The sequence below is a fragment of the Labrus bergylta genome, chromosome 4 (assembly GCF_963930695.1).
Source record: "Labrus bergylta chromosome 4, fLabBer1.1, whole genome shotgun sequence".
NCBI classification, from domain to species: Eukaryota; Metazoa; Chordata; class Actinopteri; order Labriformes; family Labridae; genus Labrus; species Labrus bergylta.
Genome location: NC_089198.1, coordinates 33,052,885 through 33,187,454, shown reverse-complemented (window position 1 = coordinate 33,187,454; position 134,570 = coordinate 33,052,885). Strand labels below are relative to the sequence as shown.

Here is a 134,570-nt window from a genome sequence, read left to right as displayed (position 1 = left end):
TGGTTCCTGATGAGCAACAGGCAACACAGATTTTTTCCAATACCGCCCAAACTAAGTCAAGGACACAAACACACGCACACAGAAACATGAATGACTAACACACATTAGAAAATGTCCTTTTATTTGACGAACAGAGATCTGTATTCATGTGAAATTAAACATTCACTGCTACTTTCAACACTAGTGTCAAGGTTGTCGGAAAACAAGGAGAGGTGGACCCAAGTGCAGAATAACAAAACACTATTTAATTTAAAAAAAGGCAACCAAAACTTACAATGAAAATTTCCAAACTGAAAAAATTCCAAAAAGTGTCAAAACAGGAAGCCACGAGAAATCAATAGGGAGCATGAGGAAAACTAACATCTGACACTAACATACACATGGGACATACGACATACAACAATGATCTGACACAGAGGGGAAGAAACTTTGGCCCTTTTTCAAACCAGCCACTACACCCTCTCCCTACCCACTACCCCTCCATTTGCGCGTCCTCACGGAGGGTCCACCATATTAAGTCCGTCCCAAACCAACTAGCGGGGAGTGGTAGTGGGTTATAAAACCCTCCACCAGCGAGTGTGCACCTTTGACGACTTTCGGATCACGTGCAACGCCTATTGTGTCCGGTCGTCATGGATGAAGCAACCTGTGAGTTCAAGTGTCAATAAACACTGCTCCAACTAAGATAGACATTTAATATCCTCATACAGACGTTAACAACTTCACATGTGTTTTGAGGATCAAATTAATGTTTATTTATTGTAAAGTGTTTTATATTTACAGGGACTGTTGCAAAAACAAAAGAATATTAACTCATGTTGCAGACAACTTTTCACTGTTAATATTTATTTCTTATTTTTCTACTTTTGATGTCTTTGTGAAATCTTAATTCAGCAACAAAAAAAATACACTTTTTGCTGCTCTGATGTTCAACAATAATATCCTTGTCTTTGCATTAATTTAGGACACCCTAATCTAAAGATTTAAATAAATTAACTGAAATTATAAATTACAATAAACAATGTAGGCTCAATCTAATTGTTTTGTTATAAGTCTACACTAATATAATTAAAGAAGAAGAATAATGGTCTAAGCTACATAAGTATTTTTACAGAATACATTAGCTACCAAAAAAAGCTGTTCCCGCAAGATACCGCTGATTAACCATGGTAACACACAGTTCCTGTTTCCACCTGAGAGAGGGAAGTTTTTCCCAAAGCCTGCCACTATATTTCTACCCTACACCTTGATGAAGGAGACTTCATTCAGCTGAGAGTGTCACTTCTAACGGAGTGCACTCCGTCACGGAGGGGGAGGGTGTAGGGGTTGGTTTGAAAAACCAAACCTTACACCCACCGTCAACCTGTCTTTTGGACCCAATCCCAACCAAGCTGTTTAAGGAAGTATTTCCCTTAGTTAGCAACTCTATATTAGTTATGATCAATTTGCCTTTACTGGCAGGCTATGTAACAAAGGCATTTAAAGTAGCGGTAATCAAACCTCTAACTATAGGCCTATATCCAACCTTCCTTTTATCTCGAAGATCCTGGAGAAGGTGGTAGCTAAACAGCTGTGTGACTTTCTCCATGACAACAGTTTATTTGAGGAGTTTCAGTCAGGATTTAGAGTCCACCATAGTACTGAGACTGCACTAGTTAGAGTTACAAACTATCTACTTCTAGCTTCAGACAGATCTAGCTTCTCTGTGCTCGTCTTGTTAGATCTTAGTGCTGCTTTTGACACCATTGACCATTGGATCCTGTTGTACAGACTGGAGCATTTGCTTGGAATTACAGGGACTGCTTTAAGTTGGTTTGAATCCTACTTATCAGACCGATCTCAGTTTTTACATGTTAATGATGAGTCCTCTATGCACACTAAAGTTTGCCATGGAGTCCCACAAGGTTCAGTGCTTGGACCAATTCTCTTTACATTATATATGCTTCCTCTGGGAAATATTATGAGGAAACACTCCATACAGTTTCATTGTTATGCAGATGATACTCAGCTCTATGTATCAATGAAGCCCGATGGCACCAAAGTTGTGTCAGCTAGAAACGTGCCTTAAAGACGTTAGGACCTGGATGACCAGAAAGTTTTTGCTACTTAACTCAGACAAGACTGAAGTTATTGTGCTAGGCCCTAAGAACCTCAGAGAGACTTTTTCTAGTGATTTGACTGTCCTTAGTGACATCAGCCTGGCATCTAGCACCACTGTTAGGAATCTAGGAGTTCTATTTGATCAAGATATGTCTTTTAGCTCTCACATCAGGCAAGTTTTAAGAACAGCCTATTTTCACCTTCGTAATATATACAAGATCTGGAATATCCTGTCGCAAAATGATGCAGAAAAACTAGTTCATGCATTTGTTACCTCCAGATTGGATTATTGTAACTCTCTTTTGTCAGGGTGCTCTGGCAAGTTTCTAAAGACTCTTCAACTGATCCAGAATGCTGCAGCTCGTGTACTGACCAGAACCAGGAAATGGGTCCACATTACTCCTGTCTTGGCTTCTCTGCACTGGTTCCCTATACAGTCTAGAATATAATTCAAGATCCTTCTTCTCACTTACAAAGCTCTAAATGGCCAGGCACCATCTTATCTTAAGGAGCTACTAGTGTCATACTATCCCTCGAGAGCGTTGCGGTCCCAGAGTGCAGGCCTACTGGTGGTACCTACAGTCTCTAAGTGTACTATGGGGGGTAAAGCCTTCAGTTATCGGGCTCCTCTCCTCTGGAACCGCCTTCCAGCCGGGGTCCAGGAGGCAGATACAGTCTGTATTTTTAAGAATAGACTTAAAACTTTCCTTTTTGATAAATCTTATAGTTCGTGCTGGTGTAGAACTGGCACCTTGAGCCTCTCTCTCTCTCTCTCTTTCTCTCTCTCTCTCTCTCTCTCTCTCTCTCTGTGCATATACAGTACATCATATTACTGCATGTATCTATCTGTAAATCTCAGTCACTAACCACCTACTTTCCTGAGAGCTCTTGAGCTCTCTTAGGCTCCTCAAGATCGTTGGTTGACAGCCTGCCAGAACTTATCCCATCTCTCCCCCTATCCCTTTCCAAGCCCAGTGCAGTCTAGGCCTGTGAAGGCTGTTTCGTCATGAGCCGGGGATCCGGTCGAAGATTTCTGCCTTTTATTAAGGCAGTTTTTTCTTACCACTGTAACTGTTGCTGCTTTGCTAAAGTGCTCATGATGGATAGGCCGGATCTTTGTAACATAACAATGAGTAAGGTCTTTTTACCTGCTCTTCTTTAATGTTAACAGACAAAGAGTAAGGTATTTTACCTGCTTTTTGTAAAGTGTCTTGAGATAACACTTGTTATGAGTTGACGCTATACAAAAATAAATTGAATTGAATTGAATTGAATTGAAAAAGGGCCACAGAGACTAAATAGACACAGGGGTAATCAGACACAGGAGAGACTAATAACACAGGTGAAGACAATGAGGGTAATCAACACGGAGGGAAACACACAGAGGCAGGACAAGAAACACTGAGGACAACTACAAACTAAATCATGAAATACTAAAGACACACAGAACTCAAGATTCTAACAAAACACACTGGAACACAGAGATACAGGAGGATAATAAACAGAAAACACTGAAGACAAAAATAAGAAATTATCAACACTAGGAAACATTAACACACAAGGGAAACAAGAAACACTGGGATAAAACTCAAATACAAAAAACAAAACCAAATCATGACAACAAGTCTATAGATGTTTGCACAGGTCTGATAGCTTGGCGGTCGCAGCCCGTGTACAGAGGCTATAGTCCTCTTCACAGCGGCATTGAGTTCAAATCTGGCCTCTGCTCTTTGCTACATGTCATCCCCCACTCTCTCCTCCCAACATTTCCTGTCTCTCTTCAGCTGTACCCCAGCAAGTGCGCCCGACCATTGGAGCCTATTTTACTCGTAGCCAAACCTTGTATAGCAGGGTCACATGATGTCATTTGGCCTGAAAATACCTTTTTCCATAAGCTTACATCAGGAAAGAGACGTCTGCAGTCACAAATATTTTTGTAGACATAACAAACACACATCAGAGCCTAGGGACTGCGACCTGCGGTGTTCAAATCGCTTTGAGCAGTCGAGACTAGAAAGAGCTGCACAAGCTCAAATCCATTCACTATTTGTATAATTTATAAAGTGGAAACAAAAAGTCACTCTCTAAAAGAGTCAAAGTAAAGCACTGAAGTCATCAGCAGAGGAAAGTTAAAGAAATGATTCTCGATAAAGTCCACCTTAAGTTTTACATGTTATGAAGATAAAGTGAAGAACAAAGAACACCATAATAGTTTCTTCAAATTATTGTTTCCTCACAGTCCATGCACTGCTGAGTTCCAACACAGAGTCACGCCTTTCCCCGCTGCGCCCATTTCTGGAGCGTGAGAGCAGCCATGAGCAGCTGTATGCAAATCAGAGGAGAACTACAAGATCAGAGGAGAACTACAAGATTAGAGGAGGTCTACAAGCTCTCGGAAGAACTACAAGATCACAAGAGAACTACAAGATCATGCGGGAATAAAGACAAAATGTGCAAACAAAATATTGCTTTCTGAAGATGATTTGTTGGTGTTTTGCTGAGCCTCATGTTGATAAAGTGATGGAACATATGATCAGGAGTCTGTGTATTATGTTTTAATTTGAAATTGACCGAAGCTCTGTACGTTTCCTTGTCTGACTTCCTGTCTGGAACAATCTGCTCTGCTCAGCTAGACGTGTGCTTGCAGTGAGCTCTGTTGAAAATAGATTTGGCGACATATTGAAACTGAGCAGAGCGTAGTGACGCTGCTGGCACGCTCCAGAGACAGACACTGGCGCTCGCTATGGAAACATGGAGCATTGTCTCGAGTTGCAGTGAATGGCGCCGTAGTGCGAGGTGCTGATGGACCACAGTGCACATGGAGTATCTGGAAATTGGCAGTTGATCTCAATACAGAGCTGTCAGGGGGTTTTATCATCCAAGGAGCTTCTTAATGTCTGACTGGAGATTTGGACTATCGGAAGTTTCCCATAATGTAAAAAGATCGGGTACATTTCAATGAATCCTTCTTTTGCTCCTCCTTAAACAATGACGTTCATCTGATGGCTTGACACAGATTTAGAAATGAAGCTGTTTTTTTCATCTCTATGGTTACCCACATAAACTGTGATAAATTAAATAACTGGTTGGTTTAGCAATAAACCAACACAAAAACTACTAGTTTCTTTTTTTTTAGGTTAATAAAAAAATGACAAAATAGTGGACAAGAAGTGCAATGAAGATGTTTAAAGTACAATTCTGAGCCTAACTCATTAATTCCTGTGCTGAATGAGTGACAGGTAAGTGGGCACATTCAGGCAACGTGATTGACAGGTGCTATGACAGTGCCAAACTAATCAGTGCGTGATTGACAGGAGCGGTGGGTGGATGGATTGAGGAGAGATGAATGGATGGATGGAGGGCAGACAATCCCACTGACAGGCTGACCTAGATAGTGAGGAGAGAGAATGAGAGGAGAGAAAGAGCAAGAGGAGTAGAGAGATCAGGGTTTCACCTCTGCTCTGTTGTCCCTCTCTGTGTGGATGAATCGTTTGCTGTTGTCATCTCTGCTGATGTTTTTTTCCGTCCTGTCGTGAGGCTGCAGCCGTCAGCAGCAGCGAGGAAAACCAGCAGCTCCTCCTGTATGACTGCAGCTGGCTGCCTGACACAATCATACAATCAATCACATCTGCTCAGCTGTAAACTCTAATAAGGACGAGTGGAGCTCCCTCAATCCTTCTCTGCAGCAATCACTCAGCAGCCTAACAAGCTCAAATCAGGAAACCAACTGATACATATTAATGGCTGGATGTGTTTGTTGATCACTTCCAGTGCTTAGAGCGAGCCCTCTCATAGAACGGAGAATCAAACCTGGCTCACGATTGACTCTATAAAAACCCAAACCGTCTCATCCTGACACATAACTTCCACATATTTCGTGATGCAATACTTTAGTTTTTTATCTTTTATTATTGTAAATGAGTGTGCTGTGTATTTTATGGGAACACACTGCAGCTGTGAAGTGTCATAAAGGTCCTGATCATGTTACATAAATTAAGAATAATTTGATTCAAGATTTCTGATCATGGCCAAAGATAAAGAAAACCTTTAGTTTTAGGTCAGTTTCAGCCCCCAAGACCTCAAACAGGACAAGCGGAATAGATGATGGAAGCAGATTACAAAATAAAGTCCTGGATGAAAGACTGAAGTGTCCTCTTCCTCTTAGTCTCAACTGTTGTATCAAACAGAGATCGGGCTGCTTTGTAGCTGAAGACTGCTGTGTGAACTAGTGTCATAAAGCTGTACACACTTCTGCCTAGAGACCTGCTGCTCGCTGCCCAAGTTATATAGTCCCAAAAGTAAGTGATTTGGGAACTCTGCATTCATTTAGTAAACTATTTTAATGTAAGGTTCTACATTTTTTATATTTAAGTCAAGTCATTTTTATTTATGTACCCTAAATTATAAAGCTAGTTCTTGTATAACAGTGTTTACAATCAAGTATAAATTAATCAAAAACTGACTAAACCCATGTTATATATATTTTTTTACATTACCTCAAATGTTTCCAACAGTTATCAAAGCCAGAGAAATCCGTTATTTTATAGTTCTAACCGTGTATTCGCGGCAGCCGCCATGATGAGCCGCCATGACAGACACGACATGTTTATTGTTGAAACGCCAGATGTTATGTCACAGACCTCTGCATAAGCTAACGTGAGCTGCTACTGAAAGCTGCCGTACTGTTGCTGTATGAGCTGCTGTGATAAAAATGTAAATCATACTAGGATACATGGATAGGCCGGGTCTTTGTAACATAACAATGAGTAAGGTATTTTACCTGCTTTTTGTAAAGTGTCTCGAGATAAAACTTGTTATGAGTTGACGCTATACAAATAAAAATTGATTGATTGATTGATTGATATCGTGGGTAAACATATTGTCTTTCCCAGGTCGGTTTCGTCCGTTCGTTTGGATTACCAACAACACAGAGTTTTCATCAGGGGGGAGAGGGAGGGAGTAGCAGAGAGAACTCCCATGATTCCCCGCTAGCCATGACATCATCTTTTGTTATTGTTTTGATTGAGAGCCCCCTAGTGGTGCATTTTACATACTGCTAGTTTAATAAAGAACAGGTCTAAACTCCACAGCTACTTAAGCTTTTCCTTTTTTTTAATCTGGCTTTTTCAAAGCCACCTTTTTTCTTATCGCAGCAAAATGCCAAATTGACCAATCAGCCTGTATGCAGCCTGTATAATCTACTGTCCCCATACATCGGCCCTCGTGGCCCTACAACCAGCCTAGCAGGAATTTTCCTGGTTCTCCAGATTAGCCTCCCGGTGCTGCAGCCGTGTGCAGGAAGTTCTTAAAAATTCCAATGGTAGGATGGCCTGCAGGTTTTTCTCAATTTATTAAAGTTTTCTCAAACTTTCTTTGAGTTCCTTCTTTCTTGCTAGTGAAAGTTAAAACCAATCAAACATTTCTGGCTTGGGTATATTTTGTTTAACTATGAGTGCGAGTTTAGTAGAAAGAAATAGAATCTGCTGAACAAGCTCTGAAGTTGCCATGAGAGGCTCGGGTTCATTAGCCATGCTCTCAGTCGAAGCAGGCTTCTCCTCAAAGCTGTGATCAGGAGCTAAGATAAACATGCAGCTCCAGCTCTGACAGCAAAGAGCCGCTCATTCATCATCTATGATGTCGAAATATAAAAGAAGACAGAAGACAAACAATGAAGAAACATGTCGTGGATGAACAACATGGAAGGTCGATGTCAATTTAGCAGAAGCAGAAAATATGTTTGTCAGTCGCCTCTGAGAGCTCAGGTGTTCCAGCATCCTTGAGTTACAACAGGGAAAAAAAAAAGGTTACAGAGAGGGTCGCTTTTGAAAAGCATTTAGGAAGTCATAGAAAGTGACATAGAAATAAGTTGTAAAGAGACGTCTAAGCATCTGATCTGAGCGAGCGATCATTTCCAGTATAGGAACAAAAAAAAAGAATCATTCTATCTGTTTTCACATCTTCACTCCTGAAAATATGGAGATCATTTCAGGAGGATTCTACTGACCTGACTGTTCACATATGCTCCTCACAGTGGGAGAGTATCCCTATCAGACGGGAGGGGAGAGGGGGGGGGGGGGTTACCTGGGCCTCTTGAAGACAAAAGTCCGCTTTAAGATGCTATAATGAGAGTTTTTGCTACTGTCACTCCCCCCTCCTATTGGCTCGATGTGAATTCTCTGGAGAATATCCTGCTGTCTCTGAGTGAACTGAAAGATAAACTAAAACTTTGGAATAACGAAAAGGAAGCATGGAGCGGGTTTCTTCAGTCCCCCCTGCATGACCATGTTTTGAACTCAAAACCCTGCAGGTGAGTTTTCAGGGTCCTGTTGAAAGGTCAGATGGAGTCACTGCAGGTTAGCAGGTTAGCAGGTAAAAGGTCACATGTCATGATGATGCAGTCCACAGCTTCTCACAGGTTCTTCAAAGTTTTTTGAACTGAAACACTTCAAACAGCTTCTTTCTTTTCAGGTTTATATCTCCTTCCTCTTACAAAAATCGGTGATAACAAAATAAAAGCAACATCACATGTTGTGAGTCCTTGTTGTATCATCCTCGTCATATTTATCCCTTTTAAATTCTAAAAGACGTTTGAGGGTGTAACAACACAACACTGCACAACAACAGAACATCTGAAAACAGCCGAAGAAGAAAACAGACGGAAGACGCCTTCAATGGATTGTAAACATCGCTTGTTGCTATTTTATATCATAACAGACAGAAATATGTTATCTATGTTTATATTCATAAACATATTCCTTACTGCTGTAACCGGTTGTTACCTGTTGTTTCCTGTTGTTACCTGTTGTTTTCTGTTGTTACATGTTTGTTTCATGTTGTTTCCTGTTGTTTCCTGTTGTTTCCTGTTTGTTTCCTGTTGTTTTCTGTTGTTACATGTTGTTACATGTTTGTTTCATGTTGTTTCCTGTTGTTGCCTGTTGTTTCCTGTTGTTACCTGTTGTTACCTATTTTTTGTGTTGTTACCTGTTGTTACATGTTTGTTTCATGTTGTTTCCTGTTGTTGCCTGTTGTTTCCTGTTGTTACCTGTTGTTACCTATTTTTTCTGTTGTTACATGTTTGTTTCCTGTTGTTACCTGTTCTTTTCTGTTTGTTACCTGTTGTTACATGTTTGTTACATGTTGTTTCCTGTTGTTTCCTGTTGTTACCTGTTGTTACCTGTTGTTACATGTTTGTTTCATGTTGTTTCCTGTTGTTACCTGTTGTTTCCTGTTGTTACATGTTTGTTTCCTGTTGTTACCTGTTCTTTTCTGTTTGTTACCTGTTGTTACATGTTTGTCACCTGTTGTTTCCTGTTGTTTCCTGTTGTTACCTGTTGTTACCTGTTGTTACATGTTTGTTTCATGTTGTTTCCTGTTGTTACCTGTTGTTTCCTGTTGTTACATGTTTGTTTCCTGTTGTTACCTGTTCTTTTCTGTTTGTTACCTGTTGTTACATGTTTGTCACCTGTTGTTTCCTGTTGTTACCTGTTGTTACCTGTTGTTACATGTTTGTTTCCTGTTGTTACCTGTTGTTTCCTGTTGTTACATGTTTGTTTCCTGTTGTTACCTGTTCTTTTCTGTTTGTTACCTGTTGTTACATGTTTGTTTCCTGTTGTTTCCTGTTGTTTCCTGTTGTTACCTGTTGTTACCTGTTGTTACATGTTTGTTTCATGTTGTTACCTGTTGTTACCTGTTTTTTTCTGTTGTTACCTGTTGTTACATGTTTGTTTCATGTTGTTTCCTGTTGTTACCTGTTGTTTCCTGTTGTTACATGTTTGTTTCCTGTTGTTACCTGTTCTTTTCTGTTTGTTACCTGTTGTTACATGTTTGTTACCTGTTGTTTCCTGTTGTTTCCTGTTGTTACCTGTTGTTACATGTTTGTTTCATGTTGTTTCCTGTTGTTACCTGTTGTTTCCTGTTGTTACATGTTTGTTTCCTGTTGTTACCTGTTCTTTTCTGTTTGTTACCTGTTGTTACATGTTTGTCACCTGTTGTTTCCTGTTGTTTCCTGTTGTTACCTGTTGTTACCTGTTGTTACATGTTTGTTTCATGTTGTTTCCTGTTGTTACCTGTTGTTTCCTGTTGTTACATGTTTGTTTCCTGTTGTTACCTGTTCTTTTCTGTTTGTTACCTGTTGTTACATGTTTGTTTCCTGTTGTTTCCTGTTGTTTCCTGTTGTTACCTGTTGTTACATGTTTGTTTCATGTTGTTACCTGTTGTTACCTGTTTTTTTCTGTTGTTACCTGTTGTTACATGTTTGTTTCATGTTGTTTCCTGTTGTTACCTGTTGTTTCCTGTTGTTACATGTTTGTTTCCTGTTGTTACCTGTTCTTTTCTGTTTGTTACCTGTTGTTACATGTTTGTTACCTGTTGTTTCCTGTTGTTTCCTGTTGTTACCTGTTGTTACATGTTTGTTTCATGTTGTTTCCTGTTGTTACCTGTTTTTTTCTGTTGTTACCTGTTGTTACATGTTTGTTTCCTGTTGTTACCTGTTGTTACATGTTTGTTTCATGTTGTTTCCTGTTTTTACCTGTTGTTTCCTGTTGTCACCTGCTGTAACCTGTTGTTTCCTGTTGTTAACTGCTGTAACCTGTTGTTTCCTGTTGTTACATGTTTGTTTCCTGTTGTTACCTGTTGTTACATGTTTGTTTCATGTTGTTTCCTGTTGTTACCTGTTTTTTTCTGTTGTTACCTGTTGTTACATGTTTGTTTCCTGTTGTTACCTGTTGTTACATGTTTGTTTCATGTTGTTTCCTGTTGTTACCTGTTCTTTTCTGTTGTTACATGTTTGTTTCCTGTTGTTACCTGTTCTTTTCTGTTTGTTACCTGTTGTTACATGTTTGTTACCTGTTGTTTCCTGTTGTTTCCTGTTGTTACCTGTTGTTACATGTTTGTTTCATGTTGTTTCCTGTTGTTACCTGTTGTTTCCTGTTGTTACATGTTTGTTTCCTGTTGTTACCTGTTCTTTTCTGTTTGTTACCTGTTGTTACATGTTTGTCACCTGTTGTTTCCTGTTGTTTCCTGTTGTTACCTGTTGTTACCTGTTGTTACATGTTTGTTTCATGTTGTTTCCTGCTGTTACCTGTTGTTTCCTGTTGTTACATGTTTGTTTCCTGTTGTTACCTGTTCTTTTCTGTTTGTTACCTGTTGTTACATGTTTGTTTCCTGTTGTTTCCTGTTGTTTCCTGTTGTTACCTGTTGTTACATGTTTGTTTCATGTTGTTACCTGTTGTTACCTGTTTTTTTCTGTTGTTACCTGTTGTTACATGTTTGTTTCATGTTGTTTCCTGTTGTTACCTGTTGTTTCCTGTTGTTACATGTTTGTTTCCTGTTGTTACCTGTTCTTTTCTGTTTGTTACCTGTTGTTACATGTTTGTTACCTGTTGTTTCCTGTTGTTTCCTGTTGTTACCTGTTGTTACATGTTTGTTTCATGTTGTTTCCTGTTGTTACCTGTTTTTTTCTGTTGTTACCTGTTGTTACATGTTTGTTTCCTGTTGTTACCTGTTGTTACATGTTTGTTTCATGTTGTTTCCTGTTTTTACCTGTTGTTTCCTGTTGTCACCTGCTGAAACCTGTTGTTTCCTGTTGTTAACTGCTGTAACCTGTTGTTTCCTGTTGTTACATGTTTGTTTCCTGTTGTTACCTGTTGTTACATGTTTGTTTCATGTTGTTTCCTGTTGTTACCTGTTTTTTTCTGTTGTTACCTGTTGTTACATGTTTGTTTCCTGTTGTTACCTGTTGTTACATGTTTGTTTCATGTTGTTTCCTGTTGTTACCTGTTCTTTTCTGTTGTTACATGTTTGTTTCCTGTTGTTACCTGTTCTTTTCTGTTTGTTACCTGTTGTTACATGTTTGTTACCTGTTGTTTCCTGTTGTTTCCTGTTGTTACCTGTTGTTACCTGTTGTTACATGTTTGTTTCATGTTGTTTCCTGTTGTTACCTGTTGTTTCCTGTTGTTACATGTTTGTTTCCTGTTGTTACCTGTTCTTTTCTGTTTGTTACCTGTTGTTACATGTTTGTCACCTGTTGTTTCCTGTTGTTTCCTGTTGTTACCTGTTGTTACCTGTTGTTACATGTTTGTTTCATGTTGTTTCCTGTTGTTACCTGTTGTTTCCTGTTGTTACATGTTTGTTACCTGTTGTTACATGTTTGTTTCCTGTTGTTTCCTGTTGTTTCCTGTTGTTACCTGTTGTTACCTGTTGTTACATGTTTGTTTCATGTTGTTTCCTGTTGTTACCTGTTTTTTTCTGTTGTTACCTGTTGTTACATGTTTGTTTCATGTTGTTTCCTGTTGTTACCTGTTGTTTCCTGTTGTTACATGTTTGTTTCCTGTTGTTACCTGTTCTTTTCTGTTTGTTACCTGTTGTTACATGTTTGTTACCTGTTGTTTCCTGTTGTTTCCTGTTGTTACATGTTTGTTTCATGTTGTTTCCTGTTGTTACCTGTTTTTTTCTGTTGTTACCTGTTGTTACATGTTTGTTTCCTGTTGTTACCTGTTGTTACATGTTTGTTTCATGTTGTTTCCTGTTTTTACCTGTTGTTTCCTGTTGTCACCTGCTGTAACCTGTTGTTTCCTGTTGTTAACTGCTGTAACCTGTTGTTTCCTGTTGTTACATGTTTGTTTCCTGTTGTTACCTGTTGTTACATGTTTGTTTCATGTTGTTTCCTGTTGTTACCTGTTTTTTTCTGTTGTTACCTGTTGTTACATGTTTGTTTCCTGTTGTTACCTGTTGTTACATGTTTGTTTCATGTTGTTTCCTGTTTTTACCTGTTGTTTCCTGTTGTCACCTGCTGTAACCTGTTGTTTCCTGTTGTTAACTGCTGTAACCTGTTGTTTCCTGTTGTTACATGTTTGTTTCCTGTTGTTACCTGTTGTTACATGTTTGTTTCATGTTGTTTCCTGTTGTTACCTGTTTTTTTCTGTTGTTACCTGTTGTTACATGTTTGTTTCCTGTTGTTACCTGTTGTTACATGTTTGTTTCATGTTGTTTCCTGTTTTTACCTGTTGTTTCCTGTTGTCACCTGCTGTAACCTGTTGTTTCCTGTTGTTAACTGCTGTAACCTGTTGTTTCCTGTTGTTACCTGTTGTTTCCTGCTGTAACCTGTTGTTTCCTGTTGTCACCTGTTATTTCCTGTTGTCACCTGCTGTAACCTGTTGTTTCCTGTTGTTACCTGTTGTTTCATGTTGTTTCCTGCTGTTACCTATTGTTTCGTGTTTTTACCTGCTGTAACCTGTTGTTTCCTGTTGTTACCTCTTGTCACCTGCTGTAACCTGTTGTTACCTGTTGTTACATGTTTGTTTCCTGTTGTTACCTGTTGTTGCATGTTTGTTTCATGTTGTTTCCTGTTGTCACCTGCTGTAACCTGTTGTTACCTGTTGTTTCCTGCTGTTACCTGTTGTTTCCTGTTTTTACCTGCTGTAACCTGTTGTTACCTGTTGTTTCCTGTTGTTAACTGCTGTAACCTGTTGTTTCCTGTTGTTACCTGTTGTTTCCTGCTGTTACCTGTTGTTTCCTGTTGTTACCTGTTGTTACATGTTTGTTTCATGTTGTTTCCTGTTGTTTCCTGTTGTTTCCTGTTGTTACATGTTTGTTTTCTGTTGTTACCTGTTCTTTCCTGTTTTTTACCTGTTGTTTCCTGTTGTTTCCTGTTGTTACCTGTTGTTACATGTTTGTTACCTGTTGTTACCTGTTGTTACATGTTTGTTTCATGTTGTTTCCTGTTGTTACCTGTTTTTTTCTGTTGTTACCTGTTGTTACATGTTTGTTTCATGTTGTTTCCTGTTGTCACCTGCTGTAACCTGTTGTCACCTGCTGTAACCTGTTGTTTCCTGTTGTTAACTGCTGTAACCTGTTGTTTCCTGTTGTTACCTGTTGTTTCCTGTTGTCACCTGTTATTTCCTGTTGTCACCTGCTGTAACCTGTTGTTTCCTGTTGTTACCTGTTCTTTCATGTTGTTTCCTGCTGTTACCTATTGTTTCGTGTTTTTACCTGCTGTAACCTGTTGTTTCCTGTTGTTACCTGTTGTCACCTGCTGTAACCTGTTGTTACCTGTTGTTACATGTTTGTTTCCTGTTGTTACCTGTTGTTACATGTTTGTTTCATGTTGTTTCCTGTTGTCACCTGCTGTAACCTGTTGTTACCTGTTGTTTCCTGCTGTTACCTGTTGTTTCCTGTTTTTACCTGCTGTAACCTGTTGTTACCTGTTGTTTCCTGTTGTTAACTGCTGTAACCTGTTGTTTCCTGTTGTTACCTGTTGTTTCCTGCTGTTACCTGTTATTTCCTGTTGTTACCTGTTGTTACATGTTTGTTTCATGTTGTTTCCTGTTGTTTCCTGTTGTTTCCTGTTGTTACATGTTTGTTTTCTGTTGTTACCTGTTCTTTCCTGTTTGTTACCTGTTGTTTCCTGTTGTTTCCTGTTGTTACCTGTTGTTACATGTTTGTTACCTGTTTTTTTCTGTTGTTACCTGTTGTTACATGTTTGTTTCATGTTGTTTCCTGTTGTTACCTGTTTTTTCCTGTTGTTACCTGTAACATGTTTGTTTCCTGTTGTTACCTGTTCTTCTCTGTTGTTACATGTTTGTTTCATGTTGTTTCCTGTTGTCACCTGCTGTTTCCTGTTGTTAACCGTTTTTTGTGTTGTTACCTGTTGTTTCCTGTTGTTACCTGTTGTTTCCTGTTGTTACCTGTTGTTACATGTTTGTTTCATGTTGTTTCCTGTTGTTACATGTTTGTTTTCTGTTGTTACCTGTTCTTTTCTGTTTGTTACCTGTTGTTACATGTTTGTTACCTGTTGTTTCCTGTTGTTTCCTGTTGTTACCTGTTTGTTTTATGTTGTTTCCTGTTGTTTCCTGTTGTTACATGTTTGTTACCTGTTTTTTTCTGTTGTTACCTGTTGTTACCTGTTGTTACATGTTTGTTTCATGTTGTTTCCTGTTTTTACCTGTTGTTTCCTGTTGTCACCTGCTGTAACCTGTTGTTTCCTGTTGTTAACTGCTGTAACCTGTTGTTTCCTGTTGTTACATGTTTGTTTCCTGTTGTTACCTGTTGTTACATGTTTGTTTCATGTTGTTTCCTGTTGTTACCTGTTTTTTTCTGTTGTTACCTGTTGTTACATGTTTGTTTCCTGTTGTTACCTGTTGTTACATGTTTGTTTCATGTTGTTTCCTGTTTTTACCTGTTGTTTCCTGTTGTCACCTGCTGTAACCTGTTGTTTCCTGTTGTTAACTGCTGTAACCTGTTGTTTCCTGTTGTTACCTGTTGTTTCCTGCTGTTACCTGTTGTTTCCTGTTGTCACCTGTTATTTCCTGTTGTCACCTGCTGTAACCTGTTGTTACCTGTTGTTTCCTGCTGTTACCTGTTGTTTCCTGTTTTTACCTGCTGTAACCTGTTGTTACCTGTTGTTTCCTGTTGTTAACTGCTGTAACCTGTTGTTTCCTGTTGTTACCTGTTGTTTCCTGCTGTTACCTGTTGTTTCCTGTTGTTACCTCTTGTCACCTGCTGTAACCTGTTGTTACCTGTTGTTACATGTTTGTTTCATGTTGTTTCCTGTTGTCACCTGCTGTAACCTGTTGTTACCTGTTGTTTCCTGCTGTTACCTGTTGTTTCCTGTTTTTACCTGCTGTAACCTGTTGTTACCTGTTGTTTCCTGTTGTTAACTGCTGTAACCTGTTGTTTCCTGTTGTTACCTGTTGTTTCCTGCTGTTACCTGTTGTTTCCTGTTGTTACCTGTTGTTACATGTTTGTTTCATGTTGTTTCCTGTTGTTTCCTGTTGTTTCCTGTTGTTACATGTTTGTTTTCTGTTGTTACCTGTTCTTTCCTGTTTGTTACCTGTCGTTTCCTGTTGTTTCCTGTTGTTACCTGTTGTTACATGTTTGTTACCTGTTGTTACCTGTTGTTACATGTTTGTTTCATGTTGTTTCCTGTTGTTACCTGTTTTTTTCTGTTGTTACATGTTTGTTTCATGTTGTTTCCTGTTGTCACCTGCTGTAACCTGTTGTCACCTGCTGTAACCTGTTGTTTCCTGTTGTTAACTGCTGTAACCTGTTGTTTCCTGTTGTTACCTGTTGTTTCCTGCTGTTACCTGTTGTTTCCTGTTGTCACCTGTTATTTCCTGTTGTCACCTGCTGTAACCTGTTGTTTCCTGTTGTTACCTGTTCTTTCATGTTGTTTCCTGCTGTTACCTATTGTTTCGTGTTTTTACCTGCTGTAACCTGTTGTTTCCTGTTGTTACCTGTTGTCACCTGCTGTAACCTGTTGTTACCTGTTGTTACATGTTTGTTTCCTGTTGTTACCTGTTGTTACATGTTTGTTTCATGTTGTTTCCTGTTGTCACCTGCTGTAACCTGTTGTTACCTGTTGTTTCCTGCTGTTACCTGTTGTTTCCTGTTTTTACCTGCTGTAACCTGTTGTTACCTGTTGTTTCCTGTTGTTAACTGCTGTAACCTGTTGTTTCCTGTTGTTACCTGTTGTTTCCTGCTGTTGCCTGTTGTTTCCTGTTGTTACCTGTTGTTACATGTTTGTTTCATGTTGTTTCCTGTTGTTTCCTGTTGTTTCCTGTTGTTACATGTTTGTTTTCTGTTGTTACCTGTTCTTTCCTGTTTTTTACCTGTTGTTTCCTGTTGTTTCCTGTTGTTACCTGTTGTTACATGTTTGTTACCTGTTTTTTTCTGTTGTTACCTGTTGTTACATGTTTGTTTCATGTTGTTTCCTGTTGTTACCTGTTTTTTTCTGTTGTTACCTGTTACATGTTTGTTTCCTGTTGTTACCTGTTCTTCTCTGTTGTTACATGTTTGTTTCATGTTGTTTCCTGTTGTCACCTGCTGTTTCCTGTTGTTACCCGTTTTTTGTGTTGTTACCTGTTGTTACCTGTTGTTTCCTGTTGTTACCTGTTGTTTCCTGTTGTTACCTGTTGTTTCCTGTTGTTACCTGTTGTTACATGTTTGTTTCATGTTGTTACCTGTTGTTTCCTGTTGTTACCTGTTGTTTCCTGTTGTTACCTGTTGTTACATGTTTGTTACCTGTTGTTTCCTGTTGTTACCTGTTGTTACCTGTTTTTTTCTGTTGTTACCTGTTACATGTTTGTTTCCTGTTGTTACCTGTTCTTCTCTGTTGTTACATGTTTGTTTCATGTTGTTACCTGTTTTTTGTGTTGTTACCTGTTGTTACATGTTTGTTTCCTGTTGTTTCCTGTTGTTACCTGTTGTTTCCTGTTTGTTACCTGTTGTTACATGTTTGTTACCTGTTGTTTCCTGTTGTTACCTGTTGTTTCCTGTTGTTACCTGTTGTTACCTGTTTGTTTCATGTTGTTTCCTGTTGTTACCTGTTGTTACATGTTTGTTTTCTGTTGTTACCTGTTCTTTTCTGTTTGTTACCTGTTGTTACATGTTTGTTACCTGTTGTTTCCTGTTGTTTCCTGTTGTTACCTGTTTGTTTTATGTTGTTTGCTGTTGTTTCCTGTTGTTACCTGTTGTTACATGTTTGTTTCATGTTGTTTCCTGTTGTTATCTGTTTTTTTTCTGTTGTTACCTGTTGTTACCTATTTTTTGTGTTGTTACCTGTTGTTACATGTTTGTTTCATGTTGTTTCCTGTTGTTGCCTGTTGTTTCCTGTTGTTACCTGTTGTTACATGTTTGTTTCATGTTGTTTCCTGTTGTCACCTGCTGTAACCTGTTGTTACCTGTTGTTTCCTGTTTTTACCTGTTGTAACCTGTTGTTTCCTGTTGTCACCTGCTGTAACCTGTTGTTTCCTGTTGTTTCCTGTTGTTAACTGCTGTAACCTGTTGTTTCCTGTTGTTACCTGTTGTTTCCTGCTGTTACCTGTTGTTTCCTGTTGTCACCTGTTATTTCCTGCTGTAACCTGTTGTTTCCTGTTGTTTCCTGTTGTTACATGTTTGTTTCATGTTGTTTCCTGTTGTCACCTGCTGTAACCTGTTGTTACTTGTTTTTTTATGTTGTTACCTGTTACATGTTTGTTTCCTGTTGTTTCCTGTTCTTCTCTGTTGTTACATGTTTGTTTCATGTTGTTTCCTGTTGTCACCTGCTGTAACCTGTTGTTACCTGTTTTTTGTGTTGTTACCTGTTGTTACATGTTTGTTTCATGTTGTTTCCTGTTGTTAACTGCTGTAACCTGTTGTTTCCTGTTGTTACCTGTTGTTTCCTGCTGTTACCTGTTGTTTCCTGTTGTCACCTGTTGTTTCCTGTTGTCACCTGCTGTAACCTGTTGTTACCTGTTGTTTCCTGTTTTTAACTGCTGTAACCTGTTGTTTCCTGTTGTTACCTGTTGTTTCCTGCTGTTACCTGTTGTTTCCTGTTGTCACCTGTTGTCACCTGTTTTTACCTGCTGTAACCTGTTGTTTCCTGTTGTTTCCTGTTGTTACCGGTTGTCACCTGCTGTTTCCTGTTGTTTCCAGCTGTTACCTGTTGTTACCTGTTGTTAACTGCTGTAACCTGTTGTTTCCTGTTGTTACCTGTTGTTTCCTGCTGTTTCCTGTTGTTTCCAGCTATTACCTGTTGTTACCTGTTGTTACCTGTTGTTAACTGCTGTAACCTGTTGTTTCCTGTTGTTACCTGTTGTTTCCTGCTGTAACCTGTTGTTTCCTGCTGTTATCTGTTGTTACCTGTTTTTTCCTGTTGTTACCTGCTGTTACTTTTTGTTACCTGCTGTAACCTGTTGTTACCTGCTGTAACCTGTTGTTTCCTGTTGTTACCTGCTGTTACCTGTTGTTACCTGTTATTACATGTTGTTTCCTGCTGTTATCTGTTGTTTCCTGTTGTTACCTGTTGTTTCCTGCTGTTACCTGCTGTTAAATGTTGTTTCCTGTTGTTACATGTTGTTTCCTGCTGTTACCTGCTGTTAAATGTTGTTTCCTGTTGTTACATGTTGTTTCCTGCTGTTATCTGTTGTTTCCTGTTGTTACCTGTTGTTTCCTGCTGTTACCTGCTGTTAAATGTTGTTTCCTGTTGTTACATGTTGTTACCTGTTGTTACCCGCTGTCACCTGTTGCTGATATATTTAAATCAATCGAATCAAATCAGAGGACATTTCTGTTTATTAAAGCTTGTCATAAGTCAGACTGAAGGATCAGCTCCTGACATGTTGACGTTTTGACTTCTTTCATTCAGCGTAGAGTTTGAAGAATGAGAAAAGAAACACTTTCAGGGAGAGTCGAGTTTTGTTTTTAAAGAGAAATTCTGAAAATAGTGACACAAAAATATGACAGCAAAGGAAAGTGAGGCAAGAAGGGAGTAAACTGAAATACAAAAATAATCATCATCAGTCAAAGGTTACAGAAAAAAAGAGTGTTAAATATTCCACCTCTTTCTGTCAATTTATTTTTAACCGAACAGAAAGACGAGAAGTCAGTAGAAAGAGAGATCGTTTCTGTTTCTCTGAAATATTTTTAAAACATATAAATATTTCATGTAACATTATTAAGACCTGTTGAATGATCTTTGTTTTCAAAAATGTTGTTTTGTCTCTTTAAAGGTGGAGTCTGTGGGAATGTTTGTTACAGCTTGTACAGTTAGTGCCTTATATTTATTTACATGTTAATTCATGTCCATGCACATTTGTTGTTGCTGTTGCTGTTTCTCTGAATGCACATCTTTCCACATTATCTTGTACTTTTGTATACCTGTTTTTTTATCCTGTATATTTTAATTTTTGCTTAACCTTTTTATACTTAGCTTGTACCATGGTTCGGATTGAAATATTTTTTTCTGAATGTACAGCACTTGTGGAAAAATTCACAATAAAGATGATTTTGACTTTGCCTGAACACAACATTCAAACTGGGCCCCTCTTCCTGGGCTCATCACCCCAGAAGCTCACACTCACTGCAGGATGTAGTGTCTACGTTTACTGATTGTACCTACACTGCAAGCTAACGCACGCTAGCACAAGCTAACCGCTGGTGTTTGTCACCTTCCTGCCCAACAGGAAGCAGACCAACGCCACTTCCTCGGGTAAAAGCCAACACAAGGTTCACCCTCGTTTTAGAACGAGCTTTATCCGCTTGGTGTTTCGCCTCACTGTGATTATATTTTCTCTTCTTAGTGGCTTCAATCGTTGAATTTTATTCACTCTTACACCCACCTGCTGCGCTGTCATTGGCTGGAGGAAACACACCAGCTCCCCGTCCAGAAATGTCCCGAGTCAACCAGAACAAAGCAGAACAGTAAAATCCATGAAAAATATCATGAAACATGAGATGAGAAATTCATTCTTTCTCTTTGGAGGAGTCTAAGTCCACCTAGCGCTAAGGAGCTTTTGTATGAAGTGTTTGTGCGCTCAGGTGAAAAGTGCTGCAGGTCCGTCCTGTCTATATGACAACAGTCTGTTGACAACGGCCGACACTGCTCCGTTACTTTTTACTGCATTTATTTTTATTTGAGATCATTTATTTCCCAATCTGACACGGAGCGAGGAGGATGTGAGTACAAGACACTATCTGTAGGAGACAAAACTACAGGGGAATATCATGTGTTTGGAAAAGAACACCAACGATGTCAACAGCGCTCAGAAAAAAGACGCTGGGTGCTGCACTTATTCTCCAAGCGGCCGCTTTCTGCTGCAAACACTAGATGGACACAGGGCCTAAGCGGGATAAACGCATGTTCACTTTCAAACGACACAATGACTTCAACAAGTTGGTAAACAATGAAAAAAAACACCTGAGACCCGCAAGTAAAAAGCCCTCACATTCATCTTCATCAGGTCATCACTGTGCAGTGTGTTGTGTGTCCAGGAAGGATGAGTGACAGGGTGGGGTAATAAAGACAAGCACACAGGATGGAGGCGTGCAGGAAGAGGAAATGGTTCAAAGTGACCGAGGGACGGAGGGACATCCATGTGGTCGGGACTGATAAAAGACTTTCACCATTGTGCAAACATGATGAAGGAGCTAAAGGCTGAGAACAGGTTTACATTTTAAAAAACAACCACAGATATGATCTTCTTCATCTTCAGATAAAAAACCTTTAAACACATTTTCCCCTCAGTGGTGTGACGACGGGGCAGCAGGAGGAGGCCGCACTCAGCTCAGAATGAAGGCAATACTCCTTTTCAACCACCAGTCATAATGTTTTACACTTCAGCATCTGTATCATTTGAACCTTTATTTAAGCAGGTTATTAACCCACTCAGATAGAGACCTTAATGAGCTGCAGATGTGCTTCAGACAGACTGCTCCCCTGTTGACAGTCTTTATGTTGAGCCAAGCGAACCAGCTGATAGAATAAGGGGGCGTAGCCTCTGAGTAACACGTGGGAGCTGCTAGGTGTCACCTCAGCTAATTCAGTCACTGACCTTTAACCTCTGGGCCGTTGGAACCTTTAATCTTTTTATAATAATCTGTCTAGCTGCTTGTATGCTCTTGTACGCTTGTAATGAATCTTGGGATATGCTTGGCCACAAAGTATGTATCGGATGGATCCTTCGTTTGACACGTTTGTCGGCGTCATGTGAAGGAGCCTTTGCTGTTCCGCTTGTGAGGTAATCAGCCTTCAAATGTGCACCTCGAAATCCTGCAGCCTTCAAATTCTGACCTGGTCAATTTCCCTTTTGGCTCTCAGAAAAACAAGCTGCTGGGAGGAGCACTGGTCCTGGATCTGACCCCGGAGGTACTGGACCTGACCCGGGACATGCAGAAGAAACAGGATAGATTAATGGATGGGAATAAATAACTGCAACAATAATAACAATAATAGCAGAGATAACAAAGTGCATTAAAGGTTGATACGGACCACATCTAGAAGAATGGAGTTAGAAATAAATAAATTACAAACCTGTAAATTAAATGAAGGACTCGTTCCTACACTGAGACACATTCTTAAAATCATAAGGGTGTTTTTTTGATTTCTTTGGCAATAAGCAGCGGGTAAATAAACTATATGATATACCACTGCAGCTTTACATTGTTGTCTGGCTCCTTTTATTGTTTCCATGTGTGCTGTTGTTGGTCTTAATCATGACTTGGATATTAAAAACCTTATAAATAGACGGAGTAATGGGACGTTTCCCTGCAGTATGTCTGCCTGGTGACTTACTGGTTAACACATATTCATTTGATCCTTTGTGTTGTTGTACGGCTGCTGTGCTGCGAGCTGCAGTATCACAGGCACTTCATGCACTTGTTTCTGTTGGGATTAAGTCAGAGAGGCTTTGTCCTGATTCCACAGTTTGGACTGTGAGGAAAAGCTTCACTCGTTTGTACGTAAATGTTTACTCTGGAAGAACATGGACGATCACTGACTGCAGACGTTCAGACTTAAGGAACGAGTGCAAATCAAATGAATCAAAAACAACAATTTGACAGCAAAGATGAAATAGTTGGAAGGAGACACAATCTCTAGTCAGACTGCTGTTTAAAGGGACAATATTTACATCCCTGTGATGTTTCACCTTCAATCTGAATGTCATGGAGGCCTAATAGAAAAAAAAAAATAAATAAAGATTTCAAACTATTTTCATCTGGGTTTCATTAATGTCTGCACCCTACATACAAAATCAAGATGGTGAACTTTAGAAACATTCTACCTTTGTGTCACACTGCTGTTGAATACTTGATTCTGATTGGTCAATTTGGCATTTTGCTATGATTTATTTCAGACCAGCAAAGCAATTTCTTTCCCCATTTTGCAAGAGGGGCAGATCCTGTAGATGGCCAATCTGATTGGCTACTGGAGTCACCATTCCAAAATCCATGGCAGTGATTGGCTCTGCTCCTTGTCAAAGGTAGGACCTATGCTAAATGAAATATTTGGGCTGTGTCGCAGGCTGCAGCTTTCTGGATTCACTTTATTGTGACATGTGACATGTGACCAAGATGGCGGCGCGAGCGCATCGCGAGGCCCAGCGTCTCTCTCAGATTTGCAATTTTGCAGTAATTTTATTGTTAATTTCGGGTCTGTTCGCACGGAACAGCCTCGCCTTAACATCCTACACCCGACAGGAACTTTTGGATATTGGAATACACCTCCCTGACGATCTAATCAACAATCTTCGACTCATACCCGAGATCGCCAAAAAAAACGAGGCTACGCACTCTACCCGGCCGGGCGGAAGTGCTCGCAGGCGGCGTCGAGACCATAAACAAAGGCGGGGGAAGCGCGGAGGTATAAGAGCTAAGCTAAAGCTAACACCGCACCATCTCCCGTTACCCAGCATTTTCCTCGCTAATGTGCGGTCTTTGGTGAACAAAATGGACGAGTTACGACTTCGCATCATCCACAGCAAGAGACTTATGGACTGTAATGTCATGATCTTCACGGAAACATGGCTAAACAACGGAGTACCGGACGATGCTAGCCGATCGCCACACACTCCGGGCAGACAGAACAGCAGAGGACTCCGGTAAGACCAGAGGAGGAGGGCTGTGCATTTATATTAACAAAGCTTGGTGTACAAACTCTGTCATTATTGGGAGACACTGCTCAGCTAACATTGAGTTTCTCATGGTTAAATGTAGACCTTTCTATCAGCCAAGGGAGCTCAGCTCCACTATTGTAACTGCAGCCTACATCCCCCCTGATGCCGATGCAAAAGCTGCTATGAAGGAACTTTACACCGCTATCAGTAAACAACAGACTGCTCACCCGGAGGCTGCATTTATAGTTGCAGGTGATTTTAATCACTCAAACTTAAAGACAGTGCTCCCTAAATTTCACCAGCATGTTTCCTGCAATACAAGAGGAAACAAAACTCTGGACCATGTTTACACAAACATCGCAAGAGCCTACACCACGACCCCCCTCCCCCACCTGGGACAGTCAGACCACCTTTCTTTGTTCCTCATCCCCAAGTACTCCCCACTCATCCAACGTGTGAAGCCATCAGTAACAACGATTAAAGTGTGGCCAGCGGGGACAGACTCTGTACTTCAGGACAAGTTCCATCACACAGACTGGAGTATGTTTGCTTCTCAGGCTACCTTGGGCTCTCACACAGACATTGACACCTACACTTCTTCTGTGCTGGATTATATCAATACCACCATCGACAGTGTTACAACATGGAAGCAGATCACCACCTACCCAAATCAGAAGCCATGGATGAACAAGGAGGTGCGTCTCCTGCTGAAGGCCCGTAACACCGCCTTCAGATCAGATGATGCAATGGCCTACAGCGTATCCAGGGCAAACCTGAGGAGGGGCATCATCAAGGCCAAGCACTGCTACAAGCTGAAGGTAGAGGAACACTTCTTCAACTCCGACCCCAGACGCATGTGGCAGGGCATCCAGGCCATCAGTGACTATAAACCCAGAAACTCCACCCCGATAACCACAGATGTCTCCTTCCTGAATGAGCTAAATCACTTTTATGCTCGTTTCGATAGAGACAACAGGGAGACGCAGACCACGACCAGACCTCCTGCAGACAACCAGCCCCTCTCACTCACCTCCACAGACGTCCACGCTGCACTGAGCCGGATCAACGCTCGAAAGGCTGCTGGTCCAGACGGCACCCCCGGGCGCGTGCATAGAGCATGTGCGGAGCAGCTCACTGGGGTTTTTACGGACATCTTCAACCTGTCCCTCGCCCAAGCAGCTGTGCCAGCATGCTTCAAAGCCACCTCCATTGTCCCAGTGCCGAAACACTCCAGCCCGACAGGCCTGAATGACTACCGCCCTGTAGCACTCACACCCATCATAATGAAGTGCTTTGAGCGACTGGTCCTAGCACACCTGAAAAACTGCCTCCCACCCACACTGGACCCATACCAGTTTGCCTACCGCAGCAATAGGAGTACAGAAGATGCAGTCTCCACTGCGCTGCACTCTGTGCTCACACATCTGGACAATAACAACACATACGCACGAATGCTGTTTGTTGATTTTAGCTCAGCATTCAACTCTGTCATCCCCTCCAAGTTAAACACTAAACTCGGAGACCTGGGCTTCAACACCTCCCTCCGTCACTGGATAATGGACTTTCTGACCAACAGACCCCAGTATGTTAGGTCAGGACACACCTGCTCCACCACCATCACACTCAACACAGGCATACCACAGGGCTGTGTGCTGAGCCCATTCCTCTACTCCCTCTTCACCCACAACTGCAGACCTGTACATGGATCCAACACCATCATCAAGTTTTCGGACGATACGGCGGTGATTGGCCTCATCAGCAACAACGATGACACAGCCTACAGGGAGGAGGTACAGCATCTGGCCGCCTGGTGTGCTGACAACAACCTGCTCCTCAACACCAGCAAGACGAAGGAGATCATCGTGGACTTCAGGAGAGAAAGAGGAAGCACGCACAACCCCATTCACATCAACGGGATGGCTGTTGAACGTGTCTCCAGCTTCAAGTTCCTGGGGACCCACATCACAGAGGACCTCTCCTGGTCCACTAACACCTCCAGTCTGGTTAAGAAGTCTCATCAACGTCTCTTTTTCCTGAGGACACTGAAGAGACACCACCTGTCTTCAGCTGTACTGATGAACTTCTACCGCTGTGTGATCGAGAGCATCCTGACCAGCAGTGTCTCAGTCTGGTACGGAAACTGCTCTGTCACAGACCGTAAGGCGCTACAGCGGGTGGTAAAAACCGCTCAGCGCATCACAAGGTGTCCACTTCCTGCCATTGAGGATGTCCAAAGAAAACGCTGTCTGCGGCGAGCTCACGGCATCCTTAAAGACTCCTCCCACCCTGCCCACAGACTGTTTACCCTCCTGCCCTCCGGCAGGCGCTTCCTCCGGACCAGAACCAGCAGACTGAGGAACAGCTTTTTCCCCAGAGCTGTTTCTCTACTGAACTCTACCCCCCGAACTCTGAACTCTGTCTCTCTCTCTCTCTCTCCCTCTCTCTCTCCGCCCCCTGCTGACCCCCCCCCCTTTCCCCTGCATATCACCTCACACCCATCATCCCCCCACCACCCCTCCTGGTCACACACACACATCTCTCATCCATCTGTATTATTGTATTATAGTATGTTCATATTATGTCCATATTCTTTATATTATCTGTAAACTAGTATAGCATGCTCACTGCATCTTAATCTGTATATTATTAGTATAGCATGCTCACTGCACCTTAATCTGTATATTATAATCCTAAGAATACACTTATATTTATAGCATTTATTTATATTTATAGCATCCCATTAATCCAGCCATCCAGATATACCTAATAATTCACTTTCTTTAGTCTACATCTGTAAATTTTGTAATTACTGTACATAGCACAGACTCTTGCACTTTCTGCTTATTTGCACTTCTGGTGAGATGCCAAACCTCATTTCGTTACTCTATACTTGTATATGTGTAATGACAATAAAGTTGAATCTCATCTCATCTCATCTCATTTAGATAGTAGTTAAACCTTTGACTTAGGACAGAAAACGTCTTTTTGAGGGCTAAAGAGTAGAAAGATGCACAACATCCTTTATAGACCCTTTATGTTGTTAGTTTAAAGGCAGGTATTGAGCCCTGTAATGCAAACATGTGAGTCTTCCTCCCCTGCCACGTATTATTGTGATTATGAAAAAGACCTGAGCATTCTACATGCTAACTAATTTCACAGTTTACTTTCTGCATCGCTGTTGGTAACATTAGTTGTAAATGCTGCAGACTATGAGACAAACGTACCTGACAGACTACTGACAGGATGTACCGTCATGTGTTGATCCTGTCACACAGAGCAGCAGAACCAGAAGTTTCCTGATTATTGTTTGATACCTAAAGAACGACCACTGAGAGGGAGGGAGAGCTCATACAGACGAGCAGGAGGCATCAGGCACAGAGGAGGAGGGACATGAAACAGAAACTTTTAACTGACCAACATGCATCTCAGTTTACCAGTGAAGTCACAAACATCACTGCAGACTGTCGTCTCTGTTAAAGGATGAATATGCAACTTTTTGATCCAGTAGATGTCGCAGTCTGAAGACTAGAAAAGTGCTATATAAGCTCAAGTCCATTTACCATTTATTTTTGAGCACCGGCATGAAACCAAAACAACCCGTGCTGCATTGTTGTGTTAGCATGCCAATGCTAGCGCTCTTTAGTTAGCTCGTAGCTTCACACTGCATGTAAATTTACACAAAATGACCTGAATAACATAAATGAACAGCATGTTACTCTTCTTTTCTCTAGTCCCTCAATTAAACAAATTTATACGCAATATTTCCATCAATCAGTTATTCTTTCTTTGTAAAGCGCCAATTTATAACAAATGTCATCTGGAGACACTAAAAAGAGAGAGCAGGTAAAAGAGCTTACTCATTGTTTTGTTACAAAGACCTGACGCTAATCCAGCATGAGCACTAAGCAACATTATGAAAAGTCACAGTGCAAGGTAGAGGAAGAAACCTCAAACAGAACCAGACTCATGATGAACAGGGGGATAGAGGGAGATGCAGGTAGAAGTATAGGCACCATTGGTTTATTATTATTTTTTGCAATTATTATTACTTTACAAAAAAAGGAACGAGGACAATGCCTCCAAAGCCAAAGGTCTCAGACTGATGGATTAAAGACATTAACGAGTGGCTGAACCAAGGGGCAACCTCCGGTCTCGAAAAATGAAGCCTATGCGGAAGTACAAAAAACTGCAGTTCCTCGAGGTTCCACTTGAGGCTGGCTGCAGAAGCGTCGGAAGTGCCATAAGCCCACAGCCAAAAAAGCCTGTTTTTACCACTGGAATCAACATGTTTACAGCCTGGTTCAAAAAACGAGATATATCTGATAAGTTGACGGCCCCTTCTCCTCACACTGTGGGGGGGGTGAATTTTTTTATAACTCATTGGATTTTATTCTATTAAGGAAAACGACTATGCCCATATAAGGGTTGTGGTAGATTTGATTGACAGCTCTGCGCGCTGCATCTGTCTGTCAGGTCAGCAGGTCAGGAGGCTAACAGCTTGATCCGTCTGATTTCTCCTCTTTTTTACTTCATTTGGAGAGTTTGTTTAACACATATCTGACAACATACATGGCTTGCTGTGCGGTTAACAGACCATCCAACAAGTTGATACTAAAGTTTTTTTTCGGTAAGTGATATAGTAGTGTTATATTTACTGTATACTCATGTGTCGGTATTTATATTTACGGACCTAGCTTGTTTAGCGTTAGCTTGTAAACCAGTCGGCTAACTGTGTAGCTCATTATTTACGGTCAATGGTTTAGAAATGTTTGTTGTTAAGATGTTGTTGTTGAAAATAAAGAGTTTGTGTGATGTTAGAAGCTAAAGGTTCAGCTCGGTGGTTATCTGACGTTATGATGAATGTTATACTCCACGTAAATGTGGACATTAAAAAACAAACTTTGTGTAGTAATTATCCGTCAGTAACATAAACTGAACTGAACCTAATGTGCTGTGTAGGTTATAGAGGATGACATTAAAGTTACATGGTTGATGTAGTGTCTTAAGATTTGTGCAAACTGTTAAGAAATTTAAAAAAAATGCACTTTGTAAGAGCATCTGTAACCATTAAGAACTATATTAATAACCATATTAATTTTCACTGAACTCATACACAGAATATAGCAGTAGAAATATAAAATCTAAATAACATATGGAATGAAAATAAGATATAAAGCACATAGATATAAAGTATAAGAAATAGTTTTAAGAATACAGCCATGTACTGAGCTCATGTTAATAATAAATGAGTTACTGTATGTTCTGTACTAAAGCACAGAGAGTTGGGACCTATTAATGATTTAAATAATTCAGGTTATATTTGTTTCATGTTAAGATGAAGTACTATCCACAATAAACTGCTTAATTTTTCCTCACACAAAATCTGAGACCATTTGATGTGGAATATCATTGTGTGAGTGAGAGAGAGAGCTGAAAACAGCACGATTACAATAAGGTTTATCTTCTTAACTTTGAATAGATGTTGATTACCTGAATACTGTACCTTTGTTGTCTGGGTAGTACACTGTTGAATTTATAAATGTAATCTTACACACAGATGAATACAGAAAAATAGATGAGAACAAAAAAAATGATTTAATGAATAACTGATATTTTCTCTCTTTCTTTTCCATCCTGAAGACCCCTCACTAAAAGTCCATGTTCTCCTGGATCCAAGTCACATGCTCAAGCTTCTTCAGAATGACTTTTCAACAGTTGAAGTTCTGCTGAGAGAAGATGGCCAGCAGATAGGACAGCAGTACATGAAGGAGCTCCACAGGCTTCAGGAGGAAGAGGAGGGTTTGCACCTTGGAAGACTTTATTCATGCTTCAGCTGTTCAAATAAAAATAGATCTCCTCCAAACAACTTGCAATCAAACTATTTTCTTCCCATTTTAAAACCCTTTGTCCAGTTTAGATGGGAGAAGTTGATATTACGTGATATAGATCTGGGAAGACTACATTTCTAAATCATTTTTAACTGTGTTTTTATTCACAAGTTATTGATCTTATTTACTCTCCATGTATCTTGATTTAAGAATGGGGCTGTGTTTAAGGGCATATTTTTGCAATGACTCTGTTCCTCCCATTTTAAGAAATGAACTACATTAGTATTTGGTAAAAAAAAATGTTGAAAGAATAAGAAGTTGTGTAAAAGTAGACTTCCTTCCCTTAACCATTGAGTTGAGCATTAATGCACATTTTAGTCTTGTCATTTCAAATCTGAAATGTATACTTATCAGTAGACATAAAGGAGTGCATTTATATAGAAATATTTATTTAATCTGAAAAACAACATTAAAAAAAGTCTGTTTTTACAGCAGAGATGAACATGTTTACAGCTTGGTACAAAACAAACAAATAGGTGTGATTAGCTCATGTCTCGATGGACACACACTGTACTGGGGGTGAATGTTTTGATGACTCATCAGTTTTGATTTGATGAAGGATAAGAGTTATTCACAATAAGGCGTGTAGCTGACCAGCTTGACAGGTGGGCGCGGTGTAACGGTTTGTCAAGAGGCTTAAAACCCGCTCCAGCTCCAGGTCTCATCCTGTGGGTGTCATCACTCAGGCCATCCGGGGGAGAGCTCCCTCACAGCGAGCTGTTGAAGAGAAGAAACCAAAGTCCACCCCAGAAGAACCAACAAATACAGATGTTGTTGAGGCTCAGGTTTCTTCCTCTGTCTCTGCAGCTCTCTGGGCACCTCGACGGACCAGTCACCAATAATCCACACTGTGTCTATAGGAGAAATACAAAGGTGTTCAATTAATGCCTCAGACAAGACAGAATGTACAGTTAACTACATGTGACAGCTCAGGGTGTTTTTTTGTTATTAGCCACATCTGCAGGAATAATATTGAACAAGGTAGCTGCAATAATAATAGATGCCAGTCTTAAATACTATTTTTTCTAATACTTAAAGTTTTTGGTGTGAAGCTGACACTGTCCACAGACTCCATGACTTCACAGGGTTCAATAGAAAACAAATATCTTATAATAAATACTAAATATTTATTTTTCAATTGTCATTTTCACCTCATCGCTGTTGACATCAGTAAATATAAGACACAAACATTCCTCTTTTTGTCAGAACAGTAACATGAACTGTATGCTTTGTAATATTGATTTCTTCTGGATGTCTCATATTTATTTAGTCTATGGATAAAACTTTGTTTATGTATTGCTCTGCTAACACTGACAAAGTCTAACTGCTCTGACAAATAACTAATAACCATAATTGTATATTTAAAAAAGTGTAGTTTTAAGACTTTAATTTAATATTTGGGTTGAATATAATTGGTTTTAACTGTGTTGTATAAAAGTTAAATGTTAACTTATTGTTTGTAGAGTTTTCTCAGGATGAGCAGGAATAGGGGATGATAGCAGCCTAGCTGTTAGCTATGCTGTGAAATGGACTGCTAACATCGAGCTGAATGGGCGGAGTTAAGTCCCGCCGGTCCCGCCTTACTGCTGTAGCTAGGTTGATCCAAAGTTAGGTTGAGACTGCAAATCCAATATGAATGCGGCCGTCGATTGGACTAATTTTCTGCCTATGTAACAGACGGGTCAGGGTTCGTCCAGTAATATTTACAGTCTATGGGCTGAACCTGCTGGAATCAAAGGAGTCCCCGAGATTACAAGAGTTCAGCAGGAGCAGAGCATTAACCTTTCTGACCTCGTCAGCACAGGGGGGGGAGGAGATGTGAACAGGAGCGAGCCGGGCGGGGGCCAGTGAGTGAGTTTCTGTGAATCAAAGTTCTTTCCCACATTTCTTCATCCACCTGTTGCTCCTGGTGTTCGTACATACTATTAAAAGATCTGTTTTCTAACTTATCACAGTTCACAGCCCGTCAGGGCAGCATTAGAAAAGTAACCCGTGTGTTAACGACCACGATGTGTAACGGCTCCGACCACTTCATTGTCTTCCTGTGCGGGGTTTCAATAAAAGAGACACGGTCAGCCTTCCTGTCTCTAACCTGCTGACTGTCTGCTGAGTGAAGCAGAGACCAAAGAAAGAAAGGAGGCAGGGCAGAGTCTGCAGGAGGGTGAGGCGACCGGGGAGCAGGACGACTACAGGGCATCACACGGGGGGGGGGGGGGGCTACAGGGGATGATGAGAGGAAGAAGGAAAAAAGTGCTGCAGGGACAGAGAAAGGAAGGTAGGGGGTTAATAAGGGGGTGTGAAAAGGGGGATTACCCCTCTGCAGACACACAAACACACGCAGATTAAGTCTGTACACCTGACACACGTTAGACTAACTCTTAATGACACAGCCACCGCAGACTTTTATTTTCCTCTTTCCTTTACTTCTTTACAGGAATTTCAGGGATCTTTTCACTTTATATTACACGTCATAAATCCCCCCCCTCCCCCCGTGTCACGCTTGTCTGAGTGAGAGGATTTCCCAAAGATGGACAGGCAGGACAAAGAGGCAGAACATTCCTCGTCACCTTGTGAATCATGTCAGTTGGCAGTCGTTGAAATGTGGCAGACGGCCCTGTGTTCCATGGCAAGCATGATACGATTATTATTATTTTTTTATTGTTTTATTTTGTCTTTGAGAAATGCCCCTAGGGGGGGCTTAAAGTGACAAAACATCATCCTCTCCTGTGAAAATGAGTGTGAGCTAATCTGTGCTTGGCAGAGCTGCGAGGGCTTAGTCCTAAACACCGGACGCTCACACTAATAACTGAAAGAAAACCACTGACAACAGATTATTAAATAAAATGTCAGTAACCAGTAACATTTCCTGATGATGCAAAAAACCCAGTGGACAACATTTCTTCTTTGTGTGTTCTATTAATGTTTACAGGTGTTGACATTTTGAAATATGAGTATTCAGAGGCTTGAAATCAAAATGGTTTAAAGAGTAAACTTTGGATATTTGCACTTTTTTTACATTGCACAGACTCATGGCATGATTCACAAAAGGTTTGTGCGGCTCTCTCTCCACACTCCACATATAGTAGTCTACGCACACCGCGGTCCGTCAGTGCCACCGTTTAGCTCCCTTGAATGGTGAGAGTCCTGCCCACCCGGTGCTGTTTCAGGAACGTGTACACGCGTCACAGGAGAACTACAAGATCACATAAGAATAACGAGAACAATTAGCAATAATAGGACCGTGAGGCTGTGTATTGTGTTTTATTTTGAAAATGACCCCGACGCTCTGTGTGTTTCCTTGTCTGACTTCCTGTCTGGATCTTTTCTTTTCTGTCTTTTCTTGACGTTCTCCATCAAAAAGAACTCACAGTGTATTTGAAACGGAGCAGAGTGTAGTGGCGCTGCTGGCACGCTTCAGAGATGGACCGATGCGCTTGCTGTGGAAACACAATCATCGACTAGACGTGAACAGCAGTAATGCGCGGGGCTGAAGGACCACGGCGAGCACAGAATATGTGGACATTGGGGGTAACATGAAGGAGGTACACGCACCCATGACTGTGCTGCAGAGCAAACAGCGTCTCTGCGCCTGTGACTTTTTTAATGAGCCATTATGAAGTCATTTGGTGAGAGCAGGTAGCTGCAGTGTTTAGAGGAGATGTCACACCTAAACCTTTCAGTGATCAGGAAAACTATTCTACCTCTGTGTAGCTTTAAAATCAAGGATCTGTTAATAAAGTCTGCAAAAACAACTTTGTCATTATTATAAATTTGATCAGGTCAGTCTAACTGTCAGCGGCTCCACTCAGCTGTTACACACCAGGATGTTTCTGCTCTGGCATCAAAATAAACCCTGAAACAGTTTTCCTTCCCTTCACCGCTCATCATCTTTAATGTGAACATTATTCAGCTCCGTCAGCATGAGAGCTCATCTCCGTGCAGACAGCTTCTCTCCACCTTCAGACACAGAACAAGAGCACACTGAACGGAGCAGGGCGACCGTCCTCAAGACGTTGCAGAGTTTGGAGGTATTAACAGTCCGTTAATTGTTATTCTAAGTGTCTGACAACGTTACAGAAAGGATCCATACAGAGAGAGACCTTTCTCTAAGGAGACGATCCTCCGTCACTCACAGCCACCAGACTCCATCCACAAAAACATTTATTTTGACCTCAGTTAAAACAAAGTACCTGTTTGTTTGTATAATCGTGTAAATTGGTTTTATTAAGTGAGCTGCTTTGTTTAAATCAGAAAAAAAAAAGATCGGCACTCCGAGGAGCTCCCGATTTAGGATTTAACAACAGGTAACATTTGGAGCCAACATGGCGACTCACAAGAACCCCTTCAAGTCTGAGGAAGAGCACGCTGCAAACGGGCACTCCTCTGTGTGCCGATATTTTTTTACTTCTTTGTTTTGGATCCAGCACTCACCGAGGGCATGTGTGTGTCTTTTTTGATTTTTTCATTTCAACTGCTGAGTTAGATCACAGTTAACCCTTCAAACACCAAATGAAAGACTTTTCCTGTTCGTGTTGAAGTAAACTCATTTAAAAGTTAGGCCGGAAAATTCTCAATCTTATTGTTTCAACTCCTACAGCAACAAATAAAACCTCAGAATGCCCCCCCCCCCCCCCCCCCCCCCCCATAACCCCTTACCTTCCTTTCTCTTCTCCTTCCTGCTCTCTTCACCCCCTGTAGTCCGCCTCCTCTGTGACGCCCTGTAGACGTCACGCTCCCCGGGTTGCCTCGCCCTCCTGCTGACCATGTCCCTCCTCCTATCTGGCCTCCTCACTCTTTTGGTTTCTTCTGAACTGATTTCATTCTGCTCGTAAAATGTTCATGTGAAAGTATTTATGTTGTTCTTGTAATATTATTGATCTGAAAAAACAGTTTAGCGTGTTAGCTTCACTGTCTTTTTAATGCTTTCACCAGTTTAACGCTCTGCTCTTTGCAGTTTGTGATTCTCCATATGTGCTGTAACAAAACTCCTCCTGCATCACATCTTTGTTCTTTCATATTAGTTGCTTAAAGATTGCATTTCCCTCTACCGAGCCGTGACAAAGTTTAACAGCACCTTTCTTTACTCACACATTGCTCCTGTAACGTCATAACATTGGCGGTCCAGTGTGTGAATCCACATAGCATTTTGGGGATGTGGAAGCGCGGGAAGCACTCCGTGTGAGCTCACAGGGAAAACTTCACATACACACATACTCAGTCCTGCACACACACAGAACACCAACATGACAAACCATCCAGGATGACTTTCATACAAACTACAACACTTGAGTGTATATGAAATATAAACTAGATGAAAGAGTCCTGGTATTATGATGGCTGCAGGGGCATGTCCAGGGGGGGGCCAGGGTCGGCACCAGCCCCCCATATTAGCTATATCTCTTATCAGAGGAGGGGCAGACATTATGCACGTTCTCTTGTTTGCACCTTAAATGTAGAAACATTTATAGGCAGCGTATCAGTACTGAAAACTGTGTGTAGGAATGTGTTTAAACTGTGACTTCTTTTGAGCCCTTAAGCAACTAAGCTAAGATGATTTATATGTTACCTTATCTCTGTTGAGTTAGTTTTAGATTTAAATAATGTGGAACAGGAACGTTCAATCTGTCTGATACTCTAGTGTTTGTAATTAAAGTAGAGACAGAAACCACTAAATTCATTGTGTTCATTCTTCACACAAACGAGAGGCCACCCCTGCATAAGTCAGCCCCCCCCCACCCCAGTTAGGCCCCCCAATAGTCTGGACACGGCCCTACAGCTTCATATTTTGTGCACATTGAGAAATATTACTCCTGTATTTAAGAAGTGAAATGACATTTTAACTAAGCCGTTAGAGACCGTCATATCCTTTTATCTTACAGTTCCACAAAGAGTGGTGTGTTATTTAAAGACGGGGGGATGGCAGCGTCCATCTGTAGAGTCAGAGGGGGGTCGCTAATCTCTCTCTCTGAACCCCCCACGCAACAGCAGACTGGACACAGGATACACTGTAAAACTGTGAGGGGGGGGGGGGGGGGTTACAGGATCAGAGCCTGTACTGATGGCTCGGAGACTTGATGAGGGCTTAGGGATCAGGGAGGGAATGTTTCTGGACGTCTGATTGGTGGAGAGAACAGAGTCCTACTATTGTATCAGTTTGTGATGTTCAACTTTCTTTTTACATCACATTATAGTTCTGTGATGTGTTAGCTGCATGATAAGAAAGCACTGAAGAACACTTCCTTTAGAAACGTCTGTGAAGTCGCACAAAGTAACACTCCGGTGTTCACAATAATGATATTTAAGATGGTTTTGATGCTGAACTCTCAGCTGTCGATGTTGTGCTCTATCTCTGGTCACTTCCTGTCAGCACCTCTGGTCACTTCCTGTCAGCACCTGTGTGTCTGAACTTAAAGCTGTTTGTTTTCACTTCCTGATGTTGTTTCCTCCTCTCTAGATCCTTGCGTGTGTTGTACTCGCTGATGATCGTCACTTTACATAAAAGCATCTGATCTTCAAATTAAGATCCAGTAAAGTCTGCTCAAATAATCTCTTTATCTGATATTGTTTTCTTACTGTTATCATTTACTTTGGAGCGTCCATGAACAGCTCAGAGGTTTGTAGAAGTCATCTCTGGTTAACGTCCAGTTATTCTAGCAGCACGTGTCAGAGCCTCATTAAAGCTGGTCAGGTGCCGGGTCGCAAAGCCAGCTCATCCAGACCAACCGTGAACATGGGTTTACACGGGTCACTGCACCGCAGACTGACAGGGTTTAAACTCATGTGTGACATTGACCCCCCCTCAAACCAGAGACCTCTTGAGTCCCCGAGCTGAGAGTCCCACTCAGACAGGTTCTGACTGTTCAAACAGTCTCTTACACATAAAACAAAAAGCTAGCCCTGACCTGAAGTGTGAAGGAAGGTCCAGAGATGGACAGAGTCAGAAAGGACTGGTTCTCCTGACAGGGTAAACATATGGCTGGGTCAGCTCACCTACACGCCGGCGGACACTGGACGGCGTTGTGGGGAGCGACGAGCCCATGGCTTTGTCTACGATATCAGTCTGTGTTGTATTTAAACTGTTTAATCAGAATCTTTAACAGCATCACCACCTCATGACTCATATCAATAATGTTAATAATAATAACTCCGTGTACATACCTGGTATTATTCTATATTTGTATTTTTTCTCCCTTTATTTAACTGACGTTTGATTTTTAACATCTTGTTATTTTTGATATTATATTTCTGTTAATTTCCCCCATGGGGGATCAGTAAAGTTTATCTTTATCTCTTTATCTTTATTTGGATCACAAAAGAAGATAATTGGCAGATTTCAGACACAGTGCATGTGTGTGGGGTCGGCTGTCGAGTCCATATAGGTCCTCTCTACCGCTTCAACTGAGTCTTACAGTAATATGCCATTTAAAGTGGACACAGCACCTGCTCTGTGTGCACCTCAGTCAAGGTGCGTTAAAGACTATCGGACATATTCTGTATTCCCCCATATGAAAACCAGTACACGTGATTTACCAAACAGAAGACCCCCTAACACTGACCTTCACACCTCCTCTCTTGTGTTTTTCCTATTGGGTCCCATCAGCAGTGGGCTCAAAACCATCTTCTCCTTGTGATTGAAAGCGCTTAAGGTGTAAACATCAACACTTCCTGGTTAAGTAGATGACATTAGATGTGTAGCTTCTTATATGGTCAGTGCAGTTTGGCTTTAACTCTGGGCAGAACGTTTAGTTATTGGTCAGAACATATGAGGCAGGCTCATTGTCTAAACATTAAAACCTGGAGTGGAGCTTTAGAGTAAAAGCTGTGGAGAAAAAGTTGTATTATACCTTTTAAACTGTTGTGTATTTCCTCTGAGAGAATTGGTTTAAAGGCTGAGACATTAAATGAATCCGCTCATTCAAACATGTGTGTAGAAATCTCAGTTTTCTCTCAGGAGGAACAGAGACGAGTGCTGGAAGCACACACAAAGGCTTTCAAATTTCTTCCTCTGTACATGGCCTCAGGCAGCCCAGCGCCCCTGGACTGTGCGTGTGTGTGTGTGTGTGTGTGTGTGTGTTTGTGTGTGTGTGTGTGTGTGTGTGTTGGGAATCTCACAGGACATCAGAGGGCTTCAAGATGCTCCTTGCAGTGATTAGCTCATTCCACAGAGAGCCACTCAGACACACACACACACCCACACACACACAAACACATGTGTCATCGGCTCAAGTCTGAATTATACTTCTGCATGGGATCTGCGTCGTAGCTACGGGTTAGCGGCCTACAGTACGCTACCTGTGTCTGTTTCCTGTTCTGCCACATTCTCTGCTTGTTTGAGTACAGGAAACCATGGCGACTGAATCCATAACATCGTAGCCTCATTGCATTAAAGAAAAGCGAGGAGAGGAGGAGGAGATGGAACAGACAGCCGCTGAATCAGTCAAGTCAGAGGACGGGGGAAGTTTTTGCACTTGTTCGGCCAATGAGAGACACGGATGAGGAGATGCACTTACTATATTTTTGGATGTTGCCAAGTAGCCAAGTCGCCGAGTCTGCAACCATTAATTTCACAACAGCGGACCAATCACAAGGCTTGTTGTTTACGTCATTGGTTACAGGTTTGAGGAGGTGAACGTCAGACTACACATCAGGTTTCTGTATAGTGAACCAAAGTAATATGAAGAAGTATAAGAAGTGTGTGTGTGTGTCTCTGTGTGTGTGTGTGAGAGAGCCTTGGCTTGGTTAATAATTTCATGTATGCATACTTGTGTGTGAGGACGTGAACAGCAGGGGTCTGTTGGCGTTGACTAATCTGCAACCTGAGCAGCATCTCAGCGTGTCGACTGATGCTGACAGACGGGATAAAATGTGTGTGTGTGTGTGTGTGTGTGTGTGTGTGTGTGTGTGTACATTTCTATCAGGTGAATCTTCGCCTCGCTGCAGCAGTCGATACACTCGCCGTCTTATTTCTCACTCTTGGTAACATCAAAGGAAGTCAAAGCTCTTGTGTTTGATGTGAAATCAGTCTTCATGTTGACAACGTCTTAGTCTTTTTTAACAAGGCCCTCACAAATCCCTGCAAGAGGATATTCAACACACTGAGACACTTTCAGCTGTTTCATGAATTAGGCCAAATCACTGACTACACACGGCTTAACAGAGCATCATCCAAAGGAAACTGGAGGTGTAGAAACACCTCCACCACCCTGTCAGCTGCTTCTTCTTATTCACTCTGAAACCAGCTGACTGCTACTGTCTTCACATGTCCAACTGGATCGTTGATTAACTGTCTGCTTGTTCCAGGTTCATGTTATGACTGTAAGATCTATGAGGGATGTACCTCTGTGGAACAGCGTCTGTAGAGGTATAAAAGTCTGTCTCTCAGGTGTACTTTACAGTCCATGTAAAGCAATAAAAAATACATATTTGAAGTCTATTATACAATAGAAGTCTGTTAACAGCCGGGTCACATTTTAGTAGTGAAAAATAGCACTAAGTGTATAAAATGTAGGTTAAAAAATCATGAAGAATTCAGCATTAACCTCTGCTGTGAGATGCTTCTGGCGTACAGAAACCACACCCACTCTCAGGAAGACGCGCCAAAGCTAGATAGAAAAACTGCAGACTGTAATGTTGAAACATGTGGAAACATGCGATCAAGCAGAAGAAACAAAAAGACGCTGAAGTGCACATTGTGTCTATATCGATGAAGCACTGGGTGGGGGGGTGTTATCCTGAGGAACTTCAGTCTGTCATTGAAGATCTAAAAGTTGCTTGCTTTGCAGACGGAGCTGACAAATCATGAATTCAGTCTCCTTATCTGCAGCATCATGTAGATGTTTCAACATTCTATCAACTTGTTTAATTTGCATGTCTGGGCCCATATTCCTACCTCATCTGGTCTTTTTTTCTGCATCGTGTACACCACAACATGGGCGACTCTTTGGTTTTTTCGTTGATCTCCTAGAAGCTGAACTCCTGGCACAAAATGTCCAAAAGTGAGCATGAGAGGAAGTTAAAGCAGTATCATCCAAACACAGAGAAGCTGAGTCTGAGCTAACAACACTTGGATTGCTAAGGAGTTAGTTCAGAAATATAACATATCATGTGGCCTCCATGAGTCCATATGAACAGAAAGACAGATGAGTGTGTGCACATGGAGACACGAGCAGTGAGCACCAAAACGATGGACTGACTTTAACTGCACAACAGTTTTAAGAATCATAGAACAAGAAGAAAAGTTAGAAAAAACTTGTTTGCAATTCATTATGTCCTTAAACTGAATGGAGCGGAAAATCTGCATAAAATTAGCATTTGACATTTTGTGAGTGAGACTAAAATAGTCCTTCATTGAGTCTTAAACACTGAGTAGACGTTCTTAATGTGCCTTGAACAGCACAATGGAAAGCCCCACAGAGAAGGTAACAGATGCCAGGAAGAATTAAGTGCTGTAAATGTCAGTGTTGAGACAGCAGCCTGATGTCAAACTGGCATTAACGTCAATATGTGGATATCTTACCTCCATCCAGACATCCATCTTCTTCCGCTTATCCGACATCAGTAAGCGACAGTAAGTCAACCCAGACTTCCCTCTTCCCCAGCAATGTTTTCCAGCTCCTCCCGAGGGATTTCCAAGGCGTTCCCAGGACAGACGGGTACATAATCCATCCAGCGAACTCTGGGTCTCCTCCCAGTTGGGCGTGCCAACTGGATGCATCCTAACCAGATGCCCGAACCACCATAACTGATTGGCTGTACATGTTAATTATGTCGCACGTGCATTTAGATTTCTGTCCGGTCATCAAGACCCTCAGGTGAATCAGTTTCATGTAGTGGGTCCAAACTGTGAACCTGTGAGTCTGAGCTCAGGTCAAACAAAACCTTCGCCACATCATTCGTCAATGTTCCACGGCACAAGTTTAGCAAAAAGTAACAGACAGCAAATGAAAAGGATCGCCTCATACTGAACTGATGGATGTGTTTTTACACACTTACACAATTATGTCAAATTTACTGTTAGCTCTAAATATTTGCAGATCTGTGTACACATTTGTAGATCTATGTCATATGTGTTGATCTGTGTACTCATTTTGTGGATCAAGACTTAAGATGTGTCTTCAGAGCAAAGTGAGGTCAAAGTGAACCTTGACCTTTGACTTTTCAAAATCTGATCAGTCCAAGGGAAGATATTCCTCAAGGTGTTTCTGAGATATTGTTTTTTGCAAGAACAGGATGGAACGGCCCTCCAAAAAATGTAACCTTCAGTAACGCCTGCCCGCTGGGAGGCATAAAACGTGTTTCATGGTTGAGATAAAAAGCCGCAGAAGCTGAAGACCTGGTATGAGAATACATTTGCTATACAAGCAAAATATATTTTTTTAGAGTCAGAACCCATTCAGAAACATTATCACAAATGATGATCGCAGTAACTTATTAAAGGTCCAGAAGACCTGTGTCGAGCCATTCATGACTTTGGCTCTGTCACTTGTCAGTATTCATGTTAGTTACTAACCATATATCTGCCCGGGAGCTCCTGAGCTCTCTTGTCTCATAGGTTCTTCTGGATCGTTGCTGCAGACTGCATGCGGCTGTTGACCCGCCCCACCTGACTCGCCCTGCTACAGCTATTAATGTCAGCCTGATGTTTATTATCATTGCTATAAATGTTGATTGTGTCAAACTAGACCCAGTCTTCCCCATGACGTTGATAATAGACTGATCAGTCTATTATCATGGCTTATACTATCATACTCTGTTTCTGCTTATATGTTTACCATCATGACTGACATTGTAGCTATAAATCTGTTTTTGTTGTTGTTGTTGTTGTTGTTGTTGTTGTTGCTGTTTGTTTGTCTCCCTCTATCTCACACAGGTCCCACCTACACATTCACACACTGATGGTAGAGGCCGCTGTGTAAAGAGTCCATCAGTATTAACTCATCCATTCATACACATTCACACACTGATGGTAGAGGCTGCTGTGTAAAGAGTCCATCAGTATTAACTCATCCATTCATATACATTCACAAACTGATGGTAGAGGCTGCTGAGTAAAGAGTCCATCAGAATTAACTCATCTATTCATACACATTCACACACTGATGGTAGAGGTTGCTGTGTAAAGAGTCCATCAGTATTAACTCATCCATTCATACACATTCACACACTGATGGTAGAGGCTGCTGAGTAAAGAGTCCATCAGTATTAACTCATCCATTCATAGACATTCACACACTGATGGTAGAGGCTGCTAAGTAAGGACTCCATCAGTATTTACTAATCCCATTCATACACCGCCGACATACATTGCCTTAGTTACTTTGCTAATTGTCCTGTGTTTTGCTCATGGTGGATGAATGTTGAGTCTTTGTAATTAAGATAATAAAATGTTCAATAGGCTGACATACAAGATTCTAAAAGCTTTATTGATTGATTGATTGATTGATTGATTGATTGATTGATTGATTGATTGATTGATTAACAGGGGCGGGCGGCTGTGGCTCAGTTGGTAGAGTCGTCGTTTCTCAACCGGAAGGTCAAGGGTTTAATCCCCAGCTGGGCAACATGTCCAACATGTCCGATGTGTCCTTGGGCAAGACACTTAACTCCTGAATTGCTCCCACTGCTTCAGTGGCAGTGTATGAATGGGATTAGTTACTTCTGATGGATGATACTACCATCATTGTGTGATAGAGGTGTGACCTGCAGTGTAAAAGCACTTTGAGCAGTTGGAAGACTAGAAAAGCACTATATAAGCTCAAGTCAAAGTCCATGGATTGATTGATTGATACATAACCCATGTTAACATCAGGTGGAAATAAGGTTTTAAGTGAAAGAGTAGATTACAGTTCATATCAGTGTTTCCTTTGTATTACACCTTATCAGTTTATCCCTTTTCTCAGAATTTAAACATCTATTTGAGGAAGTGCGGAACAACCTTTCTGTTACTATGAGGAGACTAGATAGAAAGATGGTTATTAATGGATACCGCCAGTGTCACAAATTCAAGACAAAATAAAAACCTGAAATGGTGCCATCATGCAGTAAAACGTCCACCCCCGTGTTTTTTATAGCCGCAGAAAGAGCCCAAATGAAAAGCTAATTTTCCCTCCACATCCCTTCACCCTCATTCAGTCAGAGCTCCAGTTTTTTCTTGTTTTTTTTTACTTTGTCTTGGCGAGGCACAGTAAACAGCAGCGCCAGAGCCAGCCAGCCAATATGGTGTAACTGATTTAAGGCGGATTAGAGGTTCCTGCGCTAAGCCTGAGAGAATCCTCTCAAATATTCACAGACGGACTGAATTAGTCAAAGAAACAATGGCCATTCTCAAAGCATCTTATGTAAAATGTTTGCGTCCTGTGATATTTGCAGCCATTGTAGGTGGCTGACTTTAAGTCTCAAGAACATATGACATGATTATATTTCAGAGCTGCTTTAATCCATACAATGCTTTATGATATTTCAACAAGGACGTGGTTTAAAAATACACATCACCGGTTTCTCACAAAAAATGAAATCCTTTCTGTTTACCTCAAGCAAGAAGTTTACACACTGTGACTTTGACTAATTCCTGGAAAAGCTTTTGGCTCAGAGGAAGAGAAATGACTCCGACTTTACAACTGTCAAATATGCTCAGCACTATCCTGTTTTCCTCATGCAAGTAATCACTGAAAGATTTAAACTCCACTACTGACTATGAAGAAGGATGAGAAAAGAAACATTATATATATATATATATATATTCATTGCATCATTTACACTTTACCTCCAGATACATCTCGCTAACATAAAACTGTGAATTCACGAGTGAGCACGAGTTGTTAAAACAGTCTCTGATTGTGATTATATGTAGTTTGTAATTAACCATTTTTTTTATATAACAAGAAAAAACTCCAAAAGTTATTTAAGAGAGAAACAACAGATTTTAAATCTGTACAAAATGTTGCGTTACATGTGTGCAGGTATACAGATCGAGCAGGGCTTATTTTGTGCCGGATCCTACCGGAAAGAGATCCGGCACCTCCTCTGCCACTGTTTAAATCTCTCATTACATTTGGTGCATGTTATCTGTTCTGACATTCATTTTCTGGATTTATAAAACTGAGAATCTCTTGTTTTTCTGCTTGTATGTATTTTTAAATCTAAAAAAGAAAAGTGGGACAGAGCAAGAGGTCAGATCGCAGTCAGGTCACAGAGGGACTGGAGTTTTGTGCACTTCACAAAGCTCCACGATTTGGCCAATGTCGAAGGATCAATGGTTGTTTTGTTTGTTTTGTCCATATAAGGTAAGAACAGGTTTATAACATTTTGTAACTTTATACACAGAGATGGAGAGACTTGAAACTTTACACACATGGAGAGACTTGAAACTTTACACACAAAGGTGGAGAGACTTGAAACTTTACACACATGGAGAGACTTGAAACTTTACACACATGGAGAGACTTGAAACTTTACACACATGGAGAGACTTGAAACTTTACACACATGGAGAGACTTGAAACTTTACACACAGAGGTGGAGAGACTTGAAACATAAACTTCAATCGATCATTAGTTGTAATGTAAATCAGTTTAGCAGAGAATAGTGTGACCTACACTCCAGACTGTAGTCTCTGTTAACAGACTGATGATGTCATCATTCTGCTCCCTTTTATGTATGAATCTTTCTCTGCCTTTTGCTCCTTCCTGCTGATGTTTCGTGTGCACCCTCCACGTCCCAACACCAGTCTTTATAGAAGCATCATCTCTCAATTCCTGACCCATCCAGTCTCAGGAAGTCATCAGCTTCCCCACCAGGGTCTTGACTCCTTGGGGGGATTTATTCTGTTGCTACCCAGACTAGCGCCAAAGTCCTCCTGTTATCCATCGTAATAAATAGTTCTTTATTAGCTTGTCTCTCCTGATTGAAGTATTTTTTTTACCAAAGTTGAGCATTCTTGCTGCCGTGAAGGCAAAGAAAAAGTCCAAAAAGTGCTGAAAGCTCTTCTTTGAACTCGGGATGTTTCGGTGTTCTCAGTATTTCTCAGAGGCAGAGCTGCTCATGAGGCAGAAGTAAAGTCAGTTGTGAAGCACTTATTCAGAGTGATTCAACTGGCAGGACCGGGCCAGACTGAAGAAATAGAGCTCTAATCAAAATATAGATAACATGGACGGAGCCGCAGTATGTTTCCGTGGTATCTTAGTTTCCTTATCAGGGTCGACCGTGTCACCAGGAAGTGTTTGAGAGTTTTACAGGTATTACCATCATTTCAAGCCAAAATGACTTTGAGGCTGGCACACCCTCAGTCTCACTTTAAAGAGGAGAGACGTAAAGAATAGGAGGAGCTACTGAAGGCAGGGGCCAGAGGGACAGATTGTAGGCACACAAAGACAAAGGAAGAAGCTCCTATCAATCTCTCTGAAATCATTATGATAGACTGTATCATTATATACAGTCCCTGGTTATTCCTTGTATCTAAGTCCATTTTCATCAGCCACAGATGCAGATATTGACGTCTCTGTACACTCTGTATGAGCTGGAGCCTTTACTATTGACTTTTCAGCCAGTTCAGCATGCAGAGCTTCACAGTTGTCTAATCTACTGGAGATGAATCTGTGGACTCGTTTTTCACAGTTATAACACTAACGTTACTGACATGCTCACATTACCTGAGGGGAAATGACAGAGATTGATCGACACTCCTTCCTTCTGTCTTTGTGTTTAATTATTGTGTATAATTAATTTAATACGACCGATATTGATCATACAAAAGCTTTTGAGAGCCATAGAATAGTTCATGGGTAGGCAGTTAGCTCTGGCTGTCATTATGTAGCAGAGAAGGCTAAAGTCAGGTGATGTAGTCAGGGAGATGAATAAAGTGATGAACCTGCACCCATAGGACCAGAGTTCCTGTCCTATGAACAAAGTACGTCAGCACTGACTTCTATGATAACAGCGTACTTATTGAAACCTGAACATTGATCTGTTTTTAACTTTAACTTTGGGTGCCTTAATTTAAACCATACATTTTCAGACGTTTGTCCTGTCTGTTGTATTAAAGTGTAAGAATAGATAACCTTCATGAGTTTGGAGTAAAAACACGTTGAGTAGTCAGAAGACTAGAAAATAAATATACAATCTGAAGTCCATTTACCTCTACAAATATTATTTTATTCCCTCTGGAATTCAATTATTTGACAGAATGTGTTCAAGGATCTTGTCCCTCCATGTCCCAACAGAATTGTAAGCACTCACTTTGTTTCTCTGGTCTCTTTGTCTCTGTCCTGTATTTTCAGTTTTCTGTGCTAAAGCGTGGATCTCAAGCCCTTTAGTATTTAGAAGGCTGAGCTGAGCAATCGCCTGATTCACTGAAGCTTGTTTCAGACATGTTAAAGAAATCTCAAATAAGGAAACTGTCCTTCTGGTGTCGGAGCATGTGCAGACCTGGAGATTTGATATTCATGGGAGAAAAACTATTTTAAACCAGGACTGTACCAAAATTAAAAAACATGTTCCAATTTAAATCCAATTTCCATAATCCTTTAGAAACATCAGCATCCTCTTAGCCGTGTGCAGACTCTCTGCAGCTCTCACCTGTGAGTGGCTGAACTCTCCAACAATACACCAAGAAAACGGGCTAACAACATCATCAAACCTGTCACCAGTGCACTTAAAGCAGCAGGCCTATCAAGAGCAAACTGAAAGAATCCTGCGAGTGCTGAATGTGCATTAAGGCCACAAAAGGACGGTCGGCTCTTAAAGAGATGAAATGAACGAGAGCAGTAGATCCATAACTGGAGAGGCTGTGCAGACTCAAGTGGCACTCCACTGTGAACTCCAAACATTAAGGTCATCGAGTATTTTAGACACAGGAGTGGAATATGGTGGCTCTTTTACTGCTTGAACTGAGCCAGAAAAGATGAGAGAGAGAGAGAGAGAGAGAGAGAGAGAGAGACAGCAGGAAGAGCTGGCTCTACCCACTGTCCTATCTCTAAATGAAGGCATAAAACGCCCCAAAAATAAAACTCAAAAAAACAAGTACTTGTTTTTTAACGCTGTCAGTTATTCTGTGTCTGACGTCATTACAGAATGAATTACGACAGAGATGGAGTGTTTGATTCGTGTTTTTACACACAAACAGCTCCAACATCTCTCTTCAAAGCTGCCAGTCTCTGTTCATAAAAACATTTAACCATGCACCATGGAGCATGGCTGGAGATCTTTAGTGCATTTGGGTGTTCTTTTTATAAAATCAGTGTTGTATATTGATTTTATTGATTATCTTTATGATCTTTAAACATTTGTATCATGCACAAAAGGTGAAATTGCATATATTTGTCATAAGAATGATCACTCTTGGAAACCGAAAACGATGTGGTGATGGTGTTAATGTGCTTTGACCAGTGAGCGAGCAGCACGATCTCTGTGATCGTCATGAAACTGTTTCATCAGTTCATCTCGCTCTTTTTACAGTTCTGCAAATGTGTCATATTACACGTACCATACCAAGGCAAAAAAGTCATTATGTCATTTACAAATGACATGTGTCTGTCTTTGTAAAGGTGGGACCTCATGTGTGCAGTCATACTGAAAAATCAACATGAAACACATAATTATACTTCACAATAAGTGATGGTAAGTAAAGAGCCTGACGGACTTTATGAGCTCCTCTTCTGATGTATGTTTCTTACTTTCACAGAGGTTTGAGGAGAAAAGGGTCCTGTTGGGCTCCACTGATTTCAACATGTAGTGTGGATCAGTATCTGTTAACTTGTCATGATTATTCAGTGAAGTGAAGCCACACTCACAGTAGCTGTTTTCACACATGCACTCCTGAACATTTCTAGAAAACTTCATGGGGCGGCTGTGGCTCAGTAGAGTCGTCGTCTCTCAACACGTCTCATCCCTGATGGTCTTTGAGAGCGCACTCAGCTGGATCCTGACTGAAATGTTTCTGGTTTTTGACATGTGCGTGTGTGCGCGCGCGTGTGTGTGTGTGTGTGCGTGTGTGTGTTTCCCTTTAATCACCGCCGGCATTGTAATGACCAATCAGAAGCCATTTCAACTCCTCAATTTGTTGATTTGGTGGGTGGGGGATGGCAGAGTGAAGCAGGGAGGGCGTGCACGCCCAGAGGTAGAGAGAGAGAGAGAGAGAGAGAGAGAGAGAGAGAGACAGAGAGAGCGCGCAGGGTGAGGACGGGGGAGAGCGCACAGACTCCAGGCGCAGCAGCAGTCCGTCTTCGGCTCCATCCTCAGCTCTCAGCGGTAAGTGGCACTGGCTCCGCGCGGCTTTTTTTTTCTGTTCTTTTAGGGGGGATTAATCAACAGAGACAACTGTCCAGCGTCTCATCTACATTTTAAAAAATGTATTTCTTCTATTTGGGTTTGCTGTTACATTGGTCGGAGTGTGGGAGCTGCGTAATTGAACACATTCTCCGCCTGTGTGGCACGGTGACGGGGGGGCAGCCTGGCATGGAGTTTGGCTCTTTGGTGGTAAAAGTGAGCCGACATTGTGTCTTCAAGCACTATAGAAACTTGACTTCACATCATGCTTTCTTCACTCACATTTCGGAAACTCTAACCTGTGTTAAAGCATCGTTTTTCCCCGGCTCCCTCTTCATTATTCCGATCTCACAGGAGGACGATCATGTGTGGAAGTTACGGAGCTCTCTGACTCTTGTTTTGACCTGCTGATCAGAAAACTTCAGTGAGTGTTATCTAAAATATTTGATCAAAATGACAGACGTGTGGTGATAAAGTTGTACATCTGAAGTGATGATCCAGGCTGCCTGTGTGGAAAAACTATCATCTCTCCGGAGGTTTAAAATAAGACCTGAAACTGCGGCTCAGATGCTGTACAAACAAGATTTGGAGGCTGGATGCGTGAAAACAGCTTTAAATTGTGTGTTAAGAATCTCATTTTCCGTTTCTCATTTCATAAGAGTTTCATTTCCCGTCATGTTCGGAGGATTTTCTGTCGTTTCAGCGGTTATACGACAAATTGTGACATAATGTGCACAACTTGGTGTCCTGGTGTCTGAGGGACTGCGTCTCAAATGAGTGAATTATTTCACATTTAAAACATTAATGTCATGATGGTGTGTGCGTGTGTGTGTGTGTGTGTGTGTGTGAGAGAGAGAGAGAGAGAGTAAAAAAGGAGAAAATGAGTCGTAGCGGATCAGCATCAGTCAGTCAGTGTGTGGGTCTCTCTCTCTCTCACAACACACACACACACACACACACACACACACACACACACACACACACACACACACACACACACACACCTCTCTCTCTCTCCTCACCCTTTTTCCTCTCATAAATTGCTCATCATGGACACGTCCTACGTGAATAGTCTCCAGTTTTTGGGTGAAACTGCTCTGATTTACCTTTTTGTTATTTCTTGAACTGTGTGCAGGTTTAATGAGCTGCTGTTTGTTATTTGCTGGTAATCACACTCTCTGTTGGACTGCTGGTGTGTTTCCACAGAGCAGAGTGGATGGTGCGTGTGTTTGATTTGACCTGCTTGCTGTGGCAGGAGGGAGGGGAGGGTTGTTCTATATCAATGCTGATTCTCATGTTAAAGCGCTTTTGAGAAAACATTCCCTCTCTCGCTCCATCTCTAAGAGAGTTTTTAGATATGTGTTCTTTTGGGAAAAGACGTAAAGATTTTCTTGTGGATTTTTCACCTCTTTTTTGATTTTCAATGACTGAACTTTGAATCTTACATCACGTTATATTTTGGTTTATTTTTATTTTTATTTTTATTTCAAACGTTCAAATAAAATGTGAATTATATAAATTCTCAATTACAAATTCTAAAAAGAGAATCCAAGAAGTCCAAAGTCGTTTTAACAATTTAACAATAAAATGACAATCAATCTTCCTGAGCTGGTTGTTTATAAATGCACCTCACAGGGGGAGACTGTCCCTGTCAGACGGGGGGGGGGGGGGGGGGGGGTCTCAGGAGAATGATGGACAGGCCGACACTATGTGAAGATTGTTTTACTTTATATCAATCCAACGTGGAGTTCAACAGATTCAAGGTATCAACAAAAGAGTGGAACAGACAATCTAAAGAAGCAGTGTCATTACTGCATCGCACAGGCCACACCGCTGTACCTGATCACGTGCTAGTCTCCAGGATATAAGCGGCACGGCCCCCCCTCCTTCTTTGCTCGCAGTGACTTTTCCTGAATATTTCAAACTGCTCTCACACATCAACTAACCCGACTTCACGTGAAGGTTTTCACGCGTGCAATTTTTAGGAGAATTTCAGGCAGACTGACTCTGAAATCTTTTCTGACTTGCTTGTTCACACGTGAACCTCGGGGGAGGAATGTAGGGGGGGGGGGCTCTCAGGACGCAAGACATGACGTAAAAAGAACAACGTGGAAGCAACCACAGGGTCCCCTATAGAGAAGTTTCATAAGATCTCCAAAAGAACAACCTGGTGAACAGAAAATCTGTTTCATTACATGGAGAACGCACGCTATACAGGCCATGGTCTGCACATCTGACCCAGGCCACAGAGTATTGATTCCCACCCTGACACGACATTGAATCTAATGTGTTCCTATGTTTTTCCGCTCTTCACTTATTGATGAAGTCACTTTAACGTGCTCATTCTATACTTCCTGGAAACAACAGGATTATATTGGCTGACTTTATTTACAAAAACACAGACACGGTCTCAGTAAACCCCCCGGGGCTTCAGCCCTGCTGGATCCTGTGGAGTGAGAAGGTAAATGCTCGGAAACCCCTCACCGTCCTCTGGAATTTAAAGCCCCGCTGCTCGTCCAGACCCCTCACAGATATCCACTGATTTATACTTTGTAGGTTTCTGGGGGTTTTCCCAGCATGCACAGCAGTGTCTCTGAAATGTCCTGCTTCCAATCAGGGTTATTACGAGTCAGCGGTCATATACATTCCTCAGTGACTCAGCTGTGACCTCAGAGCCGCCTGACGGGTCCTGAACCTTCATCTATGATGATTGATCTTAATGATCAGTTATTTCTTGAGTTAGGAGTTTTCCTCTCCCTCCACCAGGCAGCACGAGCAGTGTCATCAAATGTACATTTATAAAGACACATTTCATCTGTTCTGCTCTGGCCTTACAGCAGGAGGAATAATGAGCTCCAGTGGTGTTCCTGTAAACACTCTGACACTGAGCCACACTGTGCCTGAGAGTACCAGGATGTATTGTTTGTCCCTTTCTCTATCTCCTTACAATAGGAGACTCTGTTTGTTAAGCTGAAAGGCCCTGAGGACACAGAGACCCCCCCACCGGGTGGTCCTGACCCTCACCTTCACTGTCTCTAATCCTGAACTAATCAGAACAGGTCCGGGGGGGGGGGGGGGGGTTCTGTGACGGACCTTTATTGGAAAGGACAGCTGACGAGAAGAAACAGGAAGTGTTGGATTGTGGGAGAACATGTAGCAAAGGGCAAAGATCAGATTTGAACCCTCGGCCACTGGACTTTAGCCTCTCTACATGATCGCTAGGCTACCTTTAAATGATTTGGTGAAGCTGAGGACTTGTTGAGACTGGATGGGTGAAGATTTGATGGATGATGATTCTGTGAAGACGGGCGGTGATGGGGAGGTAGAGGGGTGCACAAAACATCAGCATGAAGGAACTTAAAGCAGAGAAAGAATCACATTTAAAAGAGAAACAGGCTGACAGTGAGGGAGGAAGGCCATGTGATTGGTTAGATGAATACAGCTGAAGAGACTTAACCAAAAACAGCCTCATAGAATGACAGCTGGAGAATGAGAGTGGAAATGTGAGAGAGCAGCGAGAGAGGGATGAATGAAAGATAGATGACAGGACGGTGAAGATTTAAAGTCTTCCTGACTCAGCTTCAACTAGAGTTTCATTTAAACCCTCATGAAGGCGTCACCTTAACCTCCACAGCTCCACATTAACCACATATTGAGGTTTTTAATGTGCACGTCCAGAACGCCTCTCAAAGAAATGCTTCTCTGGGAAAGTTACTTTGAAAGTATGGAAACCATGACGACCATAGCATTGATTGAATATTGTGTTTTAATTACTGTCTGCTTAAACTGATGATCAACGTTTCTGGGACATGACTAAACAGGTTTCAAACACATGCTTGAAACACGATTGTGACCAGATGCAGAGGATTCTGCTTTTTGAATGAATTCAGAACATTGTTAGAGCTTCTCAAAGAAGAAGAAAAAGACCCTTACATGAAGGAGACATGAGTGATTAGAGCTCCCTTCAGAGGTAGAGGTGACGCCCTTTAAGAAAACTAAGTCCGGTAGAGATGTTTGTAAGCAGATAAAGACGTTGTTTATTAGTGACGCTCAGCCTTCAGTCTGGACTGAGTCACATCCAGCTCATTCATGACGTTTATTCAACAGTGAAAAGTTCACAGAGATAACCTGCACAACTCGGAGATCAGTGAAGCCATCAGTGATGGAGGCCTCTCTCTCTCTCTCTCTCTCTCTCTCTCTCCTTCTCTCTCCCTCTCTCTCTCTCTGTTGAAAACAAACAGGCCCCCGCTGCAGCAGTCAAAGGGAGAAGAGATAAATCTTATAATCCTCTGTATCTCCCAAACTCATGATGATCTAAGTATAGAAAGACTCCAGAGATGACCAGAAAAGCCTGAATGAACTCGTATGTTAGTGTCACCCTGAATAACCGGCCTAACGTTGTGGTTTTTTTTGTGACATCACATAGTCTTTGTATTGACCAGGGATGAAAGTGTTGATGATGTGTTTCTATGACCCACCAGCTCCACCATCACCAGAGATGAACACGTTAATGCATGAACATTTATAATCCACAGATAGTTATTCTGACATTCTTTTCTTTGGTACTCATACTACAGGGCTCGACATCATAACTCTGATTGCACGCTCCACCAGCATACTCAGGCCGCTTTAAAATAAAAAACAGTACCACAGAATTCATAATGTAGCATTGTGTTCCCTGGTGTTTTCACAGTGATCACTGTGAGATTATCTCGTTAATTACAACATGTTGAAAGGCAGCTCCGGCTGACGGCTTCACGTCCTCTTGTGGATCACGAGCCAATATCATCGGCCGATATCTTTCTCATATCTATCTCTGATCTGTAGAGATAGATTTAGATAAAAACATCTATCATGTTGATCCCTCAGTTACCAAACACATAACGAAGACAAGATGGTCACTCAGCTGGAGAGTAACTGAGCATGAACCTGCGTCAGAGCTCGACACTCTGCAGAGTGATGATGCTCGATGTAATCCATACAGCGCCCTCTGCTGGTGAAAGAGAACCGCTAGTGTAACACAATGAAACTCAAATGAAATGTTATCTGACTGGTGAATAAATCGAGTAATATCGGTGCATATCACAGATAAAATAGTCACTTGGCCGATCAATGAGTCGGGCTCTAGAAGACGTTGCAGCTTAAAATGTCGTCTTTAGCTGAATCTGTTGATCAATGTAGACATAAACAGACCAGGAAGCTGAGTATAAAAAAGAGGTAACGTTCCTGGGTCAGAGATGACAGAAGGTGGGCACAGTGATCTTGAAAAGCAATTCGCCCCGAGAGGAAACCTAACTTCATATCAACACCTGTAATGTTTATTTTTCTTACACAGCGTCTTAAACCGAGCTCGAGCTTGAAGCTAATACTTGAAGTAAAATGTTTCCCCTCTAAGGGCGCGGTCACACTAGCCATCCGTACCGTGACCAAGCACGCTTCAACGCTAAAGTCCAGTTCGTTTTGGCAAGTGTGACCGCTCCGTATCGGTACACTTCCTTGGCTTTGGCACACTTCAGAGAGGTGTGCTTCGGCACGGTACACTTAATACACGAGCACAAGCACGCGGGTACACAACGCTGACAGTCTTCATTATAGAGAAATCCAGAGTTTCATGGCTGTATCTGACTAACATGACTCAAAATACGACACAAAGTAGCTGTCATGTTCTCTGTGTTGTTCTCCGATGTGCGGGCGTCTGCGCGTCTATTTTATTTTTTAATTTATTTATGGCTGTGTCTGATTAAAATGGCTTAAAATAAGCTGCAAAGTCAGAGTCTTTTTCTCTCTCTCGCTTCATAACATAAAGCGTGCATGTGTTATATTACGACGTTATGTACAAGAGGTAATCGTGCTTAGGCACGGTAAGTCCTGTGTAGTGTGACCGCGGGCCGTGCCGGCCAGCGTCAGAATGGCGCAGCGGGGGGGCAATCTTGCTTGAGTACAGCACGGTACAGATGACCAGTGTGACCGTGCCCTAAAACAACTTGAAGGTCACTGACTTCCGCTGAGGTAATGCATGGACATATTCAAGCAGTTCTTCAAACTGAAGACTTTAAAAACGATCAGAGTGACAGAAAGAAGCCGAGTGATGAAGTGAAAATTTGACAGAGATATGACCTGGTGTTTATGATAAGAGGCTGAATGATGGCCGGGCTAAAAGAGGACACATTCTGTCACCATGCTGTTGAAAAGTAGTGAAACTGTTTTGGAGTTGGTAGGTGTGATGGACCTGAAGACGTGATCCTCAGTAAACGTTAAGCAGCTGATGATTGAATCAGAAGACAAGACACATCAGGAGGTTGTTTTGGCTCATGCTCAACACTTCAGAGTCTTCAGTCTTTCAAATGTGAGATCACATGATGTCGTTCATTAGCGGGTGATTAGCAGCTCAGAAACGCTTTTCTCTTCATGTTGGAATCTTTCATCATCCGAGGAGGACGGGCTGACGGAGTCGTTTTTCTACACGAGCAACGCGGTTTAAAAGGAGGATAAACATGAGGCTGTTTGGTTAATATTTAATCACTTTAGTCTTTTTTTTTGTTTCAAGTTAAAAAAAAAAAGACCAAAAGAATCTTCTCTGTAAAATCACAATATTGTTAACTGAACATTTAATTTAATTAATTTAATTTAGTTAAAAAACATATTTTTATTTATTGATTTGTGTGGAGAAGATAGAGACTAAATGTTTGCAGAATCTCCAAACTCTTAATAATAAAATAATAACATGAAGTAAACTTCATAGAAAGAGTTTTGAAATACAAGAAATCCTAAAGAGAGAAAGAGTCCGATTTTTACAAGAAAAACTATTCAGCGTATAAAGATTGTTTAATCTCTCTGCTAAATGTTGATTTCACTGATCTGATCTCTGATTGGATGAAACGTGAAGCTGTGATCATGTGATCGTTATGAGGAGTTTAAATCTGTTTGTAAAGCGTCACAAGGAGAAGTGACTGATTCATTCAGGAATAAATTCATGATGTTATCAGTAAAGGCTCATTAAAGAGGTGAGTCATAAAACTACCAAGTGATGTCACCCCACACACACACACACACACACACACACACACACACACACACACACACACACACACACTTTCCTTTAAGGAGCTCTGGATGCTAATGAAGCCCTGAAAGCCCTCTGTGTGCTAATTTACACCTGGAAATGGGCTTTGTGCTCTGTATGCACTCGTGTGAGGTGTGTGTGTGTGTGTGTGTGTGTGTGTGTGTGTGTGTGTGTGTGTGTGTGTGAGAGAGATAGAGATAGAGAGACAGAGAGAGAGAGAGAGAGAGAGAGAGAGAGAGAGAGTATTTTCCATAGAAAACAGATTAGCGGGAATATGTTCCCGGTGCTCGGCTCTGTTTTGGTGACCTGCAGCCCTCCGCCCTCACAGACGACCGTGCAGAGCTCAGACTGGAGGAATGTTTTCACACACTCACCGTGTGTGTGTGTGTGTGTGTGTGTGTGTGTGTGTGTGTGTGTGTGTGTGTGTGTGTGTGTGTGTGTGTGTGTGTGTGTGTGTGTGTGTATGTGTGTGCTCATGATAAGACACACAGCAGTTTGCTATCTACTGCATGTTCAGCAGCAGCAGATTGGTATGTGTGTGTGTGACTCTGAGCAGCTTTTAACACTCGGCACAAACGTTCACATCAGATGAGCGGTTCTCACTCTGACAGGTGTTCAGCTGCGTCTCTCTGGAAGGATCCTCGTATCGCTGTTTGAAGCAGCGTCAGCCTCCCTCTTCTGTGACAGCTCCTCCAATTACGGCTCTGCAGCCCACTGTGTTCTGTGTTTGCAAAAACAGAAAGTGGTGTTCATCAAAACCGGGTCAGAGAGAAGGAAGAGACGTTGGCAGCTTCAACGTTTTGACTGATATCAGATTAGAGGGGTTTTTTGATCCTCCAGCAACCAGCAAGATTTCTAATTAGTGTCTGATAGAGGAGCTGAGGTACCAAAGAGGGCTTTGACACCTGCACAAAAACTCCTGAAAAACTCCTGATATGTGCAGGAGCTGCAGCATGTGTGAACGCAAACACACGCTCCCCCCCCCCCCCCCCCCCCCCCCCCCCCCCCACCCGTTGTGATCTGATGTGAGAACACAGCAGGATATAACCTTTATTCCCTGTGATCGCTGCACGACCATAGACTGTGTGCACGCCACCTCTATCATCTCTGTGCTCTAATCAACCTGCTGCTGCATGTTTCCTGTTCTCCAGTATGTTCTTCTCCACTCTTTAGTTCAGATTGTGACTCTGTTTGACTACACAATATCCTCCTGAAATGATCGAGATATTTTAGTAGTGCATGTGTGAGAACAGCTAAATAAAAGGACTCTGGAGCAGGAGAAATTCCACTTTTCTGGTTTTATGTTGGTGCACAGTAGTTGATGTTAATTATTACCAGACACCAGGTCGGCGTCTGTCCACAACATCTGCGCTATAAAGACATTTTATCTGCCCCCCATAGAGGGCAGCACTGGTTCTCAAACTTCATCTGAAAGAATAGTGAAGGCCTAAATTCAATACAATTGTTTTTGTTAATAATTCAATACAGAATTTTTCTTGTATCTCAGCCCAGACAGGCTACTTGTTATTTACACAAGTCCTGCCTTCTTTGAGGAAAATCACCAGTCCTAGTTTTTGATTTGTGAGTTAGACACCGAAACTTTTTCACAACTGCTCTTCTAACATCAGTTTTCAGGCATGGCTACAAATAATCTTCTGATAATATTTCATAGTAACCATGGTAACCATACACAAAACATTAATTTGTACAGTCTCCAAGTAAAGCAGTCTCCACTGCGAGCTGTTTGCTTTAAAGAAAAGCTTCTTAACAAATGTAATGTTTAGAAAAGTTTAATGCACGATTATTGACTTCTTTTATTTTCCTTTCATCAGCGTGCTCAGTTTGTCTTAAAGTCTTTGAGCTGAAATGAAGTGATCAAGTCTTCGTCTGGTCGTCTCTGTTGGTCTCCAGAGGATTCTTTTTGAACACTTTTACTCCAAACTGAGTGAAGCTGAAACTTGTGTCTCCACATTTTGGAGCCTCCAGGTGGTGAGAAGTTGTTCCTTTAAGAAGCGGAGTCATGTTTATGTGAACAGTCGACTAACAGTGTCACATTTTCAATTTGCACTGCAGCTGTTACAGAAATAACACACGCGTGAGAGACACTCCACTGCTGCTCACAGATGCAGAAAATAATGAGATAAGAGTTTCAAATATAAGAAAATGTTTGCAGATATAAGAGTGTGGGATAATGCTGATAATGAAAGAGAGTAAACAGATTCTTTTTGGTGTTTTTAAGTCGGTGAAAGTGGAGGTGTGACGAGCTGTCAGCTCATCTGTGATAACTTTGAGAGAGCATGCAGCTTTAAAGACATGAAGAGGAGGATCTTTGAGCCTTTTAACCCACGTGTTTACCTCAGCGCGTCTCTCAGGCTGTCAGAAGCTCAAAGACAAACGCTGCCAGGGTCTCATTTGTCTGATGTGAAGAGCTCGTCATCAGCGCACTTTGTCTGCTTTAAGAGGACGAGCAGGGAGTGGACATGTAACACAATAGGCCATGGACTCCTTCACACACTCATTACAAAAAATTGATTCAATAAAGTCTCAGGATTTTTTGGTTTGTGTGTTTGAAATCTTGACGTCATTTATGTTAGGAATAAAAATAACCAGAGCAGCCGACAAAGAAAAATAGAGGACGTGTATGTCCTGTTTCCTCAGAGACTCCGAGTCTTTAAGATCATAGATGAAGTTCTCATAGTCCACTGCACAGCTCCTACATTGCACCTTTTGTACATTTTGTGTGTTTCATTTCAGACACCCATTTTTTATTTTTATTTTTTACAGTTTACATTTTACATTTGACATTTTTAAATTCTATTTTATATCTTGTAATATCTTCTTATACTGTATTATTTAAGTTGTTGCTAGTTCTGCTTTATTTCCTTGTTAATTGTTTAGCACCAATACACCAAGTCAAATTCCTTATATGTGTAAATGTACTTGGCAATAAACCCCGATTCTGATTCTGATTCTGAAGTTCTATCTCCATATCATCCCCAATCAGTCTTAACCAGCTGATAACTGGAGAAAGATCCTTCTGTTTTTCCATCCGAACTGAAAGACGATAACGAGAAGAGAGTTGTGCTCATGTTGTCTCACCTCTGTGAGCGAGGAGTAGAGCTAGCTCATTAGCTAACCTAAGGAGATAGTCAGAAACTGATCTGATGGATCCGGGTGTTTGGATCCAGTGAACCGGCAAGGTTTTGATTTAGGTTAGTGATGTGCCAGTAGCAGAGCTGGTGAGGATGATCATTATTATCAATGCTAGCTGCTCGCCGCAGTTAGCTCACATGCTACGTCTGTCTTTACTTTGCAGATCTGTTCCTAATGAAGAGAGTGTTGTAGTCTTCACACTGAAATATCTGAGCCTGTGTTATTCAGTAAGATGATGAATGTCGCTACCAACCAATCATGTACTTGATGAGGCGGGACTGGTCATCCAGGTAACAAAGGAAACAGGTGATTGTCACAGAGAAAGTAATAATAATAATGTATACTTTATTGATCCCATGAGGGGAAATTTGTTTTTACACTCTGTCTAGTTAACATGCTACACAAACAAAGGCTGAAATACACACACATGCACAAACAGGATCCTATGGACATGCACTAATGGAGAGGTCTCAGAGTGAGGGGGCTGCCCGCAGTGGGCGCTGCCGAGCTGGTGGGGGGGGGTTAGGTGCTTTGCTCAAGGGCACCTCGGCAGTGCTCAGGAAGTGGACTGGCACCTCTCCAGCTACCAGACCAATTTCTGGACTTGGTCTGTGCTGGTACTTGAACCAGTGACCCTCTGATTCCCAACCCAAGTCCCTACAGACTGAGCTACTGCAGCCCCCAGTGAGTGTTTGATGAATAGATCATAAAAAGGAGTCTCTCTCTCTGTTTTATTGGATGATTGGGCTCCATCAAAAAGGATTCTGTAGAGTGATCGAATCGAACCAGGACATAAGTATGATGTCACAGCCCAGCTGATCACACCTGTTGTTTGTCAGTCTGCAGGAGAGCAGCCGGGCGGTCAAACAGAGGAAAGTAGAACTTCTTTAATTGTGTTCCTTTTGTTCCATTTGTTTCAATCACAGAAGATCAGACAAACGGCTGAGAACATTAAACAGGCTGCATTTCAAAGACGTCTCTTTGTTACTGAGTCGTGGTCGGTCTGCTTCCAAAAAGTTTCTCCGGCGCCGTTTTTTTGATCTTCACTGTTTTCCTTTATTTGATTTATTAGCACAAGAAAAGACGAATGCAAAAAGATCGTTGTTTGATCTCTAATAAAACCATGAAACCCCACGGCCTTTGTGGGATGAGCTGCAGAAAACAAAAGAGTCCCATCCTTCATTTGACTGGTCTGACGCTCGTTAAAGCCGTCATTAAGTCACACTGACAAAAGAATAGAGCATGTAGCAGCAGGAGATAACAGTTTGCATGGTCCTGTTTAAATTGGTCTGGAAATTAAAAAACTCAAACAGCTAAAGCAGAGTTATAAAGCCGCATGGTGGAACAGATGTGAGGGACAGGAAGCATTTGAAGAATGATCCGCAGCTCTGGAGGACTGACTGAAAATACTGAAAATGATGATATCCTTTTTAAAGCCTGTAATTATATCTTTGTGTTTAATGAAGACACATCTTTGTGATGTGTGCAGACGTCACTTTTCTCCGTGCTTTAAGTAACTTTTTGATATGAGGACTGGGGGTCTGGTTGAGTTCATAACAAGTCTTTAATCCCTGAAGGCAGACGCATGAAGCTGAGCGCTCTCAGCTCGCTGCACAGAACATACACAGTATATACGCCTCTCTTCTTAGATAACACTCAGTGTAGTGGTCTCCTCTTTTAGACACCACCCACTGCCCTGCCTGTGCGCCGCTCTCTCTCTCTCTGATCTTCAGTCCTCCTTTTTTTTAATCCCCACTGGTTTTGCTCAGGGTCACAAGAGGCTACAGGCTATCCCAGCATGCACCGGGGTGAGAGGTGGGGTACACTTTGGACAAGCAGCTTCTTACACTGAGATCAAAAATGTGCCATAGGCTGATGCTGATCCGTCCTGCAGAGTGAGAATGATCAGAGGGTTTTTTCTTATCAGCAGACACAGCACATGTCTTATTCAGACGTGCAGCCAGCGAGTCGATTTTAATTATCAGTTCAATACAAACATGACGGAAACATGACGAGATTTGTCATGAAGGATTTCACCCTGACAATTCAAAACCATACACAACAAATACACAGATACTCAGGAGGAGAGACATTTTATAAAAAGCATGCTGTGGAAATCAAAGATGGCGGACGCAGTGACAGAGTCAGACAGAGAGTCTAAGAGGTCGGTGCTGTTGTTGAAGTTGTTGATGCAGGTCAGTTTGTGAGCTGGGACTTTCTCCTTCCTCTGTGTTCGTCTCGGTCTGGTCTGAGGCTGAACGCTCACCAGAGAGCTTCATATCGGTCACTTCTGGATGTGACACAGAAACGAGTGGCCTGAAAGCCCGAGCCGCCTGGACATGAATATTTGATGGAGGTTTCTGGAACAAGCAGAGTTTTCTCACCAGACTCCCAAAGTGTCTCTGACAGGACTCTTCCTTTGAAGAGGAGATTAAGAAAAGAGGGAACATTGATCCTCACAGTGAGACGGCGCGAGCTGGAACGTATAGAAACAATCTGAGATCAGGATCATCAAGTGAATCACCCTGTCTGTGAGTTCTCACCTCCACATTTCCTGTTTCATACATCTTCACCTGTTTTTACATCTGCACTCCTGAAAATATCTAGATCATTGCTACATCAGAGCTACGTGTAGTTCAACAGAATCTGAACTAAAGAGTGGAGAGGAACATACTGGAGAACAGGAAACGTAATGCAGCCGTTAAATGATGTGCTTAGAAATTGTAGCGTTCATGTGCAGACAGTCTATGGTCATGCATTGAACACAGGATATAAACCCCCCCCCCCCGACCCCCACCCTCTCCATCGAGGTGAATTCTCCGAATTGCTGCGTTCTCACATCAGCTCAACAAGGGGGACTGGCAGAGAAAGTCAGAGTGAAAAATTCAGCTTTTTGCGTTCACACATGCAGCTGCTTCTGAAAATAGTTTTTCAGGAATTTTCTGCAAGTGTGAACGCCCCCCTATTAAATAAAACAGTGCAGTCACCATTGCATCCTCTTTGCATCATGTGACACCTTCTGCACCTCACCTAAACCTGAACAATACTGCCTCTGACACCAACACTCTCCCCGCAGTGTGCAGTGAGTAAACGGGTAGAGAACACGTCCATATGAGCGCTCCACACACACACAGACACACAGGTCAGTTTTTACAGAGCAGACGTTTGCTCATTTGCATAGTAATGGTCTGCTACATTCCACGGGAGAGTGACAAAAAGCATTGTGTGTGTGTGTGTGTGTGTGTGTGTGTGTGTGTGTGTGTGTGTGTGTGTGTGTGTGTGTGTGTGTGTGTGTTCTGCTGTTTCCCGGCTCTACGGGGGCCATAAAACACAGTTCTCATGATAAAATGTCCTTGTGAATGAAAGCAGTGCAAACAGAGCAGCGCTACAGCGCTCCATAAACATACACACGCAAACACAGTGAAAACACACAATGAAAACACACACAGTGACAGTGCAGACTTCAGCACTGAGATTTACTGCAGCACTGTTACTTCATTTCTTTGTGTTCTTCCTAACAACAACGTTTGTTTGGTCTTTTGTTCTTTTGTCTGTGTAAAGCCTGACGAGTTTTTACTGTGTCCAGTCATGTCCCCAAATCTTTAAATCAGACGTTCAGAATGTCAGCAGTGAGCTAAAAGAAATGATTTTTAAAATTATTTTATGTGACACTCACACCACCCGACACAGAAAGCCAGAGTTCACAAAGTCAGTTCATAACCAGCTTTGTGATACGAGAGATTTTGAACTGAAGCTTCAGGCTCTGTTGAAGCTGATTACTCAAAGAAAGCCGGGGTAAACTGAGCTCGCTTATTGGTACCCCCCCCCATTCTGAACTCATTGTAACAGTGGTCTCTTACTGGGTTGTAAGAGTTCTGTTTCAGCACGACACATGCACACAGCTGCAGCAACTTGGTGTTCAGTCCCTTTAATGCTGCACACACACTCACACGTGCACACACACACCATGCTCCTCCGTGTGTGTGTGTGTGTGTGTGGAGGTCCAGCATGCTAGGAGGAGCGCAATCAGCCAACAGATATCACCTGTGCCGATTAACTCTGGCATTGCTCCCCCAAAGCCACACATCTCTCCCCTGTAGATAAGCCTTACCACCCCCTTCTCTCTCCCACACACACGCACACACACATACACACACACACACACATACACACACACACACGCACACACACACACACATACACACACACGCACACATACACACACACACACACACACACGCACACACGCACACACATACATACACACACATACACACACACACACACACACACACACACACACACACACATACATACACACACACACACACACACACACACACACACACACACACACACACACACACACACACACAGATGTATGTTTTCATCTTCACAGACATCTTCCGATAGAAGCATGACATGTCAGAGGATTTTAAAAAATCTCATGAATGTCTTTGTACACTAAAAACCCAAACGAGAGTTTATGACCTGAAGCTGGGTCAAAGGCTTCTTTTCAGAGGCTACGGGACACTGGAGAATGGCGGCCGTTATAGACATAAGTTGTGTTATCTGGATGTAGACTGACGATGAGAAGACTCTGAGGAAGAGGATGTTTCTCTGCAAGTCTCAGACGTTTGAAGAAGCTAAGGAGAAGATTGAATTCAACAGGCCATCAAAGTGAAACATGGCTGATTCTGATGCATTTCAGACTTCATATCTCCATTTTGACTTTCTGGCAGTGAAAAATATGATCAGTCTCAGCTTTAGTGGGAAAGCAGACAAGCTCCTTCCTGTCCCCCACTCTGTGACGTCAGCTCGCAGGATTTCAGGTCACTGGTTTCCAAAGGGCCTCCTGCTGTGTTTAAGGTCTGCTGGTGTGTGATAAAAAGGCTGCTTGTGATGTGTCAGGTCTCTCATCTCCCTCGGTCCTGCTGACACCCCCCCCCCCTTCTCCTCACCCAGACCTCGCCTACCCACTCCCCAAGCCCTCTCTGTGCTTACATAACATCACAAATCCCAAAGTACCATCTGGTACCAACAACAATATCCATCACTAATTGTTGTGGATATGCAGAGCAGCTATCATGAGTGCTCACACACACACACACACACACACACAGAAATGTATACTTATGAGGAGTCTGAAAGTTCAAACAGAAGCAAAACGAGCGCGTTTTCAACTCCAACTCTAAAACTCCAACAGAAACAAACACACATTTCAACGACTATTATCCCCCCTTTGTGCAGAATAAAGCAGCTGAAGTTGCAGTCCTTGTGTGTGTGTGTGTGTGTGTGTGTGTGTGTGTGTGTGTGTGTGTGTGTGTGTGTGTGTGTGTGTGTGTGTGTGTGCGTTTGTGCGTGTGCGTATGTGTGGGGGGTGGGATTAGACTAGTTGGGACACTCGCTGGGAGCGGGTCACCGGATGAGCGTGTGTGTGTGTGTGTGTGTGTGTGTGTGTGTGTGTGTGTGTGTGTGTGTGTGTGTGTGTGTTGAGGTCAAGCATAGGGGACAGGGATTACATGACCCCCCGATGTACACGTCCTGTTGTGCTCCCTGTGAACTGCCATGTCCCACTAAAAGCCTGCTGGGTAAAGTCGTCACTGTGCCGCACCAGAGCTTTAGATTAAACCTGCATGACTCTTTGCACTTATTAATATGAATGTTTTTTACTGTGTATTGTCTGAACTAAATACCATACATGTAGGTCACTCTTCATGGACTCACACACACACTGTGGAGAGCTACTGCATGCGTTGTCGCTGTGAGGTGCAGCTGCCTGTGTGAATATCTGAGGGAGTGCATGAGTGGAAACAGCTGTGCTCTGTGTGTGTATGATGTTTAACAGTCAACTTAGAAGAAAGGACCGAACATCATCTAAACCTCCATCTATGTATGAGTTTTGGTTTGTACATTGAAATGCAAGAGATCAGTCCAGCGCCTCTTACATCTGGGACTTTACGTATCGATCTTTTTTGGGGAACGTCTGAGTAAAGAAAAAAAAACTCCCTCACACTTCACAATCGCCTACATCAGAAATCAAATCAAGAAGGTTCACTTGTGTTTCTCGCCTGCAGGTTCTTTCTCGGGCAGTCTGCAGCAGGTTGGATGCACCACAGAGACGACTACTGTTGCTTCATTTGTCTTGCAGAGACGGTGTCTCATATGCAGGAAAAAGTTCATTTAGATGACACAGCAGGTATCGGATGAAAAGTTATCGAGGGAAAAGAAACATCTATTGACTGTTACTGAAAGTCAAGAGAGAACTGTCCCGTTTCTTTTTAGTATTCAAACATCAACAAGGCAATCGTCATATCTTTAAAGCATCTGAGCGCACGGAGAGCCAAAGGCCAGCTCGATAAATAATCTACAGGTCATTTGTATTCATTGAGTCTTTGTGTTATTCTCGTCGATTATACAGAACATTTCTTCTTTGACTGGATAAACGATTCCATCCTCTGCATGGAGGATTTCTCCGTCTTGTATTTATCTGTGCTCAAGTAAACAAATGTGACTCTCTGGCATTTTAAAGGACAGACACAATGAGAAGAGGAACACACAGAGTCACCCTGAGTACGGTCGGTGAGGCTGTATTAATCTTTGCATGTTCTTAGTTGAAGGTTTTGTCTGCAGACGGCACTGTTTTCTCAAACTGTCTCTGTTGTCTGGCTGAAGGATCTGGGAGATATAGCTCCCACTAAGACATGAATATGTTCTTTTTCAGTCATTGTGTGTTGCAGAAATATTGTGTTGGATCCAACGGACCATACAAAAAAAAATAAAGTCATCAATGAAGAAACAAGTAACTGATTGACGCCCATGTTTGCTAAGTCGGTGGCTCTGAAGAGGCTGTTTCTGGTTCTTTTCTGGACTGGATTTAGTCTTCGTCTAGTCACATTTCAGTCAGTTGTCGGGATGGTTTCTGTAATCAGCTCAGACCTAAGTCTTTCAGTGACAGAAATAACATTTGTGAGAGGATTCACTCTGATTGGGCTGGAAGAACGATTTAGCAGCCATTACAGCCTGTTTCACTGCTGCAGGCTGACGACATCTACTGGAGCCAATCAAAGCTTTTTGCACCTGCGGGTCATCTAGACCTCCATGTAGTGGCGGCTGTGGTTCAGTTGGTAGAGCTAGTCGTCTCTCAACTGGAAGGTCGAGGGTTCGATGCCCAGCTCCTTCAGCAACATGTCAGTGTGTCCTTGGGCAAGACGCTTAACCCCAAGTTGCTCTTGCTGCTTTGTTTGCGGTGTATGAATGGATGAGTTACACAGCAGCCTCTCCCATCAGTGTGTGAATGTGTAGGTGTGACCTGCGGTGTTAAAGAGCTTTGAGTAGTCACAAGAATTGAAAAGCGCTATATAAGCTCAAGTTAATTTACCTTGTAAAAAAAAAACTAAAAACAGTACAAGTACAGATGACCGTTTGGCATTCGGAGCACAACGATGCCATGACACAAATGATGTAAAGAAGAATTTAAAAAAGGCTCAGGTTTAAAAGTACACCAGCTACCCTGCAAGGTTTGGTCCAAGTCAAGCGTATGTGTCAGTAAAACCTTTGTGATGTTCCTCTCTGTTAGAGTAAGTGTGAAGGAGACCCTCTGTGGGCGGTAAAATGTGTTTCTGTCAGTTTCATGGACCCGTTGGTTTATTAAACCTCTTTGTTCTCTCACAAAGAAAGTAACGTTACTCCAACCCCAGAGAGGTGCAGCTCTGAGCTGCAGGACATTTGTGCTGCCCTCCATGGCTTATTAAAACTGATATTCATTTAAAGAAAAGAACTGATGTGTTTCTCTGTTGTGAAACATCAGAGAGGCGGGTGGAGATAATGAGAGTTTTGATCACAGCAGGAGTGTTGATGCGGGATCGGCCATAGGACCACACACTGTCGACACACGCTGCCTTTGTTTTCTCCTGAGTGTCTCTTTTACTCTACAACATGTGTGTAATGGTGCATTGGTGTTTTTCATCTCTGCTTTGTAAGTGAGATGTGTGAAGCCTGTCTGCGTGGATGATGAACATGGTAGAAATGAGAAAATGAACTGAAGCTGTTCACCTGTGCCAACATTGTAATCATGGATTCTGTTACTGTGTGTATTTATGTGGAGACAAGAAACGTTATCATCAATATTGTCTATAAATAGATGAGTAAACAGCATGAAGCCTCTCCCTGCTGGTCCTTTTGCTTTGACTTTATGTCCAGCCGAGTCTCACTCTAATGGAGCTTAAACGTGATGTAATTTGCCCTTTGGCTGTCTCACTGGAGGTCACTGGTTCACATGTGACGATAAATGTCATCAGCTGAAAGCATTTTAACATTTGACTTTGCTGTCTCAACCAAAACAACCAAGGTTAATCATAATATTTCATGCTGAAGACCGCCCATTCAAACAGTGTTTGGGATGCAAACATAGACTGTACATAAACATGGACGTCATCTCAGGGACGTCACACTTTGGTTTGTGAGTTTCCCTGAGGGAACCTTCCCAAAGGAGTAATAAAAATCCTCCTACCTATCGTTCTAGTTCCTAGAGGATTTGTTTTTCCAAATCTCTTTATTGGTTTGCACAGAGGATAAGAACACATACAGTTGGCATAAGAGTTGACATTGTACTGTGGTCATCTTTTGTAAACCCACTTCCTGCCTTCTCCCACCCATCCCAGTTAACCCCATACCCACCCACCCCTTCAGGAATCCTATTCCCACTCCGGAGGTAGTCTGTTTTCATAGTAGTCTACCCAGGAGTCTCATTCACACTCATGCATGCTAGGACAAGGAACAAGAAGAGAGAGGAAATAATACATTAATAAAGTAAAAAGAAAAACCATTAAAAAACTAGAACAAAACAAAACGAAGCAATACTTGAAGATAGTTTCCTAGAGGAATTTTGAAGCACATCGGTGGCGGTCGCCATATTGGAAATACTGTCTTAAAGTTACTTTCAGATGACCTAGTAACAGACGAAGAGCTGAGGCGGGACTTAAGCCTCCTGACAAACAGCTACAAAGCATCCGCCAGTGTGTGTCGATTGAGACATGAGCTAATCAGACCTATTTGATTTTTTTGAACCAGGCTGTAAACATTTTAATCTCTGCTGTAAAAACAGGCATTTTAGAATGGATGTGTATGTGACTTCCTGCGCTTCTGCAGCCAGCCTCTAGTGGACACTTGAGGAATTGCAGGATTTTGCACATCAGCCTTGGCATTGGAGGTTGCTGCTCGGATGTTAACTGTTAACTTTGGTTTCTCTAATTGGCACCATGTGACTTTGAATACTTAATTGACATACCCAACAGTTAGTCGACCAATTTTAGTTAAAAAAAGCGTGTTGAGCTGCGTTGATGGTGAATCTTTTCAATGTGGATCAACATCTAAGGTAGCTTTCTGCTGAGTTGATGATTTTGACACTCAACATCAGTCCCACATTGTTTCCTTAAGTGGGAGCTTAAAATCTCTGAGAGAGAAGCTCCACATTCAGGAAGTTTTGACCCAAAGCAAAACCAGGCGGATCTCATGTTTCCTGAAGAGTATCAACTGAAAGTGTCAATGACACAGTACAGGAGCTCCCTGTAAACGCTTCTGTAAATGCCACAGAAGAACCCTTACTTTAGTAATGTGATGTACGGTCAGAGGATGATTGGAAAGTGCTGCCTCAGTGCTAAGAAAGCAGCTGCCGGGGTTCCGTTTGAAGTTGGAGCAGAGCAAGGAGCACCGACTCGCATGACTCTTTCTCCACAGCCCTCAGATCACAAGCACATTGAATATATTTGGGAGAATTCACAAAGTTAGAGTAATGAATAAAGCATGAATGAATAAGAGCACACGCTGTGGAAGTTGAGCAGACAGTCTGACTCAGAATAATAACAGTCAGGGGGCAGTGCTGTGCTGTTGTTTGCTAATAAGTCAGGATGTCTTTCAGGCCGTCAGGTTGGTCCACAGTCATCGCCTCCTGCACCCGTTCAGAGTCATGATTTTAAATGCAACTTCATAATGTACCGAGGAAGGCAAATGTTATCCACATGCTCAGACTGCATGTCAACAGTTAGGTTGTCAATCAATAGGTATTAATATAATGCCAAATCATAACAGAAGTTATATCAGATGAATGAAATGTTTTTTTAGAGAGACCCAATAGATGATATGTTCTCAGCCGACTAGACTGAATAGTCTTAAGGTAAGAAAACGCCCAGAAAACAGTCAACATTGACAGCGGGTAAACAAAGTACTTTGGTTTGCTAAGTGTGGCTAACGTTAGCAGTGTTAGCATTGCAAGCCTTCGGTCCTCCTTGCACTTTAACATTGACATGTCTGTGGTAAATGTGCTTACACATCTTTCCAGTTTAACCCGACACAGTTTACATACAACGTTATCTCCTTCATAAGGTCATTACAAGATTTAAACTGAGATGCTCCTACGAGATGCTATCTGTTCACTGTGCTTGTTTACATCTGGGTAATAGAGCGAGACAGAAGGCCCATTAACCGGAGCTATTTATTAACCGGAGCTATGGCTACAGCCCCACCTGGTCAGGTCGCTGCGGCAGTATAACATTAAGCATGGCTACGTGTGCAGGACAGGAAACACATGCTCTTGCAAACAATCTGGGGAACACTCTGCAACCTTTTTAACGAGCTAAAAGTTGACACAAAGGAAAATGAAATAAGAAATCTTTTGGTAAACCGCGTTTAGTTGAGTGACTGTACAGCAGAAAAAAGAGAAATGAAGAGTGTTGTCCCATTTCTGAGGCCCCGCCCTCTCCCCCTGTTAGAGGTCCTGAATGAGCACAGGAGACGGTGGCTGGGAGGGTGCAGTAGTAGACGTAAGATTTACATGACATAAAAAAAAGAGATGTTTTCATTCCAGTGAGATTTATTTGAAATGAGAGCTTGAGGTTTCTCATAATCATAACCCAGATCTGATGTTTACATGCAACAAGACAAAAAGAAAACTAGGTTACTGACTGACTCTGAATCTCTCACTGACTGACTGTGTGGGTCAGGAAGACGTGTACGTATTGATTCTGATGGCTGAACAACATCAGTGCGTGCTCCGTTATAAAACAGAATGATTCATGGTCGCGTCACACGAATCACAAAAAAAGTTTCCCTAAAAGTTCCTGGAAAAAAACTTATCGTCAAGTGTCCAAAGTCAAGGTGCAGCTCTGCAGCTCGTTTATGGTTTATTCATAATGAGACTTCACACTCCCAAGGACCAGGCACCGGACTATCTGACGGCTCTTTGTGAGTTTGTGTGTGTGTGTGTGTGTGTGTGTGTGTGTGTGTGTGTGTGTGTGTGTGTGTGTGTGTGTGTGTGTGTGTGTGTGTGTGTGTGTGTGTGTGTGTGTGAGAGAGAGAGCGAGGAGTGTGTGTGTGAGTTTAAAAGTGGACAGGCGGTGTGGATGCTGTTGGCTGCCTTCAGATGGCTGGTCTATTCTGATGGAAAGGGTGGCTGGGTTTGTACTTGTCTGTCATACGCACGCGCACACACACACACACACACACACACACACACACACACATACACACAAGCTGCTCTGTGGCTGACATTCTCCTTTTTTCACATCTAATTGGTCCTCTGGGAGTTGTCAGAGGCCTCGGCGGATGTCTGCAAGGTGGCAACACATACATACACACACATGGACACACAGACACACACAGAGTCATGCATCAGGAGTATGTGGAGATGGAGGCGACAGAGGAGGAGGAGGAGGAGGAGCTGTGATTGTCACCTGAAGGTCATGGACATTTATCAGTGTTTGTAAAGAGGAAACATGTGGCTGGCCTGAGCTGCAGATTGAACCCTGCTTCTGCTTCTATAACAGCCTCACTATTGTTGAGGGCCACAGAATATTCTGCTTCTTCTCCTCTTCTGCTCCTCACTAGATCATCAATGGAGGACTGAATATTTCTGTTAGCTCAGGGTTTTTTCTTTTCGCCTCATTGCTTTAAGAAAGGCTCATTAGGCGTTAGTTTTTGGACAGGTGTCATTTAAAGTGAGCTGGAGAATTGTGATTGACAGGTCTGTCTTCTTACTCAGACGTCTCCATGAAGACTTTCTGCACCAGATTGGACAAATGTATCGCTTGCATGGTCGCCTTAGGTGGAGAAAAAAAAACTGACAGTGTTTGTTGAATTCTGAGATTTCTCACAAAACTCTTCATGCATATTCTCCTGTGGTGCATTGAGAGGCACGGCGAGAAGGCTTTGATTCATGCAGCAACTTTCAAACACATCTAATAGCTATAGATCAGTGAGATCTGTTGTGAGTTTTTCTTTTTATATTCGTTATTAATCCTTAATACTCTGTTGAGAGACACACACAGGCCCGCTGCAGGAGCTGTGGACATGCACTAGTGGAGACATGTCATAGCATGGCTGCTATGCAGGGAGCGCACCAGAGCAGTTGGGGGTTTGGCGACTTGCACAAGGGCACCTCGGCAGTACTCAGTACTCCATATTATGGTTCACATTGGGACTTCAACCGGCGACGCCCCAGTTTCCAACCCAGGTCCGTACTGACTGAGCTAATGCCGCTCCTTAAGTGATAAAGTCACCTTACTATATGATCAGGCATTAAGGACAACAATGCAGCAGCCGTTAAGTGTCAGATTGATAGAATAGAATAGAATAGAATTACTTCATTGATCCCAAACTGGGAAATTGTGATGTTACAGCAGCATGTTATCAGAGCAAATAAAACAATATAAGAATAGATACATAGTAAATAAGCACTTAAAATGTAAAAAATAAGAATAGGAAGAGATTTATACATCAAGGATTTAACTGAACATTGAATGATCTCTGATGAAGAGTGAGCACAGCTCAGTGGAACGGTTTGAACTCAGAGCTCTTCAGAACGTCTTGTAACGATAACGTAAAAGGTCAATGGTCATGCAGCATGAATTCAGATGAACATGACTCATATTTCCTTATTCAAAGGCCCCGGACAGACACTCAGATGGCGTCTAAACATTCCCTGCTGTTGTCTCTGCGTGACGATTATCTGCAGCATCAGCTTTGTTTACTCTCAGTCTCTGTGATGACTGCATTTGTACAGTTAAGCTCTCAGAGCAGATGGAGCTCAAGATCAACCGCCAACAGAATTAAACAACTCTTAGGAGGCCCATTGATATTTGTACAGAGACACTCTGTTGACATGTTTCAGAGCTGCTGGGGATCACGGACCAATCACAGCGCGGTATTCAAAAGTGTCTTTATCAAACCCTGTGAGCCCGACGGGGAGCGGGACGTGTTTCTGGATATCATCTTAAATGTTGATGTAGCTGCTCACAAATCCAGCCGACACGTTTCACTTTAGTAAATGATCATTCCCCATGATATACTTCAGTTTAAAGCTTCAGGTAGATCAGACATTTCAGACAAAAAGCAGTTAGTGGATCAGCAGGGGACTGTCACCATCACTGACCTGTGGAGCTCTTAAAACACAACAGCATGCAGAGGAAACAAGCTCAAACACGTCTGAGTCTGAAAATTTTACAATCCAATGCTGCCTTCACATTCTCCTGGGAAACATCATACTTCCCAGTTGTGCAGTCGCAGTGACAACATACACCCAATTTAAGGCTCCTGACTGAAAATAAAGTGACAAATATGGACTCTGAAAGTCAGGTAGTTTTTAAGTGGCTGATGTTTAATCACCAAAAGAAGGTAGCAGCGAGCTCCTTTCAGCTTCAGCTACATGATGAAGAACATACGAGTCACATCAGGTGAATTATGTTCACCTACAGGCCTGGCATGTTTAATAGTTCAAAATGTGCTTGCTTGCTTTTTCTAATAGATGCAGACACTAAAATGTGGAACTCCTAAAAGTAAATGATAGCTCCTATGAACAAAAGTAGATCTACTTTTTGCTGTCACTTGCGTTCCTCCATTTTTGCTGCCTTGAAACGTTACACAAACGTCACAACTTGACAACTCGGCTATCATTAAAATTTCCCACTGTATAGATATAAGAGACATATAGCCTTTAAAACAATACTTGCATGGCATCAGAATAAGCATTAGTACAGATGTGTGAGCTCTGAGGGTTAACACCTGGAACTGTTCTGAGACGACAAGTTTCACACAAGTTCTCAAGGCTTTGCTTTGACACACTACAGACGCACACATCTGGTACTTTGGCTGTTGGAAAGGTGGCTAATTTTCCTCTTCATGAGATTTCATGATCATTTAAAATAAGTGAATTTGAAAATGTTACTCATAAGAAGTGAGAGTGAATCTGCTGTGACTTTGGAGCTGCTTTCTTCAGGGCTTGGACTGAGGCCAGTTCAACTGTGTATTTGGTGACTTTATACTCACACACACACACACACACACACACACACACACACACACACACACACACACACACACACACACACACACACACACACACACACACACACACACACACAAAGCAGAGTAACGAGGCGATGGGGGAAATCCTCTTTGAACCGGAAAACTTGGAAGGCTCCAGCCTCTCTCTCCACAAGATAATGGAGCGGTGCGGCTCGTTAAAAACCTGAGTGAAGGCGTCAAGCCAGAATCAATCAGTCTCCTGTGAGCTCTCCACCTGATTCTGTTAAAGCCTTTTCATAAAGAATAGACTTATTAATGCAGCATAGGCTGAGAGAGAGAGAGGGGTGGGGACAGAGAGAGACAGAGAGAGAGAGAAAGAGAGAGAGAGAGAAAGGAGGGGGGACAGAGAGAGAGAGAGAGAGAGAGAGAGCGAGAGAGAAGGAGGGGGGACAGAGATAGAGAGAGAGGGAGTGAGAGAGGAGAGACAGAGAGAGACAGAGAGAGAGGAGGAGGAGCACATCAATAACTAAGTGAATATTAAGGAATAAGGTGGTCTGATGGAGCCTCAGTGGTGCTGCTGAAGCTGTCAGCACAGTCACTCTGTGATGGTTTGAAGTCACTGTTGCATATCAGGGCTGCACCCTAGTGCTGAAAAGGTGAACTGATGTGTGGATAATCTTTTAAATGAAGCTGTGCAGGGCCAGTGCACGACGAGCGAGGTGTGTTTATTAATCTGTCTAATCGGTCCCTTCATGATGACGCCGCCTGTTTCCTCCTCACTCTTTACTGTCCAGAGGTGTTGAGAACGTGACAGAGATCTGGTGTGCACAAAGTGTTTGCATGCTGATTGGACCGAATAAACTGGGTTACATTTGTATGGAAAGTAGCTGAGATAAAGGAGAACATTATTTGTGCTTGTAGCAGTGAGACACTGACAGAGCGCTGCGTGGGAAGATAAAAGCACATTTCCTTTCAGAGTAGTAATTGCTGTGTAAGCGTTCCTTCCTGATCCTTCCATGTGGATTCGAATAGATTTATTGATCCGGTGCAGTTTTTTAAGAGCACAAAGGCAGAGTTTTTATTTCGGGTTCGGTGTTCTTCAGAGGCTACACCCACCAAGTCAGTGGTCAATCTGATTTTTTAAGGCAAACATTTGTTTGAAGCCAAGGTAATTATTGTGCCTGCAGTGTTGCACGCTGCAGCTTCATGTGCTCGCCATGCAGAGAAGGATCTTTGTTGTTGAATCTTTCAAAGAAATGTTAGTTAGAGGACATAATTACAGTGCTGTAAGCTTCAGTCAGCAGTCGTCAAACAGGCTGTGATGTGTAATCTTTTCTAGGAAACACTACCCACCAAAGTACATCGCTCAGTACGTTAACATGCACAGTGAGGTCGAGCTTCTATTCTTTAATCAGTTTACAGGCACCGGGTATCCCATTTATTGATGGATTGCCCCCTTTAACCTCCTTCTGGGTGACCTCATAAACAGCAAGCTGGTTGTACGTCCAACTGTGAAAACATGGACGACGTCGCTGAGCTCTATACATTTCCTTCATGCTCTACGCTTTACTCTTGGTGAAAATGCAACAAGCTGATGGTGATATCCAAAGGCAGTCCATGCAGTTGGACCTCCAGGTCACATCTTGGCACGGTGGATGATGGAGCACCTGCTGAACGCCTGGTCCAATGTGGGTCCAATTTGAGTCGTAAATACACAAGAAAAAATCCCTGTCTCATTCGCTTTATCTGTGTGTTAGTCCGACTTTGAGAAATTCAACTTAGTAGGATTTCAGTGGGACTCACATATTTAAAGGAGGAACAGGATAAGCTTTAATTTTGAGATTTAAATGCTTTGTGATGAAGAGGGAAGATGAAAGAGAAAAATGTGCTGTAATGAAGGCTTAAACCTTTCTGCCTGGTTGAACCAAAAAAAAAGGATTAGGTCAGAAAAGATCAAGATTGAACATTTCAAACCGGATTTTTGAACATTTGAACCTGGACTGAATCCACAGAGAGAGAGAGAGAGAGAGAGATGTATCAATGGATTTAATGATGGACAAACAATTTAGAAACCCATGTTTAAATCATCGAGCAGGAATATGTTGTGATGCAACAACGGACGTTTGGGCAAATGAAACCACTTCCTGTTGTGTTTTCAGGAACATTCTTCCTTATCATGTAAAATCTATTTTCACAAGAGGCACGATAGTTTTGTTCTGGGCCTGAGCATTATACCCCCCCCCCCCCCCCAACTTCTGGCTACATGGAAATGTTCGTAAGTTCACAAACGATTTCATTGATGGGGAAATGTACATCTGTTCATTTTAAAGTGGAGCTGCAGGTGAAGAGACGAGGCGTTCAGTGTATCATCATCATCACAAGCATATTGATGAAGGGATATTTTACTCCTCTCAGTATAAACCACTCACCTTAATAAAAGCCTCCTTCCAGCCTCTTATCTGGAATGTTTCTGGAGCCTGACAGTATCTTCATTCTGCTCTCACTCTGTATATCCGCCGTCCCTGCAGCCCTCTCATGGATCTGTCTTTGTTGTGTTAATGTGATATGATAGGCCGACTCTTTTTGCTTTTGTTCAACATCTCTCTGCTTGTGCTGCTAATGACTGAGCGCTGGTGGAGGGGCTGAGTGCAGTCGTCCTCTTCCTGCTCAACAGAAATAAATCTTTGTTTATGAGAGACGACCACAGCTTGTAAATTAAAGACACAGGATCCAGCTCGCTTATATCAATGTGTAAAAAACAACGTGTTGCCTTCTCTATTTTTTTTAGTTCTTCAGGGTCTTTAAACTTGATGGTGAACACTTAACTGAACATACAATCCTGAAGTACTGCCAACTAAAAACCTCTCTTTTTTGGGGGGTGGGGCATCAGCATGCTTTAAAATAGGAAGCATATAATAAGGTTGAATTTACTGCCCATAAACTGTACATATTCACCTACGAATATGTACTCACAAGGAGCATAAACAACCACAGTAGGTAACAGAGCTTAAATCCATTTGATCAGCACATGTGGGACAGGAAGTGTTTGCACTGACTTTGGCGATGTATTCGTCTCATGTGCAGCACACAGGAGTGGTTTACTGTCCTCCTCTAGGGGGCAGGACTGACATCTCCTGCTTTTGTCCCAGCTGGGACAGCTGCAGCCGCGGGTGTAGTGGGATCAGATTTAGCCCCCTGCAGAGGCTGCTGTGACGAGGAGGCGCTCCTTTCTTGATCCGATAGTTACCGATGCATCAAGAAATGTTTGTTGGTTTGTAAGTGTTTGAACTTGTTGCTGCAACCGTCGAGACAGTTTTAGTTTTGACTGTCTCTAAGGATGACGAAAAATGACTAACCTTTGAACAGAGGTGATGTAAAGCTTCCATCTAAATAAAAGGAAATGTTTGACTTGTTGTTGGGTTCATTTTAGGAAAACCCTCAAATTTCAAGTTTTAAAAAAAGATCACTCAGGTTGCTCTTGCTGCTGATAAAGATGTCGACAGGGATCTTTTACTGGCAGACAACACAAAGGGTTAACTTGCTGATTAAATTCAGAACTGATTCTGGTGTTGGTTTGAAGCAGACACTCCTGTTAGTGTTCGGCTTCCTCTCGCCGTTCCTCCTCTATTCTGTTAATCTGGCGTCCCGTCCATTAACATGGAGGAGGTGGCCATACTGCGGCCTGTCAGCAGGGGGCGCTCCAAATGTGTTTGGGCCCCCTTTTGGTGCGCCATCATGCCATCATGCCATCCATCTTTATATACACAATCCATGCTTAGACCCCACAACAGTCTGAAGCTCCTGCACTAGTTCTACATGTACAAACACATTGTTTATTTATTGATGGTTTATTTGATAGGGACAAATGTTTGTCTACAGTGTAGACAAAACAGAAATCCAAGTATCAAAGTATCATAGTGTTTACAGCCGGTGCTAATTTGCAACACTTGTCCCTTTAGCTTCTGTGCTAATGTGCTAACTAGCTGAGCAACAGCTAGGAAACTGAAGCTGTGTTTAGTTGCTGATTTTAATCTAGAATTGGTTTTCCATTGCACTAGAGACTAATATAACTCCAGTGCTTCTTTAAATTCTCCTCAGATGAAAAGAGAACTGAAGTGTTTTCATGCTTGTGCTCCAGTTTGATTATCTGCTCTCTTCGCAAGATGCATCACATGGTTCTAAAAAAACCTTCTATCACTTAAAATGAAAATAAAGAAGTTTGTTTCTGCAGGGTTCTTTCTGTTTATCACAACTCTTATCTGCAGACGTTCACAAATCAATCAATTACATCTCCTTTATCTCCTACATCAAACAGTTTAGATGCCGAGAGTTTCCCCCTCAGAGCTCCGTCTGATGAAATCTGGACCTGACATGTTTGAGTCCAGCCATGTTCTCATCCGTGTTTCTCTCTCCTCAGATTCTTTCACCCGTCAATCAAACCCTGAAGGACTATGACCCCAGACTTAAGGTGAATCTGGGCTGGGAGATAACACGTCTGTGAGCTCAGCGTCAGAAACATGAGGACTACTCTACAGGCTGTTGTGTGGCTCTGCCTGGGCCTGTGCGTTGAGGCTCTGTCCCTGAGTGGATGGAGGGTAGAGTCAGGACGAGGAGAGGGGAGCGAGGCAGAGAGAGGAGAGAAGCTGCTCCGCAGAGTCAGACGAGGCTGGATGTGGAACCAGTTTTTCCTGCAGGAGGAGTACACAGGCAGCGACTACCAGTACATCGGCAAGGTGAGAGATGTGGCACAGTCAACACAAAGTTCACAAACACTACACTGCAGTAGACACAGTTGATGATTATTAAGCTGGGTACACACTGAGAGAGTTTAGGTCCTCTTCTGAGAATCCTAAACAGAGTCCTGGTTTTTAAAATGCTTCTAAAGATTATCTCGTCAGATTTTCCTGGTGGTGTAAAATGTGTTAAGAGTGATCAGATCTCATTGGAAGGACTTCAAATCGCAAAGATGAGATGAGATGAGATGAGATAAGACAGGATACAATATCATGAGATAGGATACTATCAGATACGATGCGATGCTTGTGCCGGGTTGCTCCAGCATTTCAGTACAAAAAAAGAGTATAACAAAAGAGCATCAAATATTTGAGAAGTACAGGAAACATAATGCATTAAGTAATCAACATACTTTAAAAAATAAAATCTTAATGTAGGGTAGGCTATATTTTTTTTATATAAGAAAAACATATAATTATAAAAAATATATATATAATTATATGAAAAAAATTATATTTTCTGATTTTCTGATTCTGTTTTCTGTATATATATAAAATATGTTGTTTCACTCTAAATTAATGTATTTTTTGCAGTAGAGATCTTGAATCTGCTGTAATCTGTGTGGCGATGTTCACAGGCTACAGCAGGCTGTGAGATAATGTTGCTATCGCTAAGTTAGCTGCAGACACGGTGAGAGTGAACGGAGAAAAGTCGAACCGACCGTTTGACCGGATCACGTGTGTTCCCGCCTCGGTCTGTAAAGATCACGGATCAACTGTGTGCTGTTGCACTAAAAGTAAAAAGCTGGCGCTCCAGTGTGTGTGTGCGCTCTTGTGTGCATCAATGTAGGCTATATGTGTGTGTCAGCGTGCCCCGCGAGAGCGAAGCAGGGAAAGTAGCTGCAGCTACATCAAACGCCTGCACTTTCTCGTGCTCTCTCTCTCTCGCTCTCTCTCTCTCTCTCTCTCGCCCAAGTATCGTATATGTGTGGGAAATTATTTTCACACTTTATTCAAAAAGAAAAGAAAACTACCATAATACGTGAGGGGGTCTTAACCGGGGCTAGACAGATTTGTGATGGGAGCTACAGCGCCCCCTAGCCCCGGTGTAGCGCCGTACTTCAAGACAAAACAAGACAAAATGGTAACAATACACAAACAGACAACAACATGCAACTCACTAAGACAGAGCAGAGTAGTGGATGAAAAACACAGTTTTTAGAGTCAGGACTGTGGATGTTGGTGATTGGACTCTGTTAGTGAGTTTTCACCTTGACTGTGCTTCAAGTTGATTATTTTAATGTCCAGAAGTTGTCTAAAATACTTCTATCACCTACCTTGAGCCTGAATCATGAGCATGACACGCGGGGGAGGTGGCTGATGGGAAACTGAATCAATAATGTAAATGAAGATTCAGTAACAGAGCTGGTGAAGCTGTACGTTAGAGCAGGTGCAGGTGTGTAATGTTATCTTCACTGAGGTGATGTAGGGACTCTCCATGGTACCAGCTGCTGTGTGTAACATCAGGAGTTTCTTACTCGGCCTATTAGTGAAGTTCTCAGTCAGAGCGGCGTGTTGTTTGATCAGCAGCCAGACGCCGGGAGGTGTTGTGCTGCTCTGTTTGGAGCCTGCTGTCTGACAGCAGCACAACACAAAGTCAGCTCTGTAACAAACAGCTCTTCTTCATGACGGAGGTAAACACAGACAAACACTCTCCCTCCCTGCTGCGCGTCGCGCTCACTGCAGGGGGGCTGCTGGCTGCTTCTGATAGGCTGCAGGGACGCCGGGGTGGTTCATTGAAAGATTACTGGAGCGACAGTATGATTAGGAAAACATGAACACATGTTTTAGCCCTCATAGCATGGAGGTTTCATACTTTTAGAATTAAAGGATGAAGTGTGTTTATTCAGCGGTTCACCTGCTTCACTTCCTCTCACATGTAAGAACAGGAAACAAACACAGAAACAACTGCAGGCTGATTTCTTCATGTTTCAGTCCGGCTCCATGTCTGGGGGAAAAACATCTGGAAGAGAAAAACAATCCAAAAGAAAGGTTTGTTTCATAGCCTTACAATGTGACAGCGTTAATAAAACATTGTTATTGATGATGGTGAGAAAACGGTGTCATAAAAAAAAAAGATTTTAAAAGCCCAACATGTTTTTTTCATCAGATTTGAGACAAACGCACAAAAACATATCGATCCAAAACAATCTCTTCAGAGCAGCAACACAACAACACATTTGTAAACACAGAACACTTACTGTTGTTTTTGTTTATTGGGATTTTTATTTTAAACGCTTTATTTCTCTGCAGCCTCGAGTTACCTGAGCATGGCTTTGCACTCTGCTTTAGATATATTTAAAAAACTGAATTAAAGGATTAAAGTATCAATCAGTAAGATGTGTAGAGAGTGAAATGATAAAGTGATCTTACTATATGATCATAAAGGAAACATGCTATGTTGAAGTGCTGGCTTCTCTGACAACAATGCAGCAGCCAGTATGTCCTCCTTCTAACTTTAGATTCTGCTCCTGAATGCTCTGGATTTGTTTGGACCAGAGAAGGTAGACGCTTTTAAGACACCCCCCCACACGGCCGTTTTGGACGCCCCTCTGTTTGCCAGATATGAGAGCAGTTATCAGGTCAACAGGTGTTGCAGCGATAGAAGCGGTCAAGAGAAGTGGTTCAGATAGAAGTGATTGTACCCGACCACATGGCAACCTGCATGAGCATGAGAACCTTTTAACTCATTTTAGATGCTCTTGGGATGATGTCACATAGCTGCTTTCACACTTTCAGGATGAGCTGCATGTGTGAACACAAACGTCGTCATTTTTTGATGTCGATGTGAGAATGCAGCTAATATTCAGGAAAAGACTTCCTCGTCGTTCTTCTTGCATCGATTCAGGAAGTTTCTCCATGTGTGAACAAGCAGGTCAGCTGAATTTGTGACCCTGGTTACATTTATAAAAGACCATTTCTTTGGCAGAGTATACTTTCAATACAGCAAGTTATTTATCACTTTATTCTTGATTTCAGAAAATAAAAGTCCTGTGAACGTCACGCTCGATCTGAGACTCAACACCAACATGAGATGCTGAGGGGGGGGGGGGGGGGGGGGGTCTGTAAAAGTTAGAGAGATTCATGTGATTCTGGCTCCACTGCTGGCATGAATGTTCTGGTGAAGCACAGTGGGATGCAGCCGGTCTGGTAGAGGTCTGGCAGCAGAATCAGATATGTGGGACGCATACGGACTCCAGAAAATGTCTCTCTCTCATGCCGCGGTAAAAACGTCCGCAGGCTTCGTCAGCTCGTGTTAGGAGGAAAGCACGGAGGTGTAGCAGCCCTGCAGACTGACAGATCAAATCAGACTGAACACTGCTGGAGAGAAAAGGCAGAGAGGATCAAAAAGAGGGAGCGAGTGAGGGGAGGGAGGGAGGAGAGGAGGAGGAGGAGGAGGAAAGGTTTGCACTGTGAAGAATGTGAACAGATAAAGGTGTTGTAAAGGAAAAGTTGAGACGGAGGAAGAGGACAGGAAGAAGAAAAGAACAGCAAGAGGGAGACAAGAGAAGAAGAAGAAGTCAGCTGGATGGAGCCAGAGACATGCACAAAGCACACCGACGAGTGAGGAGGACAGAAAAGTAAAAAAGTGAAGACATGAGCTGAGTTTTCTTCTACAGACAAAACAAAACAAAAACAGCTGACACACATTCACTGTCGCCTGGAGCAGATGATATGACACAGAAAAGACAAAGTTATAGAGACATCAATTATTGTTTCAGTGTTTCGATAAGAGATGCCCGACTGAAGCATCACTTATTAACAGTTGAGTGTTTTTGTGGTTGATTTATGGTTCTCATTAGACTCTGCTGACCTTTTGAGGTCTCTTTAATTATCCTAGATGTTAAACATTCCCCACTCCAGGTGGACTGTCGGCTGAGTCTGAACCAGCAGGTCCACTCTCCTCGGGTGACGTGGAGATAGATCTGTTGACTTGAATGATTAGTGGAATTCTTCATCTGCATTAGTACCTTCAACCTGAAGTCAAACCTTTTTTTGATTTATAGAAAGATATGTGCTGCTGATCACAGATGTTCTTTGTGTTTGTTTTAACTCTGACATGCCTCATACATTAAAGAGGGGACTGTTTAAAGGAGCTTCTTCCCATTAGCATAATTCTAAAAGTCTTCGGGGGAGATACAGGACACAGTTTGAGAAAGGACACATTAAGGTTATTGTGCACTCTGGGATAAGGTTTTTGGACTATCCCAGTTCTGTCTTACCCACGTTAATATATTCCTGCATGGAGCGGTCTGGATGAGGACTCCAGTAAAAACTGGGGTATGGATCATCTGCTGGCCCCATTTTCTGTAAATTCCCCCATGAGCAGTAACAAGTCATGACAAAAATAGCCCCAAAATGGTTTTATAGTCACAAGTCTCGAACATTAAACTGTTGTTAGCCACAGTTTAGACTTTAGACTTAATTATTTTTCACAGCATCATACCATCATAACAGACAACTCCCACCAAAGAACATACACAAAACACAGAGTCGCAGGCGCTGCTTATGTTCTGGGTTCACCAAAGAGCAAGTGATTTATATCATGCTTCATTCATGAATCAATTAAGACAACTACAGCCCCTTTCCCACATATCATGCTCTATACCTGCTCAGAACAGGCTGTTTCTGTGTCTGTACCTTTAAATATGTAAATGAGCTGTGTCTGACCACACCCCCTCTCTGGAAGGACTTGGGTGTATTCGGTCTTTCTCGCTCCATGTCCTGTTGTTTACGGTGAGAAGGCAGACTCAGAAGACAGAACAAACACCTAGCTGTGGGAGTGTCACCCACCTGGGGGAGAGGCTACTGCCCTTTGTGATGTCATGAAGGGAACATCTCCAAACGGCCTGTTTGAGCACACATTTTCTGAAAAGTGGAGCAGGTAAAAGACGGAGAGAATTTCTTATAAGGGGAGGGTTTGTAGACAGACTAGAGACATATTTTTGTTGATATGTGACCTTTAATGTGTGCTGCAGTTAGCACAAGGGGCGTGGCAACAATTTTAGGGTTTGACCAGCTCTAGCTCACTTCTGAGCATGCCTTGGCTCAAAATAAACAGCACAATATCTTCTCGCCCGTCACAGGAATATTCTGGCTAAAATTCAGTACAAAGGAAGGAGACAGAACAGCGCTGTCCATTTTATTAAACAGTGAAGTAATGAGGTAGGACTGCTAGAATATTGTGATTTCTATAGATTTGTATCATTTTGTGTAGAGAGAACAGGAGTTGTAAATATGAGTGATGTTCTGATTTTGAGCAGTTTTTTTTTCTGTGACTGTTGTCCTGCTTTGTGCTGCATTACCAGCACATCTGTTCAACAAGCTGTTCATCATTAGATCATCTGGATTTTCAAAAAATAATCCCTCACAAAAAGTGGAGAGTAAAAGGGTTCAACAGGAAGAAAATCTAGGATATGATTTATTGCCTTGACAAAATGTTTTCATGTCACATCATCAGTGGTTTCTGAAAACACGGAGCGGGACCTTTATGTGACTCTGGGACACACACAGCATGTGTTGTTGTGTTGTTGTTGTATTGTTGTTGTTGTTGTTGTTGTTGTTGTAGTAGAGCGTTCTCAGTGACACAATCACACACAAACAAACATCTGTCTGTCTGACCAGACTTCACTCACCTCACAGAAAACAGAGTTATCACCCCCCCCCCCCCCCCCCTTTTCCTCAGACGTGCAGCTTGTGTGTGTTGTTGTGTGTTGTTTGTTCAGAGCCAATCATTCACAGTAAAACACTGAAGTCACAAAGTCAACTCCACTGGCTCCAAAATAAGTCTGCTTGTTTAAGAAGTCTATGAGAAAATGAACCTTCTTCTCTGTTGATGCTTTTTATTTTCCTCTTGAGCATCAGTCATTTGTAGTCTGATGTTTTTGTAAATTATAGTGCGATTATTTTCCTGCCAGCCTCCTAGAGTTAATTTTCTATACCAAGTCAATGTGAACCAATGTCGGAACGTGGCAGGAAGTATTTAGGCAAATTAACCCCCAGTGTGCTGGATGGATTAGTGATGTTTTTATCCCACCACAGACAGTTCTCCTTCTCTGCTAAGGTTTCTCTGCTTAATCTGTTATCATTATAATTTAGGACTTGGACTTTGACTACCATTTCGGTGTAATGGTAACGTCATGTCCTGCCTCCTCTGCCCCCACCTTCCTCTGCAACAGGGTCCGTCTCCTGCTGTGTGCAAGTTGATCTGTAAACAAGCAGCTCAGGGAGATTCTTCAGGGGCGGTTAACCTTCCAGTCCATGTGTGAAGACAGCTGTAGTCTACATCTTAAGTACAGTGTTTATGAGATGGGAGTGGTTCTTATGTGCTACTGCACGGTGGTGCACTGGTTAGCGCTGTAGCCTCACAGCGAGAAGGTTCCTGGTTTGAATCCCTGTCTCTCTGTGTGGAGTTTGTATCTTCTTCCTGTGCTCTGGAGTCCAAAGACATGCTCATTGTTTGCTCTAAATTGTCAGTAGGTGTGGCTGTTTGTCGGTCCCTGTGATTTACGACCGCTCCAGGGTGTAACCCCGCATCTTGCCCAACAGGTGGGATCGGCTCCAGCGACCCTGAAAAGGGATAGAGATAATGGATGGATGAGTTGGTCCTTACAGCTCTCTGTCTATATATATCAACATTTTGAGTATAGATAATGGGAGCAGAGAAACATTCTGACTGAACAACTATTATTTCTATATTCCCAAAGCGTCAGTGTGTTTTGTCAGATCAAACATTCAGTATGTAGAACTGGCAGTTCTCCTGAGCACACCTGAATTTAGCTACATTTCAAAGGGGCTTCTGCATTGTAATGACATCAATAGCTTCAGCAGACCTTGGATTTAGCTGTTTTTTTTTCTCTGTTCAGAGGAACAGGACTTCTGTGGGAACAGAGATATTAAGTTGAAAGGAAAATCCTCTCATTGACAACCCAGCAAAACTCCGACAGGCCAAGTTTGCAGATTTGGATGTTTTTTGAAGAGAGTGAGAGAAGAAGAAGAGGCTGAGAGTCAGCATTCTTGTTTCTCATTGGTATGAGCAGGAAAGTAGGTTTTAAAGAAGAGGGAGCTCAGGAGCATGGCCCGCTCTCGGAGAGTTATTGGTTATGATAAGAGGATGTGCAGTGGTGGCTGTGCTGCAGTGCTCACTTTAACAAGAAAGAGCCACACACTGAACTGCAGATTCTCCTCCTTATTTTAAGTCGCCGAATAAAGGGGAGAGAGTGTTTGTGCTTTTTCTACGTTATGAATGATCAATCAGTCAATTTTTATTTGTATAGCGTCAACTCATAACAAGTGTTATCTGGAGACACTTTACAAAAAGCAGGTAAAATACCTTACTCATTGTCTTTTAACATTACAAAAGCGCAGTTAGAAGACCATACTCATTGTTATGTTACAAAGACCCTGATGATTATTTGATCCCTGATGACTGATTGGTGTGTTCATGAAGAGTGTCTAAAGACATCTGTATGATTGACAGCTACAGTATCAAACTGTTCACTGCAGATTGATCACTCTTTAGGCAGACATCCCCAATATTTCATCATTCAGTTATTTCAGCATCCTTTGAACGTCTTTGGTGCCGTTATTGTATGCCTTGCTGGATACAGGGACTCTGCCACTCAGTGGAGACCGTAGACTGTATAAAGAATGACGTCTCAGTGACCTCACCTGTTGGTTACCAGAGGAGAATTTTAAAGCCAAACATTTGTGGTTGCCATGTCAACATGCTGTCTCAACCTAACTTTTCGATCAGCCTATCACAGGCAAGAAGGGGGAATCTGAGATTGGCCTTAAGCCTCCTGGAGAACAGCTACAACACGAAATATATATCAAAAAATATTCACCAGTGGCTTATTGGGCATCAAACATCAAACATGTTTATTTCTGGGCATTTGATCATGGGGTGTTAATGGGACTTCCAGGGCCTTTGCAGCCAGCCTCAAGTGGACACTCGAGGAACTGCAGTTTTGTACACTTCCGCTAATTTTTTAATTACGGCCCTACACAGATGAAACAGAAAACAAGTAGCTGGTGTCCATCAGAGAAATCCTCAAACTTATCCCAGCTGAGAGGTCATCAAACTGGACCCTGCTCAGCCTCAAGTAGCTGGAGGAAGCAGGAAAAGTGAATCAGATGAAGTTCATGTAGAAGGAGCTCTGGGGTCCTCCTGGTGATGTCATGAACCAGACATTACATTTGTGATGACAATGAGGGCGTGACGGAGTGGGTTGAAGAAGGTACCTAGAGTGAGAGATGAGACACACAAGATGTTTGTCTACTTTTTCCTCCTGATCATAATAAATTCCAACAAAAACGGTCCTGCTGCATCAGCGAGAGTCGTCAACAATCCAAATCCAGTAAAAGTTTCAATCCAAACACATAAAGATCCATGTATTGATTTAAAACCGCTGTTTACTCTACCTCAGTTCATGCACTCTGACCTTCCAGCTGACACTGTGACATGCCTGTGAGTACGAGTGCATATGGTGATGTTTGCGATGTAAAACAGAATGTGTCTTTAGTTAAAATGACTGCAATGTGCTTCTAATTCTGATAGATAGCCAACTGCATTTTCCATTACGCTACAGATAGCATCAAGCTATATTTCATGTGAATCCCCAGTGCCCATGCATGTAGATATTAGGATGTGTGATATCAGGTGTTAACTGGCTGTTTGGTGTGAGGCCTTGCTGTTTTTATTGCTGTTTTTATTACAGCAACTTACAACACATACAACACAACGATGAACTGACACAGCCGGGCAGAAACACAGAGACTAAATAGACACAGGGGTAATCAGGTGAGGACAATCAGTGCAATCACACTGGATGGAAACACAGAGGCAGGGAGAAAATACAAGAAACACTGAGGACAACTACAAACTAAATCATGAAACACTAAGACACACAGAGAACTCAAGAAAGTAACATAACCACTAGAACAAAGAAACACAAGGACAAGAAACTACAAAATAAAACAGGAAACACTAAAGACTAAACTATGAAACATTAAGACAAAAACACTCAAGGGAAACAATAACCACAAGGAAACCTAAACTTTGAAATAGACAAAATACAAACTAAAGACTGAATCATGACACAAAGTGCAACAAAATGAGTCCTCAACAGGAAGCTATACTCTCTGTTTTCTAGTTTAACAGATTCTCAGTGATCACACGTCCATCTCTCGACAATCTGTCACATCCAGAAGGCTGTTACAAATATAATCTTCGTCTGTGCCATGGTTTACACACCGCATCATTCTAATTACATACCTGCCTGGACTATAATCAAATAGTCTGCCTGTGGGAAACAAGAGCAGGTTTCATCACACAGCATATCCATCATGAAACAGGTAGAATCAGGCTGACAAAAGAAAAATATTAAAAACCTCACATAAATCCAGCCAGAGCCTCTGAGATCAGCTTCCACAGGTGGGAACACACACACACACACACACACACACACACACACACACACACACATACACATACACACACACACACACACACACACACACACACACACACACACACACACACACACACACACACACACACACACACACACACACACACACACAATCAAAGGCTTCACCCTAACACCTGGCCTGGAGCTGGAGGAGTGAAGCAAGAATGAAGGCATGAAAGGTGAACAATGATCCACAGGAGGTGGAGAGACACAGACAGGAGAGAGAGAGTGTGCAGGTCATCTGTGCAGGTACGAGAGAGGACGAGCAGCAGAACTCAGGGCACATCCGATAGATGTGGACTCCTTCAGGCACAACACAAACTCTACTTTCTGCTCCTTGTTCTTCCTTCAGAAGATTCTTGTTTTGTCTCTCAGCCTTGAGCTCTGTCTTTGTTTTGTCTTTCTGTCATTGCTCATCTTTTGCCGCCGTCTTATATAAACCTGTCACTGTGATCCACTCATCTGTCCGCCCTTTTACCCCTCCCTCCGTGTACCATCAGAGGCTCCTTACTAACAAAGATATGTGGAAACTACATCAGAGAGTTTAAATTTAAACAGGCTGAAGTGAACCTGAAAATCTCTTCAAACAATCAAAACTACATTTACATAACTCCATGCTCTGCTAGCTAAAAGCTCTGGATGCAAAGTGAAGTTCAGAGAGGTTCTCTTTTGTCTCTTTTTTTTATTTTTTAACATGAGCCTCTTTTAATCGACTTTTCCTCAGGGTACAGATTCAATCGATATGAATTTCTGATGATGCTCAAAGAGTGAGGGTGCTCTCACACTGTGAATTTCCCCTGAACATTACCTGCTGAGTTCACACATTGGCTCATCCCGAATTCTTGCGAACATATTTTGACGGGGCCGGCAGGAGAAAAATGCATCCCTTTTTCATTTCCACCTGCAGCTCACCTCAAAGATTTGTGGAATCTCGTTTCAAATGTGTGTCAGTGATTAGTGCATAATATGTGAAAATATCCTTACTGACTATCTCTCTCAAACATTTAGCACCTCCTCCACCCTACTGAATACTATTTATTAACAGTATAAATAGGCTGTGGCTCAGTTGGTAAAGTCAGCCGTCTTTCTACGGCGTCTGGGGTTCGATCCCCAGCTCCTGCAGCAACATGTCCGATGTGTCCTCGGGCAAGACACTTAACCCCAAGTTTCTCCCGCTGCTTTGTTGGCGGCGTATGAATGTGTATGAATGGATGAGTTAATGCTGATGGACTCTTTACTCAGCAGCCTCTACCATCAGTGTGTGAATGTGTATGAATGGATGAGTTAATGCTGATGGACTCTTTACTCAGCAGCCTCTACCTGAATGTGTAGGTGTGACCTGTGGGAGTAGTCAGAAGATTAAGTGAAGTTAATTTACAATTTACCATAATACATACTTGTGTTATTGAAAGACAGAAATGTGAAAATGTGTCTCATCTAATTCATTTTTGGTTATGTGAATTATTTCTAGCAGACACGCTGAGGAGTGACTGGTATCCATGATAAAATAACATGTCCTCACTTAATGTGCTGGAAACAGTGAGCTGTATCACTGCTAGATAGGTCAAGAAGATCAAGATTTAATTCTTTGTATGTCACAAGCTGTTGACTGATGTTATGATGAGAGGAAGTTAACCTTCATTTTGATGCGTTGACCTGCAGCTCCAGTCGGACCAGGACCACGGAAACGGTCAAGTGAAGTACGTTTTGTCCGGAGAGGGGGCGGGCACCATCTTTGTCCTTGACGAGAACAACGGTGACCTGCACGCCACGCGCCGTCTGGACCGAGAGGAGAAGTCGTTTTACATCCTCAAGGCCACGGTGACCAACAAACAGACGGGAATCAAGCTGGAGCCGGAGACCGAGTTCACTGTCAAACTCCACGACATCAACGACAACGAGCCCCAGTTCGACAAAGAGGTTTACACGGGCAGCGTGCCCGAGGGCTCGGATATCGGTGAGACTTGAACTGTGCCTCGTCTTTAATAAGCAATGAAAGCATCGAGGGGATAAACTGAATGTTTTTATGCGTCTCTCAGGTACGTCGGTCATCCAGGTGACAGCCACAGATGCTGATGACAGTATGTATGGAAACAGCGCTAAACTGGTGTACAGCATCAGCCAAGGTCACCCGTACTTCTCTGTGGACCCAAACACAGGTACGTTACCACATTCACTGTATCACTTACACTCCAACATGATTAACATTAATTACTAAACAATCTCATAAACTGAAGCTATTTTAAATCCTTTTATAAAATAAACCCTCGGGAATAATCCCTCAGCACATCATTTGTGTCTGATCGCCGTCTCTGAACAATTAAAATAAACTTCATTGTTCCTGCAACCGACCGGCACCTGAGAGTGTAGGCTGGCTGTGCACGGCGTGCCCGGTTGATCATGTGAAAATAAACTATTAGGACGGGGACGGGGACGGGTTGTTAGTTCAGCTCTGACCATCTTCAATGTGTAGGAAAATTTGAGGTGATTGAACCAAATGAAACTTGTATTTTTAACATTTTTATGATGTTTGGAGCATGAATTCGTGAGATAATGACGTTTAATGTCCCCGATAAACGCACTGTACTTTCATTTAGCCAACTGTTAGCAACCACCTTTAAGGACACTCTTTTGCTTGTGTAACCTTATTTCAGGCATCTAACCACCAACCTATTAAAAAAACCTGTTGAGTTTGAGACAAACGACCCCATGGCGCTAAAATGCTAATTTACTTCCTGGTTCCAGGATGTATTTCTGTGGCGCCCCATAATGAGCCAGGTCTCACCTGGATGGACTAACCTGGATGAATAAAGGTTAAATAAATAAATTAGATGTTATCTCAATCTGTGACAGGCGTCATCTGTCAATCAAAAAGATGGTTTTAGTCACGTCCTTTATATTTGTGGCCATGAGGAAAAATCATACTCAAGGCGGAGCAACAGGTTTTTAATAATACATCCACAATGTTTCCCTCTATGCAACCGGGGAGTAGTGGTCTTTTTCTAAGGGAGGAGGTTCTCTAAGAAACAGGCGTTAAGACAGTTTCAATTATAACATGAACTGATTAATAATTTAACATCTACGTTTGCATAATCCTAACTCATCTCAAATTTAAACCATAACAGCAAACTTACATCATGTTCATTAACCTTTTAGTCATTCAGAGTTTTGGGATCATTCTTAATCACAGGGAATGATATTTAACAGATAATTTAAAAAGGAATATGGGAGGGGGGTGGAAAGCAAACCCAAATCATCTCATTGTACACCACAAACAATATAGCCTTTGTTCATCTCCGTCACTCTTCTCTGAAAAGATGAAGTGGATGTTTCACTGCCAACAACATAAATTCAATTAGCATTTTAATGAAAAGGTAGCTTATATTATTCCAGGTTTACAAAAAAAGGTGCCCACTGCTGTCTGCACCCACATAATCAAATAAAGAATCAAACTTCAAAACCAGCTGTAACCTGCAGCTGTCTCTATAAGAAATCCATGTAATCTGAAATCAACTGCTTTTCTTTGAGCTTTAAAGGTCACATATTCTCCTCCTCTTCAACCAGTTTAAATAAGTCTCAGAGCTCCTCAAAACATGTGTGTGAAGTGTCTTGTTCTAAATCCACTCTGATCCTGTATTTGATCATGTCTATAAACCCCTCTATTTCAGTCCTGCTCAGAACAGGCTGTTTCTGTGTCTGTACCTTTAAATATGTAAATGAGCTGTGTCTGACCACGCCCCCTCTCTGGAAGGGCTTGGGTGTACTCGGGCTTTCTCGCTCCATGTCCTATTGTTTAAGGTGAGAAGGCAGACTCAGAGGGCAGAACATACACCTAGCTGTGGGAGTGTCACCCACCTGGGGGAGGGGCTACGGGAAAATCTCCAAACGGCCTGTTTGAGCACACATTTTCTGAAAAGTGGAGCAGGTAAAAGACGGAGAGGATGGTCTTTTCTCATCATTGGGGGGTTTGTAGACGGACTAGGGACACATATTAGAGTTAGAGGAACATGGTGAATAACATGTGACCTTTGAAAACGTAGCGTTTAGTCAGATGTTGGTCAAAGAGGAGCTGAAGACTGATCAGTGTGTGGAAAGAAAATCAAGAGAAGGATTTTGTGTTGTTTCTGTTCAGGAGTGATCCGGACCGCCCTGGGTCCTAGGGACATGGACCGCGAGCAGAGGGAGCACTACCAGGTGGTGATCGAGGCTAAAGACATGGCCGGGCAGAGAGGGGGGCTCACCGGGTCCACCATGGTCAACATCTCCCTCACCGACGTCAACGACAACCCGCCTCAATTCACCCAAAGTAAGACAGCTGCACTCACACAGGATTGTAGGGTTTGGGATCAAAAAGGGGGCCAGGATGCTGTTGTTTTCTGTCATATGTTAAATATGTATCGCTTATAGTCAGGATTAAATGCTTGTAGTCGTGGAGGGTAAAGTTTCTTTCTGATTTCAGTTAGCATCGGCTCTTAACTTCACATCGAACATCAGGATGTGGAAATGTCAGAGAGTTTCTATCCACTAATCAAACGTGCCCTCAGGAATAAATAAGGAGTTTCTTTTTTTTAATGAGAAAAGTTTTATTGATTTATTTCCAGGGTAATAAAACTCTGGTTTCTGAGTGTGAAGCTAACTGTTGGTTTTCAATTACACAGAGTGCAAAGAGAGCCAAACAACTTTTCAAAGTCAATCAGACTATTTCTCTTCGCTGATTTCACTGCATCACAACTTGTTCATGCTCTGACAGCTGCTGCGGGAAGTCTTTGAAGCTGTGCTAGTTCAAGTTGAATCAGCCTGTTTGCTGTCAGTCCAAAACTTCACACAACAAAAAACAGAAATCTCAGTTGATATGCTGAAGTTTAAGAGGCCGTGTTTCCAAAAAGCTTTTACTGCTTTCTGCAGTCATTCATAAGAGGGCTTCATGCAATACAAGCAAGAGAAGTACGTCAGCCTGAGCTCATCTGTGGGGTTGGGTTTATGGTGTGTTCAGGTCAAGAACAGCACAAAGACAGATTTCAGCCAACGTGTGACTAGCTTTTTACCATTACTGTTTGTTTGTTGATGAGGGAGGGGTCATAGGTCACAGACACTGGACTCCGGGCCTGAGTCACTAAGAATGAATTACGGCCGCTAATAGCTCCGAACATTGTGCACCATTTGCTCCCTCTATCTGCTCCGTCTCAAGATCTACTTCACAAAGCAAGAAGCTCGAATGATACTCAAGCACAAACACGCCCATATATGGTCGTCCTGCTCTGTTCACTTTGCTCTTGTTTTTTGTCTAAATGTGAAGAGAAGCTGTCGGCACCTTCCCTCTGCGCAGAGCTGAGCTGTAATGCTGACGGAGCTGTTTTGTTCACATAAAGATGATGAGCTGTGAGGTGCAGGGAAACTTTTTCAGGGTTTATTTTGATGCCTGACTTGAAAACTGTAGTTTGAGTTTCACCGTTTTGAACAAAACTTCTTCTCTGAATGGAGCCAGAAAGAACCCGACTGATTCAGCCTCATGGTTATATTAATAACAGCTGTGCCAAAGTGATATTTACAGATTTTACATCCAGATATCTTTTTTGAAAGGGGCTGTTAATGAATGATAATGGATCAGAGACTGCTTATGTTCTAGGTGCATTTTGGCTATGCTTTGTTAATTAGACGGTGTCTTTTTGATTCCTTTTCACCATTCACAGATAAAAATAGTTTCTCACAAACTCTCACAAAGTCATTGTGTCCATCACAGCGGGAGTGACGTTCACTCTCATCGTGTCGATCCATTCACAGTCCAGCTCTGACTGCTGCGTCCCGCGCGCAGCTGTTCTCGTTCTTTCAGGGGAATTAAACAGCCAAAAAGCCTTCTTAATTAATTCAACTTAATTAATCCTTAATCACAGGAGCAGTCTCACTGTAAACACGAGGGTTTGCACCCTGCTGTGTTTCATTAGTCAGGGGGAGAAACACTCTGATGCACTGTCTGTTAATTAAACATGTGATATGTATATTTGATCGCCCGGACATGCACTGATCTGTGCTGCAGCTTCTGATTATTTCAATGATTGATGACTCTGGAGAATACGGGTGTCATTAAGTCTGTGATGTGTCCGGGGAACACTCTGACCTACAGTCCATAATCTAAACACAGATATAAAACAGAGAAAAGTAGAATATCATTCAGTTTTAAAGTTTAAGCTCAGTCAATGTATGACATTTTAAAAACTGATGAGTCATTTTGGATCCACCACAAGATGTCTGTTAGATCAAGTCATTACAGTTGAGTGGCCTTTTTTTTCTTTTCACCTGTCAGAAGAGACTTTCCCAGGAAGACTGCAGAGAGCCTCATGCCACTGATTCCCATGGCAACAGAGCCCACTGTCGTCACCAGTAATGCATCAGTTAATACGTTTCATTTATCAGAGCTGATGTTCAAAGTCAATAAAGACTCACCCTTCCCTTCATGGCTTTCTCTATTAGTGTACATGTTTTGAAAGATTAAATTAAGATTTAAAAACGAAAAGATTTAACCATAAATGTTTGGGATCATTCTGGTAGATTGCTTCAGTCTGCAGTAATGAAGCTTTCATTCTAAGTGTTTGAAGAAGAAGAGGCCTTGAAGTCCTAGTCCTAGGGTTCAGGAGTGTAACGACAAGAGGATGGCAGGCATGGCTGTTCCCAGATGTTTCCCAGCCAAGTCAGCCTGGCGGTTCTGGAACTGCTCTTGGCCTACACAAAAGGAGCAAGACACAAGCAGCTCACGGGGATGATGGTGGTGGACGCAGATCAAGCCTCCTGCTGGATATGGAGGAAGGCATGAGGAGGAAAGCTGGAAGCCAAAGGAGCAGCTGGGAGCAGAGAGTGTTGTGGTTAAGAGTGGACACACTCAGCGATGGTTGGGTACCACCTGATGACATCTGCTCCCAGCCGACGGCTTACTGGTGCCTCGTAGCTATCCAAAGATTACAGAACAGAAAGGATGCCAACAAAGAGATGTGTTTGTCAAAGTATGAAAAAAAACAGAAAGAGCATTTTCATTACATTACATTTCTTCTTTTAAGCCACCAGACCCGAGCACTGTTTTAAAGGGTTACTTTGGATCATACATAAGGATGATATTTAAGTCCCTCCTGGATCTGTGTGAATTAACTATGCACATACTGTTGTCCATGTTCGGTTGCTCTGATTGGCCCAAACTTTGTAGAAAAGTGACATAACGTCTTCTAGATTATGCAGAGTAACAGGAGCTCTGTCTCTGGGTAAAAGATGTTGCGGGTGAACTTTTAAAATGTCACAGTGAGTGTAGACAGGATGCTGGCGAGGCAGGCACACACTACCCCGAGGCCTCTCAGCCTCTCGGGCTTCAAAGGTTTACTGTGTGGATATTAGCTTGTGGTAATTCAATGAAATATACATTTGTTTGGGAATATCCTCTAATGCACATCTTAACCTGAAATGACAAGCAACTCAAAGTTGCCTCTGCATTTTATTTCATTTTGAGTGTCTCAGTTGATATTAAGCTCATATGCTTCATATTTAATTATTCATTTATTAGAATACTGGAAACAGTTCTTAAGTCTGCATGGTGGAATCACAGGATTCTTTAACCGTGCTCCTCTTATTGTTTTGTTTGTTTGTCACCAGTATCTAATAAGAAGGGAGTAAGAACCATTGAGGCTGTACTATCACCTCCTTACAGTCACCCAGTGGCGGCTGGTGCGTTGCTCTTCAGGGCAGGAAACAGTATCTCACAGATGGACTGGACTGTGTTTGTTAGTATAATGCTAACACATGCTGGAAAATTCCAGTAACTGGTTAACAGAATTAGCATCACATGTAGGTTCTTTTAACAATCAGTTTTACTTAACATCAACAAAACACCACATATACTCATACTTAGAGTCATACATTTCTTAAACTCGGTGGAGACAAACTGTAAAAACTGCTGACTCATGCTAATCTGGTCTGCTGCTCTGATCCAGTGACACTGAATGACTTGCTCTTCATGTCTCACTTCATGGACCGGTCCCTCTGCTGCCTACTTTTGGCTGGTGGTGTGTAAGGTCATGCATTATGTCTGCGCCCTTCAGATCTCCTCTCTCTCTCGTATTGAAAAGAAGCACACTTACAACGAGAGTCAATAGAGGAAGCAGACATCCTTCAGCCTTTGGCCTTAAAGTCCCCATTAAACTGAACATCCAGAGTATCTCAGTGTCATTTTCTTCTGAAATGGGATTGAACCAATCACAAGTAAGAAGGCGGGACCTAGTGTTGGAATGAATTTGATTGGATTGTTCCCTTGGACAAAGCTTAAATCAGTAATTAAATCTGATTTGTAGTCTGCTTTTTGGATGTTTCATCAGGCTGAATTCCAGATGGAGCCTGGACACATGAAATGATCGTAGCCTCGCTGTCGGCACCATAGCTTTACTCAGAGAGTGTTTGGTTCAAAGCGTTTGGCATGTGCTACTCTTGCTTCCTTTTTGACTTTTAGAATAAAAGGAAACGTATTACTGCCGAGTTCCAGGAATCCAAATACATTTATTTTATTTTAATGATGCACACTTTCAGTGAAATTCTTTCTCTGCATGTCCACAGGCAGTGTCTTATCTTAACCACATCAGCTCCATGCTCACCGACAGTACAGCAAACCTTAAGTGCAGGCGGTCGACAATCCGTGCAAAGGCAGTTTATTTGAACAGAGAGCAGTACAAATCTGAACAGCAAATCAATAAGTCATGCTCTCAAATTGAAAGAACACACTCTTGGATAAAGTGAAATAAATAATTCCAGCAGCAGAATAAGTTCATTTCTGTCTCATGACTAGTTTCTAATTAAGCTGTTAGTTGGGTTGTAAACGCGATGCAAAGGAAGTGAGAAGGGGTCTGGACTTCATTTTGCCTTTAGGCTTCTTTAAAGCTAACTGTTATATTGTAATCATGTGGAGGCAGTGATCTCTGACACACGCTTCACAACATATAAGCAAACAAACAAACACACAAACTCTGTGTCTGGTTAAATATCTGCAGGTACTTTAAGGCCGATTGTCTCGTATCATTGCTATCTGGAGAGGGTTCAGGGTTAGACAATGAAACAGGCCGTGCTGCGCAGACACGATGGTTTTTTAGAGCGTCAGAAGACGTTTAGAATGACGTCATTAAGCGGTCCACTTCCTGGTTTGAGCACGATTCACCTTCACATCTCCCGCAGACCGTACCCGTGAGCACAGGAATCGTGCCCCAGACCGCCTCTTCAAGCCCACTTGGGCATGGTACCCCAGTTCACACTGATCAAAAGAACCCCACTCAGGGGTCAAGCGGGTCGCCTGTGTTATACCACCTTAAGTGTTAAAGTATGACAGGCAGCACAAGGGCCACACTGAATATTTAGTCGATTAAAAGCAGCTCCTTTATTTACCATATAATATTTAGATTTAGAGTCATCCTTCCCTTCCTTTTCAATTAAATTAAACATGTCTCGCTCTTTGCTCCGAGCAAAGTAAATATTTCAGAACGCCATTATCCCATTTTCTGCAGGATGTTTGGGTTTTCCTCCAAAATAACAAAAAGCTGCTCTTCTTCAGACCAGTCGTCTGTTCCCACACGGGATACACACCCCGATCATCCCCCTCAAATCTGTGTGTGTGCATGCGTGTGTGCATGCTTTATGTTGACTTAAGGCACACCGTGGCTCAGCCGGTAAAGTTGTCACCTCTCAACCAGAAGGTCGAGGGTTCAATCCCCAGCAGGGCAAAATGTCCGATGTGTCCTTGGACACTTAACCCTGAATTGCCATTAATTACTGCTTCAGTGGTGGTGTATGAATGGGATTGGTTACTTCTGATGGATGATAGTGTAATTCAACATACACAGTAGTGGGAGGGGCAGAGCAAGGTTTGCTCTAGTTAGTCATGTTATGTGCTTCCTTAACAGAGTTTCATGTAGCTGGGTGGAGGCCTTGTGTGTGTGGGGAACACTGGATGTTCATAACATCAGTAATATTCAGATACCACAGCCTCTTCAGGGCTCAGTGGGAAGTGAACAGGCATGTAGTGTTGGATTCATTCGTTTCACATCGACACTAACCTCCTGATCCACTCTTAACTCTGACTTTACCAGACGTTCTTCATGCCCGTGTTCATGTTTTCATCAGAAGCTGAAATAATAACACCAACATGACCTTCTAATGTTTTTTTACATCCATGATGGGGAAGACGCTTTCAAAGAACTACAAAAAAATGGTGGCGTTGTCATTGTTCTGAGTTGCCAAGACGACATGTCATTGCTGTTACTGTGACTCAACAGCTCTTACATCTGTCACAACCCGTTTGTTTCTGTGTCGATCTCAGAGGAGTCAATGCTTTCTGGCAGTCGAACAGTTTGAACATGGCAACAGCTGCTGCTGCATACATGGCGGCTTTTCATCAGGAGGCCGTGATGGCAAATCGAAGCGTGTGTGTGTGTGTGTGTGTGTGTGTGTGTGTGTGTGTGTGTGTGTGTGTGTGTGTGTGTGTGTGTGTGTGTGTTTCAGTGCCTGTAGCAGTGTACAAGTAGTAAGTAAATTGCTGCTCTGTTGGCCTTGATCTCATCACTCATTCTCCCGTCTAATCCTGGTGAACTGACATGAAGACAGGACTTCCTCCCTGCCGCTCTCAGCCTTCTAATTGTTTTTCCCTCCTCGCTCTCTCCATCTCTGCCTCGTTCGATCACAGCCACCGTATCAGCGGCTCCCTCCTCCTCGCCCGGCATTAGCACCCACTCACCCACTGTTTCCTTCTGTTGTTCAGAGTGCAGAACAAGATCAGCCTCAGGTCTCTGAACAGATTGCATGTGGCATTATCATTCTGTTAAAGTCACCACAATTAACACACTAACGCACACGCGCACACACACACACACACACACACACACACACACACACACACACACACACACACACACACACACACACTTGAGTTTCTGCCTCTGTGAGGACAGTTCATCTGTTATATACTTTATATTTCCAATTTGCAAACCCAAACTGAGTCTGATAAGGGTACACACACACAGACACACACACACACACACACCAGTCACACAAACCTTGGCCGGCACATGTCAATTCATTTCAGTTCACAGCAGGACTCCAATCAGTGCTCTTGGTGTCAGAGCCAAGAGGCAACACAATCTCCAACCAGCCAGAAAGAAAAGGGAGAGAAAATGAAATGTGCTGCTCCTCTCTGTGCGTACCTCTGGGCTCTCCCACATGTTTTTTGCATTATTTTTCTCGAGATAGGTGTGTGAATCGACTACCCAAAAAGTATTAGAATAGTAGAAAGAAACCGCTCAGAATGTGTGCACATGCAGTGTGTTTGCAGTGCTCCGGTCTTTAAAGGGAACCATCAGAGACAGCGACATGTGAAGGTGTCGGCTGAGTTCTGAACACCTTCAATCACTCTTTCTTTAAAGTGTAATTAAAATGTTTCTGCTGGCCTCTTGAACCGTCACCTCATGCTGACACCAATCAGGAAACCTTCCTGACTTTAATCATTCTAATTATGCTGGTTATTATTATTTACCAAATCTTTTTAGTTTTCATTATTTCAATGATTTTAATAAGATTCAAAGCATGAACTGTTAGGTCAGTGTAGCATGGACTCTGCTGCTACAGCTTAAAGAAAAGTCTCCTTCAGTAGGTTTGTTTGTCTGGTTTGGCCTCTTCCTCGTGGCCACCTAGCGTTTTTTCTGAGCGCCAGCATCCTTTTTCCAATTGTTGAATGTGTAGAGAGCGTTCTCAGCAGAAAGCAGCCGCCTGGAGGAGAAGGCGCATGGGGTCTTAAGCTCAGCTCGGTGTGAGTGGTCAGGCTCAGTCAGGTTTCCTGAAGTCAGCTTCAGGCTGGTTTTGAGGTTTAAAGAGACGTGTGAGACAAAATCATAAACAGAGAAAAATGTTTGTGGTCTGGTTTGTTTGTTTGATTTGATTTGAAATTATTTGATTTTAAATTTGTTAGTTTGAAATGTTGGTGTGGTTTTATTTGTTTGTTTGTTTGTTTGTTGAGCCGATAGTCAGAGTTTTTTTTTGTGTCACTAAGTTGGCTTTCATTTAACCCAGCTAGATCACCATGGTAACGTACTCTAAAAACTCAGTGTGGTGGGGACCTGGTTTAAATCGTCTGTGAAGTGTCAAATGATTGAATGAATTATTAGACGACCTGGGAATGTTCTCCTCTGGGACTACGTTCATTTTAGAATCGATCTTAACGTTATGTTTGTAATGCCTCAGAACAAGGCGTGGAGTTACATGAACACATACCTGTACTGAGAACTACACACACACACACACACACACACACACACACACACACACACACAGACACACACACCCTGATAGATTTACCAAAACAGTGGCAGGTTGAGCAGTGTGTAGCTTCCAGGGAGTACGACCCCTGCTGTGTCACAGTGGCAAATGATTACACACTTAAGTGGCTTATGTACACCTCTTGATTTGTGTGTGCATGTGTTTGTGTACACTTCATCCCACACATCCTGGAGAAGGGAAGTGGGTTGATGTGAAGCAGCCTCAGGTCCAGATAGCAGAATGATGTCTCATCTGAATTCATACCGTCGTCTTTCAGGGACTCAAACAAGCTGACTGAAGTCTTAGCACAGGCCTCATCGTTTCTGATGACAAACCTCAGAGCTAGCACTTATTCCAGAGAACAAAAGGAATCACACTTAAACAAAATACATTGAAATGTCTTTTTTAATGATAGTCAGCAGTGGGGAGGGGAGACATTGTCTTGGCGCCGCGCTTCCATCAGCATTTACACGACTTTGTTTCTGCTCCTTTTGTTCCTGCCGTCTGCCTGTCTTCTTCTTGGTTATGAAGTTTTTACAACAACACAGAGATGGTTCTTGGTTCAGCAGTTATGCTGTCATATGACTCTTTAAGAAAGATTTGATTTTCTCTGATTCACGCTTACAGAGAGTTCACCTGCTCCATCGCTGACTAACATGAAGGAGAGGGTTTATGATTCAGGACTAGTTGAGTCAGTCTGGTGATGTTTGGGCTTTATGTTTAGTCAGGTCTGCTTGTGCAGCTCTTAATCCCAGTGCTCTCTCAGGTAACTAACAAAGAAACACAAACACCGGACCACTGAGTGAATAACCCCCAAAAGAAATGTGGACAGGAGAATCAGTAGGAACCATGAGAAGTATTAGAGGAGATAAAGCCCCCTCTGAGGGTTAAAAGGCAGCGACGAGCAGATTACAAGGCAGAGGATCAGTGACACAGTCAGACATTAGCACATATTCAAAATAAAAGAGGCAAGAATATAAATCAGAGAGGATTAAACTCCATCACAGCAGCCTCCAGGATCACAAAGCTAGCCTTCCAGACACTTGCAGTCCTCTCAGGGAAGAAGGTTTTATCAGAAGGTAGACATTGTAAATTAGAAGTACAAAAACTTTTAGAATGGCTGCAGCAGATGTCTTCAGCCGGCGGTAGTTAAACAGGCCGTAAGCAGTCTTCAGAGGCAATTTGGCCCAATCAAAGTACGTCCTCTAAAAGATGTTTGTTTTTCCCTCTGACAGGCTCAGACTGTTATGTTGAGAGTCTGACAACCTTACAGAAGGACCCTTACAGAAATAGAAGCTTTATATGGTGTTGGGTGTTTATCTTTTTTCAAACCAGAAACGGCCTTTTACATCACTCTCTTCAAAGCCACCAGACTCAGCGGAGAAACATCACAGAACACAGAGGGCTTGGCCTAACAACTCTGCAGTCCTTTAGTTTGATTTCTTCTTCTCAAGATGCAGAAGAGTGCAGGCGTAGTTTGACATTCGACTGTTCGCCATGCTTTGAATAAATATGCACAAATAATCGAGACGGCATAAATGCCGCCTTGTCCCTAACGCTCATGCACATGGTCAGTCCTCAGTTCCATTGCCAGTTTTCGACACACATAAAGGCCAAGACGAGAAGTCAAGTTAAAGAAGCATGAATTATGCACGACCCCAAGGGCATTTCAAGCTTTTTCAAAGTCTTGGACCCATTTCAAAAATCATGAGAGTTTTGCTTGAGTAGGTGTGTGTTCCACTCGTTTGCTTTAAGGCGGTCTGTTTCTCCACTTGGTGTTAGGATTAAACCAAACATGTCTTGATGTGATCACAGGTCTTTAGTCTTGTCTGATGCAAATTGTGTTGTTTAGTGATTTGACCATTGTCAACGACCAATAGGAGCGGTGTCACTGGCAGCACCAAACATGGTGGGAGGTGAAGTTACGTGCGGCTCTCCTGACTTTGGAAAAGGAGAAGAAACTGGTGGAGATGACCCTCTGACATGTCCTCCTCTTTGTACCACACCGGAGTTGGGAGGGGAAAACGGTGGACAGAAATTGCTGCAGCCCTATGTTAACTATAGGTAATAGCTAGTAGCATACTCACAGGTGATGAAACCTTGTGACGACCTTTACTCCCTCGAGATGTAAAGAGGAGGCCACGTCACAGAAGTTTTCTGCTTTAAAGTTGTAGTTGTAAATATCCACCAGGTGCATGATGGGAATCTAGTTGTCATCCTGCAGTTTCTTACCCTGCAGGATCCCCAGTCTTTGCAAAATCTTAGGCTGTGATTCAAATGTCTGAGTTGCTGACACCTCGTCTTCAACTGTGAGAAGATGTCAGACGTTCGTCTCTTAAAAGTCTTTGAGTGTATGAAAGGCTTCGTTGATTCTGTAACACCAGCTTTGTTGAATGATGGTGCTTGTTGACGACTTTGCTCAGAATGATGCCATGGTAGAGGCTGCTGGGTAAAGTGTCCATCAGAAGTAATTAATCCATTCATACACATGCAGGTGTGACCTGCGGTGTAAAAGCGCTCTGAGTAGACAAGAAAAGAAATCCATTTACCATTTCTGTCTGTGTTTTCAGGAATTTACCAGTTCAGAGCCTTTGAGTCGTCCAAGTCTGGTACTCCAGTTGGGAGGATCAAAGCTACCGACAGAGACATCGGGAAGAACGCTGAGATGTACTTCACCATCGTCAGCGGAGACGGCATGGACATGTTCGACATCTCTACCGACAAAGACACTCAGGAAGGCGTCATCACCGTCAGCAAGGTGAGACGGAGAAGGACTTCACTGCGGGCTCAGAGTGTGAACCACATTTAAAAACTTAACAAACTAAATCTCTACATGGTGCATATCAACATGATAGAAAGCTATAAGCAGGTCAAATGAACAGCAGAGGTAACTTCCAGCGTTTGTAAAGTCTGACTACATGTGTGGTACGTAAGGGGAAATCTGAAGCACACCTTCAGATGAGCCTGTCTGTTAATTATCTTGATATTCCTCTCACCGCTTTGGTAAAAACCAAATTAATTCTAAAGCTGTGATTCAGCAGATCCCACACTTTCTACTCATAAGGACCCTGCCCACGTAGTCTGTTTTGCACATACTGTTAAATATGCAAAGCCTGGGCATGCTTGACAGATGAAAGAAACCAAATTAAACTTATTCATCTTTACCTTCACATCCCCCCGTCCCAGCCTCTGCAGCAGCCGCTAATACGCAGGACTGAAGCTTTTTATGCTGCTGGATTCTGAAAAATGAATCACAGTGTCCTCGCAGAGTGTCTGTTTACTGATGTGGAATCACAAGTGATATTTAGAAACTCCTTTGTTCATGTCTGGAAGCTTTGACAAAGAAGTAATGATATTTTGTCAGCTGGAGTCGAGCCGAAGAGAATCTGCGGGATTCTTTAAAAGAAGCGTAGACAGCACAGGTGGAGCTGCTGGAGGAAATCTGGAGCTTTTGTTGCATTATTGTGGAAGAAACAGACTTCATCAGCGCGTTCACTTTGGAAGAACTATCATCATTTATCATCAGATTGGATCCGTCAGCAGCTTAGTTTCATGTTAGAGTTTCCCTGTTATAGCATGTTCTGTTCTTTTCATTCAGACAGACAGCAGCTTCAAACGATACAGACATGTTCTTACTGTACACAGATCCTCCTCACATGAAATCATACGTGAAATCAATCCCTCTCTGCATTAAATGATAACCAGGAGTTTGCATCAAACCTGCTGCTGCATCTTCTTCATGTATGTGCTGTATCAAAGCTCACTGTTCAATGCATGGATTAAAAGTCCTGCATATCAAAATACAAAATAATAGTGAAGCAAACAAGTCAAACTGAGTAAGGATGCTAACTATACTTACATCTTTAAATGGTTTCTTTTCTTCATCTGTGGCAAATGTTTCCAATCCAATTTTTGTTTTCCAGTGACATGTTTTAGAGAAGTTAATTTCTACTTTAAAACTAAAATGTGTCGTTTTCATTTCAAGCGATGCTTTGATTTCAGTTTGAAATATTCAGTAAATAACCACAAAATAGTTCATCAGATATGCACTCTGTCCTTAGAAAACATATCCCAGCTTTAATAGATGAGCATATTTACAGTAGAGACCTCGTCAGTGAACTATGAGGGCTTAAAACAAAAAAATATATATTGTTCATTACTTGTAATCGAGGTCAAATGTTCAATTAATCGTGATATTGATTTGAGGTCATATCACCCAGTCCTACTGCCAATATTCAGCTGCTAGGTTTCTGGTCTTACGCTCTGTTCTGTCATTGCTACAGGATCTGAACGAGGGGGTTTAAGATGTTATCTCATCATTATGAGACCCCAAACATAAAACTAAGTTCTGCTGCTGCACTAAATGTCTTTAACCATTATTACAAACATGAGTCATCCGTCTGAGCTTTTGTTGTGAAAAAATAAAACTCTGTTTGTTCTAAATACTCAACATACTCTCCCGTTTAATGGTCGAAATACTTTTATGGAAAATAGAGGTTTGATAGGTTTTAAGAAAGAAACGACACGTCTGTTTCTAGTTAAGAAATCCATCAAACGATTAGAAAAACAACTCCCATGAAAAGAAGTATCAATCCATCAGTCTTTATTTGTGAAGTGCCAATTCATAACTCATTTTATCTCAAGACACTTTACAAACAGCAGGTAAAAGACCGTTTTCATTGCTATATTTTAAAAAACAGACGTTAATCCATCATGAGCACTTAGCAACATTTAGCAAAGTTACAGTGGAAAGAAAAAACTTCCTTTAAGAGGCAGAAATTGTGGGCAGGACCAGACTCATGATGACTCAGCCATCTGCTGAACCTGAGCTGGGGTTTGAACCATGGGATAGAGGGAGATGCAGGAATGTGTTAAAGAACCTTAATGTAAGGTCTTCTTGATGCAGGTCTGGTTTTGGTTTCACCTTCATACACAGCTCTGGTCTTCAGTCTCTCCTGCTTGTCTCTGTGATTCTGCAGCCTTTGGACTTTGAGAAGAAGCCGTCTTACACAGTGGAGATTCAGGTCCAGAACACACAGCTGGACCCGCGCTTTTCCTCAGCCGGCTCCAAAGACATGGCCACGGTTCGGATTGCCGTGGAGGACGTGGACGAGCCGCCGCTGTTCGACAAAGCCAGCTACTTGATGGAGGTGAAGGAAGACGCTGCAGTGGCCGTGGGCTCAGTCAGTGCCATGGATCCCGACGGAGCTCGAAGCATGGTCAAGTAAGGCAAAGGCTCAATGTCATTATAAATGATCCAACACACCATTTTTAAAGAAATAAGTCAAGAAGGAAGCTCATTTAGATTTATCAACAGACTTTTGATTTCAACGTGTGAGAGTTATTGTTTAAATGTATGCTCTCCAATAAAATCGCAAGGTTAAAGGTCCAACCAGTAAGATGTGTAGAGAGTGAAATGATAAAGTGATCTTACTATACTTACTACTGATCATAAAGGAAACATGCTCTGTTGAAGTGCTGGCTTCTCTGACAACAATGCAGCAGTCAGTATGTCCTCCTTCTAACTTTAGATTCTGCTCCTGAATGCTCTGGATTTGTTTGGACCAGAGAAGGTAGACGCTTTTAAAACACCCCCCACACATGGCCGTTTTGGACGCCCCTCTGTTTGTCAGATATGAGAGCAGTTATCAGGTCAAACCAACAGGTGTTGCAGTGATGGAAGTGGGCAAGAGAAGTGGTTCAGATAGAAGTGATTGTACCCGACCTAAAAAGCCTCTGCATGTTTCTAATAAGCTCCACGAGCAGAAACGTGCTCAAACTAGGATCAATATTGGAGATACTTTTGAAAAATGGAGAGAGGTTAGAACACAGAAAGGTTTACAGACCCATGCAGACCTGGATAAACACTGAAGCTTCAGTGTTCACCACATGGCAACCTGAGTGAGCATGGACTCTAGAGAGGGGGGGGGGGAGACAGCTCTCTACAATGTTTAGAATTTAGACTGCAGTACCCATTTTAAACACTAGGGGGTCAGAATTACATGTGATTCCTTTAAAGCGTTAAAAGAATAATTATTTCATCATCTGGATTCATTCAAAGAGAAAGCTGGTTTCTATAGAAACCCTGAACAGACATGCTTTTGTCTGCGATAACAAGAACATTTCTGTTGTTTTTTTTTATCTCTAATTATTTATCTCGTTATCTCGGGATAACAACGCTGGTTTCCCTTTGACAACGAGTTAGTTTTTCCTGATCTTAAAAAGACGGGGGAGTAAAGTCATTATTAAAGGAATACCCGCATTGTTATCCTGAGATAAATAAGTCAAAATCTTTCGAAAACAATCAAAAATGACTCTTTATCACAGGGAAGGGGATCTGCACTAAATGTAGTGATGCATGTCCATTAAGGGCTTCCGTAGTTTCTGCAGTGAAGGGCTGCTATTCTTCAAAATGTTCCTATCTTCACTTCCTGTACTTTTAGTTTTAAAGTCTCAGCTGAAGTCTGAGCGTAATTGAACCTTAAGTTCTCTCTAGGCTTGCGATGAGATCCTATAGGAGTGTGAAAGGAGAGGAGAAATATGAGTCCAGGTAAAGGTTGAAAGAGAAGAGTAATCAGTGTTTAAAATGATAAACCAAGCCATCAGTGTGAAAACTGCTGAGTGCATCTACAACAAGAGAGCTGCACCTCCTGGCTCTATTTAAACGGCCTCTCTGCAGTACTCTTCATTATTGTGACTCTGTGCATTTGGGTAGTTTGAGCTCCGCTGAGCTCCTCTTGGTAATTGTCCATTACTCAAACGTGTCGGGAACATCCTGGGAATTTCGCCGATGTTTACGGAATAACAGTCCTAAAGCCCTCTGTAATTTGCTCTGTGGCGGTGGGTATTGATCAGGATGTTCAAACTTTTTCTCAACTTTCCTGAAGGCCAATTTGAGTTTTAAAACAACAAGGAAAAAGGAGAGAGTAAGGGACTTTGATATGAATGATATAAAAGTGTTGCCACGTTCTGCCAGAGGAGCGTGCAGTGAACCAGAGAGAGACGGCTGAACGGACGTGTGACAGCAGACTTCAGCTCAGCTCGTGTGTCTCTACATTTAAAGCAGCCAACTGATGAGGAACATATTCCAATTAAAACATGAACGGGAGCATGGAGTGCTCTTAAAATTAAGTGTCATAGGGGGCACCCACACACACACACCCTCACACTCGCTCAGACTCAATCCCAATTACCCGTGTGTTTGGGCCTTTGTTACTGTGACTGTTTCATCAATTCTTTTACTGTTGAGTGCTTTCTCATCATGATGGAGCACTCCTGCTCTTAAACAATATTTGCTTTCATATTCATCTCTCTCCTTATGGAAATCAATCATTAAGACCGAACGGTGCATAATTAAGAGCTGATAATAGTGTGACGTTAAACAAGGTGGTAGTAAAAAGCGACCCATGATCGGGAACACTGCCTGATGTTCACATGCAGCTCCTGTTCACACAGCGGTGTGCCTCCACTCTGACAGGCAGAAAGCAAAGGCACAGCACTTCCATTATCTATGGAGTGCTGTGAAGCTGTGAATAGCTGCATTCAGCAACTAGTTCAAAAATAGAGATTGCTCTGTGAGCAGTCTGCAGACAGTGGGGGAACAGATTTTCGAGTGGCTCTGATGTGTTGAAAAGGCTACAGTGAGATTGAAAAGAAAGGAGAAGGGCAGAAAGCAGCAGCTTCCAGCCATCACAATCATTTGATTCGACTTGTTACAATATAAACGCTGGCTGTTATCTAACTCTGCAGATCAGTGTTGGTGCTGAACTTCTTTTTAGGTTTCGGTTCACCTCAAGGTTTTAGAGAAGGACAGTCTCACTAAACGATAGTACATGGTGAGTTACTAACTTGTTTTTAACTAACGACCTTACAGCACAACATATAGAGCTGCTGCAACAGATTAGATTTCATCTGACCCTTCTATTTCATTTATTTTTGTGTATCTACAATGTATTAAATCAGGCGACCACATTGAGACTTAGGGCGCACTCTGTACCCTGCCTTAGCACGCTTCACCCCTAAAGTCCAGTTTGTTTGACCAGTGTGAGAGCTCCAATCCCTTCTCAAGCTCGGTACACTTCCTTGGCCCTGGCCCGCTTTGAAGAGGTGCAGTTCATGCACGAACACAAGCACGGGTACACAACGTGGACGGCCTTCATGATGAAGAAACCCCATACTGTTCTGTCTGTATTGACATGATTGGGTTTCTTATTTTTCCCTTGTGTGTTTTCTAGGTTAGTGTTTCATGTGTTATTTTTGTAACTTCATATCCTAGTGTTCTTTATGTTCTAGTGTGTTTTGTTTCATTCTTGAGTTCTGTGTCTTTAGTGTTTCATGATGTAGTTTTGTAGTTGTCCTCAGTGTTTCTTGTCTTGTGTTTATTCCTTCCTCTGTGTGTTTCCCTCCAGTGTTGATTACCCTCATTGTCTTCACCTGTGTTATTAGTCTCTCCTGTGTCTGATTACCCCTGTGTCTATTTAGTCTCTGTGTTTCTGCCCTCATGTTGTCAGATCATTGTTGTACCGTATTTTCCGCACTATAAGGCGCACTTAAAAGCGAGAGAGAGAGCCAGAGCCAGAGCGAGAGCCAGACAGACAGAGACAGAGACAGAGACAGAGACAGAGACAGAGACAGAGACAGAGACAGAGACAGAGCGATCGACTGTTTGGGCACCCCTGCACTAACGTTTGAATTAGCGGTATCAGACTGTGTTTCTTTTAAGTGTTTACAACTGAACAAGGCTGGGAGATATTGTGAATATGCACATTAACGTTTGAACAACGTTGAGTTATTGTGAATGCACTACATATAAAACTACGTTTTGAGAGTTAAGAGAAACGTCACAGAAATAATTTATTATTTGGGGAAATCGTCTTATGTACTTTTGTTTTTGTAGTTTTATACGTTACGTTTTATACGTATTTATATTTATATATTCACAATATCTCCCAGCTTTGTTCAGTTGTAAACACGTTCTATTCTATGCGCCTTATAATCCGGTGCGCCCTATATATGAAAACAGTTCTAAAATAGGCCATTCATTAAAGGTGCGCCTTATAATCCGGTGCGCCCTATATATGAAAACAGTTCTAAAATAGGCCATTCATTAAAGGTGCGCCTTATAATCCGGTGCGCCTTATAGTGCGGAAAATACGGTAAGTGTAGTTTGTCCGTCTATCTCAGTGTTTCCAGTGTTTCCTCGTGGCTCCTCCCCTTTTGGATTTCTGTTGAACATTTTGAATTAGTGAGTTTTGTTTGCCTTTGGCTTTTTGTTTAATAAATTTAGTTTTCTTTGTATCTGCAATTGGTTCCACCTCCTGTTTCTTCAACCAGTCATGACATATATCTCAATAACATGACTCACACACAGTAAGTAAAGTAGCTGAGTCATGTTCTCCTGTTGATCATGCGTCTCTTTTTTATTTTTGAGTCCGCCTGTTTTGTAAACTAAGCACGCTTCATAATCATGTAAAGCCACAATGTGTTGTATGACGACGTTGTTTACAAAAGGTAACCGGCTCAGGCCCGGTTAGTCCTGGAGCAGTGTGAGTGCAGGCCAGCGGGGGAATGAGGAGGCGGGGGGCAATTGTGCTTAATCACGGTACAGGACAACTTTGTCTAGCGTGCGAATGTGGTTTTTTCACAGTAACGTTCAGCTGAAGTTCCCGGTGTCAGCTAATGTTAGCACTGTAAGGAACAGAAAGCAGCATAGTTAATGGTTGTAAATTAACTTATAATAATGTTATTTTCTCTCGGCAAATTCTGTTTTCCTTCACAGGTTGAGAGACATCAGTAATCTTTCCCAACACAGTGACTCCCTGGTGCAGGGTCTGGGGATTCTGGACTCACTTTGAGCCCCCCGTCTCACCTTCCTGTTGCCTCTCTTCTCTCAGGTACTCGATTGACCGTCGCACAGACATGGACCACCTGTTTAACATCCACCCAGGAAACGGGTCTGTGTTCCTGCTCCAGGGTCTTGACAGAGAAGCGAGCGCCTGGCACAACATCTCCGTCATCGCTACTGAGTTCAGTAAGTGCAGCCGGGCCGGGACTATTTACAGAGACACTGTGATGTATTGATGCTGTATGGAGCCAGACACAACGTCTGCTACCACCACACATCAATCACACTAAATATAGTATCTATGAGTGGCTGAGCGGGAAACAGTCAGGGGAGCAGGGCTTTGTAGCCACGTAGGTCATTTAAGTCGAGGTTTTTAATTTTTGTTCTTTAGCTCTTTACAGTAACGCTTTCAAATGTAAGCAGAGATGTGTTTCCAGCGACAATAGGTGAGGTTTCTCTGGCTAACACGTGTGTAAAGGAGTCATTTCTATCATCTGTGTCCAGAAGTAGGTGTGAAGATTAAAGACTAATGCATGTCGATAGGCAAGGCAGGCAACGACTTGGTGCCCCAGGCCAGGAGGAAAACCAAAATGTGTCAATGAAGGAGTGAAAAAATAAAATAAAGAACGCTGGTTAGAGGGCTCCCAATACATTTTTGCCTAGGACCCCAACAGGCCCCTAGAATCACCACTGCTAATAAGCAGCCAGTACGCTATAATTAGCATGCTAACAGTTGACTAGTTATTGGCGAATATTGTGACCTTGATTTGAAATGTTATCGGGGCGGCAGTAGCTCAGTCTGTAGGGACTCTGGGTTGGGAACCGGAGGTGTGGACCAAGTCTGGAAATTAGTCTGGTAGCTTCAGAGGTGCTGGTTCACATCCTGAGCACCGCTGAGGCGCCCTTGAGCAAGGCTAAGAATCAGGCAATCAGCTATGGAGCGCTCGCTGTGGGCCCCCCCCCCACACACACACACACACACACTCTGACATCTCTCTATCAGTGTGTGTCATTATTAATATGATTAATAAAATCTTTTTGAAATAATTATGTGTGTGTGTTTCTTACAATGGAGGATTAGGGCCACGTAAAAAAAATTTTAATTCTGAGATTAAAGTCGTAAATTTACGAGAATAATCTCGTAAATTTATGAGTTCGAGACCAGCCTGTGTGAAAATTATGAAAGTAGAACTTTAGAGTTTAATCTCGTAAATTTCCGACTTTATTCTCGTAAATTTACGAGTTTAATCTTGAAATTAAAAAAAAAAAAAAAAAATGTTAACATGGCTCCGTCGTAGTTTCTGAACACACAGGAAACACAAGTCTCCTTTTTGAAATAATCCAGGACATTTTTTCCAAACACAGATCAGGGTCTGTTAAGGACTAGAGGTCTCTGGAGGTGTCACTCACTGTAGTACAGAGAGAAAAAAGGTACAATGTGTCGTGTTGGTTCACACTGTGCTGACAATGCTGGACACTGATGATTTCACAATACTCATGACTCCCAGTGAAAACTGAGCTGAAGGACTCCCAGTATAACATGTGAGGTTCATTTTGATTAGAGCCGCTCGGCGTGTCGGAGGCTTGAGTGTGAAATAAGGACTGACTGGTTTCCTGGGCTGAGCTGAGACGTGCTGTGCAAATGACGGAGCTCTAAAAAAGTGAACGCTTGAAGTATATGTCAATGCTTATGCAACATCTTACTTTTACTCCTTTCTCTTCCTCGCTCTTATATTTCACATTTGATATTTACGTCTTTACTTATCCTCGTGCGGCGCCCTTAAGCAAGGCAGCGGCTGCTCAGCGGTGAAGTGCTTGAGCCTGTTCCAGGAAACAGCTCACAGCATGACAGTGGATGACAGCGGAGAGGGGGTTTGGTTCCCCAGCATGAACTCTTCCCTGTGTTTGCCTTGCAGATAATCCTCGTCAGAGCAGCCATGTTCCCATCTTTATCCGCCTGCTCGACATCAACGACAACGCCCCCACCTTCGCCACAGTGTACGAGACGTATGTGTGTGAGAGGACGAAGGCCGGCCAGGTACTGAAGCTTACTTTAAAGCTCTGCACTGTTGAGTTAGTAAAGGAGGGAGACGGTACATAATATGTTTTTATATTAATATATATATATATATACATGTATGTATGTTTCCACCTGAAGTTCCAGGAACCTTTGGCTCCGGGAACTTTCAGTTCAGTCCAATCTGAGGAGCTGCAGATCGGGAAAACATTTGCTGTAAAACTTAATTAAGATGCAATGAAAAAATTGACAGCAATATTAAATTAAAATACTACCTGGCCAATCAGAAATAGTCAGTGCTTCAAGCCCCACCCCCAAAATCCTTGTACTTAAAAAGTATCTGAAAAGCAGTGACTGTTGGGGGGGACAAATTGTCTTTTATATCTTTGTTTTCTAGACCCTCCTGATATGGAACATCCCACTGTGCCCCTTCAAGAGTTTCCAGTTCAAGCAGAAATATCTGAAACAGAACAGCACCACATTTTAGACTTAAAACCAGATTAGCAGAGCGACCTATCAGAGGCTAGATTTGAGGTGCTGTAATGCATTCTGAATCATGTTTCAAATCCAAATGTTAAGTCCATGAATCGATTCCTTTTTTATATCTAAAAAAGTTCATCTTTACAAATGCTCAAGTCACAGTTTAGTCAAAGAGAACCGTGCGTTATCTGGATTTTGATAACATCAGATGCTATTTTTCAGTGTTCACATTTTCAACATTCACAACCATGTGGGTGGAGCCACTTCCATATTTGCTCGAGAGGAGTGAGAGGGGTCACGGGGTAATGTTAGGGGTTCAGTGGTAGAGTTGGTTGTCTCCAACAGGATGGTCAGGGGTTCGATCCCCAGCTCCTGCAGCCACATGTCGATTTGTCCTTGGGCAAGACACTTAACCCCAAGTTGCTCCTGCTGCTTCGTCATTGGTGTGTGAATGTCTATAAATGGATGAGTTGCTGCTGATGGACTTCTCTGTGTGAAGGGTTACAAAGCACTACAAACGTGTTAGCACTTCGGATGGTTTGCAAGATGCATTGGTAAAGATCTGTAACTACTATATAACGTCGTAAAACCTGGATTATACCTGTGTGTATGAAAGATGCAGTCTGTATTGGGGGGGTCTCTCAGAGGGGAAAATGTTTCAACAGCTGCCCTGTCTGATGACTTCAAGAGCCACAATCTGTCGTTTTTTCTAAAACCTCTGTTATTGTCGTTGTTGTCTGAATTTTCTAATCACGTCATGTGGCGGGCATTGGGTGATGGTGGCGGCTGCAACCTTTGTGTGACTTATAGACTGAATTTAATCTTCATTTTGAAGAAGAAAATGCTTGCCCTAAAGCATGCCCTTTATTGTCTATCTGATTAAAAATGGAATTATAATTTACGAAGTTAACATGAGTCGAATATGTAAGAAGATTTGAAACTAAAGATTGAGCAGCAGTAAGGAGTGACAACTGATAGAATCTGTTATTTGAGGCATCATTGAGAGCTGTATGACTGAGAGTGTTTCTCTCACAATCATGAAGTGAAAAGAGGGATAACAGACTCAATAGAACCGCTTTACCCTCATGGTCTTTTACCTGGAACTGGATCCAGACCCCCATCGGGGCCTGACTGCTGCAGGCGTCTGTGCCTCTGGTGTCTGTACTTTCATTACACCCTGTTTAAACAGAGATTGTTCCCTGCAGGCACATGATGACTTTAACTGCAGCTGCTGTGAATCAGTGGAGGAGCTGCTAATTATCAGCTCACCTCAGCCAGCAGGGGCTCAGTGTGTGTGGGGAGCAGCACAGACGCTGCTTTCAAGACCAAAATACATCACTTGTTTATCCCACACAACATTAAAGTACAAGAAACACTAACGCTGTTTTGAAGACACTGAGATGAGGCGCTCCTCCATCAACAGGCCAAGATCATGTTTAACAGTTTCCTTTATTCAAGCTGCACACTTTGTCTCATTCAGTCAGTCTTTGGGGTCTCAAAGAGGGAAAAAAGGTTTCAACTTTCTTCCTGCGTGATGATTTCTATCGTGTTTGGTTAAGTCTACAACGCACCACTGCTGTGTAGCTCTTTGTAGCACCATCTGTTTCTCCATGTGGAGTTAGCACTCCTGCTAGCTTCCAGTTGAGCTCTTTATTTATGCTAATGTTGATAGTTGTAGATTATGGGCCCAGGACCAAATTCACTTTGTGTTGCACTGCCAACCTTTATGAGGCGACGTTCTTATCAAACCAGAACTTCCATGCGTTTTTTGAACAGTCCACAAATGCTGTCTTTACATGCATGATAATGACCTGAAGAGGGAAGAAACCCAGCATGCTTTGTTCAGCCAAGTGTCCGCTTGCAATACACAAAGAATGGGTTTATTTTGAAACCACAACACAAAACTTTGTTGGAATTATTTGAAAGTTCTACCCGAGTTGGCCGAGATGTTCAAGATTTGAGAAGGAGGTCGTTCCAAACACGCAGCGGGGTCTCTTGTCCCCTTTCTTCTTTGAACAAAGAAAAGAGCCCGCTGCAAACGGGGTCAGTTTGTATTTTTGATGTTTTATTATTCAGTCACAGAAGTCTTCAACTCCTGCTTGAGATGAAGACTACATGCTTTTATTTATTTTTGATGTTAAATGTTTGACTATGGAGCCCGTGAAGCCACATAGTGTTTTTTTTTATTTTATGCACACAAAATAATTATCAGGAGATAGGTCAATTGTCCTCAAGGCAGCAACCTCTAGTCTAGAAAAATAAAGCCATGCAGAAGTGCAAAATCCTGCAGTTAGTCGAGTGTCCATTAGAGGCTGGCTGCAGGAACACAGGAAGTCACATACACACCACAACCAAAAAAGCAGTTTTTACAACATAAATTAACATGTTTACAGCCTGGTACAAAAAACAAATAGGTCTGATTAGTTATTGTCGTCACGGGCACACACTGTAGGGGGGTGATTTATTTTTTTATTTTTTTATTTTTTTAAAACAGCTCTGTTTTGATTTTGACAGCGATACTTGTTTTCCATAGTGAGGAGTGTAGCTGACCTGATTGACAGGTGGGCGCGGTGTAATGGTTTGTCAGGAGGTTTAAAACCCGCCTCAGCTCCAGCTCTCAGCCTGACTGAGACAGCATTTCCAGCATGGCGGCTGCTGCTGATGAGCCTCCGGCGCCCCCTGCAGGAACAGATGGCTGACGTCACTCAGGAGTGCCACTGTCTTTTTTCAATTGAAACAATGATGAGAGAGCGTTTGCAGCAGCAGGCGATCGCCCGGACAACAGTACGACTCTGAGCATTTGGAGTTTAAAATATTTCAACTTTTCAGAAAGGCGGTGTTGAAGTCATCGGCGCTCTTTTCAAAGTATACAATAGTCACGGAATTTTGCCCCCCTACAAAATTGGGTCCTGTACGCACAACCTCTTTGCTCCGTGTCTGAAAAAATGACCTCCAACACAAAACGTGCAGTTTGCATCAGAGCCGTGTCTGTCATACAGCAGCTGTTGTCATAGAGACAGAAGGGATGTGCAGCGCTTTTATTCTCAGCGGAAAAGCGCTAGGTGGACATGGGGCCGTAGTTGGGGGAAACAAGTAAGCATCTTGTTTCCTTAGAACATAACATGATTTTTAATTTGGGACTTCAGGGACTCTACGTTTATTCACCACATGTTATAGTTCTGAACCATCGCTACGGCGTCTATAAGTCATGATCAACCTGATCAAACGTCCTCCACTCAAAGTTTAATTTATTTTAGTCCACTCAGAGGTAGACTGCTGTTTCCTGAGATGTTTTTTCAACATGCCACACTGAACTTGAACAACCTGCGCTGCAGGATTAGAAGCAGCTGTGTGTCCGCCCCGAGCAGGTGGTCCTGTGCTGTAGTCATTGTGCACTGATGCGGTTTTATGAATCACTTACGGGACTCGCTGAGAGCAGGGGGCTAAAGTCAGCTGGTAATCTCCTGTTGTGAAAAAAAACAACAACAGTATTTGCACGGAATCAAACATTAGTAGCACACTGACCCTTAAACTGAGATTTGTGAATGTAGGCCAATATGTCTGCTGACATTGTTTAAACCTGAAATATCCATTCTGCTGTTTTAACCATAGACGGATATATTTGACATTTGTTGGAGTCTAAATTAAAGGTACACAGAGGTCAGAGATTCCTACTGAGAGAGACCTTTTTATTAAACATCATTTAACCAACACCAGCGGTTAGTTTCTTTGTTATTATGAATCCAGCTCCAACACAACATTTGTGTTAAACAAAATACCGATCAGCCCACTGAGGAGCTCCTATTTAAAGGATTTTATTAACGTGTGACGTTTCAAGCCAACATGCTCTTCCTCAGTCTGACGAATCTGCAGATCTTTTTTTGCATCTTTATACCACTTTTTTTTTTTTTTTTTTTTTTTTTTATCCATTACCCACTTAGGGGTGTGTGTGTCTTGATTTTTCCTTTACGCAAAACAACCAAACACAAACTATTTGATCAAGGCAGAGGTGGATCAGAAGCTCCTTGTGTGGAGCAGTGTAGCCAACATTTCAAGCCAAGTCAAGGTGTATCAGGATTCATAGATTTAACTTTCCAACTGCAAAATAAAACTTGGCGGTTGTTAAATATGTGTAATATCTGATTCAGGACTGTGATCACCTGAAAACCTACTGGGAGCAATTATAATATCCTGTAAAACCATTTGATGTGATTCATCACATACTGTACTGTACGGGATGCATCTAATGGGATTAAGACACACGGGGCTTATGAATTCATACATGCCATACACACACACACAGTCAGTCCTGCAGCTGATTGGCTGAGTGCCCTGAGACCGCTCTCTCTCTCTCTCTTCTTTGAGGCTGAAAGCTAATCTGTCATGGACGCTGACGGCAGCTTTCACACATGGAAGATTGTAAATAAGGCTTTACACAAACACAAATATATCATGCATCTCATCTCATGCAACAACTAATGGAATTAGAAGAGAAATTTGTGTGTGTTATCATGTAACAGGTTAAATATAACACACGCATTGTTCAGCATGGTGGCTCTCTACCATCGCTGTGCTCACGTCCCTGTCATCCCTTCATCCTTTAATTCCTCTGCCCTTTCATCTGTCCATCAATGGTAATCATCAGTATTTGTTCAATGGATATCGTGTGTGTGTTCAATTAAATAAGACTGGTTATAAAGTTAGAGATGTTCTGACACCAGCGGAGAGCTGCTTACAGAGCTGCTCCTGCACTGTATTCATATGAGTTCATCTCTATTGTGAAGCTGCTTGTATTGATTTTTCAATGTTGAAACTTTGACAGACGACAAATGCCTCTCACTCTGCAGACAGAGAACCACATTAGCATTCATGTGGAGCGTCTCTCTCATCCTGATATCTTCAGCTGCTTAATGCTGGGAGCTTGCTCCTCTTGTGTTTTATGCTGAGAGACAGAAACTGTAACATGTTCTTTTTTTAACCCAATGATCGTTAACTTGTTGCTACTGGAAACAAAGTGGAGAGCTGAGATTGTGGGCAATGAAACCAAAACAATGAGCTTAAAAGAAAACTGAATGGTTCACACTACTTCCTGTTCAGTGACTGTTTCCACCAGGCACTTCCGTTTGGTACAGTACACATTCATTGGCGTTTCCACTGTCGAAAGTTGAGAATGATGGGGCGCATTGGTTAGAGCGCACATGTATGGAGGCTGTAGAACTTCAAGCGGGCAGCCCAGGTTCGAATCCCACCTGTGGCTCCTTTCCCCGCATGTCACTCCTCTCTCTCGCTCTCGCTCTCGCTCTCTCTCTCCCCCCCCCCTCCCCCTGATTTCCAACTCTATACACTGTCTCTCTAATAAAAGCACAAAAAGCCCCAAAATAAATCTTTATAAGTTGTGAATGGTGGCAAAAGAACCGATCCCTACCATCCTCCTTTTTTACCCTCTTGTTGGGGTCCCAAGCGTACTGATCCAACCCCTTAAAGGCGGCGCTACACACACTGCAGGCCGTATATCTGTCAAAAGAATCACCCCTTCCTGTGCAACAGGGGTAATAAAGGACACAAACTATGTTTAAATGTCCCCTGGATTTCATCGAGACTAGTTTGAAGGCTGTTTTTCTTGGGGGGGGGGGGGTTTGAGAAGAATGTCAGCGCATAGCACTGCACCATGGACGACCTCGGGGAGATGCAGACCTTCCTGGGTATAATTAGAGAAGAGGAGGTGCAGAGGGGGAACTGGACAGTGCTGTGCAGAACTGTTCCAGCTTGTTTCACAAAAAGATGGCTGCAGTGCTGGAAGAAATGCAAGAAGCTCCGCAGCATATACAGAAAGGTTCAAGACCATAAGAGCTGGAGAGACATCTAAAGACAGAAGTAGAAGTGGTTTCAACTAATGGACTACATCTGACCGGCTAGTATTGAAAGAGAGGGAGGAATGGACAGAAACCGAAGTAGATGTTAATTTGTATATACTTTTCTTTTGAGGTCATTTCTGCATGACGTCTTGCACTGTTGAACTTTTGCAGATTGTTGTTGCAGCTCCCCGTCCTACATCTGAGTGTTAGCTGCTAAAGTTTGTAGCATGGAGTAAAGAGAAGCTGTGCTCGGCATGAGTTCACTGAACTTCAGTCGATACCGACGGTATAGTGACAAATGAACACAGAGTCTGAAACACTAATAAACACGCACGTGTGATTCAAACACTTGTTAGAGTGTACACTGTCACCATCCTCAGACCTTTTTACAAGAGTGTTTTGTCAGGTGAGAGAAAAGAAACACAAAATGTCACCATGAAAACATTTCCTGCAGCCAGTGGTGGTGTTAAAACAGCTTTCTGTTTTAAAACAACAGCAGAGAGGAACGTGTTGATTAACAGCAGTGTTATCAGAAGAGAACATCATCATCTGAGCTTTAAATAACTCATCCTGAATACATGCTGGATGACTTTAACAGAAAGAAATGATCCCAAGTCTTTGACAAACTTATCTACAGGTTCAAATAATCACTTTTTAAAATGAGTCGAGGCGTGTAAAGAAGAGTAACATTAAGCTCAGTTTTGAGGTAACACTACCTTGGAGAATCTAAAACAATTCAAACACTGAAATCTACTAATCAGAACTTTAAACTAGTCTTTTAATTCATCGCTCAACATTGTTGATTACTTTTTCGAGATCATTCTGATAATTACTTTTCAACTTTTTGTTCAAGACTTTATGCAATCCCTTAAACATATCATAAACATGAGTCAGAAGGTATATCTCATGTCTGAAACATTTGCATGAGGACATTTCAAACTATTACATTAAACAGAAGTTTCACATGCGATGGATTTACTCTGAGCATTTGAGTTTTGAACCTTGACTTTGGCTCCATGGCTGCAATCATCTTAACGATAGTTTGTATGTTTTTATGAATTGAAACAGAAGAAGCTGAAGACGTGTTCAAACAAACAAAAGATACTTTAAGTAGAGGAAATAATTTATTTCTGTTCAGGTCACTTTGTGATACAAACATTTGGATTTACTCTGAAGCTCTTAAACTTGAGTTTTGTCTTAAATCAAAAGTTTTCTGTTCTTCTGTTTGTTCAGATTTCTGTTTGTTCAGAGTCTGTTTGACACCTGTCCTTTCACTGAAATTCACTCACTGCTGCTTCTCCTAAAAACTTCACCACTTCTTTCAAATCTTTTTAACATCAAAACGTTTGTGTTCAGTGCACAGACTTACCTGTCTCTGTGCAGACATGCTCAAGTAGAGCAGCTTTCTCTCAACCGGAAGATCGAGGGTTCAATCCCCAGCTGGGCAACATGTCCAATGTGTCCTTGGGCAAGACACTTAACCCTGAATTGCTCCCACTGCTTCAGTGGTGGTGTATGAATGGGATTAGTTACTTCTGATTGATGATACTACATAGTGATCATCACTACCATCAGTGTGTGAATGTGTAGGTGTGACATGTGGTGTAAAAACGCTTTGAGTAGTCAGAAGACTAGAAAAGCACTTTACAAGCTCAAGTCCATTTATCATTTACTGTGTGTGTGTGTCATTGATTGAAGATGTTGATGTTCGTGTGTGTGCGTGTCTCACAGAGGATCCAGACAGTGAGTGCAGTGGATGCAGATGAGCCTTCATCGGGACACAAGTTCTTCTTCAGCCTGGCTCCTGAGGGGACGCAGCGCAGCAACTTCACCGTCCGAGACAACGGAGGTAAGCTTCACTTGCACAGGCGGACGCAAACAGATGTCTGTAGATTATTTGACTTATTGCATCTTTATCTTTAACAGAAATTAATGCAAATATAAAAATGGTGGAAAAGCCAGGCCTGGCGTCTGCCGAACACCTGTAACCCCTCTGTTTACCCCACATAACAGCGTTAATGTCATTTCATAAACTCTGACACTCATGATCTATCTTATATTGATATGATTGGTACAAAGTGTATAGTTCAACTTTTAGTTACATTATGGAGGAATAAGGTTTGCTGCAGTGTGGTGCTCATGGAGGGTCTCTGAGTAACTGCACAGTCGTAAAAACAAACGTGTAGATGCTGGTGTTTCCTCTAGTCCGGCTTCTTGCTCGGTCACACTCTCTTTTTCTCTTCTAAGCTTCATCCGTCCTCTTCCTCTGTGGACGTCATTTTACCATGAGATCGACTTTTTAAGGTGGAAAAGCTACATATTGTTGCTTTAAGTCCATATTAAAGACAGTCTACTGGGACTTCTTCTGGGGGCGGCTGTGTCTCAGTTAGTAGAGTCGTCACCTCTCAACTGGAAGGTCGAGGGTTCATTCCCCAGCTGGGCAACATGTCCGATGTGTCCTTGGGCAAGACATTTAACCCCAAGTTGCTCCTGCTGCTTCAGTGGTGGTGTATGAATGGGATTAGTTACTTCTGATGGATGATACTACATAGCGATCACTACCATCAGTGTGTGAATGGGTGGGTGTGACATGTGGTTTAAAAGCGCTTTGAGTTGTCGGAAGACTAGAAAAGTGCTATATAAGCTCAAGTCCATTTAACATTTACTTCTGGCAAAGAGCAATTTAAGAAGAAAGATGTGTAAACTTTGGATTACAGTGGGTTAGCTTAGTTTAGCATCAAAACCAGAAAAAAAAAAAAAAACATTGCCATTGTGCTTGACCTACCAAGACCTGAACAGCTCGTTGATTCTAACAGGAAATGTATTAATGTTGTTTTCTTATTGTAACAACTATTTAGTCTCTTTATATAGTTTTTTAATGAATCACATGTATGGTATCTCTGTTTGGTCCCAGTCTATTGAATAAGGCCTCACCCATGCAGGAAATCCCGATAGTACAAGAGCTCTCATTGGTCGGCAACCAATATTAAGAACAAAAACTTGTTCGATATATAACTCTTGAATTTGAATGAAAAACATTTTGCAGGTGTTGTCCTGGTTCAGCAGTGTTGGTCGTAATAAAGTTATTGGAGGTCTTTTTTTCTGCACTGTGACTTTGTTGTCTGTTTGACTCCTAATGGGATTATAAATTAAGATGAAACTCTAACTGACCTTTCTCCGCCTAGATAACACAGCCGGCATCCTAACACGCAGAGGCAGCTACAGCCGCCTCCACCAGAGCGTCTACCTGGTCCCTGTGGTGATCACTGATGGAGACTACCCCATGCAGAGCAGCACGGGTACCCTGACCGTGCGAGTGTGCACCTGTGACCGTGAAGGCAACATGGAAGTGTGCAACGCCGAGGCTCTGAGCAGCGCTCCTGGACTCAGCACTGGAGCTCTCATCGCCATCCTGCTGTGTGCCATCATTCTGCTCAGTGAGTGAATCATGATTATTAAACACTACAGTACTACATCAGACATGCTGTGGTACATGGCGTTACTACATGTCACATTCACACACTGGTGGCAGACTCTGTAAAGTGCTAAACTACCCAGCACTAATCCATTCACACGCTGCCCGTGTAGCGTAACATTTCGGGGTTCAGTTTCTTCACTGAGGAAACTTTGACATGTTGCTGCAGAAGCTGGGTAATGAACTACCAACGTTTTTGGTTGAGAGACTTCCGACTCTCCCGCTCCCACTGAGCTACAGTCATGTATGTGCTCCCTAATTAATTTAATATCATACATGAAAAATAACCAATTATTTTTTGAAAGCTTCATAATAATACCTAACGCACATCTCAGTTTGTGAGCTTGTTCGATTGGAAGAGGGAACCATTTTTACTGAATGCTGAAGGACTACCATGCTTATTGGACTTGTGATCTTTGGAGCGGCTGTGGCTCAGTGGTAGAGTCAGTCTTCTCTCAATCGGAAGGTCAGGGGTTCAATCCCTAGCTCCTGAAGCAACATGTCTGATGTGTCCTTGGGCAAGACACTGAACCCCAAGTTGCTCCTGCTGCTTCCTTGGTGGTGTATGAATGGATGAGTTAATACTGATGGGCTCTTTACACAGCAGCCTCTACCATCAGTGTGTGAATGGATGAGTTAATACTGATGGACTCTTTACACAGCAGCCTCTACCATCAGTGTGTGAATGTGTATGAATGGATGAGTTAATACTGATGGACTCTTTACACAGCAGCCTCTACCATCAGTGTGTGAATGTGTAGGTGTGACCTGCGGTGTTAAAGTGCTTTGAGTAGTCAGAAGACTAGAAAATAAATATACAAGCTTCATGTCTATCATTTAGGTTTAACATGTTTTTTGTCTGGAGGGGGCGCATGCCCAAACCATCACTAATTTGTAGATGGACTGTATGTTAACATATTAACATTGTATGTTAAAACATGTGGAAAGGTCCTCTGAGTGGCGGTTATTGGAGCTGAGTGAATGATAATAACAGGAGTGTGATGATAACCTGAATGGTGTGTGCCTTGTGTAATGATGCTGTCTAGTTTTCTGTAAAGTCAAACACTGTTGGTTCAGAAACTCTGCCTCTGCTTGTCACAATCAGAGCCTGTATGGAAATGAATGCATCTCATCTGTCGCCACATCCCCACTTATCCTCTTATTCAGGCAGCGGTCACAGTCCAGTGGGCGGCGGGGAAAATGAATACATATTTATGGCCGTGAAAGTGCAGTCATTGCAGACTTAGCTGACACACACCAGGGACACTGGGTGTGCAGAGAGAAACTCTGCTTACTAAATGCTGCCGCACATTCATGGCTTCTGCAGTATTTTTCAACAGAAATATTCAGAGATATTATTCTTCAGTTTAGCAAACAAACCTCACCACCGAGCTAGTGTGCCAAAATGGTTGCAGCGATGACACAGTGGAGAAACGAATGTTGTGATCGTAATCGTGTATTTAGAGAAATGTATCATTTAAAGGAGTGTCCTAGTTTCACAGATTCTTTAGATGAAGCTGTAGTCACAGCTCATGACCGTCTTACTCAGATACAAAGGAAGCTGAACAAAAGAAATGCACCAATTAGGAGTAGATGTCAAAATACCGCCGCAGCACTGATAGTGTTACATTGTTCTCACACAGGCCTAACAGTTAATTCAATCATAAACAGAGAGTTAACACTAACCCAGCCATATCAGTAAGTTCCCTGTCAGTGTGTGCTGGTTTGTTTTATTAGAGCCCACGTCTTGTAAAGGGTTTTATGTCCTTGCTGCTGGCTCAAATCTGAAACTCTATTCATCCAGAGTGTTCAATCAATCAATCATAATTCATAACAAGTGTGCAGACAGTCTATGGCTTCTCCATGTTGTATCTCCCTGATAGCACGTTTAGTGAAGACGTGGTTGGAATAACAGAAACACTAAAGATACGTTTAGTGTACCCGTCTGCACTCTTTGCAGTGACTTCCCCTCCCTGGTGTTCATTCCAGTTTCCTGTGAAGAACCCTCAAATACTACCCACTGGTATAAAATCTGTTATATCTGAGAGAAAACTTTTTAACCAACATACTCAGACATAAACAACACTGTGGGTGTGATCACACTCCAACACAGTGTGAAATCACAACTAACTTATAGTTTCACATGTCTCCATACAAAGAAAGAGGAGCATACACTGAAGCTTGTTCTGGTTCAGCAGAGAAATCAGATGAATTACACTGAACATGATAATCACAAAGCCTTCAGCTGTAGTATTTAAATCAAGCTGATATGCATATGAATGTGTTGTGTTAACCATCACATGATGATTGGATTCCTGCTCCGCCTCTCCTCGACTCTCCTCCACCCGACATGTTTGCCTCTCTCTCCCTCTAGCTGTAATGATCTGATGTTCTCCCCCTACTTCTGCAGACATTTTCTTGCTCTGATTTGCAGTGTTACTGTGTTCCCATTATCGCTCCTCTCAGTTCAGTGACCCCGGCTCCACCTCTGCTCTTTCTTGTTGCCACTGTGCTCCTTCTTGATTTAAATGCAAACTGGCCTGCATGAGCTTAGCCAATCAAATGTTCTGCATGATTTCTTATGGATGAGTCCACTCTGAAATCAAAGGCTCCTCTCTGTCCTCCAACTAACATTCCCCTCAGTCTGTAAACCATGCAAACTTTGTAAAAGCAGAGATCTGATTTATATCTTCACTTCTTCGTCTTTACAGTAGAAAATGTTTTTACACAACATGAATCAGCTGCTACACCCTTTAAGTTTATTCTTCACACTTCGACGCACATCTAATTCACCTTTTAGATGCACTAAAGCTTAGAGTACTCTGCTCCCTCTTTTTCTGCCATGTCTGCCATACGCTCGCCTGAATCTACTCTCTCACACGTCGTACAATCCCCACCTCAGTGACCGACTGACTGACTGTGTTTTACTGAAGTGTCCTGTACACAAAGTGCCCAACCCTCATGCGTTTATACGACACCAGAAATACAGTTCCAGCCGTTCAACAGTCACATGCTCCTTAAACAGCTCAATCTTCTGATTGGCTTTGAAGATAAAATCTGCTACAATAAAGGTCCCTCTAAACACACACAACTCAAGTTCTTCACAATCATCCAACCAGAAGATGTCAACACTAAAAGAAGAAGTCCCTTATGTTCTCATAAGTTGGTCTGGATTTTAAAATCAACCATCGTGCTGAGCTGCTGTCTACCTTTTTGAGGGAATAATGAAGTCATACTTCATGTTCATACCTATGAACATGTTCTAGGTTTACATAGTGGTTTTGATATTATTGATGATGATGGTTTTTGTTTAATTACAACAATTTAAGATGGTTTCTATACTGATTAGAGCTTTCAAGAACAGCCATCAATGTTCTCAATCCTGTCAGCACTTGTGGTCACTTCCTGTCAGCACCTGTGTGTCTGGTCGGACTCAAAGTTGATCGTTTGCACTTCCTGACGTTGTCTCCTCCTCTCTAGATCCTTGCTGGTGTTGTTCTTACTCTCTAAAAAGTGTCTGCTAAATGAATTGAAGAGTTGTAATCAATTCCAAGAGAGTCACTTAAAGAACCTGTGTCTCCAGATCAAGGCTGTGAGGTGGTGCAGTGGTTAGTGCTTAAGAAGGGATCTGATTGGACTCCCCGGCCGGACGGGTTCCCTTTCTGTGGAGTTACAGGTATAGATAATGGATGGGTCGATACATGTGGCTCCATCAACAATGAGTTGGTATACATAACCAATTAAAGCTACTCAAGAGGGAGAGAGGATGCAGGAGACACCTACAACAGGTGACCACTTATCACTACTCTGTGTTTGACAGAGAATCGGTTTTCTTGGCTTCTCTCTCCTCTGAATGAGTTACCAATGTTATTGACAGTCTTTGTGAGGTACTGGAGCCCGAGAGCATGCTTATGTTCCACAGCTGTAATTAAAATCATCTGACTGAGCTGACAGTGTCTGGCAGAGAGCCATTAACTTGTGTTCAATTCCATTAAAACCATTAAACAAACAGAGTGAATATAATGGGACCGTCAACATGGGCTGCCCTTTGACCTCTTCATCACCTCTCTTTGTTGCTTGCTGTTAAATGTCTGACGCCATGTCTCTGTGCTGTCGTCTCTTGCAGTGATTGTGGTGCTGTTCACGGCTCTGAAGCGCCAGAGGAAGCAGGAACCGCTCATCATCTCCAAGGAGGACGTCCGGGACAACGTGGTGAGCTACAACGACGAGGGCGGCGGCGAGGAGGACACCCAGGCGTTCGACATCGGAGCCCTGCGTCACCCAGACACCGCCGCCGCCTTGGAGGAATCCGCCAAACAGAGGCGTGACATCATCCCCTCTGACACCCTGCTGTACCCGCCGCACCGCCGGCCCGCCCCCGCCGCCTGCAGCCTCATAATGCCGCCAGTCAGCGTGGCGACGCGCGACAACGGGGACGTGCGAGAGTTCATCAATCAGAGGGTGCTGGAGAATGACTGTAACCCGACGGCGCCGCCTTACGACTCGCTGGCGACCTACGCCTACGAGGGGGCGGGATCAGTGGCGGAGTCGCTGAGCTCCTTGGGGACGGTGTCGTCTGAAGCCGAGCAGGACTACCACTACCTGAGTGAATGGGGGCCCAGGTTCAGGAAACTAGCTGATCTATACGGGGCCGAGGACAGTGACTTCTCCTAACACACACACACACACACACACACCTCCACGTCAGAGACGGAATCACTGCAGGGCCGAGCACACACACACACGTTACTGAACGGTGCTGAGCAGCTTTAAGACAAAACACAGACAACACACGATGAAGCAGGGGGATGTGCTGGTTCATTTCATTTGTTTCAATAGGAGGATCAAGGGCCCTCGCCCTCGCAGCACAAGGATGAGAGAAGCTTACCGGTTAGAGGTCTTCATGTGTCCACATGGACTCAGTGAATCAGGACAGGATCTGGGATCTTGTATGGCTTTGGGTCCTGAGTCTCTTTACCGGTTTGTGTTAGACCCAGGTGGATGCTTAAAAACACAGAATGAAGCAGTGTACAGTGTCCAAAGTGAGGAATCCCTGAAAACACAGTCAGGATGCACTGTGGAGGATGTCACAGATGTGTGTCGCTGTGTCGTCGACATTCATGGATCCTTTTAGCCTGCACCATCAACCTGTTGCAGTTTGGTCAGCTTTTGTAAAGGTGGTCATAACAGTGAGGCGTACCTCTAGTGGTGTCAGAACACAGCGGGCAGGTGTTAAAATACTCACAGTCCAACCTTCAGTATGTCAGACAGAGTACTGGTTAGAGTCACTTTATATTCTGCAGACAGTCAGCTGTTAGCTAGCAGTCAAGTTTCACGAACAGATGGTCAACACTGTTAAATTATGTTGCTGCATTACAGAGGAAAGTAACATGTTTATGTTACCGACAATTCAAACCTTTTTTTGCATCTTTAGCGTCGGGTTGTTTTGTCCGGACGCTGTGTAGCCTCCTGCACCTTTGAATGTTTCAGGCCCATAATCTGTAAATCTGCAGACAGAACAGGACTAACAGACTCACTAAACTTTAAAGATCTTTGTAACATAACAATAAGTAAGGTCTTTTACCTGCTTTTTGTAAAGTGTCTCGAGATAACACTTGTTATGAGTTGACGCTATAAAAATAAAGATTGATTGATTGATATATTTAACAATCTGAACACACAGACTCAGCTGATTGAATGAAAACAATACAACACAGACTCATAAATTGACCACCATGTTGTTTTTAATAATATTCACAACAGGGAGAATTCCCCAAAGTAAATGTCGTCCTCTCTTCTCGCTAGTTGAGTTAGCTATCTACACACAACCGGAGGTTTACCTGGTACACAGCTACCTGACAAGATGTAGGAGAGACGTCAACAATGATCTATACTCTAATGAATTACTTTATAACGACCCCTGACCCTGACGGCCACAGACACAAAATCATCTCCTGCTGAGGGTTAAATCAAAGAGTAACGCACATCAGACACACAGCGACCTGTGACACCCAGAGCTAACGGTCCCACCTCAGCATGAAGGCTTGTTTTTAAGGGAGTCCAGCACCTTGAACACATTTCACCTGTTTTGTCTTCTATCAAATGTTTCTGCTCCATTTGGGTTTAGGTCATCATTTGAAGACTTCTCTTTCAAAGTCTTTTCCAAAATGGGAACAAGTGAAGGTAGAAATGTGAATCAACCAGCACAGAAAGATGGAGGACAATGATCTTCAGCTCCCCCCTACAGACTCATGTCAGGCCTAACTGCAGTTTTGAATCAAGTTTTGTGTGTTTTTTGTATCGGGAGTTGGAGTTTTGCTACCTTCAGGCTTTGCTTTAATCTCTCCTTGGTGACCAAATAAGTGTTCTGCAGAGTGTTTCCTGTGGCTCTACTGACCGGAGGGAAGTGTTTGTAACTGGAGCCCGCTCTGTAATTTCCTGGGTGGACCACACACACGTTTGCTTCTGCAGATTTCCAGTGAAGTGTGTGGCAAAGACTTTTTTTTTTTTTTTTTTTTTTTTTGACTAAGTGCCCTTCTGCTGCCCTTCACGCTGAACTGTGGACGCCTGAGGGGGCGAATGACTCTCACATGATTGCTTTTTGTCTTTCTTGCTGTCTTGTACAAAGAACCATTCCAGAGGAGCTGTTCGGTTTAAAAAATAAAAATAAAAAATAATCGCCTTCTTCGGGACACAGAGTAAAAAAAAAAAAGGACAACTCGTGCAAAATGCACTGATTCTTTCTGTTGATTCAGGTTTTTGTTTTGTGCTGTACACAAAGAGAAATATGTATATTCATGGCTTCATTTCTGGAACTTTAGCTATTGATTAAGTGTATGTTGTGTCAGAAACGTGGTTCAACGCAGTTTTACTGGATGCACACAAAGTTTTATGATTCTTTCATCTTCCAGTATTTTTATTTTAACAACATATAAATTCAGATATCATAGAGACAATTGTAAAATGAAGAGTGGTCGTTGAGGATTTGCTTCAGAGGGAGTCTTTAAAGCAGAGCTGTCAGCAGGTCAAGTCACCAAAACTCAAGAATTTATAATGTTTAATTTGTGCCAAATATTGAAGAGTCTCTAAATAATGATTAATAAAAACAGACACAGTTACAACTAGGTGAAGACAAACATTTGGTATCAAAGAGCGAGGAGCTGTTGGAGCCAGAACCAGAACCAGACGTGTGTGAGGGTGAACAGTGACTCTACATTCATATGTCAGACTCTAAACTCAGTTAAATGTTAACAGTAACAAAAACAGGTCAGATGTTAGATGTTCTCATATGCTGCCTTCAGGTGCTCCTTGGAAACAACGTACTTACCAGTTGTGCAGAGTATTTATTTAAAATGTTGTGGACAAACAACAAATAAATGTGCACGTTGATATGTAGAGAAAACTAGCAGTGTTCTGCAAAAGAGACATCATTGTTGGTTTTAACATAAGTCCTGCCTTTGACAGGGCAAATAGCCAATCACAGTTGAGGATTTTTTGGTGGTGGCCAATCAGATTTCTAGAGGGGCCCATGCCATCCCGCTGGAGCACCTGAAGGCAGCAGCACTGTTTTTATGGGGACTAAAAAGCTTAGGTCAGAGGGATCCACAGTAAGTGTGGATGTGTTCACTATCCACTGTCCTGTCTTTCCAATAAATACATAAAACCTAAAAACTCACGTTTAAAAAAACATGAGTTCTCACATGTGGTGTAACTGACAGTATGAGATGTAATGTATTTCAGCTGCGGCTCGGCAGAGAGCAATGGGGCTTTTAAAATGAATAAGCAAACCTCACTGAAAGAAAAGTACACTTCATTTGATGAACGCATCTTTAATGTCTTTCAGGATCATATTTTATATTAAAAATCATACAGGCCTCTCTCACTCCTCCTCACCTACAATCAGCTGTCAGGGCTCCTTGATAAAGAGATCTGATTGGCCAGTAGGCGTTCAGCTTCTATCTCAAACATAACCTGTTCAGGAGCAGGTAAGGTGTCGAGTTTGCAGCTTGGTAGTTCAGGCTTCTGCTCACACTTTTATCTTCATCCAACAGTCATTCTAGTTCTGCTCTGGTTCTGGAGACGACCTCACCACAACACGTCCAGTGGATCAGGACTTCTTCTCAGTGGATCTCTGAGTCTCCATGGTTTCAGTAAAATCTTCCAGCTGTGTTCGATAGGCTGCTCAGAAGGCTTGAATCTAAAATCTCTACGTTATTCTTTGTTCTGTAACTCTTTCTTTTTGTACCAAATATTTACCTTTGACATCCTTGGAGGGGGATGAAATCAGAATACCGTCCAGCTTCACTGTTTTGTATATCGTATTTTTGGAGGTGTGAAACACACTGTGGACAGTCTGCCGTCCGTACATGATGTACATGATGTATTCTCCTGTTGTTTCATTTTGTCAAAATAAACTTTTACAGTGAATTCTTTTTTTAAATGTATTTATTTATTGACTGTTGTCTCCTCTCAAAGCTAAATCCAGTCTATCCTGTGTAAATGTGTCTCTGAGTCATGACTGTCTACAATGAGTGAGAAGCTCAAGTCCCGTTGGCTGTGTTGTTGTCAGAGCCGTGTTTACATGACCATTTTGTCCACCACTTGCTCTTAATGTTGCTTAATTATTGTGCGTTCTAATTCATAACTCCTTCGTGCAAACGCGGTTGAGGAGGGGGGTTGGAGGTGTGTCAGACAGCAGTTTGTTTTGGTTTCATGCTGGAGCTCAAGGGCGACATCTACTGGATCAAAAAGTCACACATTCTTCCTTACATAAAAGAAATGTCAAAGAAATGTTCACAGACTTTATATAAAGATGACTCATTCACAAAGTTTCACAAAATGAACGGCTTAATGGAAAGGTTTTAATCACCAAAACAAGTAAACAACAAATATATTTGAATGCTCAGAAACTACCTGACACAGCTAACCAGGTGATGGATCTCATTGTAAGAAACCTGTCCTCAGTTTGGCTTTCTGTGGCTGTAAGTTAATATACTAAACACAGAACAACAACACAGAGTGAAGGAAACTCCAGACCGAGTCTTCTCTGGCCCCCGGGCCCCACATTATTTAAACCCGGCCCTGTTACTCCTGGCTGGTTATCACAGTGTCCTGAGATTTGATGGCTGAAGATAAAAACATGCCTCTCTGTCTCTTTATGACACAAACTGTTAACAATATGTTGGTGAAAAATAGGCCAGTTGAGATAAATATTTAAGCACACATGACGATGTTTTTCTGTCAGTAATTGAAACAGAGAAATAACCTACATAGTTAGATAAAAAGGAACATGATAAAAGATTCACACTTTCTATTCTGGGCTGAACTCAGACTGAGTGTGGGGAAAGTTTGGTGAGAGATTCATTGTGGGCCGCTGTGCGCCACAGATGATGGAGGGCAGCTGGACGGGTTTTACTAACACGACTGGACAGAATTTAAACCTCTAACCCTGCTCCTTTTCTGTTTCACCATCTGTCAGCACACTCAGGACACTGTTACTGTAGGGGTGTGTGTGTGTGTGTGTGTGTGTGTGTGTGTGTGTGTGTGTGTGTGTGTGTGTGTGTGTGTGTGTGTGTGTGTGTGTGTGTGTGTGTGTGTGTGTGTGTGGTTAGCCACTGGCAGCATTAGTGATGACAGCTGTAACTTTCTGATGAGAACACCATGTCCCTCCATTAGTGCTTCATATTTTTTTCACTGTTAATCTTTAATGGGGCTGTCGTGTAAGTAGATAAAATATGCCTGTCAAACTCACAAACCCCGCCCACGCACCCTGCACGGAGCGTAAGGCACACACACACACACACACACACACACACACACACACACACACACACACACACACACACACACACACACACACACACACACACACACACACACACACACACACACACACACACACACACACACACACACACACACACACACACACACGCATACACACACATAAACATGCAGAAGAATGCACACACAGATTGACTCCAAAATGTATGACAGTCCGTCTTGAAGGCGTGGATTGACACACACACACACACACACACAGAATCAGAGAAGCTGCAGGAGGACGGACAATCAGAGGAGGTCTTTGTTGTCGTCTTGTATTAAAAAAAAAGAGGAGCAACACAAAGAAAAACTAACAAGAGTTCATGTTGTGTTCTTCTTTTCTTGGCGCAGCAGGCTGGGGAAGAAGTGGCTTGGTTTATGTATTATAGATGGAGTCTATGTGGGTTGAGACACATCGGTCTCAGCAGGCGAAAAGGCACAAGGAGCTCCTGGTTCTGGTGCTGCTGAAGGGTCAGGATGAGGTTCTTGTTCTGAATAATGTACTTCAAACTTCAGCCCCTTTTTAATATGCACCACAATTCAGAAAGTGCAGCTGTCTTAATCTGTAACCCCGACGACTCCAAGCTGACTCTTTCTGCAGCTGACCCTACACTTACTGTGACAAGTCGTGGGTCAAGCAGATGCCTGAACAAAGCAGTTACGTCTGAAACATTCACGTGGAGTGGTGACATTTCTCTGCTTTATTTGATCATATTGCCTTATTACGTTTCCTACTGATGAGTGATTAAAACATCCATAGAAATGATGTTATGATACTTACCCAAAACGGTCACCATTACAATCCACTCACCTTACTCCTCTTCTCTCCTGCAGGCTCCACAATGTGGCCCGCCTCCTCACCTCAACAGAGTTTTATTTCCAGTAGTGGGAGGGCATCCGGCTCCATCTTTCCCTGTGAGGTGCATGTGTGAAAGGTCCTGAATGTCCTGAAACTATCTGGAAAAGGCCAGCGCTAATGTGTGAAATGAAAGGCCTAATGATTTACAAGAACGTGCTGCACATTCAGAAACAAAGCCATCTATTGTGACTCGGTGTGACTTCAGAGCCTGGCCTCCTTCACTCCCCTCTCTATAAGGAACTGATCCACTGAGCACCAGGCCTGGACCGCTGCACAGTTTTACTTTCGCTGTCGTTTCATGTATATGTGTCATTCTTGTTGTATTTTTGTTTTTGTATTTTCAGCACGTTTTATGTTATTGCATGTTATGTTAAAGAGCCCATATTATGCCCTTTTTGGGGTTCGTATATTTAATCTATGTACCTACTTTTGTATGTTCACAAAAGCTAAAGTTTGAAAAAAGTGTCTGTTTTCATGTACTGCTCCTCCTTGCTCCCTCTATGCTCTGAGTCCGTCAGCTACACTCTGCTGAGCCCACACTGTTAGACCCCACATGGGCCAAGTCTGCTCTGATTGGTCTGCCGATCCGCTCTGTTATTATTGGTCAGTTGCTCAGCACGCTTCTTGGAAATTTCAACATGAGCTGCTGGACTTGCCACAACGTGCCAATGGGCTTAGATCAGTGATCTCACACTGACAAGACGTCACACTGACAAATTTTTATCGAGGGGGCTAGAACCGAGCGTTACATGCAGCTAATGCTACAGCTAACAGGAGGAGGTAGGAGAAGCCGCGTTTCCGCAGACTTTGAATTTTTGCACATAGATGTGCCTAAACATGCACAGGACACTTGGAAAACACACTAAAGAGCATATAAAACCAGAAAAAGCCTAATATGGGACCTTTAAAATACAACAGATTCTGCAAATGAAAGCTATACGTGCCCTAATGTGGTCTGAAGTCAGGTCACCCAACGGTCGTCTTTTCCACAGCTATGGTCTCGTTAGACTCACTGAGTGCAACAAGAAAATATTTTTTTCTTTACTTTTGATTTGTATTAATTATTGTTGTTCCAAATCATTCTCTTGCTGTGGAAAACACGCTGCCCTGCATTGTATTATTATGCTACTTTTAGCATTTTATTCTTTAATATTTCCTCCAAGCAAATGTTCGTCATGCCCTGCCTCAGCAGGCGTTGGGCGCAATGGTTCCTTTCCCTTTTGCTCTGCGCCCTACTCCACAGCGAGCTCAGCGCCCTATCTGAAGGACCGTTGTCAGTAATTTGAAAAACAACAAACAGTAATGTTAAGAGATATTTGTATTTGAAATGGAAAGCCGTTCAAAAACCGGGAGAACGTGAAAGAAACATTGAATAATATCAGAGAGCATCAGATCTCAGACCTCAAATACAAAACCAAGATCATCGCTCACTTAAGAACAAGTTGTAAGATCTGGAGGGTTCTACTTTTAACAAAGTTTTTAATGTAGCCCCTTATATGATGTGAAATGTAAGCATAGGATTGTCAACATCCCTGCTCTGCTACGCTCTCATTCAGTGCCCCCTCTCTCTTTTTGTTGCTCAACCAATCACGCACTCCGCTCTGTCCGACCCTAATAACAGCAGGTGAGGTGACAGACCACTCAGGGGAGATGCTCTTACTATCAATAAAAGAGAGAGTAAGAAGCCTCGTGGTTTATGCACCACTCTTACAAGTGCCCAAACAAAAAAAATAATGTCATTCTAAATGATCAGCTTTACATATAGGCTACTTGTTTTTGAATGAAGTGGTTTATTAATTAATGTCTTGTGAAAGACATTCAGATTATATAAGATTACTCTTCTTTCTGCTCCTTTTCATTCAAGATTTGAGATTTTATTTTTATTTAATTGTATTGTTTGGTCAATGAATTGAATACATTTACAAATAAATAAATAGGCTAAAGAAACTTTCCAGGGCTGGAATAGTGCAGAAACAACTGACATGTATATAAAAGTATTCAATCAATACATTCATTATTGTGTATAAGACACAAACAGGACAAAAAGACTCGATAAGAATCATACAGTTCTGCAGAAAAGACACAAATTGGTGAATCAAAACTGAGCAGAATGCAGGAAAAGAAATGTGACCCCCCCCCCGACCCCCCCCCCAGACCCCCCTTACCATGGAGCTGACTATTAAACATCAAATAGGGCCAATCTAACTTTTTAATGTATCGGATGCTCAGTGCGGATGACCACCCATGGTACAGGGCCACACATGATCCACGGATCCTTCACTTTACAGGAAGTAAGGTGTGTGTGTTTGTGTCAATAAGATGTTAGACTGCATACATTTCGTTAAAGGTTCAACAATGTTTTGCAGCTCCAGACCAATTTGTTTGGGGGGGCTCTTTTGATGGAAAAGTGTTTAATCTTTTTGTTAGTTTTTCTTTGTGCAGTGTATTTCCATCATTGCTTCTGTTTCAGTCTTTTTGCACGTGTTTCTGAATTTGCATCATGTTTTACTGATGTAAATCGTTTGGGTTGCTGCAGGTCGGTTCAGTACAGTAGAAGGGGGATTTACCATCGAGCGTGTGAACATATTGTTGAGATTGAGATTGTTTAATGGTGAGCACATTAAAGTCATTTTAACCATTTTTTAACCTCTGCGTTGTGATTGCATGCGGTGATAATGAGATGAGGGCAACTTCTGCACTTGCCAGTGGAATTGATTCTGTGTACAGAATATTAGAATCAGTACAGCAACTTCTAGTTGTTTGGTTTCTACATGCACACCTCTCCTCAACGAGCCTGAAGCTGTCTGAAGAGAGTAGCACAACAAAAATACTACATAAATAATAAAACTCCCCCCAAAGAAGAAAAAAGTAATATACACACAAACAATGTACAAAGAAAATAAAGTGTGAACATAATTGGACATTTGGTGAAATATAATACATAAACGGACGGGTTACATGTGCGTTAAACAAACGTAAAAAGAAATCACAAGTTTGTATTTTGGTCTGTGTAATCTGCAGAGGTTTAAGAAGATGAGACATATTATCAGATGATTCAAGCAGAAAGGAATGAGGAGCAGCACTGAGGGAAGAAGAGGTTTAAAAAAACAGAACAGGTAAATTTAAAGAAGTGGATTCACAGCAGAGGATGAAATAAATGATTAAAGGAGAGACAGATGGCAGAATGAGAGAAAATGACATCTTTAATCTGTATGTTCAATTCTAAATATTTAATCAGATACGCTCCGATTAATTAGGTTAATAATATTTGCTGATGATTAAAAGATTATCCTCTGCTTTGATTATCTTAAACTCTGAACATAAACATGATTAGATTTTCTAATTAAACTCTGCCTCCCTCCTTTACCTTAAAGGGAAAAGCACGATGAAGGATTTAGCTCTATGAGCTCATCGAAATGCAGAATATTTAAAATTTAAAGCTGCGAGTCTCTGAACTTTAAATATCTTCAACAGTGAACTGGAGTCAAGCATTCGAT

The 134,570-nt window shown here is 42.3% G+C and overlaps 1 protein-coding gene across 1 annotated transcript; it reads left to right on the top strand.

The window, feature by feature from the left end:
• The first annotated feature begins 47,472 nt into the window (after positions 1–47,472).
• Positions 47,473–128,819, top strand: cdh6 (cadherin 6). The gene is made up of 12 exons (XM_020651788.3): positions 47,473–47,599; positions 76,549–76,864; positions 88,060–88,354; positions 88,437–88,556; positions 90,530–90,703; positions 101,292–101,479; positions 103,701–103,945; positions 108,615–108,751; positions 110,482–110,603; positions 118,649–118,766; positions 120,103–120,354; positions 124,519–128,819. Exons 2-12 carry the CDS (start codon positions 76,649–76,651, stop codon positions 125,064–125,066), a joined length of 2,415 nt encoding a protein of 804 aa, XP_020507444.2. The 5' UTR covers positions 47,473–47,599; positions 76,549–76,648; the 3' UTR covers positions 125,067–128,819.
• Positions 128,820–134,570: the final 5,751 nt, after the last annotated feature.

Excerpts from the sequence above, each read along its gene's own strand:
- cdh6 (XM_020651788.3), top strand. The coding sequence starts at position 76,649 with ATGAGGACTACTCTACAGGCTGTTGTGTGGCTCTGCCTGGGCCTGTGC. Across the intron at positions 88,557-90,529 it reads CTCTGTGGACCCAAACACAG|GAGTGATCCGGACCGCCCTG; the intron begins GTACGTTACCAC and ends GTTTCTGTTCAG. Across the intron at positions 101,480-103,700 it reads GCGTCATCACCGTCAGCAAG|CCTTTGGACTTTGAGAAGAA; the intron begins GTGAGACGGAGA and ends GTGATTCTGCAG.